Source organism: Plectropomus leopardus, chromosome 1, assembly GCF_026936395.1.
Source record: "Plectropomus leopardus strain MGB_pleo_1.0 chromosome 1, ASM2693639v1, whole genome shotgun sequence".
Taxonomy (NCBI): Eukaryota; Metazoa; Chordata; class Actinopteri; order Perciformes; family Serranidae; genus Plectropomus; species Plectropomus leopardus.
In genome coordinates, this window is record NC_142176.1 from 16,393,349 (window position 1) to 16,537,024 (window position 143,676).

The 143,676-nt window shown below is 38.6% G+C and overlaps 10 protein-coding genes and 1 long non-coding RNA gene across 15 annotated transcripts in view; 6 read left to right on the forward strand and 5 right to left on the reverse strand.

Moving 5' to 3' along the window:
• Window positions 1-9,517: 9,517 nt before the first annotated feature.
• On the forward strand, window positions 9,518-14,728 carry LOC121947954 (serine protease 23-like). Its single transcript, XM_042493163.2, has 2 exons — window positions 9,518-9,831; window positions 11,468-14,728. Exons 1-2 carry the CDS (start codon window positions 9,806-9,808, stop codon window positions 12,654-12,656), a joined length of 1,215 nt encoding a protein of 404 aa, XP_042349097.1. The 5' UTR covers window positions 9,518-9,805; the 3' UTR covers window positions 12,657-14,728.
• Window positions 14,729-14,789: 61 nt separating this feature from the next.
• On the reverse strand, window positions 14,790-33,735 carry tmem39a (transmembrane protein 39A). Its single transcript, XM_042493151.2, has 9 exons — window positions 33,443-33,735; window positions 25,389-25,602; window positions 23,326-23,548; window positions 22,515-22,598; window positions 22,254-22,408; window positions 20,387-20,744; window positions 20,035-20,222; window positions 19,816-19,936; window positions 14,790-19,407 (listed from the first exon to the last, which is right to left on the reverse strand). Exons 2-9 carry the CDS (start codon window positions 25,499-25,501, stop codon window positions 19,168-19,170), a joined length of 1,482 nt encoding a protein of 493 aa, XP_042349085.1. The 5' UTR covers window positions 25,502-25,602; window positions 33,443-33,735; the 3' UTR covers window positions 14,790-19,167.
• Window positions 33,736-35,407: 1,672 nt separating this feature from the next.
• On the reverse strand, window positions 35,408-44,335 carry LOC121947971 (immunoglobulin-like domain-containing receptor 1). 2 transcript variants are annotated; one of them, XM_088076516.1, is made up of 10 exons: window positions 44,274-44,335; window positions 44,064-44,133; window positions 43,270-43,440; window positions 41,438-41,587; window positions 40,705-40,824; window positions 40,333-40,479; window positions 39,524-39,646; window positions 39,246-39,418; window positions 36,700-37,293; window positions 35,408-36,556 (listed from the first exon to the last, which is right to left on the reverse strand). In XM_088076516.1, the coding sequence occupies exons 2-10, from the start codon at window positions 44,107-44,109 to the stop codon at window positions 36,527-36,529; spliced, it is 1,554 nt and encodes a 517-aa protein (XP_087932642.1). In that variant the 5' UTR covers window positions 44,110-44,133; window positions 44,274-44,335; the 3' UTR covers window positions 35,408-36,526. The 2 variants fall into 2 exon arrangements, with proteins under 2 accessions (XP_087932642.1, XP_087932640.1); XM_088076514.1 differs by having other exon boundaries at window positions 44,232-44,314.
• A 3,414-nt stretch (window positions 44,336-47,749) lies between these two features.
• On the reverse strand, window positions 47,750-70,267 carry LOC121947963 (uncharacterized). Of its 4 annotated transcripts, none has more exons than XM_088076524.1 (10): window positions 70,085-70,267; window positions 66,571-66,957; window positions 61,984-62,103; window positions 57,627-57,683; window positions 55,538-55,684; window positions 55,275-55,442; window positions 54,740-54,868; window positions 53,993-54,338; window positions 52,930-53,665; window positions 47,750-52,019 (listed from the first exon to the last, which is right to left on the reverse strand). In XM_088076524.1, the coding sequence occupies exons 1-10, from the start codon at window positions 70,200-70,202 to the stop codon at window positions 51,984-51,986; spliced, it is 2,244 nt and encodes a 747-aa protein (XP_087932650.1). In that variant the 5' UTR covers window positions 70,203-70,267; the 3' UTR covers window positions 47,750-51,983. The 4 variants fall into 4 exon arrangements, with proteins under 4 accessions (XP_087932650.1, XP_042349109.1, XP_087932655.1 ...); XM_088076526.1 differs by lacking the exon at window positions 47,750-52,019 and adding an exon at window positions 52,026-52,384; XM_042493175.2 differs by lacking the exon at window positions 57,627-57,683.
• Window positions 70,268-72,729: 2,462 nt separating this feature from the next.
• LOC121947980 (cell surface A33 antigen-like) lies at window positions 72,730-82,463 on the reverse strand. Its single transcript, XM_042493199.2, has 7 exons — window positions 82,276-82,463; window positions 80,807-80,973; window positions 80,479-80,692; window positions 78,049-78,213; window positions 77,199-77,315; window positions 76,928-77,054; window positions 72,730-76,208 (listed from the first exon to the last, which is right to left on the reverse strand). Exons 1-7 carry the CDS (start codon window positions 82,313-82,315, stop codon window positions 75,722-75,724), a joined length of 1,317 nt encoding a protein of 438 aa, XP_042349133.2. The 5' UTR covers window positions 82,316-82,463; the 3' UTR covers window positions 72,730-75,721.
• Window positions 82,464-86,720: 4,257 nt separating this feature from the next.
• Window positions 86,721-91,871, forward strand: mrpl16 (mitochondrial ribosomal protein L16). Its single transcript, XM_042488245.2, has 5 exons — window positions 86,721-86,957; window positions 88,648-88,719; window positions 88,916-89,064; window positions 90,101-90,394; window positions 91,485-91,871. The coding sequence occupies exons 1-5, from the start codon at window positions 86,888-86,890 to the stop codon at window positions 91,674-91,676; spliced, it is 777 nt and encodes a 258-aa protein (XP_042344179.1). The 5' UTR covers window positions 86,721-86,887; the 3' UTR covers window positions 91,677-91,871.
• A 312-nt stretch (window positions 91,872-92,183) lies between these two features.
• cenpq (centromere protein Q) lies at window positions 92,184-101,222 on the forward strand. The gene is made up of 8 exons (XM_042489027.2): window positions 92,184-93,123; window positions 93,228-93,288; window positions 93,950-94,058; window positions 94,819-94,887; window positions 95,217-95,346; window positions 96,881-97,000; window positions 97,746-97,820; window positions 98,234-101,222. Exons 1-8 carry the CDS (start codon window positions 93,013-93,015, stop codon window positions 98,447-98,449), a joined length of 891 nt encoding a protein of 296 aa, XP_042344961.1. The 5' UTR covers window positions 92,184-93,012; the 3' UTR covers window positions 98,450-101,222.
• Window positions 101,223-102,921: 1,699 nt separating this feature from the next.
• LOC121944624 (C3a anaphylatoxin chemotactic receptor) lies at window positions 102,922-109,209 on the reverse strand. Its single transcript, XM_042488490.2, has 3 exons — window positions 107,013-109,209; window positions 105,920-106,075; window positions 102,922-105,051 (listed from the first exon to the last, which is right to left on the reverse strand). The coding sequence occupies exons 1-3, from the start codon at window positions 107,019-107,021 to the stop codon at window positions 104,098-104,100; spliced, it is 1,119 nt and encodes a 372-aa protein (XP_042344424.1). The 5' UTR covers window positions 107,022-109,209; the 3' UTR covers window positions 102,922-104,097.
• A 9,674-nt stretch (window positions 109,210-118,883) lies between these two features.
• On the forward strand, window positions 118,884-133,329 carry LOC121943976 (ephrin-B2a-like). The gene is made up of 5 exons (XM_088076546.1): window positions 118,884-119,455; window positions 121,389-121,672; window positions 125,147-125,239; window positions 128,154-128,264; window positions 129,544-133,329. The coding sequence occupies exons 1-5, from the start codon at window positions 119,346-119,348 to the stop codon at window positions 129,939-129,941; spliced, it is 996 nt and encodes a 331-aa protein (XP_087932672.1). The 5' UTR covers window positions 118,884-119,345; the 3' UTR covers window positions 129,942-133,329.
• Window positions 133,330-137,245: 3,916 nt separating this feature from the next.
• Window positions 137,246-141,256, forward strand: LOC148190387 (uncharacterized). The gene is made up of 2 exons (XR_015777440.1): window positions 137,246-138,737; window positions 140,122-141,256. It is a non-coding gene; the product is annotated as an uncharacterized LOC148190387 (long non-coding RNA).
• A 1,988-nt stretch (window positions 141,257-143,244) lies between these two features.
• gpc5a (glypican 5a) overlaps window positions 143,245-143,676 on the forward strand; it is a 165,095-nt gene continuing 164,663 nt past the window's right edge. The window contains exon 1 of the mRNA XM_042491763.2: window positions 143,245-143,676. This exon is cut by the window's right edge and continues 69 nt beyond it. Coding sequence (XP_042347697.1) covers window positions 143,595-143,676 — 82 coding nt within the window. The 5' untranslated portion in view covers window positions 143,245-143,594.

Consider the following 143,676-nt stretch of genomic DNA (forward strand, 5'->3'; position numbering starts at 1 on the left):
CCTCACATAAGAAAAAGTCACATAAAAAAAGATTAAAAACAGAATTTCTGTGCTGTCTGAGCCATTTGAGAAGACGTGACTCACAAAATCCCCAAATCCTGACCACTGTCATTAACATCTCCCACACACACCCCACACACACACACAAATACACACACACACACACACACACACTCTGAGATATTCCCTGCAGTACAGTGGAGGTAATTGGGTCTGGACCAGAGAAATGGAGATCATTTCATCATCAGAAGCGCTTAGGGGGACGACTGTGGTCTGCTGGGAGCTTATTATGGTCAGATGTGATTTTACTGGTATGCTGATAGACGCCATGTTCAAGTTCGCGTCCTGTGGTCAGACCACCCCTGCCTGGCAGGAAGAGTTTAACCTCTGACCTCTGAGCTGTGATATCATCCGAAACACAGAGCAGTTCAACTGAGAGAGACAAAGGCAGAGATCGTGTTCTCCGCTTTCAAAAGTGTGAGCATAACACGAAACCTGCAGCTGAATAACAGCCATTGTGCGGATGATGTTTTGGGTTGTCTGAGTCACACAAATAGGTTCAACACGCACTGTCCCTGCAGCTCTGGAAGAATATTCTCAGAACGTTTACATATATAGTTAAGCTACGGTTATAGCTCGATTAGACTATTCACCTGGACTGCTGCCCTTGTCTGAATATACAAGCACTAGGGGAGAATCGATTTGTCGACAGAAGAGTCCGACTCCACTATGGATAGTTGCCATATGCCCCCTTTCTGCTAGTTGCTATAAACAGAATCACAAATGTTTATTTATAATAATTTTGGGGTAGGAAACTACCGCATCATAAACATATAATCAAATGGCACTGAGTAAACTCTGCCTTAATTGATTATTTTTAAGCCACCTAGAAAAATCAAAATCAGTTTAAGTATATGCTATATTTAGAATATATTCGCCGCTTTAGCTTGCCGTAAGACTGCCCTTACCGACGGGGATTTGATCCGTTATATCAAAAATATCAAACTCCATTGAGAAAATCAGTCCTTTTACTCACTGAACAGCAGAGCCACTGCTCTACTGCTGCCTCAATCAGCTATTGTGTAAGGTAAAGAGGAGCAGCTATTCAAACATAGTGTACACAACAGTACATTATTTTGCTTTCATGCCCCCCCCCCCCATAAATAATGAACAAATCCTAACTATTACCACTGAAGGAGGCTGGTGCAACAACTGGGAGTGTGCACAGAACACCAAGTCCAGTCCAACTAAGGTGTCTACATGATGGAGGAGCTCTACTTCCAGTTGCATTATCTGGGTGTGTTAGTCCAACTTCACGAAATTCAAATGTTTGCATGTACGACTGAAGTCTTTTACTTGGACTAAGACAATAATTTGACTTCTTCTAACATCATGTAAATGTACTGACAGCCTCCTGTGCAGCAGATACTAACTTTACACCACACTGTACCATTTGTTGCTCCCTAAAAAGTCCTCAGTTTTACACACACACACACACATACACACACACACACGCACGCACACACACATACATACATAATACATACATACATCTTGAGTCGCTGTGGGGCGAGATATTATCTCAAGATGTTTTCTGACCGTGAGAAATTAATTTCTTAGTGACAGAACCACTACAGACTTAAGGATGAATACTTTTTGCTGTGAGAATGACACAAACCCTGGCTGACAGCCCTGAAAAATCCTTTGTGAAGACCCGCAGGGTTTAAAGATGGATTGGATTCACAGGAATTCCTGATATCTGGGGTCTCTCTGTGGCTGACAGACTGTCACTTTCCCTCGGTGTGTGGTTGTTCTCTCAGGGTTGGGTGGATGCTCACAGTGACTCAACTTGGATCAGTATGGGAGCAACCTCAGGCACATAGGGAATTTGTTTGAGTCACAGCGTTGTTTAAAAGCACAGCTGAATTATAAAAGCATGTTGGTCTTCTTTGAAAACTCATTTGAACAGTGTAAGAAATAAGACTTTGGACAGGATTTACTGTTGTGTTTTGTCATGAAGCAAATTTGGTAGCTGGTTCAGTGCTCTCTTTATCTTTGTGATAAACAGAGTCCGTCGATGAAAGCTTGAACAGTTGGTGGCCTCAAATAATGATTCTCTGGGAAAAACCAAGTGGCAACCTCCAGGACTGAAAAATGAAGCCAACACAGAAAAAAAGTTCTTAAATTGGCCACATGAACTGGTAATGTGATGACGTGAGCTCAACATTTTGTTTATCAGTCTGGACTCTCTGCTGCCTCAAATTTAAGAGGGAGGGAGTACCCACTTTGACAAACAAACTCCTTAAGCCAATCTACTACACAAATACATTGTCAGCTAAACAGTAACAGTAGATCCAAAAAATACAATTTTTTTATATTTGTATGTGACGTGTTACTGGTTTACAACAATCTCCATGAGGTTTTTGTTGCACTGGCATTATCAGCATATTTTGGCATTACTTATTCGGCAACCAGCTGCCTTTGGACTGCAGAACATGAGCTGGCAGTGTCCTTGTGTATCTGAAGCACTGTGAGCATTGATCTGCATGGCAGTGATCCTCACCTTTGCAGCCCCTCGTATCTGCTCCTTCATTAGAGCAATCAGTGGCCAAACAACAATGAACAATGGATTTGTACTGAGGAACATCTTCTTCATCACTAACAGAGCCAGTTGACAAATCAAGCTTTTGCCGAATCCAGTCAGACAAATGGTGAAAACGTCTTTTCATCTGAAAAACTCAGTGAGTGCATCCTCTAGTTCCTGTTTAATTGTTGTTATCAACTCTGTTACTGATTTAACTTGACTTAATGTTAGAGATAAGCTTGGGAGCCGCCATTACTGTTTTGCAAGCAGCGGCCTGCATGCTTTGCCATCAACACAACACAGTCTGGCTTCTTACATTGTCAACTACGGTACAGATCCTTGACTGGCCCTGACTGTATTGTTATTTCTGGAAAGTCCAGACTGAATTGCAGAGTGAAACAAAATATTGAGCTCACATTATCAGGATAGAGTTACCAGGCTAACTTAAGACAACAATAAACATGTTCACGGCCTGGTACAAACAGTTACCACTTTGCGGTTGTATGCCTTAACGAACAAGTCAGTGCCAGGACCAACGGACCTTTGACCACCAAAATCTAATCAGTTTATCATAGAGTGAACGTTTCACACCAAACTTGAAAAAAAAAATCCGTCAAGGTGTTCTTAAGATATTGTGTTCACAAGAATGGACGTACAGTATGTGTGTACAGACCTATGGTTCTATGATGTTACATACTGAACATTTGTCACTAAGTCAAAGATATCAACCTGATAAATGGAGGCTTTAGTGCAGTAAAGATGCTGCATAGTTGGCTGTTCAGAGGATTTATAGAGATTTGAAATTGGCAAGCAATAATGTTGAATGTTAATCTGAGATAAAGGCTTTATTTTAAGACAAAAACATTAAATTTAACCACATGCACCTCAAACACGAGCCTTTAAACTAAATATTTGAACAACATATTTCAATTTACAGTATCGGCTTGTTGATAAGAGCTGCTAATTTGTCACCACAAAATCAGCCTCTCTGGTTCAGTGTCAACAATAATAACCTACTCAGGCTTCCCGCCCTCGGAGTGCATTATTCATCATGTAGTTGGAAGTTTTATGATTATATCCAACATCCCGTTATCCAAAGAAACATGACTAGTAAGAAGCAACCCATACATATTTCACAATGATGACGCAGGACAAAGACAAACACAATTTCAGCCACTTTTTGCACCGGGAACACAATATCAGATATTATTTGTGTAACCTAACATCACACTGCAGAGACTCTACAGTCACACATCAGCAATGGTTCACGACTCAGCCAAAGCTGTCAAAGAGTACGCTACAAAAAACCTCAGCTAAGAGGGAAAAGAGTGCCAGAGGTAAGGAAAAAGCAATTACAAAAAAAAATGAAGGAAAGTTTTTTAACAGTGACATGGCTCCATCTCATCAGTCCCTCTGCATCTGTATGGTCAGATCATGTGTCTATTGGAAATGAATTGCACCCATGACCAGTGTTCCCATTACTGAAGGGTAAATACCACAGAAAGAACTCTGCATACTGAAAGACTGTTTTGATTGAATTACCCTTTGATCAGATTACGCACGCTGGCCTTATGAGTGAAAAATGACTTCAGAGGAGTTTGAATAAACGTTACCTTCTAAACGAACCAAATTACGTTTGTAAGGACATCAGATTACGTTAAATTGCAAACTAAAAAACGAGCAACACAAAGCCATCAACTCTTGCTGGATGTCACAAATGTTTTGCTGTATCTTTCACAAGGATGTGAGTCATTTTCCAAAGAGCAAGAGTATCACATGCCAAGTCAAGGGGTTTACCCAGAGTTACGGTGCAAACCTTCTTTCCTGTGGGGAGAACTGTTCAGAAAAGCTCAGTCATCAAAAGTGTTTTTATGTGAGAAGAGGACACTAAGAGGGGGCAGGAAATGCTGTGACTATGGGGAAAAAAGAACTTTAGGGTTTTTCAGTGTAGTTTCACATTATAATCTCAATTTTTCTGGCTTTCACTATTTGACCTTCACTTCATACAATATGATGTGTGTGTGTGACAAGATGTAAACATTTAAATATCGGAAAATGCTACACTGCCCTCCCTAGTTTAAGACTGCAACTTAGTCTCTACCACCTCTGACCTCATAAAGCATCACTAAAGGGTGTGATCAGAGTCTGTAAATGTCCAGTTAATTTCAAGAAAATGTTGGGAAATTTCCCAAAGGAATTTTCGGGGTTTTTTGGGGTTTTTTTGCTTAGATGATGTTGAAAGGTTCAGTTTTGATTGAACATTTGCTAAAGGTAATTGAACAAAGTTTTGTGCTGGAGTTTATTACATTACAAATTCTAATGATATCAATTATCTGCAAATATTAATTACTAATAATCAGTATCAGACCTGAAAAGCCAATATCAGTCAACCCCTAGTATGCAGAGCAGAGAAAAGTAAATAATCAAATTGTAATTGAGAAGACTTCATCACAAAATAACTCCTGGAATGCACTGAGCACCAAGAGTGGAAGTTTCCTTTAACTGCAGCTGAGCGAGGCAGTGTTTACCATCATTCATAACAGGCATTAAAAGTTATACATCAAATGTGCCTGCCAACAGTTGCACTCTCTTCCTTTTGGCTTTGCCTTGAGCTTTAAACTTGGCTTAAGTTCCCTCTAAAGATTTCACAGTAAATAACTTCTCAAGGAGAAGGACGTCTGTAGTTATCTCGTTCTGCCAAACAGCTGTTTCATGGCCTCTAGGGATGAGCGAGTCAAGAGGTCCAGGATGGGAGAGATGATTCAAACACGAGACTGAGAGGCACAGAGACGGGAAAATACAGAGAAGTAACAGAGACAGACAGTGAGGGAGACAGACAGAGGGACATAAAGAGAAAGGATTCAAACATGTGAGACTGTCCACACTTGCTTGATTGTGTCCGTGGCCAGAAGCGAGAGGAGGAGAGTGGGACGAATAAGACAATTAACATGAACAGTACTCCGGGGAATGTGGGTTTCCTTGACAACAGCAGGCATAGCCAAACAAACGGGCCCTTTCATAACAATTCAAAACAAACAGAAATGTCTCCATTATTAGCACCCAGGCTTTGATAAAAAGGGAAGGAAGGGCATCCCTTCCTGTTGTCCTAAAGGAGAAAAAAAAACACATTTCTTTTTAAAATTCTTGTTTTATATAAATTTAGCTTCCTGGCTTCATGTTTTAAATACACCTAAATCCAAATGGATAAAAAATGATTAATACCCAACTCATCTGTTGGAATGGTAGGAAAATATGTACAGAGAGTTTGGATATAAACTCTCAGGTAATGTTGGTTTTGTTTGAAAATTTGATAGACCAGATCAGAGTTAACAAGAGGATGATGAGATGCTGGCAGGCCCTCCTGCCCCAGATTCGGCTCCAGAGAGAGAGAGCGAGAGAGGCATGCGTGTGTGCATGTGTGTTAATTGTAAATTTGTGTTGTGGGATGGGTGGAGTTTCGGGTTATTCAGAGCAGTGTTTGATGAGCCAGTAGGTCCACCCTGCGTCCTGGCAAAGGTGCTGATAAATAATCAGTTGCAGGAGATCTTGAACGAGATTTTTAAAGCAATAGTTCAATATTTCATTTGTTCTTCTTGCAGCGAGTTAGATGAGAAGATTGATACAACTTTAGTATCTGTACAGTGAATAATATGGTATGTTGACACCAAATGCCATGTGAGCATTTCACGACATGAACAGATGCTAATTTAAAGGTATTCAGGCAAGATGAAATATTTCAACTTGAGCAAGGAATTAGCGTGAAGCTGTGTCATGAAAACCTATCAGTGTTGAGATGTGATTGAGATTCCTCTGATATTACTGAGAATCAGGAATGGAGGACAAACAAGCTCTTTGACCCCTGACATAGCAAATCCTAGGATGGCAAAGGAATGGCCCGCCTTTCTCTGCTACTGATTAACTTAACCATACATTTTTACCCTGACCAATCCCACTCCTCTTGTCTAAACCCAAACAATCAAACCAACGAAGGTTACTAGCCAGTAATGGGAAGAGTAGGGCAGGTCATTTCTTCACTATCCTAGGATCCACAAATTTGCCTCAAATTTGTACAGTCACTCACTGTAAGTATACAAAGACGTGAGTGAAGCCATCTGCCTAAGCTGACATGGTAGGCTCTGAAAATATGTATTTGTGACTATTTTGTTGAGCTGCTTCTTTGCAAAATGTATATTATTTATAGTTAATTGTATATTATATTAAATTAAGAAATTTAAGTTGGTCTCTTATTGTGAAAAGAAAACAGAAATAAAGCTTCAGTGTGCTGCCATGAAAAAAATAAGGGTGTTGCTGTGTTGCTTCATGCTGGTTCAGAGCACAGAGCCTTCGTGTTTACATCACTTGATTCCAGCTATCGATTATATTTTACTGCAAACCAAAATAGCTGTTAGCTCCCTCAGTTAGCCCAACAGATCAGAGTGCATAGTCCAGAGTTTCAGCATACTCCAAAAAAGCATCCAGTGGCTGTATATGTGCGGTATATGACAGGAAAATGTGCTTTGCTTTCAGTGTGAACACACCATAAAGCTACAGCCAGCAGCTGGTTTGCTTAGCTTAAAGACATGAAACAGGGGGTAACTATGTTTCACAGTATTTCTTGGCCGCATACAAGAACTGACAAAGGTCTCCACTGGTTGCCTGGCAAACCTGACAGTGATGTTATTATATTAATATCTTACTGGTTAGCTTTAGAGATGATTGTAGGTGGATTTGTTACTTTTGGAAGGAGCCATATCTGTTCCCCTGTTCTCAGTCTGTATGTTAAGCTAAGATAAGTGGCTGTGAGCTCCAGCTGCAAATCCACTGTACAGACAAACTACTATGGACTATTTGTACGAATATAAAACTACTGCTGTGATTTTGCAGTTTAAAAAACTACATCATGTAATTCTGCACATGCTTCATGTGAATGTAGTGATAATCCCCGGCACTAAGTTTTTCATTACAAAGTCCACCTATGATTGAATGCTGCGGGACATGGAGAGGTGGGTGGAGGTTGGCTAACTGTTCAGCCATGCATGAGTCCCCATTCACCACCCCCACCCCTCCTGGGCTTTTTCTTCCTTTCTTTCTTCCTCCCTGTCTTTTTGGTGGCAGTTGAGCCTAATGAAATCATTACATAGCATATTTTCTACCAACAGCGTGCACATTTTCCGCATGGGTAGGCCGAGTGAAAATCAAACTTCCAACACTGGCATCAGGGCCGCACTCTGCCCACTGAAGTGAGGTTGCTTCTGAATGTAAATGTCATATTTCAGAGGGAATAATCACAGCTGTATGATGTGAAATGAGTGAGGTTTTTGTTGAACAGTCCCAAGTGAACAGTCTTTTGTGATTAATGCCAAGAGTGACGAGGGTGAACAACCCAGTGAATCAACAGTGTGAAAGTGTGTTTGGGCTAAACGTTGATGTATGTGTGCTACATAATTATCTAATGAGAAGTCTGATGGCCTTTGTGGATGTGTCTGTGTGACACAGAGAGGGAGGAGGAGGGGGAATCTGGCCATTTGGACCGATGTAAAGAAAGGATGTAGGTCAGTGTTTGTGTGACGAGTAGCTCACTGTATGCGCAGCATCTCAATTTTTCTCTCAAACACAATCTTATACACAACCAGCTACACACCACTCAAGTTCCTTTTCCATCATCCTCTTTGCACTCTCACATTTCCTCTCTTCCTCTCTGCAGCTCACGCCTCCGTCCAGCTGTGCTGGCCTGTCAATAACAAAACATCAACTGGCTCCAAACTCTGAGCAACCCCTCAGACTTAGCCTTATTATAAATCCTCATTTTATAAAACATAAAAAGCCTTAATGAAGGATTTGTATGTTGATGTAAGGGTGACGTAATTACAGTAAAAGATAAATCACTGTTTTTCTCAATGGAGTCTGGCTTTGATGAGAGTTTTTTTACATCTTCATTTCCTCATCGGACAAAGCAGTGACAACGTTCTCACTATAGCATACAGTTAAATTAATATTGTTTTTGTTTGTTTATTTGTTTGTTTGCTTGTTTGTTTGAGGTCAGCCTTTGTTAAGTGACAAAAACATGTTTTGCTGCTGCCCCCATCCACAGCAGGACATTGCTTAGCTGTTGTGGTGGTAACTCCTGCCTGCTACTCCAAAACTGGGGGTCATGCAGACTGACATCTACTGTAGGAAATTCACTGACTATAGATAAGTACCACATACAACCCCTTTAAAAAATTCCCCTACCCCTTTAATGAGTTACCAACATTAATAACTATATCACTACCCAAGAGCAAGGATAAACACAAGAGTGAGTTAACAACCAAAGCATAAACAAATAAATAATTAACAATTAATAAAGCCATTATTTCTAAATTATAAACTGGGTGACTTATCAGCATTTATTTTACAGTATTTTAGTGATTTCTGTTAAGATACAACATAAAGTTAATAACCAGTTATTTCACTGCAGTGATCTATTCTATGTATTCATTCATTTACTGAGAAAAAAATAGCTTGTTCTCTGTTTTCAATTTGCAAGTTTTCCGTGTTGCATATTGCAGCATTTGGGGGTCCTTTGCCAGAAAATGTGGCGCATCAAACACTTCATTTCCTGCATTCTGGTCATTTTTGTATACACCAATTTGTGCCTTTGCTGCACTAATTTATGGTGTGAATGTCATTAATGTCCGCAAGATAAAAGCCCTCCTCTAATTTCATGGGAAGTCGGAAATAATCCGTAGGCCGACATGCAGCCCTGATCAAATCTGAGTGATAGGCAAACTGTGCTATAGATTTTCACATAACGATTTTACACAAATGCATTCAATTAAATAAATTTTTGTCATTATTATTTCCTATTGCACCAAAGAGGAAGGGGATGAAGAGGAGTGAGTGGGTCGCCGGCAGCGTCACATGACCGTGTTGGGGTCGGATATCTCACTCTGTATCCTCGTCGGCAGATGTGAGTGTGAGCGCAGACACACACACACACAGACAGGAGAGCGCCTCCTGCAGCAGCGCACAATGATCCACCTCCTCCGCTCTCCACCCGGCTCTCGGAAAAGCTGTCACGGATTAAATAAAGTCGTCAGTTCCTGAGAGAAGCGCCGAGAAGCCTCTTTTTTTTGTTTGCAACAGCAGAGGAGTTCACCAGTTTAACTCCCATCCCGGACTCTGATCTGAAGGGGTTTTCCCTCCGTGTTCAACCATCGCCTCACCTGCACAGGACAAACCATGCGCTCCCAGGCTGCGCTCCCCCGGTAAGTCGTCTCTAGCTCTAACTTCTCTAACTTGGAAATTTTCATGTCACAGGCAGGGGAAAAACTTGTAAATCAAGAATTTCATTTGCACTGTTAAGATTTTAGTGATGCAGTCGTATATAAATATGATGGCTACTGTTGAGAAAATTATTAATTATTCAACCTAAAATAAATAAATTGAAAGATCCGGCTGACTTTTTATTTAACGTTATATCTCTGTACCATTTTCCTAATGACAACACTGTATATAGTAGTCATGTGTATCACACAACGAAGTTTCTATCACCTCTAACCTATTTACAAAATGTAGTCAAAATTCTGTGCAACAAGATATTATTATTCATACTCTTTCGCAGGCTTGAGGCCAGTCCCTCAGCAACATAAGGAATTTTCCATCAGAGCCTAGAAAGGCCTGATCTTTGCCCTCTCTGTCATTTTTGCAGCATTAAAAACAGTGCAAGTTCACAGCTGCCAAATTCCAGCACAGATTAAAAAAAAAAAAAATCTTCAAGTTAAAATGCTCCTCCTTATCTCCCATGGTTGTAATTATAAATCCATGATGCTCGTTTTAGGAATGAGGATGTTTTTTTCATGCAGATAGTGAGAGGGGGCCCAGACATCCGGTCACGTTTGACAATAACATTTAAAGGTCCAGTATGAAGAATTAGGGGGGTATATTGGCAGAAACGGATTACGACGAGTACATTTTATTTATTTATTTTCTGAACATAAGAGTCGATTTATTTTTGTTATCTTAGATTACAGCGTTTATATCTACATAGTGAGCAGGTCCTGATCTATGGAGATCGCCAAGTTGCACCAACTTATTTCTACAGTATTACAGAACAGACAAACTAAACACTGGCTCTGGATAGGGCCATTAACATTTTCACATTGGCCTCCATAGTTTGCGGCCCCTTCGCAACGAGAGCCTTGGTAAATGCTGATTTCTTAACGTGGAACGGCCTTATTCAGTGTTTTTATTGGATTAAAATCACAGGGTCCATTTATTTAGAGAAGATGAGACCTCTGCGGATTACTTAGCTCCTGGTAAAAATCTCCTCAACTTCTAAATCTGAAGTTATCAGAGAAAACAGATGAACACACATCAGCAGTTGCTGGGCTATCAGCTCGTCTATGACGGTCAAAACAGCATCGCAAAAACTTATTTGTAGCGTAAAAGTTTTTTATTCAATGTTTTTTACAGTTTTAATCACCGGGCCCCTTTGTTTTGGAGAAGAGAACTCTGCAGATAATTTGGCTCTCAATGATAAGCTCTTGAATGTCTGGTTCAGAAATAAGGTTAGCACACATTAGCAGGTGCTAGGCTAACAAGGTCGGAGAAGCACTGATTTGTAGCTTGAAACTGCTTTATTCAGTGTTTCTACAGTTTTTATTCACCTGTTCTGATTGTTCTTGAGAGAAGAGCCTCTGTAGATAATTCAGCTGAACGCTGAACACTGAAGGAATTCTAACCGGGGGAAGTTAACTGGTTGCAATATGCAATCCTCGCTCCTCGATGTCATTAAATCAAACCAAAATCTTACACACTGCTCTTTAAGTTCTGCAGAAATGTGTCAGGGAATGGGTCTTTAGTTGAGACGTTCACCTGATTTGTCCTCCTTTCTATTCACAGGTTTACCTGCTTCCTATTTCTCCTCTTCCTTCCCCCTGTTTTTTCCTCCTCCTCTTCCTCCCGTCCCCAGTGGGTTCTTCAGCGTGTCCCTGTGGTCCTCCCACAACAGACAGAGGCTCGATCTCCCCCTCACTTTCTGTCTCCAGCTCGCTTGGACGTCAGCTCCCCCTGTGACCCAGAATGCCACAAGAGGGCCCCTCGCCCGAGCTATTGGGACCTGCGACGTCTTCTTGCCTATGAGACACTGCACTCTGATGGTCATCTTACTGAGACTGCTGTTGGGATCTATGGCTACAAACCCGGTTCTAACACCAGCCCGGCCTACTCCTCGGGGTCGTCTGGAAAGTCTGAGCAGTCACATGTCAGGAGGAAGCGACAAATATTCGGCCACGATGGCCGTTTTAGCATTGCTGGGCAGAACTTCCTCCTTAAATATCCATTCTCAGTGGCTGTTAAACTGTCCACTGGGTGTTCTGGTACACTGGTGGGGGACCGTCACGTTCTCACAGCTGCTCATTGTGTCCATGATGGTAAAAACTATGTGAAAGGAGCCCAGAGGCTGCGGGTTGGGTTTCTGAAAACCAAGCAACGAGACACACAGGCTTCCTCCTTTAATCTCCACTCTAACTTCACCAACCATGTCGAAGGTGGTTCCGCTCCCTATGCCCCACCAACTGACGACAAAATGAAGTTCCAGTGGATCAGAGCCAAACGCACCCATGTACCCAAAGGATGGATTAAAGGGAATGCCAATGACATTGGGATGGACTATGACTACGCTTTGCTTGAACTCAAGAAACCCCACAAACGCCGGCACATGAAGCTAGGAGTCAGCCCCCCCGCTCAGAGGCTGCCCGGTCGTCGAGTTCACTTCTCAGGATTCGATAATGACCGTGCAGGCAAGCTGGTGTACCGATTCTGCCGAGCTGGCGAGGAGACGTCAGACCTGCTGTACCAGCACTGTGATGCTCAGCCCGGTGCCAGCGGCTCAGGAGTCTACGCACGGATGTGGGATGGGCGGCGCCGGCGCTGGGAGCGGAAGGTGATAGGTGTGTTTTCTGGGCATCAGTGGGTGGAGCGACAAGGGACATCTCAGGAATTTAATGTAGCGGTGAGAATCACGCCTCTCAAATACGCTCAGATCTGCTACTGGATAAAAGGAAACTTTGTGGACTGCCGAGAGGGGTGAGGGGTGTAGCTAAGAAACCACAGGCCCACTTCACCCTCATACATCATACTGGAATATCTAGGGCCGCAAGAATACACTCTTTCCCCCCACTACTTCTAGCACTACCGCAACATCAATATAAACATTAAAATTTTGTTTGTTGACGACGCTCTAATGCTGCGTTCACATGGATTCAGACAGACGAGAGGTGGCAAACACCTTAGAGCTGGCACGGGAAAAACAAACAGTCGGCAGGACGGTAAAATTAAACATCCATGATGGTATGTTGCTATGGTTATGCTGTATTGTTTACAACAAATAGAACAAGACATACTAAATAGAATTATTTTATTATTGTTATTATTTCATGTAACTTTTGTAGTCATGTCCAATAATTGTCGCCTGTTGTTTCGCCTTGTGTGCATAAGCTACATAACATCCAGCTGCTGCACAGGACAGCAAGAAGTTACAATGTTTTAACTTTCAATGCCATCTAACGTCATTTTCTGTCACTATTTCATCAAAATGTGTTCTCTCAGAAAAGCATTTCCCTCTTCTTGATGCGTAGCGCCTCCCGTCAGGGTTACAGTTAGGGCTGGGTGTTTGGGTCAAGGCCCTGACACACCAACTGATGGTTGGCCGTCAGTCAATGTTGGGCTCTCAGTAAGCATTTGTGACCTTAGTCACAAACCATTGGCTCTTCTTTTCTTTTCGCGATTCAGCATGTTGAAATACTGACTTATGGAGCCCGGCAGTAAATAAAATCACTCTGATTGGCCGTTCAGCTCAGTGCACAATGAGAGAAATTATAGGGAGGAAATTAAACAAACTGTTTAAGTCAAGAGGGAGTGAGGTCGAAAGAAAGTTGTGATATATAGGTATGTTTGTTTTCTTTAGCCACTGAGCTCTAAGGCAGAAATGTTTCCTGGTGGTTTGTGTTATTGTTCATTTGCAGACGGTAAATATGCTTTGTTCGGTCAACTTTAGATTGAGTTATTAATGTGCTAAATGGCTAACTAGTGTCATGGCTGTCTTCCATTTTCCCTTTCTGAATGATTATTACAGACATCTGTCTGCTGGAATGGGGAGTTATTTCCTCTCAAGCAGATGCAAAACTTTCACGGTTCAGTCTGGTACAAATTTTTTGCCAAGACACGGCAGCATGAAGCGATGTAGCAGGGGGCTTTCATCACCTCTAGTGCTCTGATGTCGGTTTGGTGTGTTTAAGCCTTAAGGTTTAGGTGAAGGGAGCCGCATATTAAAGAGGAAAAAGACTTTGAAACAACACCGGCCTCACCCAATCATACCGCCCTGCGCTCAACCACCATGATGATATCTGGTTTGCCGCCTACCATCTCCCTGATTCCATATGAACGAGCAAGACGCAAATATCAACAATGTAAATATAGACCTGATCCTGTAATAACACTAAATTATGTAAACAGGGCTTATTCATGTCAGCTATATTTAGTATCTTTGCTCACATTTCTAAAACATGAAAAAGTAACATTCATGCTAAATGTTTAAGTCGTGGTTTTGCAGGACAGAGGCAAGTTTATCTGCTTCTTGGAACATTTATCTGGATAAAGACCCTCTGATTTGAAACACGGACAGATGTATGACAACAACAGGCCTTCAGACGACAAGGAGGAGGACTGGGAAAACCGTCTCACCATGCATTGTAGCCTTTCTATTGTGCTAATACTAAAGATTGCACTGTTAAAACTCTTGAAGTTTTTCTACTGAAAATGATTTTTGTGGATGAATGTACAAGTCAGCAACCAAAGGTGCCAACAGTTTGTCTCCAAACTATCATGTATCTCCTCTCAATGGACGCACCAGTTATGTACAAGCAGCGCTCTCTGTCGGCTAAAAAAAACAGCGTTTTGGAAGAATATTCAACTCGTTACACACAATGATATCAAATGACAGCAGATGACTCTTTCCAAGGCTGCACATTACTTGTTATATGAAGCACATTTTGAGTGTTGTACTTTGATGCTTAGCTCCCTCTGGTGGCAGATATAAAACACTGCAGGTGTCCAACACTATGCAGACTGGACAAATTAATGAAATATATACTTTGAAATAAGTATCTGTGTCACATATTTCTTCTCCATTTGTCATGCAAAACATCCCTCACACGCCACAGTCTTTGTTTAAACACCGTTTGTTTTATTTTGAATGTCAAAAGGCATTTTCAGAAATGCTGTGGGGAAACTGAACTGTGTAAAAAGCCGAAATGTGAGGACCAGCTCCAATGACTTCTCCAGCAGCGACACATTCAACAACACGATCAACCAGGACTCTGAAACTGCATCCTGGGATATGGCACATAGAAAACAAACTGTGACTCACTTTGACAGCTTCTATGAGGGCACAGATCGACATCATGAGAATCAATTTTACTCAAAACCAGTCTTCAAATTTCATGTAGGCTCGAGAGGGATCAAGTACACTTCGGGGCAATGTGGTGAAGAGGTTATAGAACATAAAATCTTTCAAAATCTCATTCCTCTTCTGAGATCTTACGAGTTTCAACAAAACAAAGAAAGTAGACTGAATGTGTGAAACTTGAGCAAAATTCAAGTAAGCACTGACAAAGAAGCAGGATTTAAAGCAAACTTCAAACTGACTCCTGTTATTGAAGTCGAGTTAGAGGGGACATAAAAGTGTACCCATTTAAAGATGAAAATGTCAGTAATGGCGCTCAAACAATATGCCAATTCAAGTCGACAGCAACATTCAGTTGAAGAATCAGCTACATTCAAGTGAAAAACAACCGCAAATGAAACAGAAGCACCAAGGAGCTGATTTAAGGGCCAAGTTTGCAGGCAAAGCAGAAAAATGGGCACATGTATGGCATTTGTGGAAAATAAAGATTCTTCTGAGGCACATGGCAGCACCAGTGATCCGGCTGTGTACACACTGTTTCCTCTCAAAAGTAGTTTCCTCTGCATTGTTTACACTAAACCTGACACTTGACTGAAGCCGTTAATGTGAAATTCACCACACAGGAAAACTGATCCTCAGATGTTCTACTCAGCACTTCCTGATAAAAAGTTTTTTTCTGCTGATGTCTTTTAGGGCTGGGTGTTGGTACTTGATACCTTTGAGGAATTGCCCAAAATAAACTAGTAACACATTAGAATCAAATCATTTTGAATCATTTTTCCAGTCAGATGAGCAGATCTAGAAAAGAAATGTTCATTTGTATGGTTGTGCTGGCAACCAATCATCACAAGCGTTCTTTGATTTAATGTGACATGTTATTGGACCGCTGCAACAGCAACAACCCATACGAATTGTGGTGTGGTGAAGACGAGCGACATGTGTTTGAGATGGCAGTTCAAGCTGCCAACAAGACATTCAAAAGTATGGCTTTACTACACGTCTGTGAAATCTGATGGCATTTGACTCAACTGAATGCTTCCATTCACATGATGGAAAGTACTCTATTGGTATCAATATCACTTTAAGGGTATGGGTAATAGGGGTGGGGGGTAACCCCCACCCCAAAAAAAACAGCATAGTATTGCAATATTTTTCACACCAATTATATAAATTACAAATATTTCAAATACAAATGTAACTTTTGTTAGCTGACCAGAATGATAAAATTAATTGATTTTCAGTTCACTGGATACATTTTGGTGCAATAAAAAATAACTAAAGTGAAATGGAAAGACTATGTTATTAGATAAATGTTGACAGATGTTGACAAAGTTTTATTTTGGGGAAGTAATTTGCAGTTGAAAATAGGTAATAAATTGCAATATTGCAATTTATTACCTATTTTACAATACACATATTGTATTGTGGGGCCAGTTAGTGGGCCCCTAACTGTTATCGTAATTTTTAAAACAATACCCAGCCCTAATGTCCATCAGTATTATGAACTCAACCAGGCTTGGATGCTAATCTTTCTGTTAAGCACCGGCTGCAGGTTGGAGCTGGTGAAGAAGAGGAGGCTACTTAAGTGGAACCAAGAGTAAGAAGATGTTCGGCAGGCGTGACTTCACAGAAAGGCAACAACATGCAAGGCAACCTGTTTGTAACACCATTCTGGTAACTGAGAATACATGAACTGGTAATGAGGTGACGCATTTAGGCCTCCTGCCTTTGAGTTTTCATTAATCACAGATGGAAATGTCACAATGAAAATATCCTCTGCAGTCAAATCCACACGAGTGTGATGTGAATATGACACATTTGCAGTGGGAGAAGCGTCAGGTCCTGAGACGTACCAACAGAAATTGCTCAGCCACATTTGCTCTGTTATCTACATCCAATCAACAAAGAGATGGACCTAATGTGGTGTGGTCCTCAACATCATTATGGTTTAAGCATTCAGGCACCAAAATAAGGTAAAATAAACATTGACTGGATCACCTTGAAGAAGACAAATGGGTCATACACTGTAGCAAGGAGTATTTCAGCACACACTTAAGTGTGGTCAGACATCAGTAATTTGATGTGAATCATCACCTGGTTACAGCAGCAGCAGAAATTTTACATGATTAACGTAAAAACAACCGGAGCAGGCAGCGTGTGTGACAAGATAATATCAGCCAGGGTCAAACCTCTTTTTTTCTTTTTTGGGTGTGCTTTGAGTTTAAAGGTGCCAAAACTATCTCAGTCCCCTCTGACTTGTCGACAGCCTGATGTCAGTTTGTACAGACTGGTGTTGTAACTGCCCTCCAGATAGCCAACGATGTAAAAGAAGCAGATAGTAAAAACAAAGTAGCAAAAGTGGGCGAGGAAGAATACAGCAATCTCTGCAGAGGCGGTGGATAAGAGAGTACCAGGAGGTTTTCCTACAGGCTGATCTCAAGTCTGTTTGTGGGAAAGGTTTATTCCACTAGGAGGTAAAAATCCAAGCCGAGGCTCTGCTTAAAGCAAAACTTTGGACAGTTTGGTGGGAAAACCTACACCACCCTGTTATCTGCCCTTTAAATATGAAGCTACTTTATAGGAAGCTGGGTTAGCTTAACTTAGCTTGATGACTGGAAATGGGGAAACTGCTAGCCTGGCTCCCTCCAGTGGTTACAAACTATAAACACATCACCTTTGTTTAATTTAAAACAAAGTCCAAGTGTGAAAATGAAAATTTGCAGTTTTACGCTTTAAGGTTATGTGCCTGGCCATCTCTGAGCCAATAAAAAGTCTGGTACATAACCGCCTGTAAAGCAGTGAGCTGACATTTTTACACTCTGACTTTTGGTTCGAAGTAAACAAAGGTGGTATAAAGTGTTAATTAAGCCCCTTTTCCACAGAACAGAAACCCAGCAACACCCCCTAATATCTGGCTTTTTGGTGTAATGGTAATAGTTACAGTTGGCATTCACACCCAGGTCAAATGACTCTGCATTAGTCATGGGTATCATTTGGCTCTGGCTCCGTGAACGTGCTGATTTCTGCCTCTTCACTGGCAACATGCACTGATGCGCCACCACAAAATACCGTCTATCATTGCCCAAGCAGCACTCGAGCATAATTCCAAATTAGTCGAAATTAGTCCCCACCAAGGGACTGAATGGGTAAGATTTATGAAAAAAGTCATAACCACCGTAAAGTTTTCACAGGCCTCCATGCTACTTTCTATTGTTTAGTAGCTGGTTTTCTGGACAGCCGTGACGTTGAATATGACACACCAGTAAAAAAAAAAAAAAAAATAGAAGGGCATACTTGTATGCTGCAGTCGTTTGCACAGCTCTGGTCTGCTGGAAATGGAAAATGAGTCTATAGCCAATTTTTAGCATGATTTATCCTTTAAAAAAACAGTGTGGTAACTTTGTTGGAGTGGGGTATATGTGAGTTATAGAGGTGCCGGCAGATTTTGTTACCAATGGACAGAGCTACTGTGCTAATGTTTAAGCTTACCATCTTTGTGCTGTGGCCTGATATTTGATAGACAGACTGTCCCACAGAAATTTCCCAAAATGTCAAACACTGGCTTTAAAATCACCATTGAAAACATGCTGAAGATGTTTGGGGTAGCGACAGTGTTTGCGTCCTGCTACCCCAAAGAGCTGCAATAGTTTCACAGGTTCTAGATTTAAGTTTAAAGAGCCTCAAGGTTGAAGCAGAACAGATCAATCAGCATCTTGGGCACGACTCTTTCCACTACTCTGCATCACTTATCTGGTTTAACTGACTGTCAGAGGCCAACTCCGCTCGGTGATTGGCCGCCTGCACTTAAAATATCTTTGGTGAAAGTCACCTCCTGGCATTCCCTGACTTCCTTGTCGCCTAGCAACAACATAACACAACATGCTAATGTCGTCAGCGTGGTAATGCCCGGCGTAACTCGAAATAGTATACAAAATAAAAATATTCTTTTAAATAGGTATATATAAACATTGCATTAAAAATAGAACCGTATCAAAACACGATTATGAGTTCACAGTCTGTCCCTTAACCTCCAGGCGTGAACGCTAATCGACCCCTCCGCTCCTCCACTTTACCAGACCTCCACCCGTCTCGCCTCCACATCCAGAGTTCTTGGGTGAGGTCTCACTGTGCCGAGCCTTTACTGCGACTTGAGCCCCAGACTGTTGGAGGACAGGGGGTAGGAGTAGGCTTTGCCCAGCACGATGCGGTCTCGGAGCAGTTTAAAAAGGACATAGTAGTTGCAGAAGAGAATAAGGCCCAGAGACAAAGTGTGGTTCCAGCGCTCAGAGCGCAGCAGAGAGTATAACTGATACAAAACCACGCTGGACTCGATCCAGATCAGCAGGTTCAGGATCCGCAATGGCTTGTGGAACAGGAACTAGAAGACCAACAGACAGGAAGAGAATATAAAAACCAGAGTGTATATAAGATCAAAGAGAGAAATATCTACACTCAACTTACATTTCGACACAACACTTTTGTTTTTGCTCCCGTTTTGAAAGATATAACTTTTTTTGTACTCAACAGGTATATTTCTCTCAAATTTTAGTCACAAATTTGTTGTAATCCCTGTAAATGCACACTTTTCTTTTTGAATTCAATTAAATTAGATAGAATTTTTTTATGAAGTCTAATATCACAAATCACAATTTGCTTTAGAGGCTTTACAGCATATGACATCCCTCTGTCCTTGGACCCTCAGAGCGACAAAGGTACCACCCTCATATCAGTGAATAATTTACAGGTTACATCAACTGTCGCTATGATGTTAAGTACATATACTCACATAAAACCTTGCATGAGAAACATCTGAGGGCAGCGCGACATTATAGGTTCCGACTGCTTTATAGAGAGATCGACTGTGTCGTACCAACACCCCCTGAGGCCAAATGGTACTTTCTGACCACCTGCAAAACATATTAACACAACAGTTAAATAATGACCACCAACAGATCACTTCTAAACCTCTGTGTGTGTACTAATGTGTGCACAAAACGCCACTCACACATGCTGAGGTGCGTTGCTATAAGAGCCGTGCTCCAGTTTCTGCCAGCGGCCCAGGTGAGCCGCCGAGCGATGGAGCAGGTCGCAGTAAGTGGGGGGCAGCAGCTGACTCATTAGCATCACAAATGCATTGATCCAAACCATGATCAAATGCTCACATGACCAGCGCATGTCATAGTACTGGGTGCTCTGTTGGAGGAAAGTGAAAGGAGAGGTCAGTTTACCTCAAAATAAAAAGGAAATCAGGCAGCCTGAACAGTAATGGAGTGATGGAAGAGGGGAGCGGGGGCATGAAAACTCTACAAAATGAACATCAATCGATATAAAGGTGCAAATGAAACACAGATACCAACCTTAACGAAGCAGAGAGGCAGGAAGGCTACGTAGTAAGCACTGAACAGCGAGTTGAACAGCACTTCCTTGATGCGCCGGTTAAAGTCGCTCTTTAGCTCCTCCACCTCTGTTCGAATCAACTCCGGTGTGTGTGAGTGTGTGTGTGGCGGACAGGTGTGTGTGGGCATGTGCGGAGGGCTGGAAAATTGCTCTCTGAGGTTCTCTCGCAACAGGAAGAGGAAGTCACGTGGCCGAAAGAACGGGGTCTCTGTTAGGTCAGTCTGCTGGTGGTCTGCGGGGTAATCGCAGTCAGCCGGTGCCGTTTGGCTTTTCCCTCCCTCCTGATGGAAACAGCAAAGCGGGACGTACACACCAAATCTGGCGTGGGAGGAGGGAGGAAAGCGAGCGAGGATAACAGAACAGAGCAGCGAGTTTTAGTTTCAAATGATGGCAGAAGGAAGAGGAAGATGTCTGATGGGAAAACATCATGCATATTTAAAATGAGACACATTAAGGGAGGGCGGGTCCGCTTCCATTTCCATCAGCATCCACATAAAACAGACTCAGCAGCAACACGCTCACTACAACATCAACACTGCATCACTGCAAATGATCTGAATTGTTTGTTTGGAAAAAAAAAAAGGTCATTATCTAGAAATATGTTTGGTGGCCAGAAGGGAAAATGGTTTTTTATCCATTAGTTGTATGATTTTTTTTCACGCTAATAAGTTTATGTTTTTATAAATGTTTTTGCAACCCGAGTATAATGTCGCAGCTTGCCTTTGAAAGCAGAGTTTTACATCTGATTCACTCTTTGACCTTGTTCTTGCATGCACAGAATCAAAACAAAGCAATCACAGCTTTAGGGAGCTTTTCCCCAAAGTTCAGTACACTTGATTAGTATGAACACCGTGTACCATGCCCACCCGGGGTCTGGAGTACAGTTCATGCTCATTTGTTCCTCAGTCTGTCAACCTATTAAATCAAAGTGTGGCCTTTAAGTAGCCTCAGCGTGTCGGGGTCAAACACTGAATGCAACAGGGAATGATTCATTTGTTGCTCAAAATCCACTTTTTGTAATGTCTGTTGTGATTTGTAGAATTTATTGTATGGTTTTGGGTTTGTTTTTGTTTTTTTTAATTTTTGTATTTTGTATTTTTGTATTTATGTGAAAACAGCTGCATCCTGGGATGCAAGACGAATTTTTGATTTTTTTTTCTGACAATAAAGCAAAAAACAAAACAAAAAAAATCAAATGTGTGCTCTGGTACAATACACACCAGGTATGAATACCAACTATATCAAACCACAGAAGAGAACTGCTATTTGACAACAAAGAGTTATTAACCAGTTGTGAAACAGTTTCAGTACTGATGCCTCTTTATAATATAGCAGTGCAGCCCGCCATGTTTTTCTGACTCCAGTGCTGTTCTTTCATTCATACCAGTGCCAGGTGTTAATATGACAGTTGTGGTAACCTGCGTTTCCTGTGCGTAATGAAAATGTAACACGTGGTGGCAAACTAGATTCCAAAAAGCCACTACTTTGATTCCACCCCAAATTTGTGTGTGTGTGTGTGTGTGTGTGTGTGTGTGTGTGTGTGTATGTGTGTGTGTGTGTGTGGTCCCTTCAAGCAAAGTTCTTATCGGAAACAGCCCTCTACCATCACATCTTTACACTGGAATCAGGGGCCACATCTAACATTGTCCTGAACTTTTCAAAGGGGTCATTTTGACATTTATACCTCTTGTACAAAGTAAGGTCAAGTGAGACTATTCAGAACAGACGTGAAAAAGGTATAAACACTTTTTGCTTTGAGCTGCGTTCAAATGACAACTTGCACATGCATATTGTCGCTTTAGAGGGTGGAGGTTATCAAAGACTCACGGGTATCCCAGGAAGAGGAGGTTGAGCACAGAATGGTTCTTGCAGAGGTTGACCAGCGTCCAGCAGAGCACCCAGCCGCACATGGTCAGCAGGCTGAGCCGAGCTGCGATAAGAACCACATAACGGAACAGAGATCCACCGCTGCTCTGAGACACCTGGACGAGACCAAATCACTCATAGTTACCAGAAAGACATCAGAGGGGTTTTATTCCTGAGGCGTGTACTAAAATGTGTTCACTGATTACAAGTCTGAATGTTTACCTCTGAAACTATTGTCCACACAAGCCTCCTGGCCAACATGACTGTGATGAAGATAGCCAGGTGGTAGTCCATTAGGTGAAAGTTCTGTTCAAAAAGAAAAGAAACTATTATTAGATTTCCATGGAGACATTTCTGATTTCTACATATGAAGTTAGGGCTCTTATTGTAAGAGCTCTATATACACAAATCAGTGTTGGTATGTGCAGTGGCGGAAGGAATCTGTCAGTTTTCAGTTTTCAAGTTTTTTTCACAAGGGCAGGACAGACGAGGACACAGTGACCTTGACCTTTGACCAGCAAAATCCAATGAGTGGACATTTGTGCCAAATTTGAAGAAATTCCCTCAAGATATTCCTGAGATACTGCTTTCATGAGAATGAGACGGACGGACTAACATCAAAACGTGATGCCTCCAGCCAGGGCTGTCAAAGGCACGGAGGCAATAAAAGAAAACAAAAAGTTGAACTACAGAATGCTTATAACTGCAGATGGAAATTTATTAATCCAATTACATTTTTTAACATCCAGTTTAAAGGGAGATATTCACACATCCAGCTATCTTATGTGCAGGTGCATTGGAAAATATAACTTTAAGGACCAAAACGTTAGTATAATCGATAAATTGTGATGCCGTGCAGTAGCTGTGTGTGGGATATTCTTTTCAAGACTTTTTTATATTCAAACACCAAAAAATTCCTATTTTAAAAGCAAAAGATGAGCCCTGTTTCAGATGGGCTTAGTGTTTCCATTTTTACAGTCAAAAAGAAAAAAAGCAATGATTTTAAGTTGGTGTGATTGGTGTGTGTTCTTACAAGCGAGGTAGAGGCAGCAGGATGACTGTATGGGTACCACCACACCGTCCTGTAGATGTTTATGTACTGGACAAACAAGGCCACCAACAAGTACAGAAAGAGGAGGAACTCAAACAGCAGGCTGCTGTCCAACGGCAGCTCAGGGATCCTCGAGTGACGGACCGGCTCCGGAGTAATGAGGGCCGAGAGAGGGGGCGCGGACAGACCCACCGAGTTACTGCTCCTGAAAGACAACACACAAACAAAAATACAAACACTCAGACACGTATCTGTGAAGCAGTTCAATGCCACATCACACCTACTCCACTTACATGTTTCTAAAATGTCTGACAGTCAATCCCTACTGAAAGCGTTTTAGAAGTGCTTTTGACATCCAGCACTCATGCATCTCAAAAACAGACAAGCTGCTATTTAAATGAATGTTTCAATCCACACTGACTCCAAGAAACTCACAGAGACACTTTTTCAGAGTTTTTCCTCATAATTTCATAAAACAAGTTGCTGGGAACTTGCTGTATATAATGTTGAAAGTCTCAGTTTTGATTAAACACTTGCTGACGGCATTTAAACAAATTATTTTTTGTTATATTTCAAATCTGAATTTCGACAGCAATATTTTCATTTTTGTCGTAAATGCACATCAGTTCCAAATATCAGTTATCGGTCTCATTCACTACTAACAATCTGTATCAGTATTAGACTGAAAAAACAATGTTGGTCAACCCCTAGTTTTTAATCATACAAATATCCTGCTGTACAGATGTTTTCAACTTTTTAACCATATCTACACTGATTGACAAGCTTTCAGTCGGTCTGTGAGCTCATCTGTTTCACTACAGGCTGATTCCCCTCAGTTGCTACAGTGGGCGGGTAAAAAAAACAAACAAAAAAACAATGAATCAGCACATGAAAACACTGCTAAATTTCTTCCCATGGAGCCGACATGAAACTATTTTGGTTCAGTAAATTTCTAAAGTCAGTCAGCTTGGTGAAGGCAGGATAAGTCCATTCAGCTGCTGTGACAGACGGCTGAGACATTTACAGAAGACAGAGTCAGCGCAGATTGGAGGACAGGATGCTCACGTGCTGCTGACGTCTCGCTTACGTCTCAGTGCCAGTGGGGATTTCCAATAAGTGCTCAAAATGCACCCACACGATTTAAGATAAATCTCTTTTTTTTTGGAGGAAGCATCAGCCCAAACTGGTCAATTACATAGCAAATATCTCTATCAGGGCATCCTTCTAGTTTTTAAAAAAGTATCATTCTAGTGTCATTTTAGTTCGTCATTTTTAAGCGACATTTCAAAAAAGTTCAAGCGTCTCAAATCAGTGTTTGTTGATTGTCTTTTTTTTTTTTTTTTACACGCAAAAACTGAATATCTTTATGTCGATTGTCGATAAATTTTTAAAAAATTTTTACTATTTTTGAAGTTATGGTGGCCGTTTATCACAAAGTCATGACATTTTTTAGACTTAGACTAAGTTATTTATAAAGAATGTTAAACATGTTACTTGCCGCTTTTAAAGAGGATGCTAGGAGGTGTGTATGTTTGATTTAGTAATTGAAATGTCAAAAAACTGTAGGATGGGGTCCAACATAGTCCAATGTGACATCTTCAAATGTCTTGATTTGGGTGTCCAACAGTCAAAAACTCAAAGATATTCAGTTCAAAATAATGAAAATATGGAAAATCTTCACTTAAGAATAGCTGGAACCAAGGAATGATTTATATTTTTGCTTGAAAAAAAGTCTAAACAATCGATTAAGTATTTTTTTGTTCAATCAACTCTAGTTGGAATTACTACACTAAAGTAAGATGCCCTGCTGACATGCAAAATGTACAGACAAATGTATGATAAATAAAGGCTGACAATAAAACAGCACTTTTGAAACGTTTGACAGAAGTTTCTTAAATTATTACTCGTTGGTGGCCAACAAAGAGGATTAAAGCCTTGCTGTCATAAGATCTACAGTCTAAAAATGGATTTTTGTCTACAGACAGTTCAGAGAAATCTTGGATTTTAAGTTAAAACATTTAATTCAATATTACGTGTGTGCCCACCTGTTCCTGAGGCCGGTACCATTGCCGAGGTTGCCTCCAACCAGAGTTTGCAGGGACGGCAGAGCAGAGCGACTTAGCTGCTGTCTGCTGGGACCCCTGCGACCTCCTGGCATGGTCGCCAGTTATGGTGGCAACCACGGACGCCGCCCACCAACCAACAGCTGCCGGGACTCCTCGCTTTATCCTCAGTGAGCCACCATGTACAGCCAGGCCACTGCAGAGGAAAACAAACCAGACGAGATCGAGTCAGAGTGCGAAAAGCAAACATAAAATACAAGTCAGGTCGAGACTTAAAAAAACCCCAAAAAACAAATAAAAACCAACAAACCTGAGGCCTAATCAACAGCACTACAGCACCCTGGAGTCAAATTAAGTATAATTAGAGTGTGGATCTGTCCCAAGGTATTTACTCTACCTTACACATGTAAAAAGCAAACACTGGTGGAGTTAATTACGACCAGACTATTAGAGCACTGAGCAGATGCTCCAGTTTTTAAATAAGCTGGTTTTTCCCTGTACTGATCTTTTTATTTTTTTCAGTCTCCTTCAGGTTTATTTGCCAGTCAACATTACAACAGACTCAGGGTTTCCAACACATTCATTTATTCGTGGTAGCCAACAACGATATCAACATCTGCCACCAAATATTGATTTTCTATTTTTGGAGCTGGACCGTTCATTAGGTGAGCTGTTGGAATAAAACACATAGCATTCAGTTACTGATTGATTGCACCACACTCTTGGAGCAAAAGGCGTCCTCGGGGCACAGACGAACAGCAGAACGCCAGCAGTAAAAGTGAAACTGTTGATTGCACTGATCTAAATGTGTGTTTGAAGTGTGTGTATGAATTTAAAATAATATCAGGGTATTTCAGGGTATTTTTGAGATAAAGATATTCTGGATGATATAAAAAAATAACTGAAAAATGTAAAATATACTGATTATTAAATACAAGAACATACAATTGAAACAAAGTAAGTGCTATAGTCTTATACGTCAGTATAAATGTAATAGTTTGCCCTGAAATAGACAGTAAAAACTGAACAAAAATTATCATTTCATGTCATTTCTTTAATTTAAACAACATACTTGTTGTTGCCATGAGTAACAGTCAGATGTCCTTATGTGAACTAGTTAGAATATTGACATTATCATGATATTAATTTCTTTTTTATCATATTAAAAACTATACCAGTATTATTGTGAACAATATGATATGGCACAACCTTATTTCACTCAGCTGCTCCTCTTATCCATCGAACTGATTTGATCAGCTCTACAGATCTCAATCTCAACTTGTGCCCAACAGGTACAGAAAAACACGACGAGTTGGACCGGGTTTGGGACGAAGGTGTGCGCTCATTGGCCGGGTTGTGTAGGGCTTATAGGGAAAAAAAATCGACAAGCTTCTCTACTGGGGAAATACAGTGTGGAGAGTTGGTGATACACCAAGCTGGCCCATTTTTTACTGAAGACGCACCCTGCGTCACCACATAGCTGGCGTGTCCCAGGCATTAGAAGCTGACTAGTGCTTTTTGGGGGGGTCAGGCTTGGTCGGCCTCAGAATCAGTATTTTGTGTGATGATCTCAGATGGGCCGGGTTTGGGCTTCAACTCTCACGGGTTAGTTAGGTTCAAGTTGTAATTTTTTTTAAGCCAGTTGAGAACTCTAATCGTCTCTCATAAAATTTACTGATCAATTATTCACCCCACAAACCAAAACTCCACAAACTGCTGCTGAGGAAAAAAAAAATCAACAAGACTTTAACCTGCGCTGCATTCACAGGCCCACAACCCCTTGCTAAAAACTTAATGTACTGGGCTTTAGGTTAGAAATCTGCCTGAAACACCAAATATATTCTACCGACACTGTCATGAACAAAAAATAGAGCCAAACAGATCTTTTACCACTGTTGAAAAATTTGGATTTAAAGTAGAAAAAAAGAGTTAAAGGTGTGTCTGTGAAAAAGCAACATGTGAAATAACCTTAAAAGGTCGGACTGCTTTGGTGCGAAATTAGTTGGGTTTTTTTCTCTCTGCTTCACTTTGAAGCATACAAACACATTCATTTCCATTCATGCATGGACAAAGATGTCAATGATGTCAGACTCAACACCAAACTATTGGTCTGTTTGGCACTGTTTTGATTATTCTTTATCAAACCTACTTTATGTGAGAGAAATGACATGTCATCATGACATTAACTGTGTCAGCGGTGCATTTCAACCTTCACAAACCTGCCAAGGTTTTCCCCAGAAAATCATTCAGCAGAGGTAGTGAGCTGCTCATATCCTGGCACATCTTGTTTTATGATCCATTTACTTCATATATGATAAAAACATGCATGCACTCATTAAATAAATATGAAATCTGTAATGTGAAATAGCCTCTGCTCTTCTTTAAAGATTGCTCTTGGTGATTTTTGTTGCACAGTTGGCAGTGAGGATGCAGACAGGAAAAAGGAGGAGAGAGAAAGTGGGGTATGACATGCAATAGAGGCGATGATGTGGTTATGTGGCACGCTATGTAACCATTCAGCCACTGAGGCGCTCTGCCCCTTCTGAATGTTTTGTGTCATTATTTTATTGTTAAAAAGTGGATTAATTTGTGATTTAAGAGTAAGCTGTCAATATTTTCATGCATGCGTGTCTACGGGTATCAGAAACTTAAACTAAATGCTTTTTAAGATCATTTTTAACCAAATGTCAGACTATCTTTCAGACAAATCATCTTTGTCTAACCTAAGCATGAGAGTATGACGGTTGTGGTATATATGTGGTCCCATGCAGAGATAGGTTTTATGTGAGAATATGGCTGTTGCAACATCAGTAATTTGGACTTTCAAGCACAAAAGCTTGAGTTATTTTTTTGGCAATTAATACCTCATAAATTCAAAGTTAAGACATTTTATTGACTATAAGGCCTAATATAAAATTAGATTTAAGAAATTTTAACAACCTGCACCTTGCTCCAAATAACAATTGCACATACTTGCTGGTTTTTGTAGCAACCCAAGGCAGAAAACTGAATTTGAATAAGTTTAAAACTGTTGGTTGTTTGCATGATATTAATGTGATGCCAAGTTTAAGGGTTTGGTTTGTTGTGCGGTTAAACTGTTTAGCGTGACACTGGGAGGTGTTTTTAACATCTTGTCTTGCTTTGTTATAAATGGGTTGGACAAAATAATATGCACACCTCTCAGTATAATGCAAAACAGCTCCACAACAAGCTGACTTTGGATTAACTGTACTTTAAAACAGTTTTGACATGAACTACATATCATATAATCCACGAATGCAGGATTCACAGCAGGGCTGTTGAGTTATATTGAATTTGTTTTTCGGTAAGTGTACTTAATAAACTGGCAAACGAGTGTACATGAGGGTTTCCCCCAGAGGTTTCACTTCTTACACACAGCAGCACTCATCACCGCTGCTACCAATCAGAAAACCATCCCAAAACTTTTCTGGTGGCAGCGCAGAGCTACTCAAAGTCTCACTACTCCAAGTATCAGATCTGTTTATATGTGGTCTGCCTGCTTTAAGCTCATGTTTGCAATGACAAATTTTATGTGTATTTCAACATAACTGAAATAACTGACAGTGAGCTTTCATTCAATAGCTAACAAAATAGCTTTAAGGCATTTGCATCAGTGCAAGAGCTGTCAGCAGACACTTTATACAGAATATTTTCACTGTGAGACTGTCAAACACTGAAACTGACACCCTGTCAGCCAAAACACAACCTCAGGAAGACACCTGAACCTCTTCTCAGCTCCCAGCTATGAATGCAAATGCACCGCTGCTTGTATAATTCATAAATGCTGGTAATTTTAGGCTTTTTTTGTCCCACAGCCTACATTTTAGCTCATCGCAGCAGGTGTAACCAATAACATTAATGACAGCTTGTCTCTAGTTGAGGTATGCCAGAGAGCCAGCATGCACAACACAGATGACACACCAGAATGGAACGAAGCCATTAATTATATCGTTATATTGATTACACCTGAACTTCTCCTGCTACGACACGTCAAACCAGCACAGAACACTGTGCTCCAACTTGAGCTTTGTTCACATTAAAAGTAAATCTGGTCAAAATCCATTTTTCCTTTTTTTGCTCCAATTTGACACAAATTTATCTGTTTAATCAATCTTTCCTGTCAACGTTTAAAAATAAAAGCCCTCAACAACATTTCTGTGGACAAAATCCCATTCGTTGTTGACACAAGGCCTTTTATTGTGAAATATTTGCAGGATCGTGTCGCTGAAACTAACTGTGGAAATACAGCACTCATAGCGGCAGGCAGCCATAACAACACTGTAAGTGTGAACACCGTAAGCGTGCGGGACGCAGCAGTGCAGCGAGGCTGCCGTCAGGTGCTGCTCCCGCATGCAGTGTGTTCCAGGTGTTACAATGCAGTTTCTTCCTCATCTGTGCCACTGCAGTCTCTACCAAAGAGTAGCATGACAGTCAAGAGCACTCACTCTGCAGCAAAATCTGGAGACCAAAACATCCCTGGAAGCACACTGCACACTAACTAACAAATAAAAGAGTTTTAAAAACTGCTCGACTTGTAGCAACCTCAGCTGACTTGAAGGGTCTTCCACTGATGATTCGAACGTCTGAATTTCAGGGAGCAGCCCTAGAAATTTATGTTTTTTTCCACATCAGCCCTGTCTCTCAAAATATTTTCATTTCATACTCACAGACATGTAAAATGATAATGATGATGATGATGATATTGTTTTGTTTTTTTTTTTTTTCGCAATTTTGTGTCGATGTGTTGGTTTTTAATGCCACTGCATTGTGCAGGCCTGCAACACAGCCACAAGTTGAGTTGTTGCACAATGAGGTATTTTAAAAGCTACAAGCTGAGAGAACTTGTTCTGCAACTATCTATTATTGTCATTATCAGTTAATCTAGATCATCAATGAACTGCCTTTACTGCCTCTAAAATGCTACAAAAAAAAAGTTCATATCACCATTACAGCCCAACATGAGTGGATTAAATGACTTCTCCTATCTGAGAAAACATCTAAGGCTTAAAGAAATATTCTGTTTAATTTTAATATGCAATAAAGAAAAGCAAAAAACCCTCACATCCTTAAAACAATAACAGTTTCTTTCTGGTAATTGACTAATTGATTAATCTAAAAGATGGTAGCTCTCCAAACTTTTAACTCATTGGCTGGAAAGACTTGAACCAATTCTACAGATGACAGAACGATATTTGGCAATTATTTGGGTAAACGATTCATTTGGCAAAAATGTCAAACATTCTGTAGTTTCTGCTTCTCGAACACAAGGATTTGCATGTATTATTTATCTTATTTGATGGTCAACTTGATAGTTTTGAATTTTAGACTTCTGGTTGAACAAAACAAACAATTTGAAGACCTGGGCTCTGGGACGTCATTATGGACATTATTTTAACAGTTTAAAACAACTTATTAATTTATCCAGAAAATAAATGCCAGATTAACATATCATGAAAAAATTATTAAGTAAATTACTTAAGTCCAACCTGAGGTAATTCAATTGTAACTGAACTCTATAAAATATTGTATAATTTATCTTACTGTCATGCTCAATGGGTTAAAAAAAGTAGTCCCGCCCCACTTCGTCACCAGTGAAACAAAACAAAAACCAGAGCCAGATAACACCAAACTTCTGTGCATATGAACATTTCCTTTATGCTGTTTTGAAACATGATGGAGATGATGATACGGCACGCTCTGGGGCCAGTGTGTTGCTCCGATATTAAACATTATTGAGGCTGAATCTTCAACAGGAAACAGCCGTTAACACACACATGCTCACAAGGGACCAGAAAATACAGTTAAAAGTCAAAAGTGAAAACAGGAACTATGAAGTAGAGAAATTGACTACAGTGGAGGGATTGCAGGATGGTGTTTTGTCATTTTGTGGAAGTTCAACACGTTTCTAGATTTCCCCTCAACACATACGAAATAGTGCTAAAAAGCAACAGCTCAAGTACATTTACTCAGGTACCGTGCTTAAGTACAAATTAGAGGTACTTGTACTTTACTTGAGTATTTCCATTGTAAGCTACTTTACACTCTACTTTATCTCAGAGGCAAATATTGTGCTTTCTACTTCACTAAAGATCACAGATTTCTCATCCTATTCCCCATACAGTGACAATCATGCATCTCCAGATGTGCTGATGTTGAATGTTTGTGAGAAACTGAAGGACGACGTGTTGCATTATGTGTTGAGAAAATTCTCCAGCTTCTTCAGCTAAATAACTCTTTAAAAACGCTCATGGAACAGCTATAATGCATCGTCACAGAGTTGAAAACTGGGCTGTTTTACTGACACCATGATGAGTAATTTTTTAGAGATTGGCCCGCATGCTTCTGACAGGACAGTAAGGCAACAAACATGTGATGATCTCATAAAATATGATGCATTGCATTGCTGTAGATGAATCTACCCAACAGTAAACAAAAAGGTTAAAATTAGCACAACGGTCGGCATCTACAGAAGTAAAATGCATCATAAATATTGAATGCTGCAGTAATGTTAATCCAAGCACATCATATATGACAGTAAAACATAGACAGAGAACATTTTTGTATAATACATACTAGGGGTGGGGAAATAATTGATACAGCATAGTAATGCGATATTTTGCTTGGCAATATTGCATCAATACATGGAAGTAAAGTATCAATTCTTTTATCAGATGAAATTTTAATACTGCAAATGTAAATAGACCTTTTGGTGCCTTCTGGAGCTAATCAATTGTTTTTTTCAGTGCACAAATGACTGAAGTGAGTTGAAAAGTTTGTCTAAAGTTTTCCTTTGGGGACATAATTTGCGGGAAAAAAGGGAATAAATCGTAATATATTTTATTGCAATACTGTGCACATCGCAATACCTAATTTTGAATCGTGACTTAGGTATCATGATATATTGTACCATGGGGCCTTTGGATTCCCACCCCAAACAAACATATGATGATTTTATAGTTTATGATGCACTGCTGTAGATTTTACTGCTTACTGAGACCGAAAACTGATATTTGGAACCAATATGGATTTACATCAAAAATGAAAATATTTCTGTCGAAATTTTAGTTTTTGTTATATAACAAACTTCAACAAAAAAGTAGTTGAAATGCCCACAGCAAGTGTTAAATCAAAACCTGAACGTTCAACATCATATTCTGCAAATCCCCTGCAACTTCTCTATAAAGTTCAGTGAAAATTTGAAAAAATGAATGATTAAAAATAGCTCTCTGAGATTATACAAAGTAAAAGTTCCTCCTATGTTGACACTTTCTCTGCATGTATTTCAGACTTAGTTCCCTGGTGTTGGTTGAGTGTAACACGCTCACTGTCACTCCATAGGCGATACAGATATTCAGCAAAATGCCAAATATTGGCCCTGATAATGGACCAGGCCGATAATTTGTCAACCCCTACCCACCTACAGCAGTAAAATGCATCAAACATTAATGCAACAGTATTATTTATCTAAAAACATAATATATATAGCACAAAACACTAACAGGGAACATTTTTTGCACAACTAAAACTTCACTTTTGATACTTAACACTACTGTACTTCTACTTAAGTAAGGTTGTGAATGCAGGACTTGTAGTGGAGTTAATTCACAGTGTGGAAGTTAACATAAGTACATTTAAGTATCTTAATACTGTTAAAAGTAACTAAGAAGAGGTAATGTTTTAAAAATGAATAAAAATATGTTGAGCTGAAGTGTTTGCAAGACGGGGCTGCCTTGTGTTTTGAGAAGACTTTGTTTGGAAGTGTTTTTCTTTTTTGTGTGTGTGCAGAGACTTGCTAAGACATGCAGTGAAGCTGCCTGTCTGAACCATGACACCAGGCAGCAGCAGCAGCAGCAGCAGCAGGCTTGTCATTTTGCACACGGCGGAAACTTGTGAACACACTTTAACAAAGACATTAAAAAATGTGTTTAAAGACGTTTGCTCGTGGCTAGCCGTTACCCTGCAGATTAAAAGCTAGACAGTGAGAAGAAAATACTAAAAAAGGCTCCGTTACTCACACGACACACGGGGGGGTGAAGTGAACGAGGATGCATCAGTCAGTTTTGTGGCTCCGAGTCCAGACAGCTCCGACCATTTCTCCGCCTTCCAGCTTCAATATCCGCGGCTGCTCTGCTGTGGCGACGAGCTACGACGGCACCGGCGATGCTGCGGGGTCGCTTTCTCCCCGGGAGGACACATAAAAACGGGTTTAAAAGTTAGCCCCGGGCTTCAGGAGCAACAGTGTAAATGCGCTGCACAGAGACCGACGTGGCAAACCCGCACCTCCTCTCTGTGCGGCGTCATCAGCGCGCGACGCAAACAGCACACTGCACAGTCGCAGTTTGATAAAACAAACTGCTGGTCTGGAGTCAGCGCTGCTGCCATGGTCTCAACTTTTATTAATGCTTTTAGTAATTATTCATCATTTTATTAATGTATTTGTGCTATCAAGGTTTGCTAATTAGCCAAATGAGCATTTTTTTTTGTTCTGAGAAGTACTGCACTTTTGGGAGTTTTTAAATACACATAGTTATACTAAAATGCAATAATTAGGAACTGTTCGTTATTAGTGAGAAGGGACGGGGTGGTGCAAACCTGGGGAGGCACTTTAGATAACTTTTTAAGCACTGGGGAAGGAGTTTTTTGTTTCTTAATTTTTTTAAATTATTGAACAAAAAAAAAACCCCTCCCTTTTTCCTCATCTATTTATTTGTTCATTCTATTTATTTACTTTATTTATTTATTTTTTTATTTATTTATTTTATTTTTTTTCCATTTTTATGTGATTGAAAGTTCTTCATGTTCATTTGGTTGTGTATTTTCACATAAACCAATAAAAAGAGAATTTAAACAAATTCTGTGAGTTTAAAAAGCAGCTTTTTTCCTCCCAAATTACACAATTTCAAGTGAAATATGGTTATTTATACTGGAGAGAGTGTCATGCATTTTCCCACAGTCGCTCAGGGAGGCTCACAGAAAAATATTTATAGCTCCAGGGAGGGTCATGATAAAAAAATTTTAAAAATAAAATAAAAAATATACAGGCCTCCATATCCATCCATATAGGTTGTTTCTCCTTTGTGCTCTTTATTTATTTAGCATTATTGCTTTTTTTAAATTTTGTCTTTAATTTCTTAAAAATCTAAGTCCTCTGACACTTTCATGTTTTTATATGATCTAAAAAATGAGGGTACGTGTCCTCTGCATCCTTGTGGATGACTTGACAATTCTGGCAATATTGTCTAGATTGGCTCTGAATTCTTCACTTCATTCCTCCAAATTCTTCTTGAATGACAATCATGTTACATTTCTCAACCTTGTACACAATGTTTAATATACAAGTGTAGAAAGTCCCAACTTTTTCCCTTCATTAACTCATATTCAAATGTAGCTGTAATATAAATAGCTTAAGTGTGGAAACAAAATATATCCCTTAACATTTTTTTCAATGTTGTATTAATGTTTATGTTCCAGGTTTATGTTTAAAGTTCTGCTTTTCATATATTTGACTTGACAGTTCACTAAATTAAGGCTAAATTAGCTTTGAAGTATTTGTTTACAAAATATTTGGGTTACTTAGGCTTACGTGTATAAGGTCTAGTCAAATATTGATAGGGGACTACTTTTGAGTCTGAGCACCAATTCTTTTTTATTTTTATTTTTTTTAAGTTAGGTGTAATATTTATAAGTAAAAAGTTTACATCTTTTGAGGCTGACTATTGTCAAAAAAACACATTCACAGTGGTGATATTAACTGGAGAAGTATGGCCTTCACTTTCATAAAAAAAATTAACAAAACATCTTTGTTTTACATTTGCTCAAATCCTCAGAAAACACTAAAATAATCTCATTGTCTTTGTTCTGCATGTGCATTGTTGTTTTGTGTATTGTAAACTTTTTAATGTAACTCATCTACCGACACAGGATAGCTGTGTTTAGAAAACTTTACAACTATCATTAAAGTCAAGTAAATCAGAACAATAAATGGTTGTCATACCCAAAAGGTAAAACGGTTTATTTTCAATATCAATAATAGAAACAAACTGACTGTACAATGTAAAACACAAAAGAGAAATAAAAATTATTTAAAAAATGTCAACAGTGGAGTCAACACCTATAATTCCACCTGTAAGTGTGTGTGTTTTTTTTTAGTTTAGTGTGTATTTCTAAAATATACCATAATGCAAAATGAGAAAAATGAACAAGACAAGTTTCAGGAAATGTACACTTGAGAAAAAATCAGTATTACATTTTCATATCATGCTGCGTAATTTAAAACAAAAAAAAAAAGGTTTTGGGAATTTCTGACATTATTTCATTTCCTTCCTTATTTACACACAGTGTTTACAATTATTTCTAAGCACTAAGTGTTGGTACCTCAGAAGTTAATGGCGCACCAATTTCTTTCAAAACATTAGTAAATAACAAACACACTACAATAACTTCAAGACATCCAGGAGACATGAAATAACTATTTACAAAAAATGACAAAAAGCTACCTCCAACATACACACGACTATTCATATTTATGTGGGTTTAACAATAACAATTTGCTTATTTACTAGCCCTGAGGTTATTTCTCCGAAACTTAATATTTTATGGCTTTATCAAATATAAGACTTAGCTGTGTTACTGTCTAACAAATAGTGTTTCAAGAGGAGAAACATTCATTAAAGCCTCATGTAAGAAGACATTAAGTCCAAATCACCTCAGCAGATTCTGCTGAACCAGCAGAGGGGGGTATATTCCAAAAAATCAGTTCAGTAGAAGATTTGCATGGTTATCTTACATTAGTATCTAAAAAAAACAAACCACTTATTGACTTCAAAATAGGTTTCCTTATTGACATGAATATTTGCTTCACCACCTGCACACTTTGAGGATTTTGCCAAATTTCTGAATCTTTCTATCACATTTCATGAATCCTTCTGCCAGCTTTCCAGGTATCAAACAGGTGCTAAAAGAGTTGGTTCATGATTCATTTCAATATAAAAATGTTGGCATATAATAGTTTACCAGCAGCCAGACAACAAGGCTCCCAGTTCTAGTGAGGTGTGCATTTTCTCTGAAACAGGTCGCAGGGCGTTTCACAGCTGCAGGGTTCAGATGACGACACTGGTGCCACTGCGAGGCTGAGAGAGACACACTGACTTTAGTCACTGGCATTTAGCATTACTCAGACTTATTCTTAAAAAAGACCGTATGTTTGAATATTTGTGCGTTTTGCTCTGATGTAAGTGCATCGGTGTGTCAACTAAAGAAGCGTGTGTCTTACAGAGTAGCGTTCATTCCTCCGTGCTCCTGGTTTCTGTCCAGGTTCGTACTCAGTGTAACTTGGAGGTTTGTCAACCCAGCCTCCACCTCCTCTCCTCCCTCCTCCTCTCCTGCTGCTCATCTCATCATCCGAGCTCCAGGACCCTCCCCTGGAGCGCCTGGACGCTGGGGGAGAGTAGTGTCCTCTGGACCTGCTGTCAAACAGGTCATCCCTGGAGCGAGAGCGGGGGCGATCCATGCCTCCGTGTGGCCTGCCATGACTCCGTCCGTCCAGTGACTCCTCGCTGTAGCTTCTGGGAATGCCTCTAGACCGGGTTGGTGAGGGGTAACGCCTTCCTGTCACTCCTCGCTCATCACGACGGCCAAAGCCGCTGCGGCTGCTCTCGCTGGAGCTCGGAGGGCGAGTCTTGGGGGCTGGAGGTGGGATTCTGGACGTCTCTCTTATTGGTGGCAGTGTGATGATGCGTCGCTCTGTTGGGCCGTCATCGAGGGCAGAGATCATGCTGGGAGGGCCGGGGGAGAATGGGACGCCTGCGGGCATGTGCTGGGGAGGAGGTGGCATGTGTTGCATGTGCTGAGGTGGAGGTGGCTGTGACTGAAGGGGAGAAGACACCAAAAGAAGAAGAAAATAGAAAATACAAATGAAAACCACCGCACATATTTGTCACTACATGTTCAATATGCTCTTTTGGCTTTTATAACACAAGAAATGCTACACTTAACCAGTGGCCTCATAGATGTCAACCCAACTGCAACGCTTTTGCAAATATCAGCCTTGTAAAATAACAGAAAAAGCAAAATGTTTCTCCTCAGATTTATACTTGTGTTGTCCAGTAGTTGCTGTGTAGTGGAGGAACACCACCTCATGGCCATGAACCTTTCAGTATAAAGATAAGGAGCACAATATCACACAGGAAATAACATTCGTGTGATAATTGTGACTGCTGTTTGGACCATCTATTCACTAAATTCATCATGAGATTAAATGTGTGATGATCTCGTGGCTTACCGCACCAGCTAAACATTTTCTTTGGGGAAACCCTTCATCAACAATTTTTTAATACCAACTCAATTGTACATTGCATTCTCTAATTTCAATGGCCTTTTGGCTAATAGGTGGGCATACTATAAATGACCAAAAAAAGAGGTGGGTATACCTGCGTTGATCCTCCTCTACACCACTGCACACCACCCACCCAAACAGTGACGCAGACAAAGTAGCGGCCTCTTCAGCAGCACAATGTGCCAGGCCAGACCACAAAAAATGCTCAGGAATGGATCAAGGAGCATGACAAAAAGCTCAAGGCATCGATCTGGCCTCTAAAGTAGCCAGAGCTCAGTCTGATCAAGTATCCATGAGATGTGCTGGTACACAACCTCACAACCCACAGGATTCACCAGATCCTCCACCTAAACCACAAAAAAATTCACAGGGCATCCCTAGACATCCTGTGTCTATACCTTGACAGGTCAGAGGTAAGTCTGACCCAATCAGGCCCGATCCTGAATTGGGGGCACCTCTGGGGTACAAAACATCTCACAGATGCTTGAACAAGTTGTGATCTAGGAAATATAGAAGCCCGAGCAACACCTTGAGTTTCTATCATGTTCCTCTGACCCTTTCTGAGCAGTTTTTGCAGTGCAGCATGGCACATGGTCCTGCTGGTGGGTCCACTCTCATTGGGGAGAGCTGTTGCCATGAGGGGGGGTACCTGGTCTGCAACAATGTTTGGGTGGGTGGGGGGTGTCAAGTGACAACTACATGAATACCAGAACCCAAAGTTTCCAAAAGTAAACATCTCACATGGTATAGTAATGAGATGATCAATGTTATTCACTTCACAAGTCAATGGTTTTAATGTTTTGGCCGGTCTGTGTTTCAGTAACTGAAGAAAATTCAATGGGTTTTTGCAAACCAACTATCAAACAAGTTGTCAGCAAAGCTTTTGTTAAAAACAAAAAAAAAACAATGCATAGTGTGGAGGGTGCATTTTTTAGGTATTAAATTACTGTGATTTAACAATATATAGTATGCAGGATTGTCAGTTACTGTTTGTAAAGATGCAAAAGTGAAGTAAAAGCCAATCTAGATTCACTCTCAGCGTTTTGCCTTGCTATATATGCAATTTTCAAGCGCTGCAAAAATAAGAAAAAAAAGAAGAAAATACAGGCAGAGTGCAGAGTCTACAGAAAAATACATTGCAACACACTTCTGGTGGGTCATAAGATATGATTGAGCAGCATGACTTCTGTATGAGTCCATACATTGTTTTTTAAAGTCTTACATTGTGTATCTTTCAAACACTCTATAAATTCTGTATTATTGGCCTCCTATATATATATATGTATATATATATATATATATATATATATATATATATATATATATATATATATATATATATATATATATATAGTGTGGTTTACTACCAAAAAAAGTAAACAGGAATGGCAGCAGCAAATGTTTACATATAAACAATATGACTAAAATAATCAGATGCTCTTCTGTTTACACAAACAGGTTTGAGAACGTGAGCAGTTACATACCTGCAGCAGTGGACTGGTCATGTCCATCCCCCTCACCTGGCTCTCCAGGTAATCGAGCACGTGATTGCTGTTGGCAGGAGTGTGGACACTGGGAGGGGGCATGCTGTAAGCTGAAGACTGAGGAGGGGGGAGAGGCATGGGCTTCAGAGGGATACTCTTCCCTGAAACAGACCCTGGGGACACAATAAACATAAAGACATTTGTGGATGAGCAAACACCTGCAGTCTGAAGGGTATAAAAGCTGCAGTGTGCTCATGCTGTATGTGTGTGATCTGTACCTGGGTAGAGCAGCGGGTTCATCTGGGAGGAAGCGTGGGTCATTGGTGCATATACTGGCTGTCCTCCTACCCAGGGAGCCATGGCCCTCTGAGCCTCCTTCATCATGCGATGTTGCATCACCGCTGCAAGAAGAGTACAGCACATGTCTTTATATTTATCAATACAGGGAGGTTTTCTCTTCTTCAAGTACACAGGCTGTTTATCTGCACTGTGGCTGACATGTTTTTAAGGACTTTTATTTTATGAGCGACACATGTAGTATACTTAATTCTAATAGATTTCCCAAGCATCCGAGTGATTTTCAACCAACCGGGTGACAGTGACTTTAATCTATACTAGAACAGTGTGAAAATCCACTTCTGGAGATTAGGTTGAGAAACTTAACCTATCACAGTTCAAATTTATTTCGATTAGATCGGTTACAACACACTGGATTACAGTTCAGAGCTGAATATGTTTTAAAGTTTTAACAATAAGTTTGTTTGTTGTCTCAAATCTCTATTTTTTGGACATTTTACTAATATTTTTTAGAATACTTTACTTACATTTTTCAGACATTTTGCTGACATTATTCCAACATTTTACAAATATTTTGTGGACATCTAACAAATATTTTTTTTGAAACCTTACTACTAATTTTCAAACTTTTTAGTTATATATGTTGACCCCATTTTTCTGACATTTTACTCATGAGTTTTGAACATTTTACTTCCCTTCAATGCATGGACAACTACAACTACGTTCAGAATTTCTGCCATCCTCAAAACACCAACAAGGACAGGTTTCTAAATGATGCTTTACTCTCTACCTTTCTCAGGACAGCAGCATTGCTGCGGGCAGCAGGGACAGCGAACATAGCAGCAGCATCTCTGAGGGCAGCACTGGCAGCAGCAGATACAGAAGAGGATGATCAGAAGGAGCGCTCCGATGATGATGAACAACACTGTTAACCAGTCTGAAAGCGGTGAAAACGAGATACACTTACTGTGGTGTACACCAAGACACAGACGTCTTGTTAATACATATATTTGTTATAGACTTTATTATTGCTCCCAATAGAAACCAATAATGCCACGCACATTTAGGTTTAAACAGATCAACAGTGAAAATTCACTTTTTGGCGCTACATTAAAATTATTAAGTGCATGTCTGACCATATTTTTTGCTTTTTGTTTCTTACGGTAAACGATGAGTTTGACTTCTTTGTCATTGTCTCCAGAGGTGTCTCCAGCAGCTTCGACAGCACAGAAGTACACCCCGTTATCCCACCACATCACCTCATTGATCACCAGGTCTGCCTCTGTGCACACACACGCACGCACGCACACACACACACACACACGCACACCTCCAATTAAACAGCGGTCAAATCACAGTTGAAGTAAATTTTTAAAACAATCAAAATCTCTCCTCGTTTTAAGATAGAGCTACACATCAGTTTGATTGCAACTAACAGCTGTTTTCACATGTGATTAATCTGTGGATTATGTTCTTAATTATTAATATAAAATGTAAGAAAATTCTAAAAAAAAAAAAAAGTGTCTGTCACTATTTCTCAAAAAGACAGAATTTCATATGTCTCTGACCAAAGAAGAGAACCAGGAAAACCACTTAATATTTGCCATGAAGTAGCCACCACTAATAATTTTTAAGTAAAATATAAAATTACTCAAAATTCTTAAAGATTCAGTTCGTCAATCTACTAAATGATAAAACAAATAATTTCAGGTCTATTGTGAAGTATGAACAGGTAAAATAAAAGATGAACCTAATAATTTATAATGAGGACCATAAAGTGTTTAAGCACATTTTTTCTTAAAACCAGATTTAGTTTCAAGACATCATCACAGTTTCATCGTATTCTCGTCAAAACTGGGTTGAATCAGACACCAGTAGTGTTTGCATGAACTCACTGTTTTGGATGGTGATCTTGCGCTCACGGTATTCTGCGCCCAGCGTCGGCTCATTGGATCCTCTCTTCTGGATCACTACTCGCACTGTCCGCTGACGGTCTGGACAGTCATTCGACGGGTCCTGTCCCAGCTGGAGCGCAGACTGGTATGCTGCAAAAGTAAAGTTGACATTAAAACAAAAAATGACACTGCTGCTGGAGATTTATGAAGTAATAATGTCTCTTTGTTCGATGCAACATTGGTCAAGACTGAAATATTTCTACAACTACAGGGCAGATTGAGCCTGTGCAGAGATTCATGGTCCCAAGGGGACGAATTCTACACTGACTTTGGTGATTTGTCAGGTTCCATCATCAGATCAGTATTTTAGTTTGTCTAATACTTTAGTTTATGTCCAAATATCTGCAAAACTAAAGACGTCCCCACTAGCATCAGCTTAGAATCATCTGTGTTTAGTGCTAATAAGTAAATGTCAATAAATACTTTAAATATTCAGGGCATTATGAAGGGATTCAGACCTGGGGTCAAAGTATATTTACAGGGTCGTTTTAGGAGTAAGACACTTGACATTGAGGTGACTTTTAGTGTTTTCATGTCTAAATGTAAAATCCATCTCTTTTGTCTTTCTCCTCTAGGTTTTTACACAAGGAGTTTATAATAAAAACATTATTAGTATTAAAAAGTACAAATGGAGCACTATCATTGAGATTCTTGGACTACAACAAATATTTGATAGCTTAGTCACCAGCAAAGACCATCCCAGTTAGGGGTTGCTATTTGCATTTCTTTGAGGTTGATTGTCACATAAATCTTTTTTTATGGTTCAATCAGGATTAAAAAAAATGTACTTAAAGGGGTGACTTTTCCTTTTTACGTTCTCTTGATGCAGGAGATTTGTTAGGATGTTACATTTCGATGAAAGTAAACTTTTTCAATTATTTCTAAAAATTACATCCCTTTTTTTCCCTGTTAAAATTAAATTTGGACAACAAACACAATATTGTGTGACTACAAAACCTGACACAGGGGATGGTTGTCTCTACTGCACAAGACATATTTGACTGTCCACATAGTATGAACAGAGCAAGCTTAAGGAAAGCAAGGTCACTTTATTCCCACCTGACACTTAAAGGCCCTGACACACAAGGCCGACAGTGAGCAGTCAGTCAATGACGAGCCGTCATTGGGAATTGGGAAAAGTGTCCCACATCATTGGGCCTAAACAGCTTTTATGCTACCAATTCAGCATGTTGAATTAGCAGAATAAAAACAACAAGGGTCGACGACGGCCTACATTGAGGGGCACACAATGCAAACACTTTGTACCAGCCTCTGAGAGACTGATGTTCACAGTTCCCACACATATTTACCAATTCAGTCGCTAAACTTTTCCACATTTCACAATATTCCATTTGAAAAACTTTGAGGTAGTTTAAAAAAAGGTTGGCATGTAAAGCAATAACTGCAAACAATATTGAATAGGCACTTCCCAGGTGTTTAGTGATTACTAACTTTGCTCATTCATTAGACATTTGACGTGTGTTTGAGTTATAATTTTGCCAAGTCTGCATTTCATTCTTGTTAATCAAAGGTTTTATGTCTGATCATCGTTCGGTCATGCAAAAAAGCACTAGATTTTTAAATTAGTAATACAAGGAAAATATTTTACACAGACATGTTTTTTAAGAATATATTTTAAACAACGGCCAAAATAATATATATTCAAAACTTTTTCAAAACATTTTTTTAAATTTCAAATATTTCCAGGCCTGGAGAAGTTTTTTGTAATTTCAGAACGTATGTTTTGTTTCAGCGTGTGGTTAGTTTGTTACCTGTGGAGTAGTACTCCAGCACGGGGTCCTTGCAGAAGGACTTGTACCTCCAGGTGACCAGAACATCCTGCAGGTTTGCAGAGGTGGAGAAGTCACAGCGCAGGGTCACTGAGGCAAACAGAGCTGTGCTGCGCTGCTCCTGAGGAACAATCACCTGAATACACACGGACACTGTTGGAAGACAAAGCAGACGGTTACACACAGTAGTTTGTGTATTTGTGTAAGAGGAAATAAATATTACTCATGTGCTGGAAAAGAAGCTGCCAATTTAGGGAAACATTTGTGTTGCCAAATAATTAAAAAAGTCAAGAAGGAAAAGTGCTGTCATGGTGAAACAATGTGGTTGAGGGTTTCTCTCAACAGAGGAGTTCATTTCAAAAGTGGGAGAACCAGAAAAACAGGTGACACAAAGACACAGGAAGTGGCTTACTGTGAAACCACCGACCACACATTCAAAAGCTGGAATGAAACCTGTTGAGTTTATCTGTCCCTTAATGTGGACAGTGAGCCTTTAAAAAGAGCTGCAGACTATCATAAGTCACAGCTATAATTAAAAACATATCAATAACGGCCCAATATTCTTCAACTCTGCAAAAATTGACATTGTTTTTAGATTCATCCTGGCAAATGTTTACAATGTAGTAGGCAGACTATCTATCAAATAAACATGTGACCGATACCTCCAGTTCGGCTCGTTTCTGTTGACATTTTGACGAACTGTCAACTCATAAACAGGTTTATTTGACTTTTTTTTAAAACAGCACGAAGCAAATGTGAAAAGAAATGTAAATTACCTTTTAGAAGCGAAAGCAGGAGGATCGCCGCAGCTAAACTCCGCATGATGAGAGAAAAAAAAATCTCTGACTGAGAAGAAAAGTGTAAAACAAATGACACAAAAAAAGGAGAGAATAAGAAAATTTTAGAAATAATCAGGATTTATCTAGCCTAAAAGTTAAACACACCTGCTCACTGTGTCGTCCTGACAGTTTGTTTGCGGTAAATACCTGTCTCAGCTCGCGTTCATCTCTGACCACACCCCGAAACGCAGGTGATCTGATCCTGTGACGTCAACACGTACACAGAAATTCCCCAGAAAACAGCAGACGTATTGGGAAGATAAAAACATAGATGTGCTTTTTGTTATTAACACAGAGAAACAATGACTGTGATCGTTCACATTTATTTCTGACAGATACGCAAAACGTGAATAGGAAAAATGATACAAATGTGCAGATTCATGTATTTTGTGTCCTATAGGTTGGATTGCAACGTAACCTTTTTTAAAAATTCATCTTATAGTCATTCTTCATAAATTCCACATCCACAAACAGAAACAATATGACCCCAAACAGTATATTATGTTATTATTTGTTATTTTTTTAATTTCTAAAGAATCATTTTTCATTTATTTTTTGTGTATTTTAGATATTTTTACTTTTTAAATTCATGTTTAATTCATGAAAAGGCCATTAAAGGACACCAAGACTCATAAACCAAAACTTGCATGATTAGTCAATCCAATGACCTTTGTCCTCATCATTATTTAATTTGTCATAATAAGAAAAAGAAAACTTTGATAAAGTTCCTTTATTAGACACTACAGACTGTGTAAGATGGTTTCCTGCACTCATTCAACTCTTAGCTGTTACTCTGAGATAAAACCACTAGATGTCAGCCTAAACTCTTTATCTGAGCTTTAGTATTGTGTGTTTCCTGTTCAACTTCTCAACAGTTTAAACTATAAAACTAAACTGTTTATTCACTCGAGGAAAGACGGTTTTTTTTTTTATAGGTATCCTCCTTCATTAAAGTGGGGGTCCATCTGCACGTGCATTAGACCACTTGTGAGTTGTGCTAAAGTGCTTTCCGAGTCCTTCAAACTGTTTGACTGTTTTCCCGATTACACCCACTCTGCACCTGCAGCCCCACAGAGCTTTTTTTTTCTTTTTTTCTTTTTTTAAATTTTCCTAGAAACTCCTGCCAAGATCCACTCTGTGTTTCCTACTTACTCTCCCCCATGTCCTGTTCTTCTGCTTAGGGCCTTAAAGTGCAAACACATGTGCACCATTGTTATACATTTGATTTCATACAGATCTGCAAATCAGAACTGTCTCAGTTAAAGCAGCTGAAGGTAACAGAACATTTACTCAAGTGCTGCACTTTCTACAGTTTTTAGGTACTTTGAGATTTCAGTTATTCCATTCAGTGCTATTTTATATTTTTACCACACAACACCTCAGAAGCAAATATTGTACTTTTTACTCCACATCTATTTGGCAGCTGTGTCCCAGATTATTTATACAAAATATTATCAACACCTAAATAATATGATGCATTATTATAGAGTAAGATACCCAGCGATATATAAAGTTTAGCTCTACCTTTACAGCTGCAACATTAAAGATATGCTTAGAAATTAATGTATTAATAATGTACAAATTGAACACTCTCACTTATGGTATTTCATTTTTTAAAATGCTAATACGATTTTTACTTTACTAAACTGCTGTACTCATAAATGTGGTATTTCTAGACTCTGGCATTACTGCTTATACTTAAAGGGACAGTTCAACCCCAAGTACAGAAATACATATTTTCCTCTACCTGTAGTGCTATTTAGTAATTTAGATTGTTTTGGTGTAATGTATCTCAGTGTTGGAGATATCAGCTGCAGAGATGTCTGCTTTCTCTCAAATACAGTGGAGCTAGATGGCAGAAGGAAGTGCGCTTCTACTAATGGACCAGAGGCTCAGGCTTTTGACAGTGTGAGATCTAAATATTAATGGTGTCCTCGTTGTCTGAACTATGGTGGTAGGTTAGCTTGCAGTACATGCACAAGCCCAACATTATCATCCATGATGCAAACAATGCTGTTGAGTTTTTAAAAATGTATTTTTTTGGTGCTAAAACAATCTAGACTGATAAACTGCACTACGGGTAAATAGGAAAATATGTATTTTTTAAATTTTGGGGTGAACTGTCCCTTTAAGTAAAACATCTAAATACTATTTCTTCCTCTGTATTTAAGCCTCTTTATAGCTGTTTTTGAATCTTAGGCATTCATGACTGAAATGTGTAACATCACTGGAGAAAATCTGTCGTTCTACAAGAGTGTGTGTTCAGAAACTTTATGCAGTATGGCAACCTTTTTTATCCTACAAAAAAACAAAAAAACATCATTGATACTGATACTGCAGTTTTGTAATACTGATCCTGATTTTTGTAATCCTCTACTCATTTTTTAAATTATTTTGTTATTTTTTTGTCTTTTTTTGTTTCTGTTTCATGCTTTTTTTGGTCAAATTTGTAAATCTTGTAACTCACTTTTTTATTTTGTGTCTTACCTTTTGTCACTGTCACACTGAATTTGTTTACATGTACTGATTGTTTTCTGTGCGACTGAGGTCAGTTTTTTTGTTGAATGGTGTAGATGGGGCTCTGCTGGAGCAGAAACTTTGGGTGGGTGGGGACACCTATTGTAATTTTCTTTTCCAGTAACATCTATGATAATATTATATTTTTATGACTCTTAAAATGAATAAAAACACCTTGAGCAAAAAAGAAATAAGTAACATCATTAGGTGTTATTCATTAAAACTTTTAGACTTCAAATTTCAGCTAATCTGCTTCTTCAGACTTCAGATGTGACTGACAGTAAGCAAACCCTAACCAGAAAACCAAGTGGTGTCCCAAAGTATCTCGAATCACGTATTTTCAGATGAGCTCCATCCACCTCATACCAGTGAGGGAGGCACATACAAACTGTGGCGTTTGGTGATGTCATATTTCCCTGCTGATGCCTCTGTGAAGCCCAGGAGGAAGTTGCTCAACAGCATTCCTGAGATACTCTCGAGCTGAGTGGTCACCATCTTCACTGATACCTCCCATCACAAACATACAGTTCATGAGGTCAGATGACAGACAGGACAACAAATAACACCAACAACAGTGAGTCCTGTCCTGTGGATGTCATAAAAATAATCCCTCCAGCACGGTTTTATTATCTAATGTTCTCTGTATTAATGGTGGAAACACTCAAATTTTTCACTTTGGAGAAAGAAGAAACTCCACAAGGTGAAAGAACTTAATTACAAGTAAAAATCCAGCATTTAAATTCTTTCTCAAGTCGAGGCACAATTATAAGCAAGTGTTGTTATCAACCATGTTATCTCTTTTTTTTTTTACATGGGAGTCATATGATGACAAACTACTAAAAATCTTAAAGTGTTTATGTAGAAAAAATGTCCTCAGGCTTTTATATTTCTTCATCTGCAAAGCAACTACAAAGTAACTCTTAAAGAAGTACAAAGTAGCAGAAATCTCTTAATGATCAAGAACAATTTTACTGGAAATATACTTGAGCACAGTAGTTGAATAAAATGTGTGTAGTTGAAACCTACAGTGATCATATTGTAATATCTTGAACTTTGTCAATTGAAAACATCCCAAAAATAAAGAATAAGCTGAAATAAAACCTGGATTTCATTGTTTCTGTTCATTTTATTTGCTGAATTGATGAACACTTTTGGTCTTTATGTTTGTGTATCATGTAAATAAATCACATTATGGACAAAAGTGTTGGAACAAATTATTTTTTGTGGCAACAGCGACGCAGATTTCTGTAGTTGAGCTGGCAGAACTGATATGTTAGTTTTGACACCGCTGTGTCGTAAAGACAGGCAGTCTGTGATTATAACAATGAACAAAGACATGAGTCATACTCAATTACACATTGTCTTCTTTATGGAAAAGTAACGAGTCATCTCTCTCTCGCAAACACACACACACACACACACACACACACACACACACACACACACACACACACACACACACACAGAGTTGTCAGTACCAGACAGCAGAAAAAACAACAGAAAAAAACTAAAACGCATTATTAGACTTTTCTCAGGATGACTCGTCCCAACATAAAATTATTAAACACTGTTTGGCGTAGCGTTAGAACAAAGTGAAATATCACTCAGCAAATATGTGCTTTGTCCATGCGTGTGTGTGTGTGTGTGTGTGTGTGTGTGTGTGTGTGTGTGTGTGTGTGTGAAGATGTTGGTTAAGCTGTTGATTCAGCAGTGATAAGAAAAGGCTGAACTGCAGTTATCAAACCAGAGGCACTTCAGCGTATGTACACAGTCGCACTGGAGAGCTTAAACAAACATAATCATTCACAATTTACATCGATCATATCACACCACACACATAAATATGTCAAATTTACATATAAAAATGTCTTCTTGCTGTAGTAAAAAAAAAATCAAAGGCAAGTGGCAGTTAAAATACCTTAAAAGTTTACAAAACAACATTTCATTAGGTTTTAGTCCCTTAGAAAAAAGTTACTCTGTGCAAACTAACATGTTTTCATATAAGATGAACAGACACACACGGAGGAGACAAAATAATAATAACAACTGCTTCATGAATAAGGAACATAACATTTAAATAACTAAATCACCACTGCAACTGCTGCAAATGTCGGGGTCATATTGGGTCAGAGGCCAGTCTGCAGTATTGGTGTAAACACTCATTAGTAGCTTTCTGTGTTTGGTAGACACTAAATGGTCTTTTGAATTTCCAATCGAGTGACCCATCAATACATCTCTGACAGGCACTTCTACAATTTTGGCACACATTACTGACCTTTCCAGAGATCTGTTTCCATCATAAGTTGCTTTAAAAACATTTAAAATGCTAATACAAATAAGACTTTTTTTCTAGCTGTTATATTTAACCAGCATTTGCATCACATATTACTAAGTTACTTAACCCCTGGAAACCTGGATTGACATTACCTTTCTTGTGCTGCGTTCAGATGCCTTCAGAAGTATTTAAACCTCTGAAATCTGAGCAGATTGGTTCACTGTCTACTGAAAACATGGAATAAAAGGCAAGGAGAAAGTTGGCAAAAACCTTTCCACAAATTGCAAGAATTTAGTGGATTAGGAAAATTAAATTTTAAAAGCTAGGACAAAAGAACAATGTTTATAATTATCATTATTAAATCTTTAAAATTATTTTACAGATTGTTATTTTAAGCACTTTTTCAGATCATTTACTTTTTTCTTCTCATGTTTTTACTTTGGTTATTTTCATTCCATAATTTCAGGTAATTTTCTTGTACTTTTTTGGAACCATTTTCTGCAATTTTCTGTAGTGCTCCCAGTAATATTTGTTCTTAGAGTGTACTTAAGAAGCACTTCATATTGCCAAGAAAAATGTTGCTGTTGTACATTTTTGCAAACCAATGATGCATGTTTGCATGTTATTATGTAGCAGACATGTTAAAACTTAACGTTTCAACAACACTGTGGGTAGGTTTAAGCAAAAAAAAACCAAAAAAAATTTGGTTATGTTGAGGAAAGATGATATTTTGGCTTAAAAAACACGTTTTTTGGGGCACAATCCCAGAGGGAAAAACACTGATATCTTGATAAATAATAACCGTTTTTCGTGCTATTATCCCTGCCACAGGGTTACTGCAAAACTCTGATGTCCAGAACGTCAACAACCACTGGAAAAACATTGACGTGTTGCGACAATAGACATACGTTTCATGCCTAAAAGCCTATGGAAACGCAACACTGTGACTCAATCATAATGACTCAATTACAAGTTTTGTTAGTGTCGAACAGTGGTCTGCAGCTCAGCAGGCATCTCACCAACATGACAAGCCATCCACCATCCCCTCCACCTTCCAATGACAAAGTCGGCTCATATATTACAGCATTTTAGAAACGCTGATATTTGTGTAAAACATAAAATGTTAAGTATTCTCGACATCTTCTGGAGTCTGGGCCGATTTTACATGGTTTGGTAACTTTGATAGAGCAACAGCCAGTGGGAAAACTCCAATACTGGTGTAATCTCTCACTCAGTAAGACAGTAACTTTCACATTTATAGGGCTGCCCCCACTTTTGTTTAATGCACCTTTCAGGTTCCTTTGCCATGAGGCGTTTACATTATTCTGTCCACCCCCTCTGTAAATACACAACATATCAGCATTTGTTGGTTACTACTTCCAGCTTTAGTTTTATAATCTCCTTGTAAAAGCCGCCTGAATTAGTCCCTGAATGTGTTACTGAACGACACAGAGCGTGTATTGTCATTCAGCTGAAGCTACAGTCTGTTCTTTACAATAATGGTGTTGTCATACACCTCCTTTTCTACAACTGTGCTTATTTAAAGCAGATACCTCATCAAATGGAGATGAATGCACTCATTGTGCTCGAAGCGTAAAGCAAGTCTTTTCTAAAAGGGATGAGGGAGAGGACAAACGGCGTCCTGCTGGGAGGGACGATCCAGGTCATACACTCAGCCCACATTAGTTCAGTGTTAGTCCAGAGGAGATATATTTGAGGCAGCCAGTGACAGAGACTGAACAGTGATGACTTCATTATTCAGCGACGTCACAGGCAGAAACTCCAGTGACAGTCTCCACAGTAAAAGTAGGCTCATTCAAGCTGAGCCAGTCCGGAGTAGAATCAATCATCGACCATCGACGAGCATAGCATGCTGGTGCAAAAGTGGACGGCGATAATCTTGCCACATCGTGGCAGCCGCAGATTTCAGAGCCAGGCGCCACAGTCGCTCTCCCCCGACTGCAAGGCCCAGGGCATGATGGGAAACACCTGGCTCTCAGCTGATTGGTTTAGATGTTGTAAACAATATGCTGTATTAGATAAACTTTTCATTTCTGTTGAATTTCAGAGATTTGGAATTTATTCAAAGATTTATTTATTCTGTTAACAGAACACATGTTGTGGCCGATGGTGACCTTTTGCAGTCATAGAGACTACATACTTTCATTATGATTATATGTAGTCTGCTGTATATTAACACTGAACTGTTTTAATTATGTTAAGCAGGACTTTTTAACAACACAATGACTTATGGTCAGTAGCCTGAGTGGATGTGAGGATTCTTAAAATATCATCCGTACGGATGTGAAGCTCTGACTTTAGGCTGTCTGACTGATCTGATCTGAAAACTGTTGTGTGTTTAGATGCACGTAAGTCTGATGTTTTGATTTAGGTTATGCAGTTTGAGGGGACATGTGTGCTTACAGCAGAAAACTGATAAGATGTAAAATGAAGGTTGAACCATGAATAGAAATCACAGCTCGCCTGTATAACGTTTAACGATGTTACTGTGTCATAATCACAATATCTGGAGACTGTGAACAAGCTGATATTGGGATCTAGTAAGACTTGAATGAATTAGAAACAAATCTAACAGGATGTGGGTGCTTCGGAGCCATTATTGTATGATATCTGACATGTATTTCTATCAGTGCTATAACAGAATGAATGTATAGGTGACCAACTGTTTGCTTCAATATGTTCTGCTGTATATTTGGGCATTTCTATAAAAATAAAGAATTTAAAAAAAAAGGATGTGGGTGCGTCTGTGACTTTCTCTCTTTTAGACTGCTGGAAAAGTCAGAAAACTGTCACAATTCATCCCAAATTTTTGTCACCACCCCCTGCTGCGGCCTTCTGCTGTCGTCCACTGTCCAGGCAAGGTGCAATTCAGCTTGAACAAGTCTAGTGTCTGTCGTCTGTTTCTTCATTCATTTGTGCTGATTCAGCTTTTCTTCATGCTCAGTTGCATATTTTTGCAACAAAAGTCACTTCTATCATCTTTAATCAGCTGAAATTGCAGCTCCTGTAGTGTGTGAATGCTCAGTGTGTGTGTGTTTACTCCATCAGACGACGAGGGAGTCCCGGCTGAGAAGAGTGCCCTGGTGAGGATAAAAAAAGTGTAAAAACAAAAGCAGAGAGTTTACCCCAAAACAGGAACACATATCATTTTCAGTTAAATGGAAGAGTAAATAAATGGGGACATTAGACAATCACGGTTATTATGGAGAACCTGGGACAAACTGCATTTCAACCTTGTTTCAAATTATTTAAAAAGCTGAATGAAGCCCCCAAAAGCTGCTTCTGATGAATGAATTAACTTGTACATGAAGTCTTTGATGCTGAATACCTGTTTGACCCAGGTTTGTCAGGGAGGAGACAACCAGTTATGATTGTTATGGAGAGTAGTTGGATACAGAACAGAGTATTCTACCTAGTTTTCATTGTAGTAGCGTCTGAACCTGACCTGTCGAAGGTACAACAAAAACACTTACTGTAGTCCTACAAATCTTTTCAAAGTCAAACTTTCTCAATCTTAGAGCTGGGACCCCGTGTGTAAAAGAAGACATAATAATATATACACTAAGTTTTCAGGTTTGAAATATAAAATCTTTTCTTTTACCCCCAACACTGTGACTTTTTACCTCCTGGAATTATCGTACAGAAATATATTTCAAGGGGAAATTTGGTATTATTCAACTTGGACCCTATTTTCTGTGTTTTTGTGTCTAATTAGAACAGCAGCTTCCAAAATTGGTCCAGTATCGCAAAATGCAGGTTTAGTTCCTGACTTTTTCCTGAGGAAACGCTCTAGCAAACTCCTTTAAAAGCAGGGAAATACAGCACTTGAGTGTTAAAAACTTTGCCGTTACCCTAGTGTTAACATCTTCATCAAATACACACCAATAATGTTTTCAATAGCTAGAAAGGATGCTATATTAGCTTTACTCACGGCCGTTGAACTGAGGTTTGCCATCGTACCAATAATAAATAGGCCTAAATATAACTCACCACTTTCCGGGTCTTGTCTCTGGGCTCCTCTCTGCGAGCGGGCAGGGGATGGACAGGAGGTTGAGAGGAGCGAGCGTTTGCTGGGAGCGGCCGTGGAGATGGCCTGTCAGTTCTGCTTCGCTCTGTGTCTGAGTAAGGAGGCAGGGAGTCTGCCTCGGGCCTGTTACTGGGTGAGCGGCTGCAGTGCCGACTAGATTCCCCGCTGCTCTTTTTTGAGCTGCCCTTTGAGGGCGTGTCTGAATCCTCCTCACCCCGGGCCCCACTCTTCCCCTGGTTGACCCCTCGCAACTTAGCCTTTCGCTCCAGTAGGCTGTTCAGGAATGTGCCATCGTAGTCCTTCTCCTGAGAAGAAGTTGATGGCGGACTGACTCTGGGAGGAGGTGGCACGGGGCGCTCGCTGTCCCAAGTGCCCCTCCTCTTTTTGGGTGACTGAAGTGGGCTTATGTTGTGTGTGCTTTTCTTGTTTCGTCTGGGATGTTCTTCACGGTCGCTGTTGTCTCCAAGCTCATTTTCATCATTGTAATAATGCTGCGGTGGACCGTTACGGTAGGAAGGATATCGACTGAACTCCAGAAGTTCCATATCGTAGTTTCCCCTGTCGTCTTCCCTTTTAACTTCCCCTCTGCCTCCTCTCTGCCTGTAGGCAGCTGCAAACTCCTCCAGCTCATCCAGCGAGCCGGTCCGTCCCGCAGTACGGTACGACTTTCTGTGCAGATGCTCTGAACGAGGGTTCCACCTGCAAAACACAACAGGGGGCAGAGAAAGAGGAACGACAGGGAGAGAGGGTGTGACAAAATGATAAGGTCAACAAGAGTAGGCTTTGAGTATTGTGTACATTTGTATGCCTTAATAAGTTGCTGCGTTTACACAAACTTAAGTAAATAGTTCACGGTTGGCTTTCTTCAGTAAGATGATTGCCTCAACATCATCATCTTTTTATGCAGGACAAAGACTTCACTCAAAATAATAACAACGTCCAATTTAAAACTGTTTCTACCACCACTGAACATTTAACTATTTGTAAAATTTAGACACATTTTTGTTGCAATTGCAGTATCTGTACCTGCTGCGGTTTTCCTCGTCGCTGTGATTCTGTTGCCGCTGATTTCGGCCGGACCTGCGTGACTGTGAGGAGGATGGAGGGTCGTCACTGTACCGCCTTGGAGGAAGGGAGTCATCCTGGCAGCGCCGGGGCTCTGAGTCGGGGTCATCGCGGTATCGTTGGGGTGAAGGAGACTTGTCACGGAAACGCTGCGGCTCTGGGCTGAGGTTGTCACGGCAGCGTTGGGGCTCTGCCTGTGGGTCGTGGTCAGGGATGGCCGGCAGAGCTTTCTTCTGGACATTTCTGTATGTTTGGCGGAAGCCGGTTTCTCCCTCATGGAGGGAGCTCAGCTCGGACAGGCTACAGGCTGGACAGGTCAAAACGAAGCAACGGACACATGAACAATGAGTGAACAGACAAATAAACAAACAGAGAATTCCTCTTCAAGGAATAAAACAATTTAAAAAAACAAATATAACAAAGACACAGCAGAATAAGAGAGTCAGAGTTGGGTTCTGCAAGCAATTACACCAGGTGTTTGAGTATTCTTTCAGGTGAGTAGGCATGCGCACCTGCTACGATGCACATGTGAACTACAGGAAATTCAACATGCAGAATGTTTGTGCAGAGAGGCAAAACAAGCTCAAGAGGACAAAAAGCAAAAGAGATACTACCGACAGAAGAGACAGTGCAGCATGCATTTTCAATCAAGTGCATCAACATGCTCGTCACAGCATTTTCAGAGTAAATCCACAGGATGGAGCTTACACTGGTGGCTGCTGGACCTGGCAGGGTTGAAGTGAGCCAGCTGTTTCTCTACATACTGTAGCACCCTGAGAGAGTCCTGATCCTGAGGTGAAGGCACGCGGTAGGGAACCCCTACAGCATGCATCGGCACTGCAGATACACACTTGACCCATTAGCACGGACAACTAATGCTTGTCTTTGTGTGTTTGTTCATTGTGCTTTGAGGACCATACTGATAATTTTGCTTAATTTTATACTGCTTTTTTTCTCGCCAGAACTGCAGAATAAAACAGTTAACACGTGTTTACATGAGAGCAAATTTATCAAATTACAACATTCACTTAACAAAAAGAAACAATTACATGCCTCATAACATTTAATCTGAAAGCAGTATTTAAATGCCTGATACAAAGGCAGTATTTTTTTATTGAGTTTCATCTTGTAAATTATGAAAATTCAATATTGATGATGTAATGGGATAAAAGCGAATAAAAAAACACTGATATGGCCTTTCAGCAATTCTAAAAACATAGATTCTCGCTAATATAGAACTCACCTGCTGTGAGTATGCTGCCATCTGAAGGAGGTACTGAAGACATCTTGTCCACCAGGGATGGAGGGGCGATGGGGACCATCGTTGGGACACCAGTGACAAAATATGGAGGGTAGGCAGGTGACTGAGGGGTGGACGTGCCCGTCTTTATACCCTTACCTGCTTCATAAACTACAAAAGCAATACACAATCCAGTTAGATCCAGAACAACATACTTAATAACAGTATTCTGAACACTAACTCGGTGTGTTTGCGTTTCTACTCACGGTGTCTTGGGCAGCAGCATGTGTCCGGGCAGCACCAGCAGCTGACGTAGCAGCAGCAGGAGTGAGGACAACACTGGCACCAACAAACACCAACCAACAGCAGGAATAAGACACTGCCCAGCGCCACACAGGCCACAAACACCCACTCTGGAAGTACACACAACACAGAGTCCTGCATGTAAATAAGTGTAAACACATCCTGACACATGTGATTCTTCATGTTCTTCGATATTAAAAATGGCTCTTTGCTATTGAGTATTCTACTTACTTAGCACTGCAGTCCTATAACACAGTCAGACTCATGGTAGACAAGGATCAAAATTAATGCAGCAGATGTGGAGATATCATCTTTTTTCTTCTTTGGCGCCTACATTACCCACAATGCACCACTGGCAGTTTGGTCAGATATTTGGGTGTGACATGATAGTAGCAGCTCTTGTAGCCTTGTGCCTTAAGTATCAAGCAGAGACGAGCAGCAGGCTGCTGAGGTTCGATAAACTCACTTCTTTATCCCCACTCCTGATTTTCTTCAGTGGGTGCTGACTCAAGTGACATCACAGGCAATTTATACGATTTCATACAGCTCCCTTTGGAGTGAAAAAAAATATTTGTACAACTTTTGTTTTTTTTTATATCTGGAATAATACTCCTCAAGACTTAGAGACTAAGTGCGTAAAATAATAAAACAGCTGGAACAGTCGAGTGATTTCAGAAAATTACATCCTGTTACTGTAATGCAGCCCTAAAATCCACCAGAAGACAACACTTAACAATACCAAAAATCTAATCTAGTCTCATTTCCCAATATTGATATAATATCAGTATATTGCCCAGCCTTGGTTAGACTTATTTTTTGTGAACACATGTAAGCTTCTTGAATGCCATATAAGGTTTTATAAATTCTTTCCTAATGTGATGTTTTGGATATGAGTCATAACAAAGTGAGGGATCGTCCCTGTAAAGCTGTGGGACATCAGCTGAGGGACAGAGTGCTGGATGATTGAGAAGAGTTCTTCTATTTTTTTTTTGCTGTATTTACTCGTTTCTATTGTCCAGGAAGAACACGTTTTTCTCAGGATGTAAAAAAAAAAGCACAAATTGAATCTTAACCAGAATATGAGTTAAAAATAAGTCATGACATTTTGCACATACTGTCTCGAGTGTTAGAGTGCTAAAGTCAGAGATAAAGCAAGTACCAAAGATAAACTCTGTCTACAGGGACACAGCAAAGGAAAGGGAAGGAGAGGGCAGATAATGTGGCTTTCAACAATGTATGGACAACATTGTCTCTGCGCGCACACACACACACACACACACTCAAAGGAAACCAGATTTTGCAACAGGAAGGAAAAGGACAGATTAGGTTTGTCTGGAAGATACTGAAGATTTGGCTGTGACAAGAAATGAGCCGGTAATGGGTTCTCGTTTACAAACATTATAACCCCCCCCCCACCGCAGTAACCATTCTGTTTGAATGAATCATACCATGTCTTTGTGGGAGCTACTTCCACACAATCCATCCATTCAGTTCTCACCTCCCCACAAAGTCTATGATAATTAAATACGAATTACAGGAATTTGATGTGACGAACCTCCGTCCCCCTCATCACAACACTTTTTTTAACTGGGTAGTGTCCAAATGATGTGTGATGACATGCTGACCACAACCATAAATAACTATAATGACCATAATAGCTGTTTTCCATCTTAGTGGGAGTGATGACCAGCTCATTATCTGACGGGCGTGGATCAGTCCACTGGGCTAAAAACTGCTCTGAAAGTAACTGTCAAAGCCTCGGTATTGCTGAATTGCAAAAACCTGTTGCATTATTTACTGATGTGAGAAGAGAAAAGGTTCGAGTGTATCAAAGCTGTCAGAGCAGGAAGAATTGGTGAAAGAACTGCGTTTGCTTTATCGGTGCCCAATGCCAAAGCCCAGTTGTCCTCTAAATGCCTGATACTGTGTGCAAAAAAACATCCCAAAGACCAAAACTGTACAAATGATTCCTGCACACGTGGTTAAAGCAGTAAGTAGAGTTAGTATGAATGAAAGGAACCAGGTGAGGGGGAGAACACATTATGCCCCTACCTGGCATAATCTTCAAATCAAAGTCTGGCAGGAGATCTTCAGGCACACCTGAGAAACCTGGAGAAAGAAAGAGCAGAGGTGACAACAGGAGAGGAGGAGAGGAGAGGAGAGGGGGTGGGCTTGATATAAATGATTCAGAGAAAGATGTTGCAGCAACAGCATGCATGAAGAGAGAAGGAGAACAACAACAGAGAGAGGTGCAGAGAAGAGAGTCGGCAGGTCAACAGCAGCATGCACCAGAGGTCATTCTGATCTTGTTCCAGAAAGTCTCCATATCAGAGCAACTGATAAACAGTTTGATCATCTGATTTCCGATGTCAAAAGCTATGCGGTTATCTCTTTGGTAAGAAGACAGACTGGAACATGAATCGTTCTCGTGAAGACAACATGACAAACAGGCAGGAGCTGTGAGTAATGTTACATGCAGAGCTGCATAAATCACAGGTGGGAACATTCCTCACATCCAGAGCCAGAAAGAACCATTTTGTTCCTAAAACTGTTTCTCTGTCTTTATCTTTCTGCTGTCTGTCCAGTCAGGAGGCTCCTGGATGAGACCTTGAGAAACACATGGTTGTTATTTCTCTTGCTATTAAGCTCTCTCCAATTTGACAAATCATCAGTTTAGGAAATACTGTGATACACAGCTAAAGCAGCAAACCACCAAGCGAAATGTGTTCTTTTATCGTGCTGAAACATGTTTCTTTTTTGACAATATTATATGTATTGTATGTACTCCACGAATGGATACTTATTTAAACACCTCACAGATTTACCAAAGGTCCAAAATGATGATGATCGTCACAACGATGTGCGTGAGTGTTTTGTTTGTGTGCATATGTCCATGTGAGGATGTAAGTTGAAGACAGTAGGTGTGATGTGAGCAGATGCTGTTGTTTTACTGTTTATTGTGTGACTGTTGCAGAGAGGAGGAGTGCTGAGCGTGAGAAAGGACTGGAGAAACAGAGAGCAGGCTGGACTGTCTTGTCCTCTGGCTGAAACAGCACATACCTCAGTATCTCTCTGGAAGGTTAAACTTGTTCTTTGCTGGATTTGAAAACAGAAAGAAACCTTATGTTTATGAGAAGCAACCGAAGGACCTTGTGAATAAACTAGATGCCGAAATCTGCATTGTGTGCCTTTAAGGCACCCTTACTTCTTTATCTATCTGTTGTTTTGTCGTCTTTCTCCCTACCGCTCAAGCAGTGGAGTGGAGTTCCCACTCACGTGAATTAGCCTGCAGGCCGGTGATTCACCAAGATTTACTTTCACATATTTTGCTTGTTTTTTTCCTTATATGGTTATCCAGGCAGGTGGGGTTTGTACACTGCCATGTATACTACTTTTATCAAGATTGTAAAAGGCGAACCTATATGCTGGTAGAGCTCTGACTCAAAAACATACAACCACAAACAAATACACATTAAAAATGTATATATAGGTTCAAACGTCTGTATATGTTGAGAGTCTGAAACACTAAAATTGCTCCCAAGGTAACACAAGGCCTCGCAAACATGGTCCCACTGAGATGTTCTTTCTTTAACATTCACATTTCATTAAACCCCATCAGGAAAATCTCTTTTCTGCTTGCCCTCAAAATTCAGAAGTCATTGTGGGCTACAGAGCTTTTCTCCATTTGATGCAAGCGTGCAACTAGTTCCAACATGCAGACGAAACAAAAAAAACCCTGAAAATACCGATATATTTATCTAATACAGATAAAGATTCACAATTTCCTGATGCCAAAGTTTAACTTTGTATGCATTAAAAGGTGCAGAGATTGATTTTTTTATGGAATACACAGTTTGTGTTTTTTTCATTACTTAACAAATACAATAATTCATGGATGAATGGACCACACAGTATCCATTCATCATGGGTCACACCATTTGTTAATACTTCATGGTTCACCTGTCTGTGTGCTGTGTACAGCAGGCAGGTGCTCATTAGGGCAACAGGGAACACCTGAGAGTGTTGTTTTAGCCCAACTGTGCTGGTGCGTCTCCTTGTCCCTCTTTGGTTTGCTTATGTTCATTTAAGTAAAAATTAAGTTTAAAAAATTTAGACAGTTTATTAAAGTTATCTATAAAATTCACCAAAATAAAAAAAATTAAACAGAAGAAGAGGAAGAAATCCCCCCAAAATTGTAAAGACACCCTGATTAGCAGTAAAATAAATACAAAATACAGCCATTTAAAGTTGTGTGCCCCTTTCTTAGAACCAAAATTTAAAATATTATTTGACACGCCTTGTGGGCAGACATGAGGGGAGAGACAGAATGCAGGGAGAATTTTTTTAAACTTTCAATGATTTTTACTAGTTCCATTACTTTTCCAGGCCTTGAAAATGTGGCTGTGACATGACTTTTCCTGGCTTTCTATGACCATTGGAACCATGTAACAATACTAACGGTGACACCATGCATGAAAGGGTGAAATATTACATTGAGAGATACGTTGGACGTGGTAAATTACCTGCCTTGTGCACATTTCACTGTGCACAAGGCAAAGTTTTGTATGATAAGAAAACCTCCTGAGCTGTGAAGAGGACAGTGGAAGTCAAAGAGAGAGCAGAAGGAAACCAAACTCCTCCTCCTTTTTTTTAAAAGCCACTGAGTTTTCAGCCGATCAGTCGAGTGTCTCACATGGTGTCACCCTCCATCTTTTGTATCACTGCGCTCTGCTGTCCCTCCTCCACATCATTAAATCTTCCCTCTCTTCTTTGCTGTGAAGCCATTTTCTAAAAAAGACAAAAGACCCCCCGAGCCAGTCGCGGTGGCCCCAACTGTTGTTATGGAAACACAACAAGTGCTTCACATGCCATATTAGCTACACCAAAACTAGGAAATACAATGTTTTGGCACTGTGGTAGATGAAGTGTTTCTCAGGCAAGGCTCAAGACAGCAGAGTGCAACTCATGCAGGAAAATCAAATCACCTTCATTTTCCTGCAGCATTATCTGTGACATATTACCACGGGGCCATACCAACATTTAACTGTACTAAGAATGGACTCTTTGCAAACTGTAAAAGCGTATTGTCCTGTACTTGTGTGTGTATATGTGAGTGTGTGTCTGTTGTGCATACACATAAGTCTCTAAGTGCCAGCCATACAAAAGTTCAGCCGAGGAGTGAGTTAGAGCACCAAGAGCCACGTAGCCTCTCAGCTGTTGCTATGGAAACATTTGTAATTGAATACAGACAATACATTGTCACAGTAAAGATATAAAACATCGCAGACACAACATGACACAACCACACGCAGGATCAAGGAGCGTGTCAACGACTAAAACGAGCGATAACTATTCTGCAGTAATTAAGTTTGAGAACATTCCTGTATATTAGTAACGTACAATATGAGCGACTGCAGTTGCTGTGGGCACAGATTAGGCAAGACTGGCCAAGAAGTGCCTCTGCTTGTTATAAATCCGCTCATTAATGAGCCTGTGTTGTGCTGTCGGTGATGAATAGGTCAGTTTGTAAGGCCGTGTTATGTAACAGCAGCTTGTAGAAAAATTCAATTTATTTTTGTGTTTATGGTTAACTACATATACAGTGTACAGGATTGTTCAGAGATACTGGAGCTTGAAGTCCGCCATTGTATTTACATCTACAAAAGAAGGTGATGGGACTCTGCTTGACTCATTAACACGTTGTTTCTGCAGGTCAAAGTTCAACAGTAATGAATCTGACAGAACTTGTTGAAATCATGTTATAAGGCTTTAACGGTCCCATATTATAAAAAGTGAAATTACCGTGTCTTTTTTTTGTTGTAAAGCAAATATAGGTACTATATAAATGCTGAGACAGTATTAAATCGTGCAATTAACAGAGAAATGCACACAGTCTTTATTAAGTCTGTGCCTTCAAAAAAGCTGTCAGTACCTCTTTGAATTTGTGATGTCACAACTATACTTTATGAAGGTAGAAACTGCCGCTACAGTGCAGTTACAGTCATTAAGTGGCTGTAATGACGGTGCGGGGATGCCGAGCGTAGCCATGGAAGACCACGAAACGCTGACCAATCAGAGCAGACTGGGCTTTTTAGGGACGGTGTCTTAAAGAGACAGGCGCTAAAATGTAGTGTTTCAGACAGAGGGTGAATACCGGTATATTTAGGCAGCCAGTATGAGAAAAAAAATTTATTTATTAAACATTAAAGCACATGAACATGATCTAATAGAAATCCAAAATCCAAGTATGAACATGAAAATGCATAATATGGGACCTTTAAGGGGTGTCAATGAGACACAGAGGAGCTTTTCACAGGGAATGAATGTGTGTGTCAAACTCTTAGAGTAACCTTTTTGATTTAGAAACTTAAATCATTCACATGGGCATGTTGTGAAAGTGTCAGCTCACCCAGAACCAGCAACTCCACAGACGCTTCGTTCTGTCCCTCTAAATCATCAGATATGACCACTTTACAGATGTAAACTCCACTGTCACCCCACTGGACTTCTCCTATGCGCAGGTCTGCTTCTGCATGAGAAAAAAGGAAGAGGTTAAAAAATGTGGAACAAAATCCTCAAATAAATAAAAAATTAATCAACATCTTTGGCACAAACATTTCTTTGAGGATGAATAAATCTTATTTCATTTTCGTGTTCTCAACCTACACATTTTAACTAGATGTTTTGAGTTAAGTTTTTTAATCACCTTAGCGACTTTAAAAAGTTGAACACTAAAGCTAGGTTAAACATGATGTTTGAAAGGATTATCAGGAAACTGATACTAGATTCTGATTAAAATGCTAAAACCTCAGCCCGAATTTCGCAGTTCTTTATTATTCTCCTCGTTAAGAAAACGCAATAATGTTATTTCTTTTATTTTCTATATAAATGTTTATCTGTGCCCCTAAAAAATAATGCAACTGTGGAGCCCTGATCTCACTGTTAAACTACTGTGGGTGAAAATAAACTATTTAACAAAAAAATCAACAAAAAAAAAAAAAAAACCCAGGAGAAATTACGATAGTAAAGATTTGAAAATGCACATTGTTTTTCTTTAAACAATGCATCTTTCAAAACATGCAAAAGCTGGATTTTTGGAGTGTCAACAAATCTTTCATATTCATCATGTTGCATTTCTGCAGACTATTTCAAATACATTAATACGCTAAATGGCAAAAGTATGTAGCAACCAAGTATGTGATTGTTAATCTTATTCCCCAAACACGGGCATTAATTCGCTACGTTAACAGCCTCCACTCTTCTGGGAGGATTTTTACAGGATTTTGGAACCCGGCTGCAGGGATTTGTTCCCAACCACTGGAGTATTATTGAGGGCGACCACTGGTGTTGGGCGATAAGGTCTGGCTCACAGTCACAGGCATAGGCTGTATAACAAAGATGGACGCAGCTCTGCAAAAGTAAAGCCAAAATATCTCAAGCGCCCCCCTGTGGCTGGCTGCAGCATAGATCATATACAGCACCCTCTCTGTGTTAGCATTTGGGACATGGGCCAAACTACAAACTCAAAGAGCATGTCAAAATAAATTTATCCAAAAAAATGATGTTGGCTTTCATTTCAAGTAGTGCTTATCACCCTGATGTATGATCAACGGTGAATAGTTATTACTAGTTTTTTGATGCTTTAAAAAGGGGTTAAATGTAATGATTGACAGCTGTGTGTTTCCCATTAAGTGCTGGAATAGATAATAATAAAAGAGAGAGATCGCTACTGCACAAAACCTGACTACAAATTAGCAGCGTAAAATTGCAGTGGCCATATATTTGGCTTCATTTTAGTACAGTGGGGGGGAGTGGAGACAAGTTGTCCATCTTTACATAGTCTGGGATTTTATGGTGGTCAGTTCTTCCACACCAAACTCATAAATCAGACTAGCAAAGACAAAATGGACGATAGTGCTCACATACTTACGGCCACAAAGTGTGATAGCTCAGTCAGGATAATGCATCAAATTAGTCATTTCCATATTTGGTTCCAGAATATTTCCATATTCTGGAACCAAATATTCCAACAAAATGTCATTTCACTCCCAGGAAAAGCCTTAAAAATACATATAGTATGGCTGAGAATCCAACACACACTACAACACAATACTGGGCCACTGACTCCACTGTAAGGGGGTCAGACATGTAAATACAGCAGACAGGAAATAGGGTTGTACAATTCACTTCCTTTTCCTGTTAGCCGAGGAAGGGGGAGGAGAGACAGACCAGACCGCACTATTGTTACTGTCTCTACTTAAAAACTGTAGACATGCAAGTCAGGTGAACTGCTAACTTTTAAGGGCCCATGAGTGCAAGTCAGTGTGTTGGTTTGTCTGTGTTAACCATGTGATTAACAGAGCATCCCTCTCCCAGTGCATGCTGGGACTGATGCACTGTGACCCCGAATAGGATTACATGAGTTTGGGTGACTGAGCATCTCTAAAGGCATCATAGTTAAAGCTCTAACTTTTTTTGTCCATTTTCAACATTGCAGCGCTGACCTGTTTCGGGACGGGAGGTGGAGTGGGACAGAAAGAGAGAAAAGCCAAAGTGAAAGAAAAGTCTCACACTGAGAGAAATGCGTGTGTGGATGGTGGGATGGTGAGAGATCTAGAGAGTGAAACTAAAAGCGAGACATTGAAGTACATCAGAGGGAAGGAGTTAGAGGTCAGGATGAATGAAAGGACAGTGTGAAAACTCGTTCTTTTGTCTGTGTCCCTGGCTGGTGAAGAGAAGAGTTAGAGCTCCATAAATCTGAGGCCTGCAAACAAGGCTACCTCTCTGTCTTCAACAAGCACACACACACACACACACACACACACACACACACACACACATACAAAGTAGTGTCCTTTGGATGATCCTTAAATTACATGGTAGTAGGACAGTAAGACAAGACTTGGTTTTTGATGCACGTATATTCATGCTGATGCTAAGGTACTTGGAGCAGCCAAAAAGGTCAGAGAAAGACTTACATTAAAACAATAATGGATTACATTGTTTTTATAAATGATGTCACACGTCATTTGACTTACTGTTATGTGTCAATACCAATATATCTGTGCGGTAATATGTCAGTTAATCATACGTAAATATTTATAAAAAGTAGGAATGCACAATATTGGATTTTTTGCCGATATCCAATATGCCAATATATAAGACCTCATTTGGCCGATAACCATTACTGATATATCCACTTCTTTCGCCAGCTAATTTTAGTGATCACCATGTCTCTTCTGTGGTGGAATTAACATCATATTATGCCTATTCTTACCGTGATGGCAGATGGAGACATAAAATACAATACTTTTCAGTGTACGTAATATTGTGCAAAACAAGAAAAAATACTTCAACTTCAGCAGAAATCAGCATGTTGGCCAATTCCGATATTTCATTTTGAAAACCAACATCTGCCAATATCGATGACATGCCAAATACTATGGTGCATTACTGGTAAAAAGTTCAGTTTTATGATCTAAATGCTTTTACTAAATCTAAACATGTAATTCCATTTTAGGATTAATATTGAGGTACATTGTGCAATGATAATCTATTGTACTTTTCTCACATGCCTTTACTAAGGTATTTTGGGCACTTTGTACTTTTTATAGGCCAGGCTTCACACACATACACACAGACACACAGACACACACACAGATACACACACACACACAGTTGGATGAACGGTGAGTTTTTTTTTTTATCCCGCAGACTCAACCTCCTCGTCTCTCACATCTAATATCACACTCTTTTCTTTTCATGCCAAACTGTAAAGTTGGCAGGTAACTGTTGCCGGTTGTTACGGCCTTATTATTTCGGTGTTATGTAACCTGATTGTTCTGAGAGCTTTAAAGGTTTTAAGGCCTCCCCAGTCTCTCACCCTCCTCTCCGTGTGTGCAGACTCTCTCTGACTTCTTGCTGGGCATTAAATCAGGAATCTGTGGGCAGGCTGGACCACTGCTCTGATTTACGGCTTTCATAGAACTTGGCAGCAGAAGAAATAAGAACATTAACTTGGATCAATATGTTACAAAAGAACCAGAGAGGCTGCTTTTTCTTTAATGCAACAAGTAACCTGGACACCCCAAAAAATAAACCATTAAACCGAAACTATGAAAACGCTTTTGAGTTGGTTTCATAGTGCTGTTCTATATTTATATTTGGTATTCATTCTTTTAATCTTTCACAAGTATTTAAACCTCTGAACCCTTAGCAAATTGGTGTAAATTCTATAAAAAAACATTGGGGGAAAAAGCAATGACCAACTTGATAAGAAATTTACCACAAATAGTGAGAAATTAGTAGATTTAGAAAATAATTGGAAAAAAAAAGGTAGGGAAAATGTCTGGGGAAAAGGGGACTAGAGAAAAAAAGAAAAAAGCTATTGGAAAAAAAGTATGTTTAATTATCAGAATTACATATTTCAAATTATATCACACAAGTGTAATAATTTTTAAGCATGTTTTCCAAATCTTGTTTGTCTTGTTTTTTAATTTTCTTTTTTTAACTTTCTTTGTTTTTTTAAACTAATCTTCAGGTAATATTCTTGTACTTTTTACTGATTTCTTGCAAACTTTTGGGTCATTTCTTCCTTCGTTGCTTATTGCCTTCCTCTTCAGGTTTAAAGGGTTGATGTCTTTTCTTTGCTGTTTTCCTCTTTTGTATATTAAACTACATTTTTCTGCTTATGTATAGCACATTGTGATAAACTAAATGAAAAGTGGATCATACCTGACTGGCTGTTTCAGCCATCGCACGTCTACAGTATTTGGCTTCGATAATTCTGCAGCGCAACTTGCAAACTACAACCACATGACGTGAAATTCCTCCTAAAGCTTGTGAGCTAAAATTCGGCCTCTTGCACTAAAGAAATGTGTTGGCCTTGCTCCACAGCTACTGTGTGATTTGAAAAAACAGAAGACTCAAGATCATTTTCAGCACGGACATCAGAGAAACAGAGCCAGAGGTGCAAGTAGTACCACATAAGTCTTACTGTTGATGATGGAGATGTCTCTGCTCTTGTAGTACTCCGACAGTGTGATCGAGGAACCAGAGATGGAGGCCACGGTTCGGACCGTCCGGCTGCTGTCAGCACAGTCGAGGTAACTCGCCGTCATCCCTGTCTCGTACCCTCCACTGGCTCCTCTGGCTCCGCTTGTCAGTCCACCTCCTCCCTGGCCTCCGCTCAGGCTGTCAGCGAAGTTGAATGAGTCCCGTGTGCGGTCCCGACAGTACGACTTGTAGACCCACTGCACCACAGGGGTCTGGGTGGACACGCTGTTGTACTGACACGGCAGAACCACTGACTGGAACAGCACGGCATACCTCTTGTCATCTCTTACAAACACGTGAACCCCTGAGCAATGGAAAGGGAGGACGTCTGTGGGAGGGTAAGGAGATAATAAAGAGGGATCAGTAAAGTATGAATGATGGAAGGGTTAACATTAACATATGACTTATTGAGTTATGACCAAAGTTATGACCTTTGACCACCAAATTCTTGTCCGTTCATTCTTAAGTCCAAGTGGACATTTGTGCTATATTTGCGGGAAGCTCCTTCAAGGCCTTCTTGAGATATCATGTTCACGAGAAAGAGACGAATTCAAGGTCACAGCAACCTTGACCTTTGACTAACTAAGTAGTTCATTGTTAAGTCTAAGGGCCTGTGTCCACTTAGCATTTTTTTCTCAGCACCAGTGTCTTTATTAATTGTATGCAGCCGCCTGGAAAAAAATGCCTCTGGCCATGGCTATCGCTGTCTGTAAGCACAGGCCGGATAATCCTTAAATTCAGTCTTTGTTTAATTTGCATAACTCAGTCAAATCTAACCACACCATACAGATAAAAGTCCATACACCTGCTTAAAAAATCACAGAAAGAAATCATTTCTTTTACCTCCAGAATGTGCCTGGGAATCGCTTTGTTTTGCTTTTTTTCAGTATCAAAGTGCTCTATTGACTGTTGTCTGGACATCCACAGAAAATACATAAATCAGCATTGTTTAATGGTGCCAATCTATTGTTGGGGGCACATAGTGTCAGTCTTTGAAAAACCTCTGGCTAATGCAAACACCACAGATCTGCCAGACACAACAGGTTTCAGTAATAACTGGGAATGTGTAATGAGGGGGATTTAAGGTCTACTGCGGCTGACAGCGGCACACGGTGATTCAGATGTTGAGTAGAGGATTAAGGAGACACCTCTCCCTGTTTGCCCACTTTAAAAATAAAAATACCCTGACAGATCACGTGCTCCCCTCACTCAGTCATTGACAGAATCACCTCCCTTTTCCAAAAAGAGATGAAGTATAGCAGCAGCATGCCAGGATGAACAACAAGAAATACTTTCTTACTTATTTTTTTATCTTCCTTTTAGCTGGAATGAAATGAATCATCGTGCAGTCTGGCACAAAAACAAGGCCGCTTTGCGAGTGTTTGAGTTGCCTCTGCTCAGTGAAACCCGACTGTGAGCTGAGTTGACTCTGGGTCACATGATGACCAGGAGCTCAAGCTCGGCAGTTCTACAGCAACACACACCTCAGAGGTGGCCATGTGAGAAAACACCCATACACACACCAGAAACATCTGTGCATGCTGCTGTCTGTGTGTGTGTGTGTGTGTGTGTGTGTGTGTGTTTCTCAGGCTAAGCAGCGGGAGGCGTGACTGAACTGGACCAGTGAACAGGGATGTGGCGAAGGATGAGAAGGAGGCGGCTTCATTTAATCCAGACCAGGCCTGCTGGAGGAGTTTTGTTTTCTTTCTATTACTGGGAGTGAATCTAACTACACACCCTCCTCTAGTGTCAGAGAACTGACAGATTTCATCCAAAACATCAACAAGCTACATCTTACACAATGTTATGTTAACCAAGACTACTTCTTGTCTGTTTACAGACCCTCACAAGAACAAACACTGAAGCTTTATCTATTAAAAACATCACACTGTTAAGATGAACATATTACCAAGAGTATTGTACCTTTTTCAATCAATACCTACACACGATGCAGATTGTAACCAAGAGCCACCCATTGTCTATTGGAAGGAAACGGTTATCGGTTTCACAATACATCATAAAAGTAGTCATTACTACTGTTTTACATTTGAAATATCATTAAAACTGGGGTTGACTCCCACTTTTTGAAAAGCTCACAGTAAATACTGTCAAGCACAGGGATGCTGCAGTGTACTGGTTTCAAAGTATGAATATTTAGGGTTATTATACTATGTACATTTGCTTATCTTTCATATTGAAAAAAAACCCAACAGCTGGAGAATCACACCTTTATCTATTTTTAAACAAGATAAATGTTATGTTTTAGTATCTCAACCTCTGGATACTATTGTCCAAACCTTGCATGGTAGTTTGGTACATTTATTTGTCTTAGGAGTGAATAATGGTATCCCGTGAGCCAAATAGGTTTTACAGTAAAAGTTTGGCTGGAGAGGTGTGAACTTTGGGGGGGAAAGAAGCATTTCAGACCAAGAAAAAAATCAAGCTGACCAAAACATAAAATCCAAAGGGAGAAAATTTGTCTGACTTCTGAGAACTGTAACAAAAAAAGCCAGAGGGTTGGTCTTCCTGGGATCACAGGCTGAAGGGTGATCCAGGCTTTATTACTTTTCAGAGGAAGCCACCTCCAGAGGAGAAAATGAAAGCAGGAGGAGGAGAAGGAGAAGGGGGAAGACTTGAACAGTAACCTTTTTACAAATAAAAATCTGTAAGCCTGTAAGTTTAACTGTTTTGTCATTACACTGACTTTTTCTTTTGATGGAGATGGACATGCTAAGTGCCTTTAAAAAAGCATTTTTGTTCAACAACGCACAACAATATGCTGTTGTATTACACTGAATTACTTTAATATATCCTATATACTATTCCTGGTTTTAATGACAGCTCTTATTTTACTGCTTTATTGCCTGTGTACTCGTGTGTGTGTGTGTGTGTGTGTGTGTGTGTGTGTGTGTGTGTGTGTGCGTGTTACAGTTCCTTGTAAGAAAAGTGCCACAAAAATAAAGTTTGACTGATTGATTGCTCGCTGGATCCAATTCATCCACTACTTTACATGCATCTGTAGTGCTGCGCAGACATTTGTCCCTACAAACTGAATAAAAAGTGGTAAATTATTATTTCACTCAGTGACCAAATCAAATCTGTCAGAAATTAGACCACCTAATCCACAGCCCCCAAAGCTTTTGGGTCATTGACACATGACGACTGCAGCACTACGAGCACACCAGGCTGCTAACTTTATTATTTTCCTGTGTAAAATATTTCATCTTCGGCATAACAGATGCGACTTTAATGTGCTTAGAAAGAACAACTGACGCTCGTCCGATAACATATATGATATATTATTATTAATAGGGAGCACAAACGTAGTTTAAATGTTCAATTTGTCTGTACAGATTGAATCTTGAGCCTTTGTACTCCAAACATCACGCTACATCTGATTTAAACAACCTGTTACACCAATTTACCCACAGGCTCCATCTTTTCCCGTCTCTTACCTGTCAGAAAAACGATCAAAATCCACCACTTTGGCACCAGAAACATCGTCCAAATCCTGTTGTTCAATTCCGTAAAAGTTTTCTGGTTAGTGTCGTCTGTTTTTCTCCTTCGTCTCATCTCTTGGCGATGTTTCCAGTTAACTAACTGGTGGATAACGGGACTGCAGCGCGGGATCAGCGGGACCAGCGTTAAGCTTGTCAAAATAAAACTCAAAACTTCCGGCTAGGGCTTTCCAAATAAAAGCTTGTCTGACGCAAGCAGGAAATAAGAAAATAAGGGATTGTTTGTTTTTTGTGAGGGGAGAAAGGGCTGTGAGAAAGGGGGCAGGCATGTCAGATAATTTATGAAGCACAGGAGAGGGACTTATTGTTTTGGGGGGTGGGGGGGTTGGCTCAGAGGATGGGCATACCACCTTTACTATGATACATCCATGGGGCATACACATTAAAGTGGTTGTATTTTACATTTGTTTACCACAGATTTTAAAAGAAAAATCACATTTTATCAGGGCCAGGACTGGTAAAAATGGAAATTAAATAACATTTCTGGTGATCTTTGGACACATCATGAATGTCAAATGCTTTCATCAGAAAAATATAACTACTTGATCTGAGCTTAAAATATGGTAAGTTAGATTTAAGACTTTTTAGGACTTTTTAATGCCACTCAGTAGACCACAATAACCAAAACTGAACAACAAAAGCACGAACTGACCAATAACTCAGGGTTAGGGACTTTTTTTACCCAAAGATTATTGTGGAACTGACCAATAACTCAGGGTTAGGGACTTTTTTTACCGAAAGATTTATTGTAACGTAAAATATGATATGATGATATGATATGATTTTTGGTCAAGTTAAAAAGTCAGATGATCTGGGCTTCAAATGTTGAAAAGCTTATTTTATCCTGAGCTGCATGATGTTAATGTTAATTAACATGATGTTAATGTTAATTAACATCATGCAAATTATTTTGAGATTTTACAATGCAACATCAGAAAAAATGATTGATTTTATGTCCCATGTCATTTTTAGACAGACTGATTAAATACATTTTAATGTCAATTAAAGCCTTATTTTTTGATGAATGAATTGAATGCCTTTTAAGGATCTGCGGGAACCCTGACATGGTGATATTTCCTCAAAATCACTAGTTCTCTTTTAAAATTTGGTCAAAAATAAACAGCTAATACCAACTAACCAACATGCACAACATGAGTGAAAAACTAAGGCTTCTTTCAACTCAGAAATCTAATTACTAATTTATGGTGAAGGAAGGGTCATGCATAAAACAATAGTCCCTTAGTTTTTTTTAAGTGATACAGAATATGATTAATTGTAGGTTTTTTGGCATAGCCCTGCTAATACTATGTCACCTTTACGCACTAGACAATATTTTACTGTTTCTGCAACAGCACCTGCCAAAGTATATAAATATATGCCAGCTAAGTCATTTTAAGTGTTTGTTTAGAGTTACACATGTATTGCACTTGCCAGTAGGTGGCAGAGCAAGCTCTCGCACACCTTACTGAAAGCCAAATAGCAAAAGACTAGTCAGTTGATAATCTGAGTGCCTGGCATCGCACTTGGTGCTGCTCTAATGATAGCCTTTATGTTTTGCAAGTAAAATAAAAGCCAGTCTGAATGGTTAAAAATATATACATCAGGTTACTTAAGTATTCACTATGATGGAAAGTACTATGAGAAATATGTAATAATGTTAGACACAATACATTCAAATAAAGTGAAACATTTATATGTGTATATTATTCAACCAAGATACCCATTCTACAAAGACTCTGGACTAAGCACCAAAAAGGTTACAAAGCAATAATGGAATATAAGTTAAATTACTGAAGTGTTCAACAAACTGAGATAGACTACTCTCATAAAGGGTCAGTAGCCTTTGACGGTTGAGTCATGGATAAAGATAAAGTAGAATGTCAAAAACACTGTTTTCGCTGAAAATGTGAATGCACATCAGGTTGATGACTTGTCACAAGTTTATTTCTACAGCACATTTCAGCAACAATGCTTTTAAAAGGACATTTAGATATAGCTTTAAATAAAGGCATCACAGCGTGACGAAAACAGAAGATAAATAAAAGCTAAAATAAGATGGACATTTGTAAAATACAATAATAAAAGTGTAAGAAATGATCTAATGCTTTGGGCCTTCTTCGCTCAATAAATGGCAGGGGCAGACAGAAATATTTTCACCCTTGCATTAAAAAGGTTGCTGTAGACCTACATTTTCTGGGGGCTTGTTCCAAATATATGTAAAGACTGAAGGCTGCTTCTCCCTGTTTAGTTTTGAACCCAGGGATAGAGAGCAAAGCTGTCTCAGATGACCTGTGAGGTCTCAAAGGTTCATACTGTAGCAGAGGACCAGAAATATATTTTGGCCAGATAGTCTGTTATTTTATTTTGAAGTTCGAAATAACCCCATATCCGGTACTAGTTGCCTTGTTGTGTAACTTTAAAGCAGGGTGGGACGCACGGAGACGCTCTCTGCAGAGACAGGGAGACAATGGATGGTGGTGGTAATGCAGGAAAGGACACTTTTAACTATTAGAAAAGTAAATAGGAAAATGAATTTACAAAAACTTTCAGACGTGAAAGAATTCCCCAAATAAAGGCAAGCATTAGTGGTACTACTTTTATTAATAATATATTTTTGTTTATACATGTTGACTGGCCAAACTACCAATCCTGGTTATATGAGAATCCAGCTTTCTTGGAAGGTGTATGTGGCCATCTAGTGTTCAGGATTTATACATTTACAAGAATTTGCTGTTATGTTTATTTTATTTCAGCGTTATCTTTACAGCGCATTTCATGAGTGGAAAACATCTCACAATGTTTCACAACACAAATCCCAATGTAAAGCTTTACAATTGCTAAGATAAAAATAATAATTATAATAAACGTATTTGTAATGTACACTGTCATTCTTTGTTTAATTGCATTTTCAACAAAAATGTCTCAAAAAAATTCAACATGATTAAACTTTTTTTTTCTTTTTTCTTAATAAACAAGCTCCCTTTTTGTACTCTGGTACCTTATTTGCATTAAGAGTACAAAAAAATATATATATCTTCATGTGAATCAGTTTATTTTTAGTGTGAATATGGTTTGTGGGCCCATAGCACCCTATCGTGGGCCACATTGGGCCCACTGTAGGTTGAGTATTACTGGTCTACTGTCTTAAAAGTTTAGATGTATTAAGTGTATGTTTCATTTGCAATTTTTAAATAAAAAAAATAAAATTAAATAAAAAACTGAGAGACATGGAGAAATTATCAATTCCAACAATGAGAGTAGGTTCTAGTTCTAGTTTCTTGAAAATCATTGTGAAGCAAAATTGAAAGCACCAAATAGAGAGGACAATAAATCTGGTTTAATATCTACCTTTCTACACAAAGTTAGACACAACTAAAAGAAAACTAAACTACAAGAAAACTACATTACAACTAAAACAAAAATTGTTTTATCGAGCATAAACAATGAAACAAAACTGAAGGCCTTCTCTTTAGTGAAGAGATAGCTTCTTTAAACAGCAAACTACCAACAGTTAGGCCCAGGACACACTACATGCAAGAGTAGCACGTGACAGCAACCTCACCGAACTGCTGCGTCTTGTCAGTTGCAGGATTCACACTGAAAGCATCTTTGCTGCGAAGTTGTTGCAGGGCTGCCTGCTGCTATATGTTCTGTATTCCCACAATTGTAAGCACATAGTCCACTCATTTATGAAGCCATGCAAGTTTCTGCATTGTCAGTAACACAGTCCTGCAAATATTTCACAATAAAATGCCTTGTGTCAACAATTGTAGGGATTCTGTTGACAGAAACTTTGTCAGGGGACTTGTAGTTGGAAATGAAAACAGGAAAGGTTAAGTAAAAAAGATGTTTCTATTTCCTAATGTCTGTGACAGAGAAATTGAAACTAGTAAAAGGTGGTATAATATTAATATAATTATTAAACACCATTTTCATTGTGTATTTCTGCTCACAACCACGTGTCATGTGGAAAAAAAATCACTGAGCCACCGTTTCTCTAGATGTGGCGTAGCTTCATTGCATTGCTAACACCAGCAGTGCGAGTGCTTTAACCTGTTAACATGGGCGCCAAAGAAAAACCCAATAGGTTCTGTGATGCTCACGCGCTGCTCACGCAGACAGTGTGTCCCGCACATTACACCCAACAGCAAGAGTCACACTGACTGAGCCTTGCGTTCTTATGTAACAATGCCAACATATTGAGTCTAAAGATAAAATTCCACCTAATTTAGTTTTTGACTGTTGAGCCCACCTAGCACTCCAGTCCCTGTTTAAAACAAACAACAGCATAGGTTTCATTTAAAAATTGGGGGGACACATTTGAAACTGTTCAGGTACACGGTTTGGAGGGTCCTCTGCTTTCAAATTTTGAGTGTCAAAGACTTAATTTCCTGCATTCTGTTGAATTTTTCTGCACCTGTTTGTGCCTTTTTCTCATTAATTTATGATGGAAATTTTATTATTTTCTACAAAATTAAAGTCCTATGCTACTAATGTTTTATTTGGAGGAGGACAAATGCTTGTTCTATATACTGAGGGGCAAGTGTCCCATGTGTGCCCCCGAAATCTAGCTTATGATAACAGATCAGGCTTTATGGGCTTTGAGACCGCTATTTTGGGCTCCCTGCCACTCTTCAACTGATTTTCACACAAACATGTGAAAAATGTTCAACATCTCATACATAAAATTACAGATATAGAGTGGTGAAGGGGTGACATATTTTTGTTGGCTAACCAGGAAGTTAGCATTGCACTGGTTCACTCGTCCAAAACCTTATGGGATTTTTGAATGGGATTTTCGATTATCGCCAAAAATAAGCTTTTTGATGAACATGAGTTTATGAGACCTACACATTTTGTTCAGCATGATAATCTCCACAGATGAACACCATTTTTGTGTGTTTCAAAATGTAAATGAAATTGGCAAGTGTAAAAAGGTATTGGTAGGCTATACACGAACTACATCATGGTCACACAACTTAAACGTCACAACTACAAACACTGTAAAAACACATAGAAAAATATTATAAAGAGGTAAATCTACAAGTTTGAGCACTGTAAAGTTGGGTGAGTGGGTTTAACGAGTGTCTGTGTCCGGTGTGATGACGTCTTGCATCCCTGACAAACACTGTAGTCCCATTTAGCCACTTGGTAGCAACTGCCTTTTTCAAGATGAGTAAAACATTAAAAGTTACAAAATCGGGTTTATATGGACGTATATGCAGAACAAAATGTGTTCATATCTTTGGCCTGTGTTAAACACAGATCGTATTTACGGTATTTTACAGAAAACCCATTCAAAAAAAAACATAGACTTTAAGATGAGGGAACCAGAAGTACATAAAGGCAAATGAACTTTTGGACTCATTACTTCACCACTATATTGCCTCTCTTGAATTGAGTATAGGTTTGTTTTTTTGGGCCAATTATGTCAGAACTACATTCATGGAGGCAAAAATGTTGTTTGGGCCAATCAGGTCACACCTTGAGTGTGTGGTTACTGGCCACTATAGGGTTAAGTCAATGGAGATAAAACAGAGGACTGAAGAGAGTGGTTGATACATGTTGGAGACTTTAGACCTCATAATCTTTTGGCTTATTGGCTGGCACAGGAGGTCTGTCATGCTCGCGATCATCATAGGGCTCATCATAGCGGTCGTCATCATCACGACGTCGGTCTCTGCGGTCATCATAGCGCTCATCATCATAGCGACGGTCGTCATCATAGCGGTCATTGCGATCACTGTATCTGTCACGGCGGTCATCGTAGTCACGGCGATCAGTGTAGTCGCTGCGGCGGTCATCGTAGTCACTTCGGCGATCATCGTACTCACTGCGTCGGTCATTGTAATCGCTGCGGCGATCGTTGTAGTCACGTCGGTCATCATAATCTCTGCGTGTGTCGTAGTCACGCTCACTCCGTCCCTCGTAGCGGTCACTGTGACCGCCAGGGCTCCTCACACTGGAGTCATCGTAATCACGTGGGTCCTCCTCCCCATCAGCACGGCGACTCTCACCATTTCTAGGTGGCTCTTTGTCGCTGTACTCTCCCTCTCGAACTCTGGAAAGTGAAGACATAACAGTCAGTTTATTTTAGTGCATTTCTTTGACAGCTTCATCCTGAAGAGTTTTCAACATAGTTGCCTTCAAACTGCTTCAGCTGTGTTGTTGTGGTTTATTCTTTTGGCCAAAAAACAGTGGCAGGTGAGGTTTGTTGGTTGAGCTGCAACAGCGAGACTGGTATTGTTTTCACTTTGGGAGTCTGTGTGTGTGTTGTTTTGAGCATTTGCCACGTGTTTGCAAGGTGCATCTTTCTATGGACAAATTTTGTCATTGTAATAGTGTCACAATCATGTATGATGCAGTCATGAAGCTTTATGGGACAGTGGTTGAGATTACAGTGAAGGCTAAGTTCAAAGATGGGTATGGTCTGAGTAAGGGAGCTGGAAGTAGAGAAAACGCCTTTGACTTTTAATTGATTGGTGTTGTGGCTGATGTGATTCCAGTGCATGATTTGACATTTGACATTTGAATGCCTTTATTGTCATTGCATGTTCACAAACCACGAGACTGACTGTCTCTCATTAAAAAAACTATTTCCATTCACTCTGCTCAAACACACTCACATACACACATGTAAAAATAAATCTCTGTTGGTCACTAGTTACACTCGAATGGCCGACCACCTGCTCATTCAGCCTCATAAATGGCCCATATCAGATGTTCACATAACATACTGTTCATAAGTCAGTGTGTGTCTTTAAAGGAGAAAAACGTTACCCCATGGCATATTCCTCCTTCTTCTCCTTCTTACGGCAGCAGCAGCAATAGATGATGATGATAAGTACGATCAGTGCGGCGACAACACCACCGATGATTCCTGCAGTGGAGCCAATGTTCATGGAAGCTGTCGGATTGAAGGAAGACGAGTTGGGAGAAGAGAAAGAAGAAAACAAAGAAAGTATAATTCACTGCTGTAAAGATGTTTTCACTGGAGAGACTAAGTTCCCAGACTGTTAATGAAAAGTTGCCATTAGAAGGTTTCTCTCACGTGGCATGACCGCAAGGGTGACATTGCAGGTAGCAGAGCGAATCTTGTTAGCTGAGGTGCAGATGTAGAATCCTGATGCCTCCTTGGAGATATTGAATAGAGACAGGATTCCTCCCTCTGAAAAAAAGAAAGAGTTAGATCAACATCATTATTTTTTGTTTTATTATTTTGTAGATTACAAGATCAACAGCTCTACTGCTTGTAAAAAAATCCAATCAGTTATCACTGCTGTTTATCATAGTTGGAAACTTTATTGTATTTCAGTTTTAGCTGATCACAGGAATATTGCTATCAGCTAGATGTCTACCAATAAGTAACAAGATACTACAAAACAGAAATGTTATATACAGTATGTGTGAGGCATAAACTGTATATATTATGGATGTAGCTACCATGACGTCACCGACTGATTTGTGGACTTCCATTTTGAAGCCTTTAGTTTGGCATGTTGGCCGTTGCCAAATGAGCACAAGATGGCAGATGGTTGTATTGTGACTTCACTCTTGTACAATGGGAATAAGTGGAGACGTTGTCCAGCTTTATATACAGTCTATGATTTAAACAGCACATTCTAAGGTCATGAAAACACAGCAAGTCTTAGTTTGTGGTGATTACACACTGATGAAAACAGTTATGATTATTATATTCTATCTTTGCCAATATAGCCTGTTAAATGCTACACATTGGACCTTTAAATATCGACAATTATAATGGCCACAACAATCCAGTTTTGCTTTATCTTCAGAGATGCGCGTCTTTCTTTTGCAGAGGTAAGTACACCTTTGTGTGTTGGCAATTGACTTATATTTTCCAACATTTATCGTCCTGACACTGTGTCACTGATACTTACTGTCGGTGGTTCTGGGGTCTGGCACACGAGGTATGTTCCTGACATCTCGACTTTCCCACTTATAAGTTGGTGGCGGGGAGCCTTCCTCAGACTTACAGGTCAGGTTGATGTTTTGGCCGTACTCTGCCTTGCCCTCGATCTTGCAGATAGGCTTTGATGGAGCCACTAGGAAAAGAAAGTAAATGAAGAATCATCTCACACATTCTCTCTTTTTAGGACGCTAATAACTGTGTAAGATAAAGTTGCCAACGAAGACTTTTTTCAGGTCTTGTACCTGGTTAGGATGCAACAATTCTTTCTTGGCTTTTCTGAAGCATACACGTTTGAAATAATAGTAGTCGCCAGTAAATAAGCATCCACATTAGCAGACTGGTTTAGCTGTATTTGGTAACTTTTATAAAAGTAACTTTTTTATACATATATTTGCTAAAACTGTTACTACATCCACATGGAAATAAATAAGATGGATAATCTGTGAAAATAAAGTAGTGTTCCTCCTCCTTGCAGTGCCTCTGATGGTATTTGCATCCACAGCTGAAAGAAATCAACCAATCAGAGTCGAGGCGTCTACAATGAAGCTGTCAATCATGTGAATCACTATTTGTGAGCTGCAATCAAACCGCCAAACTAGGCAGCGCTGATCAAATATAAGTCAAGATTCTGTTACTGCATTACTCATTTCTTACATCAAATGTTTTCAAAACATATACTTTAATGTACTGTTTAGCTGTAAAATGAGGAACTTTTTTAAAAGTATTTCACACTTGCTTTGACAACGTAAACATATATTTTCCATACCAGGGAAACCCTTTGAAATGAATTGAATCAAACCCCAACATTTTAAAATGCAGTGTACTTGCGAATAACATTTTGAAAGTCTATAAGAGGTGCAAGATTAAATCATTTATCCCAACTCAAGTTAGAGAAGCACTACATCAGAAAGAAGCTGTTTGGCCAGCTGATGATAGCCGCTAGGCAGCACTTGGCCGCGCTCAGCCACTGTAAGTCTCTAGTGCACGACAGGAAGATCTATGTGGGAGTTTGGGGTAATTCAGTGTGGAAATAATTTTTTTTGTCTTCATGCGCCAATGAGCAACTTTCATTGGAATGACTGGGGCCCTGTCTCCAGGTCTCTAAATACATCTGTGGGCTGAATGCAGCGCTGTTAAAACAGTAAACTAAAACAGGAAGTAAAGTGGCCAGCGTAATTAGATTCCTTTTGATGATTTACTTGTAATTTTAAGACATTTTTTGCACTCCATTCCTACAAGAATTACATATTTCAGTATCTTACATAAGAGTACATTTAAAAAGTGACTAAAGCCCCCACTTTTGGCTTGAGTATCCCCTCCCTGGAATGTGGAAAAAAAGCCTCAAAATGAGCAGGGCTGGAAGGAGGACTAAGTCACTCAGTTGTACCGCCTCTTGATCAACAGCTCCTCCCTGCCCCCCGCGCACACACAAATTAGTCGGTTGGAGTGAGGGCAGTAATGGGACAGTAACAGGGGGCTCGGTTGTTAATGAAAGCAGGCTCCTGCTTCCAGGATCAGCAAACTGAAAAATTCTATTGCAATAGCCAGGCTTTAACTATTAAAGGGCATTAACTAACACAATATGTAGGGTCCAAATGAATGAAGCATAAGCTGGACGCTCTAACCAATCTTGTATCCACTTGAAATAAATCCACCATAGCACTCGATAAGTTTACTTCAACTTTGCAGGTGATACAGATGGTCCGCCAACATAAAAATATTTCACAGAAATATAAAAAGAGACTAAATTAAAAGAAATCGAGAGCTATTAAGAGGTCAAAAACTGTTTTGCTCCACTCTTCACTCTGTCTGTCTTATAATATCTCATCTGTGATCTCGCAAAAAGGTGAAAACAAAAAAATAAAATGCAAACTACTCCAAACAAAACAGTTATAATTAGACCTCATTCTTTTATCCATGTAAATTTTTATCATGTCTTTTTCCATATGGTGTCCAAAATGAGTCCTTAATGTTAACATAAAACCAAATACAATCACCTGTAAATACTGTAAATATTATTTTTAAATACCTTTTAAACAAATCAATTGTTTTTTAATCCATGAAATGAAACAGTGATATGATTTTTAGTCCAATATGAATGCATTTTTGGCTCCTGCACAATATATAGGATTTTAATACTTTGCACTTAAATGTCAAGAGTTGGACCTGAATCATGTGACAACACTACTAAATACCCATATATATTGCTTTTCAACCAAAAAGTGGTTTGGCAGTTTAGTTAGGCAACTCTTTACAGACTGAGCCTCAACATCTTCAATGCTCACAGTACAATGCCTAACTTTATGTTGAATGTAAAGCCAGAAACAGCATACAATACTCTTTTCACTTGCATTTTAACATGCACAATATTTATTTGAAAAAAAACAAACAAAGTTACCTAGAACCACTACACGAGCAGTGTCGGCTTGCTTGCCCTCATCGTCACCTGGAATCTGGACACGACACTCAAACACTTTGTTTTCTGCTAGGGTGATGGAAGACAGTTTCAGGTTGGCCTTTCCCGTGGGAACATCCAAATCCAGGGACGCCCGGCCTTCATACAGCGATGAGATGTCAGTAGTACCAGTAGAAAAATAGGTGGCGATTGTGTTCTGTTAAACAACGAGAGCATTGGAGAAATATTTAAAGCAGAAGAAAACAAAGTCTTTGTGCTTGACACAGAATCATACACACATGCCAATAGAAACACACTGTGGTAATCTTACCTCTTTAGCGTTTGCTGCTGCAGCCTCAGAAGACCAGGTGATGATGACTAGTGAGGGGTTAGTAACTTTTGGTTGAAAGGTGCAGGGCAATGTGATGTTGTCACCCCTGGCATACTCATACACATCATTGGGGATATTCACATTGATGGCACCAACACCTGACAACACTGTCATACATTTAAGAACAGAGAATATTGATTATTGCCATGTGCATGTGAGTGTTTGTCATTTATAAAGACAGTGAACTGAATTTATCATGTTAATCTGACTGCATTACAGCCTTCACTGTGGATGATCAAAGTGCGGAAACTAAGATCTGCACAGATAACTTATTACCCCCAACTTCCCGCATACAGACACAACACAAACAACACGCCTTTGGTGTGTTCAAAACTGAAAACAGTGGTCAAAGGACTAAAAGAAATTGAGTGTTTTTAAAATAAAAACTATAGAAATTCACTGGCTCCAGCTTCTCAGATGTGAATATTTGAGGTTTTTCTTAATCTTCTATGGCAGTAAACTGGATATATTTGATTGATGTGTTTGATGGATTGATTTGATTATTTTTGGATTGTGTGCCATGTGTTGAACAAAAGAAAGACATTTCAAGACATCATCATGAGCTTTGGAAACTTGTGGTGGATATTCTATAGACCAAATGCTTTAACTCTTTAAAACCTGAGCAAATTTGCTAGAATTCTTTCAAAACATTGGAAGAAGGCAATGAGCAACTTAACATGAAATGGACCCCAAAATTAGCAAGAAATTAGTAGACAGAGAAGAAAATAACTATGCAACAAATAAATAAAATAAAATAAAATCCTGTGATACAATTTTATAAAGTCTATATAATTATAAGAATGCTAAAAAATATCCTCGTGTTCTGGACATTTTTCTCTTTTTTTGGATAATTTGTAATAATTTCCCCATTGCCCATTTTGAAGTCATTTTCTTGTCATCCTTTATTTTTTCCCCTCAGTTTTCTCCAACATATCTTGCTCTTATTCATAACATCTATTCCTATGTTTCCAAAATAAATCAAACCAATTTTCTTAGGTTCGGTAAGTTACACAACTGATGGTGATCCAGGCTACAAAGGGTTAATCAAGAAAACAATTAATAGAGTCATATTGAAGATGATAGACGTAAGTCTTTCATTATTGATCTTAATCTTGAAACATATGCCTTTTTAGAAACCATTCTTGCGTGCGTGAGAGAACAACAGGTCGAGTAAAAAGCACATTAAAATTTGATGATGTTGATTTCAAGAGATTCTCTAAATTTTATTTGTCTTAAGTCATCTCTTGAACATAAAAAAAGTTAATTTTTTACTACAAACTAACGAGACAGTGCAGCTGTATAGACAGGTTGCTTGGGCCTGCTCCGTTTTACAAAAAAAGAAGGTGCATAAACAGGTGTGGCACCTCGGTAAGGCGCGCAGGAAAGAAATATCATGCAGAAATACTCACCCAGACACAGCAGGGTTAAAGTAGTAATCCTCCTCTCCATTGCCGACACTTTTATTTTCTCAAATAAACTCACTGATTCTTCGGTGTCTGGCAGTTTTAACTCTAAAATAAAAAGGTGAACTGGAGCCGCCCGGTGTGAATTTGCATCGAAACCCAACAGCGACCTGTGAGAGATGCGCCCGACGGGTGCGCCTGCTGCGTCCCAGTGACTGACAGCTCTCTCAGCCAATCACTGCAGCTCCTGCGGCTCTGGAAACATTCTTGATCCGCCCACCTGGCGTGTGTCGGCTTGTCCTCGAAGCCAGTACACCTGCGTTTTCAGGGAGACTCCTTTCCTGAATACATAAGATTTGTCAGGGTTTTTTGAACAGCAACATTTTTCCAAATTGTGTAAAAATTGTCACAATCTGACGTTTTCTTGAGCTCTAGTTGTAGATCATGGTATCTAGCTACAATGCATGGGCTACTAACACAAAACTCTATAGTATAGTATATTTTATTGTTTATTATCTTTTCACAGTCAGCTTAATGTTGCAAGAAAAACAGACAAGGGGCGTTTAAGTATTGACAAAACCAATATACCTGCAGTGTGTGGGCGGTGCAGCCAAAAACAGACGAGTACTGTTGGAACAAGAGAAGAGTTTTGTCCTGTTAGACAGGTTTGACAAGAACTTACTACCCAGGGGCACGCACACAAACAGCAAAACAGAAACAGAAAACTAACGACAGAGCAAAGAGGTTTCAGGAACTAATTTCAAGCTTATCATCTTCCAATGTTTAGAGTCTGAAATATTTGATTTTGAAAGACTGGCATAACTTAAAGGCTTATAGTTGATGTTTGGCCCAGTTTTGAGTTGTGTTATGTTGTTGTGTTGTACTTACAGCACTACTCAGTGGATGTGGAAGACTATCCAGCAATTTCCTAAATCAGTGATAATCAGTTTATAGGCAAATGCAGCCTGCAGTGGGTGCAGGGTGGCCTGCTGACCATTTTCTAATTCACAATGACAATAAACTATTTCACTGTGGGATTTTTTTTTCTCTCTGAATGTAAATAAGGTGCTCGCTGAGCTGGTGTATTAAAAAAAAAAGTGCCATTGCACCCCAACAGCTAAACCCTGTTTGACGTCAAATCTAAGAGACCTGCATCGGGCCGCTGGGACTGTAATCACCTCTTGACAGAAATGAGTGAGGAAAATGTTACAAGTTTAGGGGGGAAAAAAGAAAATTAAATGAAAACAGACACATGGATTTTCAAGTTTTGCCTTAATTTTCAAGTTTTGTTTCTTTTTATTTGATAAATGTCATTGTTTATTTTTACTAGCTACTTTGAACTGCATTTTTTTAATCTTAGGTTATATTTTACATTCTATTCTATTTACTCATCACCATACATGTTTACATATATATGTACATATCCAAATCCTTTATATTTTAGTTTTATTTAACCACTTTGCAATAAATTATCCTAAAATCACAATTTGCAACATGAAGTTGGGAACTTCTCATGATACTGTTATGTGTTGTGGCAAATTAAGCATGTGTATAATGATTTGTTCAACAGGGCCGCCTCATGGTTAACTTGTCTTTGGCTACAGTTAAATCTCCATAGTAAATTTCAGGGAAATTTCTGACATACCTGACACTAAAATAACAGTAATGTCCACTTAAATCTAAGGAAAAGTTCATTTGTGTTTCAGTGGTGTTTTAAAGATTATCCTACACAATAGGCATTGTTTATAGGCATGGTACTGACTTACTGAGTCCACACCTATGAAATTTCTAACTACTAAGCTTGCATGCAGAGTGAAACTAGAGGACTTGATCCTTTTTCTTGTGTTGATCATTGGCTCAGATTGGTTCAAAACATTTATGTTATTGGCTTTTAACAATGCCCATTTAAAAGTTGAGAACAGTTTATTTGTGTCTTATATATTGTTTTATAGAATAGGCTTTTTGATAGACTTGATAGGCTCGATCATTTATGGGTATTTTACAAATTTCATAATGACAGCAGGAAGGCTGAATACAGTATTGCATTGTCACCTGAAAAATAAAGAAATACATATTCTATGCTTCCATATTAAGTGTGTTATTTGATATGTGTGTCATTTGCATTACCAGATTTTTGATATATATTGTAATAAGCTAGTATATCGATGTAATGAAGTGTTTGGTGTGTGTGTTTTTTTTTTACAGAATAAATAGAAAAGAATACTAATCAATTTTAGGTTAAAAAAGGTAAACTTAACCCAACATTACAGTTAAAAAATACTCAACATTTGGATAGAAGTTTTAAACCTATTTATGTAGTAAAATTAACCCAGCAATAAAGTGAATATGACCCAGTATTTGGATTGAATTTTCAACCCATCTTGTTGGGTTAAACTAAAAACCCATCCTGCTGAGTTAGATTAATCCAGTGTGTAGTGGGTCCAATAGTTACCCAGCAGTAGCTGAAAACTGCCTAGAATGGGTTGTTTTTAACCGAACTTTTTTCAGGGTGTAAAATGAATGCCTTGTGAATTCCATTTATCTGCTTCAGTGTGAAGGTCCTGGTATTCTGGGCTCACCATCACTGTCAGGACTTACTGCATTTAAGTGGGAAGTTTGAGAGAGTTGGTGTACAGTTATAATTTGTTGCACAACAAGGATGTGGCACAAGTTCATGTTTTGACTTTATGAAACTGTTTCTGTATCGAACAGCATGTTAAAAAAAATCTACTCAGTCATACATTAGGCATGGGGAAAAGAAATGTTCCTGTTTACAGATTACAGAAGTAAAAAGGTTAAATGTGCATGTTATTGTAAATGAGTACAATTCAGATAAGCTTCTTTTTTAACCTGTTGCTTGAAGGTCTATTAAATTCTTGAATAATGTGCAGTGTATTGTGCAACTCTGTGCAAGACCTACAGTGTGGTATTTTGTGACATTGCACTTTCCAGGCCGGGGACTGAAACAAAGAAAAATTGACCTGTTTAGTTCTGCTCTAAAATTAGTTAGCAAGTGTGTGATCATAGTGGGTGTGTCATTAAATGTTTTCCTGGATATTTAGGACATTTTGTGCTTCAAGAGAAACCCTCTCATTGTAAGCTAAAGGCTGATTTATTTTATTTTATCTTCGCCAGGCCAGAAGCCCTTTTTATAAAGGATGAGAAATCAAAACATAGTTTTTTTTTCCCAGCCACGCACAGCTGTATATGTATGTATGGGAATATAGTTTGTAGGCTATTCTAACCAGACCACCCTCTCACCTCCAGGTTTCTTTTTCTGTCTTTCATTCCCCCCTTCTCACCAATTTCACCTCTTGTGCTCCTGGTAGTCTTATCTCACTCCATAAAAAAGGCCCCAGGCCCCACAACACCTTTTATTTTCTATCTCATACAAATAATACACATTAAATTGCCAGCCAGATCTCAACAGACGCAAAGATAAAGTTTGGCACAGACTTTTACATTAGCTGATTATGAGTGACATGAATGACCAAGCCCTTTGACAAAAATGTAAAGTTAATAACAGTGTCTTCACATACAGGTTCTGGCATGGGGCCTCCTGAGGGCTTGGGCCTGGCACTAGTAGGCTCCTTCACTAATACACCCATGGACAGTCATGGTGCCCAGTGGATAAATCCTTCCCAGACTTTTCCTCTAGCACCAACAGGTCAACGTTTTCTTGTGTCCTGTGAAATATTTCAGTATGTAGTAAAAGACACAGTATTTTCGAGCATGTGTGGCTCCCAAATGACTCTGCCTAATAACTCTAACGTTTGACTTTGGATAAAGCATATAGTCATATTTGATACTGCACACACACTCTGGACCATACAGGATGAATTGTACAGTAATTTTGGTCGTTTACCGCCACCCTCTGGTCAAAATGATAATTTATAAAACATTCTGCTGCATGACCTAATGCCTGCAAAACTAAAAACATTCCTATCATTCTCAGCTTTACTTTGTGTGCAGTGCTAATCAGCGCTAATGGTAGCATACTAACATGATAACATTTACAGTGATTAAAAATATTTTTTTTATCTTCATTCACGAGACTAGGTTTGAGTATGATTGTTTTATGATCAGTCATTACAGCAGGACAGAGATTTACTTCTGTTAACTGTCTTCCCATAGGCTATCATTAAATTATATCAAAAGAGAGAAATTTTTGTTGCTCCAAATGTATTGTGGGCTAGATCAGATGTCCAGTGAGTTTGAGTGATAGCAAAAGTTAACAAGGTTGTTCTCCCCATCCTTGGATCATGAAGGATGTCTGTCCAGTTGGTGTGACAATTTCATATTTGAATTAGGCCTGATAAATGTAAGCGTTAGATTTATTCATTTTTATTCAATACAAGCAGTAATTGTGGAAATGAAGCTGATATCATGTATAAAAGGCTGTATAATAGATGTGTAGAAAATACTTTTATTGTGAAAACGCTCTCATTCCGGAAGTGTGTCTCCTTCTGGCGGAAGTAATAAGAGAAGCGTCTCAACAATGGCAGCGACCTTGTGCAGAGCATGTTGTCTATAACAGTGTATTTAATCGAAATGCTCGTTTATGGGCCACAAGAAGTGACAGTTTAGTGTTTATAGTTTCCTATTTAACGTTAACATCATGTTTTCCTTAATGAAGGCTGCTGTCGGCGGACTGACCGGAATCTGCAGAGTCTCCGGTCACCAACAAGGTAACGTGAACACAAGTGAGCTAACAACGCTAACGTGACATTAACGTCAACAACTCGCTCCTTTATTGCCTGAGGTGTAGATATTTATTTATTGCTTTGTGCAAAGGGAGGCGTACACATTAATGATCATTGCTTTGAATGTTAAAGTGATGTTTTTTTCTTATTTAGTTTGTAGCCTCTGGACATGTGTTGATAAGCAATAACTGCGATACTACCACTTACTAACATGCTGCACATTAGAAAATAATAGTCATATATGAAGTAAAACATAAATCACTGACTCTGTGGTTTAAAACCAGTACAGACTGTACATAAAGACATGTTGGTGTTAACAAGATCACTGAAGAGACTTTTTTTTTTCAATTATAATTGTTATTTGTCTCCTTAACCTGAAAAACACACACCGTTTAGACCTTTAAAAACTAAAAAAAAAAACTAAAAACATGATGAGGAGGATGATGATGATTATTAAAAACATAGAAAAAATACACAGAACAAGCAAGGGAATAGATCTGCAAATACCAAGGATAGAGTTAAGCAACAATGGTAGAAATGGTGCTATAACACATTCGAATGCAAAAAAGGAACAATAGGAGTTTTATTATTTTGAAATTAAAATAGAAAGTGATTTTTATAACTACAAGGGAACAAAAACAAAACGGAGAAACACTCAGGTAAATAAATAAGAGCACAAAAACAGGAAAGAGGAAAGAAACATTAAAAGAGCAAATGCAGTTTTTCCATATGTTTTAGCTACTTGAAGTAGTTTTTTTTATTTATGAACACGGTGAAAGAGGGAGTACCAGAACAATCACAAGATTAACTGTATTGTAAATGTAAATGTTTGCATTTAGGTCATTCATAAAATAAACTATATTATGGTAACTAAATAGTTTATATTATCCATTTTTAGTGACAACCAGTTGTATATCAGACCAAAACAAATTAACATATAGGATATTTAAACAATAGATACTCAATTGTTTCATTCTCTTAGGTGCAAGTGTCTATTTCAAACTTAAATCTTTTGTGAAGAAAATCACTAACAGGGCCACACAATTCAGACTTGGTCAAGTAAGTTTTTGTTTACATCACCACAATGCATCTAAATCGATTTTGTTTTATCTAAATGGAAAATATCACAAAATAACACATAAAATCACTACAGTTTCTCTCTCTACAGTTCATCTTGAAGAATCATTTGTTTAAATTTATCCTTGTAAAGGTGTAGTATGCATCTTCCTTAAAGAAAAAACTAATTGGCAAATGCAAAAGTAATTCCTCTCAATCTTCACTTGTGACCCACTTGAAGTGCATAGTGGTGTATTTATCTACAGAGACCCTGCCTGTATTTTCTTATTTTTGTCTTATTTTACTATGTTTGGGATGTTTTGGTGCATAGCGTGCGTGTGAGGATGGGACTTTATAAAGAGGTAGCGATCAGGAAGAAGCAACACGCAAGAGACGGCTGCGAAAATTGCAGATTCAAATGCAAAAACTGAAATATAACAAATGCCAAACTGACACAGCTCATTCCAAAATGAGAGTGAGTCTGGGGCCGGCTTTCAATTTTGCTGGCAAACATGTATTCAAACAGTAACCAACAATTCCTGCATACATTGCCTTTAAACTGAGCAATAATACATTAACAGTTAGACAACAGTTTCATATTCTGCTATTTGTTTCGCAGGTCTTTTACACAGCCACTTGAAGATCCTAACTGCTGGCCTGAAGTCATATGACATACCTCCAGACTTCAGCGGTAATCATTCATGTTCTTGTCCGTTAGCTGTTAGGATTTTTCATTGTTATATTTATGCATTTATGCAGTTGATAACACTGTGGAGACTCTGCACAGGCCTTTGTCCTTGCTCCAGCCTTTGTTCAAGTAGACACATCAGCCTGGTGCTGTATGTTAACACTGTTCATGATTCCTAACTCTTGCTTTTACTTTAAAGATATGGTGCTACCAGAGAAGACCAAACTGAAGTTTTTGGACAAGGTGCCTAATGTTGTAAAGGCCAGGAAATCGATGAAGAGACTATGGGACATCCAAGGCCAAGAGTGGAAAGAAAACTCCTTCACAACAGGACGGTATGCGATAATGGTGAGTACATTTATGTTTTGTAAACACTGATGTTTATGTCAGTGCTGCTTCAAGCATTGAGATGTATTAAGATTATATTATCTGCATTATTCTGTGACTTTCATTTAATGTTAAACCTTCTGTAACTGTGTATTGTCAGACTTGTAAAGCCGACTGTTACTTATTTCACAGCACTTACAAGACACAAAGCGCTCTTTCTCACAGTGCAGAATTAAACCGCAACCTTGAACTTTAGTTTTACATTTATGCAAAATAGAAGATGACTCAGTGCGTTTACATGATGTTAGAAAAAGTCAAATTTTTGTGTAAGTCTGACTAACTGACTTCTATTCAATACATTTTATGACTAAAAATCAGTGGTGTAATGTAAGGAAGTACTAATACTTTGTTTCAGTACTAAGTAGTATCTATTGGGAGTATCTGTACTTGAGTTTTATGTTTCTTTCACTTTTCCACCATTGAAAAAGTCTGTATACTTATACTCCATTACATTTTTCTAAGCTTTTTAGTAACTTACTACAGAATAGAGGAGGAAAGGAGGACGGGACGGATGGACAAATGAAGGAATGGGAGGGAAAGAAAATCTTGATTTTGTTTATTAAATCCTTTAAGTTGTAAAAAAAAAACTAATTTTTCAAGTGTAATGTAGGCTTCATTTTTTAGGTTGTGATTATCAATATTCTGACCGCTTGCTTTTTTATTACCAGCATTTACTTGTACTTTTACTTTCAATACTTAAGTACATTTAATGTCACAAAATTATTTTTGATACTTAAGTTCAGTAAGTATAGGATATTTTAGGATTTTTACTCAAGTAATATTCTAATAGATGACTTTATCTTTTTGTACCAAAGTAATTCTCTGATTAGATATCTGTATTTTTGCTCAAGTATGGCTTTCAGGTACTTTAATCATCAACAACTTCATTGCGTTCCCCATCACACACAATCTAACTTTACTTTATTGCCAAGTAAAAAAATTAAAAGTGAAAAACATTTCAAATTTACTTCCCCTTATCGCTCTCTCTGATGTTTAGGCCATGGGTGGGGGCTACCTTCACTGGGGTCACATGGAGATGATGCGTCTATCCATCAACCGCAAGATAGATTCCCAGACTACATATGCCATCTGGCGCATCAAGGCTCCACACAAATCCGTCACACGTAAAGGTCTCGGTCAGCGCATGGGTGGCGGCAAGGGAGCCATCGACCACTATGTGACACCTGTCCGTTACGGTCATTTTATTGTGGAGCTCGGCGGGAAGATGGAGCTGGGGGAGGTTGAGCATATCTTGAATACCGTGGCCAAGAAGCTGCCCTTTCCTGCCAAGGTGAGATGACAGATGCAGTATATTCTGTACTTTACTCATTGGTGTCTTACATATACAGGGTTCCCACGGTCATGGAAAACCTGGAAAAGTAATGAAATTTCACGATCACATTTCCCAGGCCTGGAAAAGTCATGGAACTACCGAAAGTCATTGAAAGTTTTTGAAAAATCGTGGAAATTTGTCATGACATTAATGTAATTTAAAAGTGAATTTCTTCTCTGTAGCTGACGACGTGACTTAGTTTTATTATGCATCAACATGTGGCAACGTTTTGGATGTTTATGTTTATTTGTTCATCACGAATGTTTCATTTTCTCCCCATATTCTGTCTCTTCCATAATGTATGCCCATAGACACCATCTATTGTGGTAGTGGTATGAGTATCCCAAAGGATTGGGGAGGCGCCTCCCCAATCCTGAAACACCACTGGTAGTATTTGGTAGCCTAACACTGTGTCCTAACTGGACCCGACGTGAGCGAGCGTCAGCAACTAAAGAGCGGATCACACTGAGATGCGTCACCAGTAAAACCTTTGTTTCCCTATGCTTAAGCACGCTTGTCGGGCGCTCCTTTCTTGCTGCTGTGCGACGTGTTTTTCTGGAGATTTTCTGGCATGCATAAAAGTAAAAATATTTTCAGCTTTTTTGCTCAAGGCGTGCAGTTGCATTACTTGTCAATGTCACTGTTGGCCATGCATTATGCACACACAGCCTCACTCCACAGGTGCTCCCAGCTGTTTTTCCAGATGTGCTTCCAAGGGGTTTTCGGAGAAGTCTGGCGTGTTCACCTGGATGTTGTGTTCGCGTCTACTGCAGAGTTATTTGATGTGGGTGTGAATGCCGATTGTACGCATTCTTATCGCATTTCAAAGCCAAATGTTGGCAGGTGGTTTGTTTTTTTTTGTGCAGTGGGAATGAGGCTTTACGGTTGTATTGCCTCTGAAAGAAACCTGTTTTGCTTCTGCTTTGTCTTGTTTGTCAAAGTACTTTGTAAACCCTGTTTTTTTAAAGTGCTATATAAATGAAACTATTACTATTGTTGTTGTTGTTAAAAAATAACTCAACTTGATTGCATTGTGTTCTTCCTATAGGTTGTGAGTAAAGAGAGCCTGGCAGCCATGAAAAAGCAGCTGGCTGAAAAGAGGCAGAACAACCAGAATCCCTGGACCTTTAGGGAGGTAGTGCGAGGAAACATGCTGGGTATCAGGAAAGTGCTCAGCCCCCTCGACCTTCACAACCACGGACGCTTCACAGGCAGATTTCACAATCCGTGGAGGGTGTGACGGACTTGAGCGAAATATCAACACAGTGTAATGCTGTTACACCATCCAGACCACATCAATGAAAAAGCAACCAAAATATTCAGTCATATTTGGGTGTCCTGTTTCAGGTCCTGTTTTTTTTACATAATTGTATAAGTCAGTTGGACAGTTTGTTGTTTTTCTGCTTTAAAAAAAACTAATAAACTAAATGACGTATTTCAGTGTCTCATGTGGGTTGAAGTATTTTGAGAGTATTAAGTCTGAAAGTCTTTTTGTCTGAATGTCTCATTAAATTAGAAATAAATAAAAACAAACTAGTTGATCTTATTAAAGTATTTACTTTAAGTTGTTAGTTGTATAATATGTCAAATGGAGAGCACCTGTTTCTATTTAAAGGGACAGTTCACTTAATCCAAATTACATACACGCCTTTCCTTTTGTGAAGAGATATCAGCCACAGATGTCTGCCTTTCCTCCATTATTATAGAACTATATGGCTTGAGGTACTCAACGAGCCCAAAAAGTACTTTTGAAAAATGAGTAGATGTAACGTCGTTATGTTGTATTCAGAGATTGTATAGAAGTACATGTTTAGTAGTACTCTAAGCCTGTAAAATTCCAAAATTATTTTTACCATTAGTTTTTGAAAGCACTTCTCTAGGAACCTGCTGTCTGAGAAACTGAAGAGCAACACGCGCTTCTGGAGAGGCTGATGAAAACATTAGTATATTAAAAAAAACACAAATGTGTGAACTAGAAACCGTATTCACATTTCCCAAAATGGCTTCAGTCCACTTAGTAGATGAGTTATTTTTGCCCTGTGTGACAACTTACAGGTAACATTGTCGTCTCTCACCCTCAGTTATTTTTCATGTTAAGTACGGCTCCTGTGTCTGCCAATACGTAGGTAAGTTAATATTTGTAATTTTAAATTCTTCCTTAAACCCCATGGATGTATTAAGAAGATCTGACCCAAGTAACGCAACTGTAGGCTAAGAGGAGTGTCTGCCTGTCAGGCGTAAGTCCGGGTTAATAGTTTTCAGTACGTTTCACGCATGCGCAGGGAGCGCTAAGCTTCGAAAACAGCAGCGCGAAAAGCAGCTCGGCTGGTGACAACAAACCGCCGCGTTTACGATTTTATTTTCAGAAATGTGAGCGACATTTGTAACTTAACTAACCTACCCGATTTAAATCTTAATTTGTACACCAAGAAACATTTTTATGGTGACTTTACTCGCGCCGGCTTATTTTAGTCACGTTAGCTTATCTGGACGTTAAAGCATAGCGTTACTTCAGCGTTACATTTTGCTTTATATTTAACGGTTATCGTTTACTAAGCTAGCTAACGTTACCGGATATGAAGCCTGTAAGAGGTTCAAACCGGGCCGCATCAAAAGCACCTAACGTTACCCTGAAAAACAAGAAAAAACGAGACCAGAAAACGCAACAGCAAGTAACAGAACACCAGGTAAGATAAAGTAAACACGGCTGACTGTTTGTCTGCTTTGGCCTGTTTGTCTTCTGTTGACCTGTGAGCTAACGGTGCTTTACACTTTAATAATGTTTTTACAGGACCCTGAGCCCAGCGATGTTAAACACGGCACCCACCCAAAACCAGCAAAGAAGAGGAAAGGTAAGAACAGGTTTTTTAGCACAATTGGCCTTATGCATCAACATTCACTTAAATTTCCCTTAATTTTCTGGTAAGAGAAAATATAAGAAGTCAACTCCAGATGCACTTAGCGCTTTTAACCATCCAAATTTGCTCTTACCCATGTGTGCTTAATGATGAATCTCACTTAATCATAAGTCGCCTATTAGCATAGTTAACGCCCCTAAACACTATATAAGTGAGACAAAAATGGTTGTAAGAGGAGGAACTTCTGCATTAGTGAAACTGACCTAGGATGTGAAATAAATTTTAAATATATCTGATTTCAGAACAATGCATTTATATACAATTATGTAAAGAGTCCTTAGGTTTCACGAAAGGCGCTATGTAAAGTTATTGTTATTTTTTAAGTATTTAAAGTAAAAGTGCACATGCAATAAGGTTTAAATAAATTTTAAATCAAAAATAATTTAAAGGAAAAAGTAGCAATTCCTCATACATACAGTATATTATGAGATTCTTGCATGAGGCCCAATGTCCTGACTCGTCAGATATCTTCATGTTAAATCAGGCAGGAACAGTGATGCAGCATACTGTAAGAGATGCACCACAAAGAAAACCAGCCCTACTAATGTTAGATTCTGTTTTCTTGTGTTGCTCCTGTGTGTGTGTCCAAAAATAGCTGAAGGCTCATCTTCAGTCCCAAACAAAGTCAGAGGTCAGGAGAAGTGGGAGCCGATGTCACGATCCTCCATCATTGCTCTAGAGAACATCATGGACTTGTCAATACTGTGAGTGTCACTATGTTTTTCACTTTTTTATTGACACTAACAGAGAGGTATTAATTCAACTATAAGTTAATCACTGAGATTGTACTTGGCTGTACATTGAAATGAGTTTCTAATGTTTTGTCCAGCTCATTTAAAGGCTGCATTACATTAAAGTGATGAGCTATTCTATTATTTGCCTTAACCTTAGTCATTATATCCACATTACTGATGATTATTTATTAAAAATCTAACTTTGTAAATATTCCTGAAAACACCAATATTAGCAATATTGACATATGGTCAAAAATATTGTCATATTTGCTTTTCTCCATATTGCCCAGCTTTAGGTGTACTTAATAGATTGCATGGAGAGTGTTTGTTACAGTATGTATTGTAACTAGAGCTAAATCGATAAATTAGTCCGCTTATTGCAGATGTGGCGGTATCAGTGTATATGTGGACTGATGGGTAAAAAGAGCTTAGCATACAGAAACATGAACTAGTTATAAGGTAATTGTAAAAAAAAAAAAATGTCTCCACACAATTTGTTCATCAGAGAGCACTGGCTAATTGTTCTTTTTTTTTTTTTTTTAGATTTTTAAGCACTTAAATATTGATTATAGGTATCAACCTCAAAAATCCAGTATTGGTCAGACTGTAATTTCGCCAGTTTAAACTAATCATCAGTTTGTATCTTGACAAATCCAGGAGGCACTTCAATTACTGCCGATGAATCCTACTCAAAACCAACTTGTTGTGGATGCTTTTTCTGTTTCCCCAGAGCAACTCTTGCTTTGAGGCGCAAAGAGAAGAAAGAGAGCCAGGAACATCTGAACATAATGAAAACCAGGTGAGCAAGAAATTAGAAATTCAAATGTTCAAAATAAAATAGAATGAACCTGTTCTCTTGTGGTTATGTATTTACTGTCCCCTCCACTTACATCTCTAATAAATAAGAGCAAGTAAAAAGATGAATTGATTTGCGATCATACTAGTTTGATAAAATACCAGTGAAAGTTGATGAACAAACATAACTTAACCGTCTTATTACTTAACCTGAGTAGTTTGGGTTTAAACATAAGTATTTGAAAGCACTTGACAGAAAATAATATTAACTGTGAAAGGTCATGTCTTGGTTAACTTGTTTTTTGCTGACATATTTCCCCGAACTTTTTTTAGGTTTCTTGCTCAATGTTCAGAGCTCAAAGTTCCGGTGCAGAAACAAAAAGATTTTGAGCAATCATCTCAACGCCACCAGGAGGAGGCTAAGAGGTCAGAGGTTGGAAAGACAACTCTGAGCACCCTGGAGGTGAGAAACACTAACCTGAGGGGACTCTTACAGTTCGACGGTGATGCTCTGTGTGATATTTTAAAAAAATGATCTTCCATTTAATTTTTCATCGAAGTTAGTGCTGAAACAATCAACTGATTAGTCTTTCGTGATGTAACTTCACGTGACATAGTCTTTCTTTCTAATCATTTCATCACCAAAGTAAATTCTTAAGAAAAAAGGCCACACAGAGGGTTTCAGGTCAAATGTTGGTCTCTGGGGCCTTGCAATGAGCATTTTATAGACAACATTTTTAATTGATTATGTAAAAAAAAAAAACAACAACAAAAAAACCCCACCTGAATCAAGAATGAAAATACTCATCAGCTGCAACCCTGTTTGCAATAAACAGCACAATCATTCAATCATTAATGACAGCTGTGATGTTGTGCAACAGCTTTAAAAAGGCATAATGTATGTATAGCGGGGCAGCTAGGTTAAACTATCCATAGCAATTATGATAAAAGCAACACATTTATGTTAATATGTTATGAAAAGATAATATTCAAGCGCTGCAGATTTGGTGGCCATTTTTCAAAATGGCCACCAAATAGATGCTAGATATACCTACATGATGTACAGAACTCATTCTGTGACTCTTGATGATTGCAATGATACATTTATACTGATAGATAAAATGTTAGAAGACCACAGACAGATTCTTTTGTCTTTGTTTTTATGGCTTTCTAAAAGATTTTTACCTGGAAAAAATGTGAAAACCAAATAAAAGGCAGTTTTTCCCTCAGACGCTATGTGTCATGGGGGGAGACCTGTACTGGGAATTAATCGAGATACAAAAAAAAAGTAATCTGCTCACAGGAGCACCGGAGCAATTGATGATGAGTTTCACCTTTAAGTACCAGACCAAAGTTCAACCAAAGTTCTTTATTGTTTTATCTGTGATTAGAGGTTATCAAAGACCCTGATATTTATCCACTGATATCTGTTTAAATCGCACTGCTAATAAAAAGAGAAATGCACAGAGGAAAGCTGGAGATCTTGCCCTTCTAGGGTTGAATTTGTCGTCATGCTGGCGCTCAGGCGAGGGGGTGAAGTTTGACCCTGAAGAAATCACTCATCTATCTATTTTTCTCAAGTTAAAAGCTTTTAAGAAGATTCCTTACAAAATAAAGAGAAAGGGGGACATGTCTGTGGTCTCTTAACATCTGATCTAATCATCTTGAACAAACCATGGCAATCATCTGTTCAAGAAAATCACCTTGTTTGCAACATTTAAACATATTGAGCACCTACTGTATCTCGTGGACATTTTGAAAAATGGCTGCCATGCCCATAAGTCAAATTTGCAGCGCCCTGAAATATATACCTTTTCATAACATAAACCTATATCAGGGCCAGATGTGTTGCTATTATAACAAAATGGACAATTGTAATGCTTAACTGTTCCACTAGTGTTTAAATGTTTATTAAATTATATGCAACTGAAGTGAGTAAATAACACTTGTAACTGTCTTACATTTACAATGTCGTGTTGTGGTGTCTGGGTTTCCAGAAAGACTTGAAAGCCGTTATCAGTGCGCTGGAGAGGACAGAAGAGCAGACTGTCACTTTACAGCACACTTGCAGTATGCTGAGAGACCAGTTGGAGGAGGAGGAGGAGAAGGCTAAAGAGGTGCAAAACACTAATGTCTGCCAACATTGTGAAACAAAGGAATATCTTGTGACCTTTTTTTCGTTTTTAGTTTTTTATTATTGCTATAACCTTATATTAATAACAGAATGTTGATTAGTAAAAACAAGATAGCAGTTTCTTTTCCTTTCTTTGTTTTCAGAAATACTTGCGTAGGTCTATTTATTTGTTGTTTTAATTTTCTGCTGGTCTATCGTATCAAACAGACTCATCTTTAAATCTCTTCTTCAAGCCTGCAGACATCATGGGTGAAATTGTTTGTTTTTAAATTTGATCAGACGTGAACATTTTTGTTGCAAAAAAGGTGAATCTGTCTTTATAGTACATTTTGTAATGTAGCTTTTACCAAAACACTCTGGAGGACATTTTTTTATTATTCCTAACTATTTATTAACTCTGACAAAAGTCACTTTAAAATATAACCATATTATATAGGCAGTTTCTGGAACATCAGAGTTGAGGTGACCCAGAAAGAGAAGTGGTAGATTGCATTTTTGCACACAAATGTCAGCCCGTTTTTTTCATAAGTGAGTCCATGCCTTTCTTGTTATGTGTGACCCGACGTAACAGGTTTATTCTTAAGAAAAAGTCTTAGCAGTAACTACAGGAAATGCCTGTTATCACTTTATATGATATACTTGATCAGTATATCAGCAGAGATTCGCAACACTCTTACATTTTGTATTTACTAGTATAAGATTTTGTTGCCTTGTTTGTGTTCACACAGATCTTACAGATAGCTGAACATGCAGTTCTCAGCCTTCCCACTCTACCTCCACAAAAAGAAGAATCAACATTAGAGGTGAGCATGTTTGTTGTTTGTTGCACGCTTTCACAAAATGTGGCTTGAGTTTTACTTGTCCCTATTGCACAATAGCTGTTTTCCCCTAGCGTTTTTTTCATTTTTTGTGAATAAGTTGTGGTGTAAATGCCTGAGTGGGCAGTTCCTCTACAGTGTAACAGGAAGGTCTAGACTTGTCAGCTCTGTTGTGAAACTTCTTTGTAATATTATGAAAATATTTGAAATAGTTTCTTACAAAAGGCACAGAGAAAACATGACATCTTGGGTTGTGGTTTGTCTGTGCTGATCTTATCAAGTACAGGATCATTCTTGTTACAGAGAACATTTAAAAAAAAACACTGTCAAAATACTCCACATTGAGTAGAAACACCCCAAATCATGCAGCAGTGCTTTATAATTTTTTTTTGTCTTAGGCTCGAGTGAGAAAAATTATACCGGACAGTGACTCAGAGACCACGGCCCACAAACTGGGAGAAATTCTGCAGAAATCTGAGGCCAACCAGGATGACCAGGTGCTGCTTCTACAGGCACAAAAACATGCTGATCAGCTCTTCAACCCAGGCTTCACTGCGAGTGTTGAGTCTTGTTCAGAGTGGAATCTCACTAAATCTCTGCTTACACAGGTCTGAAAGTTTATCTTTTTTTAAAGGACATTTAAGAAGTTTGCAAGTGTTTTTTTGTTTTGAGCATTGATGTATTGAGAAATATTTCTTATGATATTACTTGGTTCCACTCCAACTGCAGTAATTTCATTCAAGCAAAAGCAAAAATGCAGCCACTCTGTGTAATTAAAAATCACTTTGGCATCAACAATCATTATGCTAAAAAAAGAAAGAGAAAACTTCAATTTAAGCAGGAATTATTTTAAGAAAAATTTAAACCACAAAGTTTCTGTAAATTTCGGAAAATTGTTAAATAGAATAAAAGGACATTATATACACAGATAAATTAATACAAAAACTATTTGTTGTATTTTTTGTTATTGATAGCATAGAGGCAGACAGGAAACTAGGGGAGAGAAAAATGAAAATTATAATTAAATGAACTGCTGCCCTGTAGATGCAGTTGTTTGGTTTTGTTCTAATTTTTGTTTTTTCTTAGCTTGTTTTTGGTCAGAGGTCCAGATATCCAACTTCACTGTTGTCATTGGAGCCTAACTACCAGAACACAAACTCAACTGCATTCACAATTAAAAGCTCGTGCACTAGAATAAACAAAGTTATGACAATGGAAGTTCAAAATGCTCGGGCGTCACGTGACTCATGGAGACTTCCAATAGTTCCCCGAAGTGTCTGGCGGGCCATTTGAATACATTATATGGAGAGACAAAACTCTGATTTTCGCAAAATAGCAGTCAATAACTGCATAGATTTACAATGTACACTGAGCGCATCATATGTAGTTTCATTATTATATTGTTTTTTAAAGTAAAACGTGCTTATATTTGAAGATTAATGTTAACAGCTATGATTATATTAGATTGATTAATGTCACACTCGGGAGATTCACACATTTCAGCAGTGCAAGAGTCAGAGGCAATAGAAAAAAAGCAAGTGCTCAATAAGGGTTAAATATGATTAAAATACAAAAACAAAAAATATTTTAAAATACAAAATGTATAACATCTACACACACACACACACACACACATATATACACTGCTCAAAAAAATAAAGGGAACACTAAAATAACAAATCCTAGATCTGAATGAATGAAATATTCTTATTAAATACTTTGTTCTTTACATAGTTGAATGTGCTGACAACAGAATCACACAAAAATTATCAATGGAAATCAAATTTGTTAACCCATGGAGGTCTGGATTTGGAGTCACACTCAAAATTAAAGTGGAAAAACACACTACAGGCTGATCCAACTTTGATGTGATGTCCTTAAAACAAGTCAAAATGAGGCTCAGTAGTATGTGTGGCCTCCACGTGCCTGTATGACCTCCCTACAACGCCTGGGCATGCTCCTGATGAGGTGGCGGATGGTCTCCTGAGGGATCACCTCCCAGACCTGGACTAAAGCATCCGCCAATTCCTGGACAGTCTGTGGTGCAACGTGGCGTTGGTGGATGGAGCGAGACATGATGTCCCAGATGTGCTCAATTGGATTCAGGTCTGGGGAACGGGCGGGCCAGTCCATAGCATTAATGCCTTGGTCTTGCAGGAACTGCTGACACACTCCAGCCACTTGAACTCTAGCATTGTCTTGCATTAGGAGGAACCCAGGGCCAACCACAGCAGCATATGGTCTCACAAAGGGTCTGAGGATCTCATCTCGGTACCTAATGGCAGTCAGGCTACCTCTGGCGAGCACATGGAGGGCTGTGCAGCCCCCCCCCCCAAAGAAATGCCACCCCACACTATTACTGACCCACTGTCAAACCGGTCATGCTGGAGGATGTTGCAGGCAGCAGAACGTTCTCACCGGCGTCTCCAGACTCTGTCACGTGCTCAGTGTGAACCTGTTTTCATCTGTGAAGAGCACAGGGTGCCAGTGGCGAATTTGCCAATCTTGGTGTTCTCTGGCAAATGCTCAACGTCCTGCACGGTGCTGGGCTGTAAGCACAACCCCCACCTGTGGACATCGGGCCCTCATACCACCCTCATGGAGTCTGTTTCTGACTGTTTGAGCAGACACATTCATATTTGTGGCCTGCTGGAGGTCATTTTGCAGGGCTCTGGCAGTGCTCCTCCTGTTCCTCCTTGCACAAAGGAAGCGGTAGCGGTCCTGCTGCTGGGTTGTTGCCCTCCTACGGCTTCCTCCACGTCTCCTGATGTACTGGCCTGTCTCCTGGTAGCGCCTCCCTGCTCTGGACACTACGCTGACAGGCACAGCAAACCTTCTTGCCACAGCTCGCATTGATGTGCCATCCTGGATGAGCTGCACTACCTGAGCCACTTGTGTGGGTTGTAGACTCCGTCTCATGCTACCACTAGAGTGAAAGCACCGCCAGCATTCAAAAGTGACCAAAACATCAGCCAGAAAGCATAGGAACTGAGAAGTGGTCTGTGGTCACCACCTGCAGAAACACTCCTTTATTGGGGGTGCCACCTGTTGTCTGTTCCATTTGCACAACAGCATGTGAAATTGATTGTCAATGAGTGTTGCTTCCTCAATGGACAGTTTGATTTCACAGAAGTGTGATTGACTTGGAGTTACACTGTCTTGTTTAAGTCTTCCCTTTATTTTTTTGAGCAGTGTATATACACATACATACATACATACATACTATATATGTATAGTAGTTTTATATGTAAAATGTATAATTACATAGTATAAATATGAGTGATGGGGATATGACATATAATGGTTATACTGACATATACCATGATAAAGGAGCAGGTTGCTGTTTATTGCTTATATATCTTTATATATAAACGTGTATTTTATTTATCTTTGTGTTTCTACTGACTTACTTACTGCAGTTAATTAATTTCATTAATACCTAAAAATTCAGAAACATAAATAGCACATCAAGCAGTTGGTTTATGTCCTTCTTTTGTGGTGTCCTCTCAGATGGTCTCCACCATGCTTTGTTGTGCTGCATGGGAACAGTCCAGGCATGTAGAGAAAGCGACGCTGACACGCAGATGAGGAAAATGTTGTTGAGTAATGCCAGCAGAAGTAGTCTTACACTATTACCACAGATTGCTACCACAAAGAACATGTGAGGTTATCATTTTCAAAAATTGCATTAGAACAGTTAAAGAAAGAGCACACCATTAGGAAGACTTGTGTCTGATTTAATAAAAATAAGGAAAAGGGAAAGGCTTGCAGAAGGCAGGGAGCCCACGCTCAGGATGAGGGTGCTGTGTGAGTGCAGGCAGTCTCCCGGCTCTATTGAATCCTGTTAAGCTCTTTTGCTGAAAGAGAGAGGGAGAATCAATGGAAAATCAGCTGAGCTATAACATAATAAAGACAAATGGAATCAACAGAATCACAAAGCTAAAAACATTCACCCTTAAATTACATTTCTCTTTACAGTAATGTTTTTTTACATTGATTATTAGTCTCAAATATTTTATTAGTCTTAATCCTTATGTACCATAAAATAGCACTCTGCTATCAAGCACCATGATATCTTTAACAAAGCTGACATGTAACCAACTCTGAGCTGTAAAATAAATCACAAGCCTTTTCTCCACTGTAACCCCTTAATGTTTGATGAAATTACTCAAGAGCATGACATTTTAAATTTACAGGATGTTAACGGCTCACGAAATGTGTTCAGTATATACAGTACTGTTAACTAACGTTAGCTTACTCTGTTAGCATATCTGTTATTGCTTCGTAAAATCTACTCATTTAGTGTCAGATAATCCAATATCATGCTTCAATGCATATGTTATTTAGCTAAGATATGCTGATTATATCAAAACGATTCTTTAGGCATCTTACCCTGTTAAAGCCCATCGCAAATGGTCTTCTCTGCTGCAACTCCATTGCGCCACTAGCAATTAATGCTACTTCCGGGAACTATTGAGATGCTCCACGTTCTGCCATTGCTGTGAAAAAACGGTCCATTGGAGTGAACGGAGATGATGCGACTCTCTCTTAAAGGGCTCTGGTAAAAACTAACTGCTGAGTCATTATTTAAATTATTTTCTGTTGGACCTTGAAGAGATGAGAGCTTGCAAGAATAGACTGGCTGTATGATCATAAAAAAGCGGATTCATGGAAACACCCAAAAAGCAGTGATGTAGATAAAACCCCTTTCCGACAGGAACCTAAAGCCACTGTATCGCTCTCCTCAAAGCCATCATACTCCTTTAACAAAAGCAGTAATTTTACCTTGCAGATTACAGTGATTGCTCTGACTTCTGCTTCAGTTGGTTAGTTGTTATTGCATGACTTTCAGAATGCTGGTAAAATGTGCAAGTGACCACTAGATTTGCTTCACTCACTGCCACAAAAACTATTGAAATCTGCTGAATGGCTGCTCGATTTTGGAATCCACCAGCCACACTGGAAGTTATATTCCAAGTTATTTATCAATACACTGTTCATCACAAGGCTTTGGGTCAGTACTGAAGATTAGGCATTCTTGGAGGTTAATATTTTTTAATTTTATCATGCAGAACCCAACATCAGGTTATGAGGGAAAATATTTAAGCTTTTGTTTATTCATGTTTTAATGATGAGAGAAAACCCATGTAAAGTGCTACGGTTATTTACACTTGTAACCCGTTCATAAACAACGACAGAGTATAGATGTTCTTTTTATTAACAACAAATAATAATGCTCTTTGTGTATAAATGAAGCCCAGCCAACATGGATATTTTACATTCACAATGAGATATTTCCTTACTTACTGCTCAGTATGTTGTGCTTTATTCCTATAGACATGTATACATTCACGGTTCATTAGGCACAACTTGAACCAGATGTATAAACAAGGACCTGTTGTAGTCCAGACACCCTGAGTATGAGGTCAGCAGATTGGTGGATCTAAGTCACTTTTGATACTGATAAGAACAATTCATTATCACATTCATCGGCAGTGCGTCCTTGACGGTGCAATATCTTGAAGGAATCCATAGGACAAAGGTTACCCTGGGGCCAGGAAACTGGCACTGAAATACTTTTGTGTTCACTTTGGCTTGTTTACCATGAAGGTGTTCCCTGCCCACTGACGAACAGACAAGATGATTCATGAATTAATTTTTATGCCAAATCATGACCCTGCCTTCAGCGTGCTGCAACAGAAGCAGCATATCTGGAGCCTGCAGTCATGCACTTATACTGATGACACTCAGGTCCATATATCTTCTTGTTTTAAGCTGACAGCAGAGAAATCTGGCATTGCTCAGTGCTTGAGGGAGATGTAGTCCTCTTTCTGCTTTTTACTGTTGTGTTGTAATTTTCACGTCTTTGTCTGAAATGTTGAAATCACAGTTTATGGCATGAGTGCTCCAAGTCTTTAAATCACTTTTTCATCCCAAATATCCCCCATTAGGGGAATCTCCTGTTAGTTGCCAAGTGTCTGTTTCATGGGGAAATGACAGGTGGTTGTAATGAAATGACGATCCAACCACTATCACTTTAAGTTTTGGTCAAATCTGCCACCATTACATCTTTACATACAGTAACTTTAAAAATAATAGTATTCCCCTATTTCTCCATTTGATGTGTCTGTCAGATCTTTTTTGTAAAACACTGGCCTAAAGCACACCTAAACCTGTTTTTTTTACTCACACAGCTTACTTTTTGGTTATAGGTATAAGCAAAAATGGAAATAGAAAGTCATTAAGGCATTGTTGACGTCTGCTACATCTGTGAGTTTTTCAGTGAGTTCTTAAGAGACTTCCTTCGTATGGACTCCATGGAGTCTTCATTGAAGAGTCTTTCAATAGTGGAAACGAGTGAAGCTTTGATGGCGTTTCCTAAGCCGCGGGCAGCAAACACGTACAGCACCGGGTTCAGAGCACACTTGATGTACACCAGGAACAGAGAGATGTATACGCCTTTGACTGCTCTTATATGCAGTGCGGCCCACCCTGGTCGTCCCACAGACAAGGCCCGCAGGAACCGACAAACAAAGTATGGCACCCAGCAGGTTAGGAAGAAGAGCATGGTGATAAACATGACGTGGTACATCCTGGTCATCCTGCGGGCAGTTGAAGGGGAGGAAGTGGTGGGTGTCAGCGGCACTGCCTGGTGAATGGTGAGCAGTACAGCCAGATTACTTCCCAAAAACACCAGCAGAGGCAGGATGAAACCTGCTATTGTTTCTGTGACAAACAGTGCCATGTTAAACTCCCCACTCTCCACGCAATGGTATGTCCCATTTATGTTCTTCAGGATGGCACTGTGGAGGTAGGGGGCGGACAAGATGGCGGCTAGCAGCCAGAAGATGCCACAGGCCACATGAACGGCCCAGTAAGGGCGTCGCAGTCGAGCCCACACGGGCCTCAGCAGACACAGGCATCGCTCCAGGGCTATTGCACAGAGGAGGAAGGCGGAGGCGTATAACCCCATGCCTCGCATGAACATCACCAGGTGGCAAAAATGAATGCCAAATGGCCAGCTGTAGTTGTGAGCGATGTAGCCCAACATGAGCGGAGTACGCAGGATCAGCAACAGGTCGGCCGCGGCCAGGTTCAGGACATAAACACGGAAACTGCTGGCTGCCCGGGTCTCCTCACTGCTGCCTCTGCGGGCCAGGTGACGATTTCGCCGTGCAAGTGCCCAAACCACCAGCCCGTTTAGAGGCACGCCCACCTTGAGAAACGGAGAAAACCAGTCACATTTCGGACAGACTTTTAATGTAATTTAGTTTGACTTCTAGCGAAAGACACTTATTTACATTATGTCTGTTAATGAACCTGCAGTCAGTTGCCAATTAGCTTATCTTAAATGAAAGGAAATGCTTAGCTCTGTACAAAAGTAAAAAACAGGGTTCCCATGTTCATGAAAAAACCTAGAAAAGTCATGGAATTTTACAATCTCATTTTCAAGGCCTGGAAAAGCCCTGGATTTAGTCCGTTTTCTTGAAAATTTTGTGAAAGTCATGGAATTTTGTTGTGTGTAATGAAATTATTTTTACAATAATCTTGAAAGAAGAAGAAAAAAGGTAGATTTATTGGTCATTTTTTAAAGCTAGTTCAAAAAACAAAATTATATTGATCCTTAATCCTGCTACATCTTTGGGGTTGAAGTATGAGTTGATTAAAAACAGCAGCTACTATAAAGATTCCGGTTGCTTGGACATATTGCTGCTGGTGGCTTCATTCGATTCCTGCAGTGCATTTTTTGAATTTGCATCAGTCTTGTGCCCTTATGGCTCCCAACAAGGTCCACCCATCCAGTGCAACAGCTTGATCCAAGATGTTAGGGGTTAACCATGTCTCTGTGCAGATGTGCGCAGAGCAGTCTCCGCATTGCTCTTTAAATTATGTTAAAGAGCACATGCATACAAGCTGACAGACACATACAGTGGCTCTAAACAATGTTACGTTTGTGGTCCCCAAATCTCATAACTAACAGATGATCCCAACTATTATGAAGGCCCTTTGTCAGTGTTTCCAGCCCCATGTGCAGCTGTCTACAATATTTGTGGCACAGGTTGGCACCATAGAGGATTTCTCACCAGGAAGATGAGCAGAGTAGCCACTATTTGGATTCCCTGCACTGCCTCGTCCTGCCAAGAGCTGCTGGGGCTGCTGGAACTGCTAGAGTTGTTTGGGCTGCTTGTAAGCAGCGCCGCTGCATGCGTCCCATTCATATTGGCCACTGAGGTGATGAGCTGAAACACAGCAGACAGTGATTTCATGTCACAGTTTTTTCCTCTTCTTAAATTTGACTAGAAATATAAATGCCACAAAATAACAATTTCTACATTCGCATGGATGGAAACACACATGATTGCATATGGGTTTCATGTGTAAGTTGCCTAAAATTCAGACAGGCTTTCCACATCAAACACCAACATGACACCACAGACTTCCTTCCTTAAAATTCTTCAGAGCCCTTTAATTTAAGGGTATCTTTTCTGTGTTGCAGCTAAAATGTAAAGATAATTATCAACTGTGTATTTTATCCTTTAGATTTAATGAACAAAGTCAGTATCACACTGCAATCTGTGTCATATCTCTTCAGCTCTGCCAATCAAAGTTATTTTTATCATGTGAGAGGTCATTGCATGCTTGTATTCATTAGCTGGAGATTTACCTTAGTCATAACCACCACGTTTACCCCCAAACCCTTCTTCAACCTTAGTAAATGAAATTACACAAGAACCTGCTGAGTCCCCACAATGTGACCGTATTTTTGTCCCAGTGACCTCATTAATACAAACACACACTTACACATGCTTACAGCACTTGTGTCAGGTGTTTTAATGATCACAGCAGAAATGAATGTGTTATTTTTTACTGCTACCCCCGCGGCCCCAGGGCCCTGCCTGAATGTATATCTAGACCAGGCCTGTTAGTGTGGAGCTGGAATGAGAGCAGCATGCACGCACACACTCCTGCGTTAATGAACACGCGTTTGGTACACAGTAGCAGCGCCGCTCACCTGAGCCAAAGTTACTGATAGCAGTTCACTGATTACAACTTCAAAAAGTTCCAATTTCTAGAATCTTCAGTAACAAAGTTTATGATATATCTGTGTTTTTAACATCAGCCTTAAAATGCTTCTTTACATTATCAAGATGTTAATGTTAAGTGTTTGCTTCTTACCTGCTTCATTTGCCTTGTGTGTTGGAGAAAAGGAGCGGAGATAAAGAAAGAGGGAGTGCCTGCTCGCTGTTGTATGAACAGTCTCTCTCTCTCTCTTGCTCTTTCTCGCTCTCTTTCCTGTTATGATTGCAACACACACTCCTTCTCATGGGTATATCTGTAAAATCAATGAACTTCAAAAACTGTTTTGATACCTTTCAAAAAAAATGAAATGTAATTTTTTCTATATCCAAACAGCTTTGATCAACTGCTCGATAAGAATCAACAATGACCTTTGAGGCATCATCAGTATGTGATAAATTTAGTGTGCTTGCTTCAGTGGTGCACATTCATGTTCTCTAATTTACTTCTTTATCCCTCTTCTTGTTCTTTCTTGAAAAAATGGTTCCCACTATGAGTCCTGCAGGATTTCAGCAATTAACTTTATTAAACTTTTTGGACACTTTTTTGGCTTAAAGGTCCATTGCGTAGGATTAAGGGACATCTAGTGCCAGGAATTGTATATAATATTCTTAATTACATTTCCATTCCTTTATAAGGGACAGAAAATAAGAATTTTGTTTTCGTTATCATTTTTTAGCCTTTTATATTGATTTACAGAGCGGGTTTGCTTCCACGGAGTCCACCATTCACATTTTTCCCACACAAAGGAAGTTTCAGCTTTATGATCCTGTCTTGATTAGCGCTCACTTGCAAAAGAGTTTTAATTTCAGACTAACTTCCTAGTTAAATAAAGGTGATATCACCACATCCTGCATACTCGACCTTTAATTAGAAAGTAGATCATGAGGATGTGACAGGAAATGAGGGGGGAGAGCAGAATGACATAAAACACAGGTCCCTCCAGCTGTCATTGAACTCATGCTGCACATTTGATGCATTGTCTGCTTTAACTTTGAAGATATGCCATTTTTTTTATTTTCTATTTTGTCTGTATGTGTTGTACTATAAAGTGAGAAGTCTGTGGAAGGATGAGTCACAGATGCTACTGTCGGAGTGTGAAAGTGGGTTTTAACACTGAAAAAAAAAAACACCAACACTTATCTGCTAATGATGCTGCAGACATTGCACTTTACCATGACTGTGGGCTTAGAGCTCGAGCCAATTGAGTCCAGATTATGAAGCTAAGAGATTTTTACTGCACTAAAGCACTGGTTTTCCTTGTCTTGTTCTCAAGCCCATTCATTTCTACTGGAGATGTTAACTGGTCACAATATGCTTTCATTTATAAACTGTTAGCACTAGTCAGTACTCAGTGCTTATGTACCAACGAGTTCTTGGGTTAAATTATATACGAATGACAACTTGACGGTGTCACATTTTACTTGTGGTAAAGGTCATGGCATAAATGCAATAATGCACTCTAAGGTGTCCTGATACAGAAGTTAATAAAACCCTTTCAAACCTGAGCTTTGGCTTGACTTTATTCAAAAACATGGGAAAATGCAGAAGAAATTACCCAAAAATTAGCACAATAAAAGAAAAAATATAGTGTATAAAAAAATCACCTAATTAAAAAAAAAGCAAAAACAAACAAACCATGAAATAACCTAAAAATGCTATAATAATGATAATAGTGATGATAATAATAACAGTTCTGTAAAATATAGTTATGATAATTAAAAATAAATAAATACATTTGTTGGACATTTTCCTAAGCTTTACCGGGTCTTTTCGTGCAATTTGTTGACAGTAAGAATTTAAATCACCACACTTATCCTTTATAGCAGTGATTCCCAAACCTCTCCACGAATATCACTTGTCCTGCATGTTTAAGATCATTCCCTGCAGCAACACAGCTGATTCAAATAAGCAACTCGTCATCCAGCAGCTTCAGCAGCTCATAATGAGTTGATCATTTGAGTCAGCTGTGTTGAAGTGGGGCAACATCTAAAACATGCAGGACTCGTGGTGCTCGAAAAGAGGTGTAAACAGTGGTCGATGACGTATTCATATCCTTTACTATATAAAAACTACTAATACAATGTGGTGAAAATTCTCTGTTACAAGTCCTGCATGGAACTGTTACTCAGGTATGAGTAATCAGGAAAATATTCTAAAGGATTACAGTAAAAGATCCCTATGCAGAGAAATGACCAGAACTTATTGCGGAAAAAAATAAGAAAAAAAAACTATTGAAATGATAAGAAAATTTAAAAAACACCCCAAAATTTCAAAAATTATTAGAATAAAAAAAACACACACCCCAAATTCATTATTTGGTAAATAATAATAATAATAATAATAATAATAATAATAAAGAAACACCCAAAAAAACTATTGAAACCCTTGAAGTTATTTTTAAAATAAAAAAACAGCCAAAAGATTTTAAACAACAAAAATAGAAACACCCAAAAGTCCTTTGAATTATAAATAAATAAATAAAAAAGGAAAAAAAAAACTTCCTCCAAACCTCCAAATTATTTTAAAAAAAGAAAAAACGATCTTTATCAAAATATTTTAAAAACCATTCTTAAGTGTAAAGTGTTGTCATGGAAAGAAAATAATAATAATAATAATAATAATAATAATGGTACAAGTACCTCAATTTTTTTTTATTTAAGTGCACGATTAAAATTATACCTTAATGGTGCTTTGAAGGTTCACTGTGCAGGACTGTTGCTTTGCCTAAACATGCTCACCAGCACAAGTAAAGATAAAATCACACCTTTAGACTCACTCTCGTTTAGTGTTTCGCCTCGTTTCATGCATTTTCTCTGCTCTGTGTCTTTTGGATGCCTGCTGCTTATTAAGAAAATACAGGCAGAGGTATACAGATAAATCCATTGCCATGCACTTCTAGTCGGTCATCGTAAGTCATAATTAAGTGAGTGATTACTTCTGTATGAGTTAGTGTATACATTGATTTATTGAGAAATATATGAAGCGAAATGTTTAAGATTTTATTTTATTTTTTTGATTAAACATGAGCTCTTATATCAGTGTTTTCTTTGATGATAACCGAATGCTCTGTTGTGATTTGAGGCCGCAACCTGTATGGTGTTGTTACAATCCTGCTGCAATAGTCACTTTTCACCAGTAGATGGAAGTGCTGCTCACTTGGTAAACAATAAGGGAATCAGTCATTAATGTTTATGTATGATTTAAAGCAGTGATACTCAATTTATGGCCTGAAGGCCAAACCTGGCCTGGGATACAGTGTCAGGAGGCCTATAGACCGTTTTCTAAGTCACTATGAAAGTAAAGTGATTCACACTGTGATTTTATTTTGTATTTTGAATGTAAAGAAGGCAGCAGAGTGCATTAAAGAGCAGTAAATAGAGCTTTTTCATCAATAGAAAAGAGACAGAGGAAGATCCCCCAGGCTCCCCAACAGAGGTCCAGGGTTAGTCCTGAATGTTTCTGTGTGCAACTGAACTGTGTGGCTTCTTAGACTGGATTTCCCTTTTGGGAAAGATGAATGAGGACAGCAAAGGTTGTATATGCTATGCTGCATATGCTAATTTGTTTACTCTCCGGTCCCTGGTCTTCTGTCATTTTGCAAAAGTGACCTCCAGGCAAAACAAGTTGAGTATCCCTGATTTAATTTATTATTTTTTTTTTTTTAATTATGATGAGTCTTAATATATAGGTAGCTTTACAAAACTTACCGTTAGAATGAATTAGGCATCTGTGCAAGTCGTTTTAGGGAGCGTTATTGTCACACTTGACACATTCGCCACATTTCATAAGTACTGACATATATCTTTTACAAAAAGATATGTGTCTATTGTGTATCCTGAATGAGCTTTGAAGCCACTTTTCTGAAGAACACTTTGTCAATCAGTCACTTTAAAACCAATTCACACTGCAGAATACAAAAAGAATGTAGATGATAAAATGATATATGATGATAAAGATGTATGTAAATGTTATTAAATTAGTTATTGTGATCAGCTTGTCTTTGCTCATTAACAGCAAAATCAAAAGAAACAAACAAAAAAGAACACAACTGCAGTTTCATTGTATATAAGTATTCATTCATTCAATCCATGGATGCAACTATTGTTCAGCTGATTACAAAACACTTGACCAGAAGTAAAAGTATTAGACTGTTTCATACAGAGCATGATTTCACAGTGGTAGACATCTATTAATCATTAGAATTAGAAGGATTGGTTTAATGTAAATTACTCACCAAAGTTGTATATAGGAGAAGTCAGATTATCTGTATTAGGGGTATATGGGTATATACATGTTCACTTTTATGTTATCTAAATGGTAGGGTAATAGAAAATAATACTTATGTCAGTGTGATGTGTAAGTTTTTTTCCTTTTTTAATTAATTTGCAAAATTTTGTTTTTTTTTCTTTGTCATTTTCAGATATTGAGTGAAGAATGATATGGGGAAAATGAATGAATGAATTTTATTTATTTTAATATGAGGCTGGAACACAAAATATGTGATATATGATATACTGATACATGTATGACATATTGGTTTTTAAATATTTGTGAGGATCTTAAACATTCTGCTTAGATATTTGGACATGGCATGGAGAGCTCTTTTCTTAGCATTTGGTTAGATTTATAAAAATATTCTGAAACAGAAAATCAACAGGCTTTATCTATAAATATGTGTATATATAGAGAGAGAGAGAGAGAGAGAGAGAGCGGCTATATTTGGGAGACTAGTTTCTGTTTGGACGCACTGATGAAGTCTGTTTATAATACAAACCTATGTGTCTATGTGTGTAACAATTATAATACATTGTGTGGTCATTTAAGTAATTTAAAAAGCAAACAACTGTATATGTTAAGTTTGATTACAGAGACATTTTGTAATGCTGCTTTTTCAGTTAACATTACAAACAGTGTCTCTAGCACTGATTTTCGTCAATGTAGACTACCAGTGTACGTATATTTAAATTAGTTTGTGGAATCCAACGTTGGTCTTTCCACCTCTGAATCTCACCCACACTTCCTTTAAACCTGCTAATTTTAGCTGCAGGGGTTTTAGTCGGGGAAACCAAGTGTTTCTATGTCACTGCGAGAGCACAGGAACGAAACATATCTGTGTGCTTTGTTACTCACTGTGCTTACAAGTTGTAACATTTTGTTTAGGAGTGAAAACAACAGCTGCTTTTCACTCTTAAACATATGTTTACTAATGATATGAAAATAGTATGTCTCTGAAATTTTCCCCATGGTGCCACACATGTCACACTTGAGGACACAAAGACCAAGACAAGATGACGGCATAGAGAGCTGGAAACGTTATCAGATCATATCAGCTGAGTGTGAGCCGGGCCTGTCATGCATATACCACATATGACAGGAAAACAGTGAAATTAAGCCCACGTGGAAACAGTGAAACAGATCCGTGCGCTGTAGAAACAAAGAGAAAAAGAAAGTATCCCCCCCTCCTCTTTTGACTAGAAATATATACAAACACATAAGATACAATTGCACTAATTAACAAACTTTCACACTGGCTTTTGTCTCTGGTTTCTACAGTAGCTCAAAAAAGAATTGAAAGTTGCCATGGTTATGATTAAAATCGATAAAGGTCTTCTTGACAAAGCTTTTTGTTTAGCCCCTTCACTTTAAGAGGAAGATTAGGATCTTCTTTCCCCTTAACTAGACAAAATATGATGTCAGTTCCTCTTTGCGTCTACACTCTGTCTCTGTCTCTACACGTGGTATAACATTTTCTGATCCAATACATGAACTTTTAAAACTGAAAATGGAAACTTATAAAGCGACTTCCTCCCAAATTTTGTCATCTGTGAGAGAGGTAGGAGACAGAAAGTCAGACAGAAGAACTGAGGACTTTGTCTGAAGCCTCCTCAACTGGCATATTACACATTGTGAATTTCCAGTATATCAAGGGGAGGGTCCCTGCTGCATCTCTGCTTCTTCCCCCGCCTCCTCATGTACTTTCAACCTTTTCCCTTCAACTACATCACAACTAATCAGTCTTTTCTAACGTATTTCCACTTTGACACGCTCTCAGGGATGTGATGTGCATGACACAAGTCTGATGAATGCAAGAAAGCAGTTTTGCATGAAGCCAAAGAGTGCAGCCAGTGAGTCAGAAAAAAAAGTTGTTCTCAGTGCTAGAGAGGAGCAGAGGAGAAGGGGGGAGGGATAGAGAGTGAGAGTGGATGGGGAGGCACCTTGTCTTCTCAGAAACGGAGCATTATGACTTGGTTACTGGGTTACCACAAGCAAACATTGCAGGCAGAGAGATTCTGTGCCAGTTTAAAGGCGGAATCTGAGATATGTAACAAGGATGTAGTGCAGGATCACAGTCATTTAGTGGAAAGGGGTCTCTTTCAAAATCCCCGCAGGAGACACTCCCATAACGGTCACGCAGAAATTCATTTCACGACCCTGCACAGTCATAATGTTCGGTGATTGTTCAGGTGGCTTGATAAGAAATGGATGTGTAATATCTGTGTGGGTAAAGATGTTAATATAACAAGAATTCGAGACAGTTTTAGCATCACTTTTACTTTAATGAAATGATCATAGATAGAAAATCATTTAAATCTATTCCAAAGATGACATTTCCTTAAGGGCCACCATAAAGTTAAAATTTGTGGTTTTTTAGTGACATATCCTAATAACTTTTGAAAGATTGCTATGGCAGCTGGTGCAGACATTCGAGGTTCCCAGACGATAAAGTCGTCTGGAAGCGATGGAGGAAGTACTCAGATCCTTTACTTAAGTAAATTGATAATAGTCTACCACCCTGTGAAAATACTCTTGTTACAAGTAAAAGTCCTGCTTTGAAAATGTCACTTGAATAAAAATAAGTAAGTATATTCGGAAAAAAATTTACTTAAAGTATTAAAAGCACAGACAAATCTTAAGAAAAACACACAAACCCCGAAAACTCAAAATTGTTTAAAAAGGGGACAAGAAAAAATACTCCCAAAACCTCAACATTATTTAAAAAAAATAATTACATAGAACAAGACCCTACCTTTAGTGATCCTCTGATTTTGTTCACTTGAAGTAAATTGTGGGTGGAGGTGAGACACCCACAATATATCCCCAGCAGGATATTTAAGAACAAAAAAAGTAAGTATCATGTCTCAAAGACATTTTGCCTTCTATCTGTGACGTTTAACTTTCAGTGCCGCTGTTTGATGGATGTCTGGCGTTGCATATATTGTGTATTTCTTATTAGTTGTTAACAATGTTGATTTTTGTATACTACCTGCTGGATCAGTTTACTATGATGATGAGTATGTAGTACATAGGTACTGTATGGATTATGGATTTAGGATTAGTGTTATTTCTTAAGAGAAAGTGAGGAAACTGTTATTGTGTTTAAGTCTTCTTTACCCATACATTGTATTTATTGATGCAGGAGAAAACATGAGGAGAGCCAACAGAATTTGGTTCAGAGCTCAAACTATCACATATATCAAATTTAGCACTATTCATCAGGTTCATTTAATAAGTGACTATAACGTCTGCCTCTGTGGCTCATGTCCGTTTTACTTAAATTAACTCCTGTTTTATTAAATCTCCCTGAAGAGCACATTAAAAAAACCTCGATAAGTTTGAAGGTTTCAGCTTTTATACATGTTGCTCAAACATAGCCATGCATTTAGTCTCTTTTCCTTGAATTTAAACTTGGATTCAAACTCACGATGTCAAACTTTCCTTGTCTCAGTAACATAACTGTAAACAACCTGTTTCAGCTCAAGAAATGAATACATTTTCTCTCCTGTAGGCAGCATTTACATAAAAAGATAAATGGCATCTTACTGCAAATTTGTTGCGTGATTTTCTTTTTCTTTTTGATAGTCATTCTGTCAGAGGGGGATTTCACATGAGTCACACACAAGTATATAAAAGACATGTAAACCCACATTTGGGGTTACTGCTTGTTGGGAGAGAGAGAGAGACAAAGACAGAGGGTGGAGAGCAGACTGAAGAGAGAGAGAGGCGTTCAGCAGAAGAGACGAAGGACAGAGACACCAGTTGCTGAAGGAGGAAGTGGAGACAGGTCAGTACCCAACTACCATTACAACAAACACACTCACAGACTCACTTCCTGACATCGACAGCTCAGATTAGAATCGAAATCCTCAACCAGAGTCGAAATAGAACGGCACCTGTCACATCCTGTTATAACTCATAACAGTTCATTGGAGATAATAGAAACAAAACTTTACTGATCCAGCTGCCTCATACCTGGGCTGTTTCAGTCCTTAAAAACTTGGTGAACACATGTTCAGGTGATTTAAACTCTCAAAAAGCAGGTTTTAAGTCCATTTTGAATGGACCACAAGTGACTCAATGTTTCAAGTTTGTAAAAAACAGAATTTTTTTTGAAGTACAGAGGATTTCCTGGATCTTATTTTATTTTATTTCAAAGTGCTGTTTCTGTTTACCTCGTAATAGGTTTTATTTCTTTGTGTTCTAAGCCAACATGTTGTTCACATTTTTTTTAAATAAAATTTAAAAATATGGTATTTTATCTAATGACTTGGGAGAAATCTGGACCTTGTGTCTGGACCAGGTACAAACCACTACTTCACGGGTCACAGACATGGTTCAGATTCACAGAAATGTGTTTCAGATTCCTTATTATATCAAAAATACCTGTCTGAATTACAGGGGATGGTGTATAAAAAGAGCAGCCTTAAGAATGTCGAATCAAACTTGGTAAAACTTAAGTTTTTTAAGGGGAAGTATAAGACAGATAATTATAGAATTGGTGTACAGAGTGCTGTATTTTTTGTTATCTAAGTGGGGCAATTTTGTAGGTAAAATCAAAGATCAAAGTATTATTTTTAAGTTGGCTTATCAAAAACAGAATTGATTTCAATTCCACATGAAAAAAGTTTTTAAAAAAAAGAGTGGGTTTGATTCAATTCAAGACATTCAGTTTTCTTTTAATCTTTTATTCAAGGACTCAACGGATAATATATTATTTGTCATATGCAACAAACACTAAAAGGAATCTGAGTTTCCCCGACACACCAACTGTGCTAATAAAAACAGTAAAGAAGCACAAATACAGGAAAATCTCTATCACTAAGATCTATATAATTTAAATAAACTGTGTGCAATCTTGTTCTTGTCGTAACTGCAACCTAGGTTACCACAAAGTGGCAACAATGTCCTGATAGTGGCTTCTGTAGTGAGTGACATAATATGACATTTGAAGTTCAAAAGCCAACCAGTAATCAGTGTGTCTGTCACCCCCTGCAGGTCAACAGCAACAACAGTGAGGGAAACGTGGTCAGTGAAACAGCCGCCAAGTCTGGTCCCAGGTTGAAGTTAATGCTAATCGTGATAGGGGTTGTTCTTTACCAGACACCTAACATGTTAGCATTAGCTTCACTTTGGGAGATCTCACAACAACGGCTGCAGCCAACAGTGCCGCCTGCGGTGCTGAAATACGGGGAGAAAGAAGTCATCATGAAACTGATGGAATATGATGCAGAAAGAGACTCAAAGTGAAACATATGTGGAGTAACACATACAAGACTGTCCTGCTTTTTGTGAAGGGACCAGGTGAGCGAGGCAAAAATACTCAAGTGCAAGCCAAAAAGATTTCAGGTGTCTGCACACCATAGAGAAAATTATTCTGTCTTTCACACTTGCCTGAGGAGGATCTTATAGATTAAAACATTACCTCAAAAAAGCATAAATGAGAAATAAACTGGAGCCTATGGTGTGAAGACCTCCTTTCTGCTATGCATGTAAAGGTCTTTGGCTCATTGGACCTCCTTTTAGACATGCAGATTAACTGCTTTGTGATTCAGTTGAGAATAGTTGCTCAATATTAACCTAAAAAGAGGTCAGGTCACCCATAATTGAAATAATATATATAACTGCTTGCTTTTAAATAATCCCTCTGAAAATAACTTTTTTTGTACATTTATAGTGGTATGAAGGAATATTTTATTTTAAAGGCAGCCAGCATTGTGTGACAGTGTGTCATAAAGACAGTCAACTCAATGTCGATAGTCCAAAGCATGTGACTCAGAATATGTGGATTTTGAATTTTTCAAAAAGTAGGTGCTTCTTTATGTGGGTTATGAAAATTGTCATATCATTAAAATATACTATGACATGACAACAAATGCATTGTCATTAGGTTGAAACTTTTTATTAAAAAGCTGATGTTTAAGAGGTAAATGGCTATTTTGAGTCGAAGAGAATTTTCATATTTAGTGATTGTGGTTGTGTAATAGATTGCAATTATAACCTGCCCTCCTTTGTACTTAATTTATCTATTGTGAATAAATTGGCTCCAGCAGGGATAACTGTATCTGCTACTGCAACAATTACAGACAAAGAAAGAAAAACAAAAATCTTAATCACAGTTCAACGATTGGAAAAAAAAAAAAAAATCTTTAAGGAAACAAAAAGAACATGCAGAAAATTGTTTTGACATTAAATTCATTTTGTTTCACTGAATTCCTTTTGCTTTTGCTTATGAATTCTTTAGAAAAAAAAGGTGATTAAAGTTGTTCTTCTGACACCTGAATTTGTTTTATGTTCAGAATCTGCACTGTAAATGTATGTTGACGGCTGAATGCGTGACAAGAAAATAAAAAAAGATAATCATCTGTTTACATGAGAAAACATCTGCATCTGCTCTCCTCTGTGTAGTCGATGTCATGATGTCAGGTTTATATGAATTATAAATAAGAGAAGATGTTAACCAACACTTTGAACAAACTCAGTTCTCTAAAGAGACGCAAACATTTCTGTACACTTTAGCCGACATTTGTAGCCCTTTAGTCTTGTGACAGAAGCTCTGTGTTAAACCATTTTGTCATTAGTTCAGTTTCTCTGAAAACGCTCCTTCAAGGCAGAGTACACAGAATTTTAAAGACAATTCACTCACCCATTCACCTAAAGATGACATAAAAAAACCATCATAACTATAAAACATCAAGCTGATTGGATTAGGATACAGTGTAGGATTCCCAAAATGTATGTAGCCACTGTGTTTATTTATTTGAAGAATTTACCGAGCATTTAGAGATAGATCTCATTAAAGTCTGTGTATTTTGGCTAGAGTAGAGTTCATTTAGGGTGATCACTGAGTCATAAGTTGTCTTTCTGTTTGTCACCACATCAGTGTTTCCCCTAAAGAGGGAAAACCACAAAATGCGCCATGTGTTTTAAATTACTGTTGATGTAAGCTGATAATATCTAAAGATATATTACAATCTATTTGCAAAAAAATTACAAAAATCGTGTTATGAAAGGCAAATCTGGTGAAATTATCACGGAAAATAATAATTAGGGGACGCAAGACACAAAAGCAAGTCAGAAATCACAGCTTTTCCCCACTACTTTCAGTCAGGGTAAGTCAAGTTTATTTATATGAATGATTCATTTGCCTCAAAGGGTTTTACGATCTTAAATCAGATGAGGAAAAACTCTTTTACATGATGAAAAGCTGTTTGCAAGTAAATTAAAAGTTGTTTACATGTAAATTATTAAAATATAATAACTGGTATTTTTGGCTCATAGAGATGGATAGTATGTATTACATGGCGAAATCTGATAAAACTTGTAACATTACAGCAGTGAAGGAATAGTGCAAACAGGTATTAGTGAAAAAAATAATTACGTTTTTTTATTATATATATATATATATATATATATATATATATATATATATATATATATATATATATATATATATATATTTATATAATAGTATGTATCATTAAAGAATAAAAAACACAAAAAACTCTCACAGAACAGTATTAGTAAAAGGTAAAAAATCAGTATTCTAAGTAATAATGCAACATTTCCTCTTAATATGTTTATTCTATGTTTAATTTTGTTTTTGAAGCACTTTGAGACTGGTGTCTGTAAAAGGTGCTAAATAAATAACTAAATAACTAAATAATAACTTTGCTTGCTTGCTTGCTCGCTGGTAGTGTAAAATTTATTTCTGAGCAGGTAACCCAGCCTTTACCATTTCCACCAGAGAAGTAAAATGTTTTAATGTATATATATATTTATCTCAGTATCATAATTTGACCCCAAAAAAAGGGGAAAAAAATCGTGCCAACAAGCCCCCGGTCTCCCCTACGCATGAGCCAGTGAGGGGGCGGACCGGTCAGTCAGCTGATGACTGAAATACTCTTCACAATCTCTGTCCTCAATACATGGATTTCGTCACACGAATGATTTTCTAGCCAATTACGCACAATGTGGAAAAGCTCACTGAACTGCAGGAGGAAGAGTCGCAACTCGGAAGGATTTCAGTCGGAGATGTGTCCTGTGCGCGCACCTGGAGCCGCCGGAGACATGCAGAGGCAACACATTTTATCCTGTTTCCCCTCTGTTTCATGATAGTGCGCCGCTGCTGTGGAGCTGAGATTTGTTCCTGTGATGGGGAGATTCATCACATGGAGCTGCGGTGCCGTGACCCTGCTGGCCGTCATTAGCTCATGTCGTGCAGTCACTCTGGAGTCCGTCCACTGGAGCAGCTCCAACACAAAGTAAGTGAGTGAGGCAGTTTCACGCTGGAGAGATGCTGCAACTTTGTCCTTTGTAGTGTGACCTAATTGATTAAGTTTGGATGCAACACAGTTTTCATATTGTGTATGAGTTGTTAACACAATTTTTATTGATTAATCACAATTGGCCTAAACAGTTTTGATAATAGATTCATCATTTTAAGTCTTTTATAGAGTAACAATGTAAATATTCTCTGGTTCCAGCTTCTCCCATTATTCTTCTTCTTATTAATTATCTTTTGATCAGCTAATCAGTAATCAACTAGCAGTTTCAGCTTTGAATTTGGCTATCATTGGATTTTGCCCTGTTCCTCTTGGTATGCTTTTTTTGCATTTTTTATCACTCTTTTTGTGAGGAGGTTTTAGAGCATTTACATTTATGGGGTCTTGTTTAAAAATGTATATGCTCCTATAGACGTAGATCTCGGGGGGACACACAAGGGTCATGTCCCCCTAAATTTTTTGTGTGCATTTGTCCCCCGCAATAAAAACATGAAAGTATCGAAGTACTTTTATTTTGGTGAAATTAAAGACATTTCCACCTTAAATTGAAGCAGAGGAGTCACAGGAGGAGGCAGGAAGTTTTGTGTTTGATGCTTAAGATTTTCTGGCGGAGGATCTCCAAACCCCTGTTTCATATGTGACTAGTAGCAGCAAAATCGTGCATTACACTGATTCTCTGCGATCTTTTATTCTGTTATTACAGATTTTTGTTTTTACCAAAAAACAAGGATGAAGTTCAGGTTACTTTATATGTATCCGTTGGTAAATTTGTTTTGAATTTTGATTATTTGATTTGTTTTCATTTTGTCTTGCTCAGATGCTTTGCTACAACAGAAAATTGAGATAAAGCCAAAAATCATAATATGGCATTAATTAAATAAAAATAAATATATGCAAATGTTGTTATGACTTGTTCAAATGAACTGCTGCAGCTGCAACAAAACTATTCCCATAGTGTTTTGTTTTACACCTCAGGACTGTAAACCTTCAACCAGAGTGCAGAAACTGAAATTCCCCACGCAAAGGATGCGTGTGAGAAATAAATCTGGTTATCCTCTGTAACCTTTTGGTGTTCAGGGACTCTGGGCTCAGCTGGGACTCACCAATCAGCCGACTAGACCACTTCACAATCTGATTCAGTTTGTTTCTGTCCTTCAAAGACAGGTTACCAAACCTTGACAACGTAGAAAAGGATAAGAACAGACTTAGTGTGGACCAACCAATAAGGAAACCAGTGCAGCCTTTTCTTCCCAATGATTTCTCACTCGACTTCTTCATTCCTCACCTGTAGAATATGACACGCCAACTGATGTTGTCACTTAAATCAAAGAAAACCTGATATTCTTTGGTTCCAGCTGAGAACAAACTTTTCAGATTTGGCTTTTTTGGTCAAAATACTCTGAACAGCTCAAAATTTAGTGCAGGAACTGGAATGTAAACCGGTTCCTTGTTGGTGGAAACGGGGTAACAGAGAATGAAACAATGACGCTTCTCTCTGTCTTAGGGGTCGGTAGATTATCATCCTGGCGCTGATATATGGTATTTTGCCGATTATCTTAATCTTAATTATTTTAATGATTGCTGATAAAAATTAATTAATTAAAAAGTGCAAAAAAAGTGTCAGCATGGGAGGAACTTTTACTTTGTAAAACCTCAGGGAGCTAATTTATTTATTCATTTTTTTATTTAAATTTTTACTTGACTTAATTAAAAAAAAGTTTCTTGGAACTTGCTGTATTTGATGTTGAAAGTTTCCGTTTTGATTGTAAATGCATATCAGTTCCAAATATCGGTTATCCGTCAAATTAACTACTAATTATCGGTATCACTATCGGCCCTGAATAAACAAAATCGGTCGACCCCAACTTTGTATTGTTCACTTCATCTTCTAACGCTCTTATCCCACACACAGATTTAGTCCAGGTCAGGGTCTGGTCCTGTATCCTCAGATCGGGGACAAGATGGACATTGTGTGTCCCCGGGCCGATGCGTCCTTGGGGGAAAAGGAGGAGTTCTACCGAGTGTACCTGGTCTCCAGGAGTCAGATGGAGACCTGCACCATCGACAAGACGGACACGCCCCTGCTGAACTGTGACAAGCCCCACCGGGACGTAAAGTTCACATTCAAGTTCCAGGAGTTCAGCCCCAACCTGTGGGGTCTGGAGTTCCTCAAGGGGAGGGACTACTACATCACCTGTGAGTCACAACCTCGCCGCTCAGACATGATATTCGAGTGTGTCTCAGTGCATGTGAGCACTTTAAAATCAGTAGACACAAGTTGCTGGTCCCCACAGGTGGATCTGAATCGATGCTTCCAACTGTTTCTTTCTTCTCATGGGAGAAGAGGAAGCCGTCATCCTCGGCTCCCTCACAATTTGTCAGTTTGCGTGAGAATCAAAAAAATGTGGCCTCGTTATTGGGCCGCTGTCGGTTGAACCAGCATCTTAGCGGCAAGTGATGCATGAGATATAGAGAGCAAGTCTGACCATGTAGCCTCATCCACCTCGCCACGCTCTGACAGCACACTTCGCTCTGGCAGGCCAGTGTGATTCCAAGGGCTTACATGCCCCAAATCACACAAGGCTTTTACAGCATCAGGCAGATTTGATGGGAGCTTTCATGGCAACGTGGCTTGTAGACTGTGAGATGTTGTTATCTGACCTAAATGCTGCTAACAAGTCTATGTGTGTGTGTGTGTGTGTGTGTGTGTGTGTGTGTGTGTGTGTGAGTGTGTGTGAGAGAGTGACGGGGTGAACAAGAGTTCTTGGTGTGTGTGTGTTAGTGTATGAATATATTAGTCATTTCTATGTTAGTTAAGATAAAAACCTAAGTATTCACTTTGTCCACCACTTTTTGCATCCAGAGCTGAAACAACAAGTCAACAACAAGAAAATTAATGTGCAAATATTTTGATAATCCATTAATATTTTAAGTCATTTGTTGTGGAAAATTGCCAAATATTCTCTTGCTCTGGCCTCTTAAATACGATGACTTACTGTTCTTATTTATGTAATAACAAATGAAAATATCTATTTGATTTTAGACTGTTGATCATATGAGACAAGCAAATCGGAAATGTCTTGCAAAAAGATGCATTTTTCTATTTTTTTCTGACATTTGAAATTAAGGAGACAGCTCAGATTTTTTTATATTTGGGTTGTGGTTCAATTATTAATTTTATTTAAAGCCTTGGAAAACACATTGGGGGTGAACTCTCACTTTCAGTGGTGCTGAGGTACATACAATGTTCAACAGAAAACAACAGTAATACAGGAGAACACAACGCTTTTACAAAATAGAAAACAAACAAAGCCTAAAAACAATGACAGTTACAATCAATTAGACCACAAATTAAACCTTGGAATTCCCTCAGTGTTATTAATGAAGTAACATTTTGCTGAAGCATATTCCAAGTATGTGGGGCGGAGCAGGAAAAACTGATCTTCCTTGCTCTGTGCAAATTTTTGGCACCGGCAGGGTGAGCCGTGTCTGTGATCGGGTACAGTGGCTACCAACAATAACAACTTACCCAAAAACATCAAAAGCAGTAGATGTCAGTCAGCATGCCCCCATTTTTGAAGAAGCAGGCTGGAGTGTGACGTAAAAGTACTGTAGTGCTGTGGATGGGTGTCAGCGACAAAACATATTTTAGCCACCTAAAAGCAGTCCCACTATGATACTTGTTCACTATAAGTTAATTCAGCTGTTGTAGCACTCTCTTCAAAGCCAGACTCCATTGAGAAAAACAATGATTTAACACCACTGAACACAGGAGCTGCTGGTCTACCGCTGCCTTGAACAGTTAGGTTTTTGTTTTATTGTGTGACTTTGGCATTTAAGAGGGTTTGTTTGGAGTCACCAAAGCCTCATGATAACACAACTTCACTTACTAATTGAAGCAGCAGTAGACCAGCAGCTGCTGTGCTCAACAAGCTAAAATGACTGTTTTTCTTCATGGAGTCTTGCTGCTTTGAAGAGAGTATAAATGGGGAACTGAAGCGGTTAAAGGCCTCCACATCAAAAATAGGCTGTCTTACAAAAAAGGTTAAGTGGTGAAAATACTCTCAATATAGCGTACACTTAAATTGGCACTGATTTTTTTTTTTTTTAAGAGGGACTGTTTTTAGGTGGCTTTTAGGTTATTTTTTTCAATTGTAAATATGGTAAATTCGGTAAATATGTTGTGCTTGGTGTTTGACTGTCTTTGAAGAAGGTACACTGTGTTCATTTTGTAGTTACTTTCCCAAGGACTACAATCCCCTTGATGTCTTGCTACTCAAGACTCAGTAACTGACACAAGTGTTTTGCATTAAAGCTAATCAAGTGACGCTCTCCCAGCTCCTTATGCTGCTGATTCCACTTCTTATGTTTTGCCTTGAAGAAGGTCTCTGACCGAAAGCTTGCATACTAAACATGATTTTTGCATGGATTTGAAAGTGTTGATGTGTTTTTTTCACTGTTGATAACAATTCAGCTTGAGCACTTCAATCCCTGGTGAACAGTGGGGTTTTTTGTTCAAGATTTGATATGCACTGTTTTTAGGTGGCTAAAATGTGTTAAGTTGTTGACTTCGCCACAGCAGTTCATTGCTTGGTGGTTCTCCTATCTTCCTCTCCAAACTGGGGGCAAGCCCACTGACATTTATTGTATGTAATAAACTGACTATGGATAAGTACGCCATTCAACCCCAGTTCAAAAAATCCGAACTGTCCCTTTAAGATAAAGAGTTCAAAATATTAGCAGAAAAAATCTGATATTAATCCTGCATCCCTGGTTGTCAGCTGTTTTGCATAAATACACAAATACAGAACAACATTTATCCAAAGATCAAACCATACTTCACACGATACAAATCACATCAGACATCATGAAAAGTGCATGCACAGCAACCAACTCATCATTACATTCAAACACCAAACAAATCAATTATCCTTTGGTGCAGCCCTCATTGCACCACATCAGTTTTGTGGTGTTTTTTTTTACACTTACAATCATCTATAAACTGAATGTAGCATCATAGTGTGTCTGCATTTTCTTTTCTATGTGACGCAACATTCGGCAACTGGCTAAACCATCTGCAAAGAAATCATGATGCATAATTTCATCGCTTGATAATTTTGTTCTATGATGATCTAAGGGACTGTTTGTTATTTATGAGGGGTGGCCAAATGAGGGAGGCTTAGGCTGGGAGGCTGGGAATGGACTTATGTTCTTTATTTTGGCTTAGGGGAGGGACATACAACTTGAAATGGTTGCAATTATTTTAAATATCCTCTGTCATGCTCTCGTTTTCTGCTTAGGTGCACATAGAGCTTGTGTGATGGTGATAATGATGCAATTTGTAAGGAGGATATACATTTTGTGTAAGAAATCAGCTCTTTGTTTTGGTGATAACGCTCACTCCTGTGCTGTTTGCTTGTTGAATCGGCTCCAGTTCCTACGTTTGGTTTGAATATAATAAAATGTGGTTGTTTATGATGGGGGGAGAGCCATGCAATTTCCTGCAGTCACTCAGGGAGGCTCAAGTTAAAATATTTGTAGCTTTTGGATAGAAAAAAATAATTTACACCCCAGCCGCCACGCTCCTCTGATAAATAAAGAACAGTCCCGAAAGAAATCTAAATGTGAAAGAATACTTGAATATTTGATTCCTCTCTCTCTCTCTGTCAGCCACCTCTGCTGGCTCTCTGCAGGGTCTGGATAACACTAACGGTGGGGTGTGTAAAACCAAATCCATGAAGCTGGTGCTGAGAGTCGGCCAAAGTAAGTACTTTGTGTATGTGTGTGTGTTAGCATGTGTGTAAAGCTGAGTGGCTGCCAGAGACACGCAGCTATATCACAAATAAAGTGACAATTAAAACAATTGTTTCACTCTAGTTAGCACTTGTGTGATGCAGTAATATCACCTCCTCTGGAGATATTAAGTGGTCAGATAATCTCAATCATCTCTTCACTCTCTTGATGAGAGATTGCCGTCATGAATTATCTTGAATCCCTAATTCAAACCGCTGGCAGCTTAAGGCCGTCAGTATTATCCTGCATGCGATCACTCAGACTGGCCATGGCAGTCAGTAATCTTTTTTTCCCGTCTGTATTAACATCAGAATAGCCAATGGTCCTTTTTTGCTCTTATAATATACATTAAAATTTAATAAAGTAGATTCTGAATGTATTCACTGCCATTACTTTAAATGTCCTGAGGATAAATCAATCTGTATTACAATATTCACACAGGAAGATATTGTTTTGCATTTCTTTAACTTTCAGTCTAATATTATAGTGGTGTAATTTGTCTTTTCGTTAGATAGTTAAATTTATATGTGAAGAAACATTACAGTGAACTTGTTTATACGTGTTTCTTTGCTATGATGCTGTGTTTCTGCAACAAACTTTAAAAAGCTGTTAAAGCCCCCAAATGTAATTTTTTGACCCCAGAAATGTGAAGTATTATTCATATAAATTATTCATGAATTTGAGATGAAAAATAAGCATTTTGTCCGTTTCTCAACTGATCATAAGTGAAAATACGGAGCTGTTTTCCTGCTGTGTTTACAAACTGCCATGTTGTAAACAAACCTTTTAACTGCAACAGAAAACATTAATAACTCAGATTTAGTTGTAATCTCGTGTTAATCTCCACATATATTAAAATTCCTGCAGTTTCCAGACTGGTGTTTACATCTCTGGTGGTGTCGTGACCCTTCTGTTTAGATTTGGATTTATGGATGGTGCCTTTTAAAATTGAAAGTCTGTGTTGCTGTGAGTGAAATAAATAATTACCAATGGTTAAATAATGCGCTGAAACAAAATTTAAAGTTCAAAGAGTGTAGCTGAAAGTAGAATGGCTGGCTGGCTAACGTTGTAACTGATAAATCGGTAAATTAAATGAAACAATTTCAGAACTTAAATGAATTATTAGGAGAAACTCTGGTTTTATTATATCCAAAGTTCACTTAAAGGTTGCACAGTAAGTATGTGAGTCGACTGCAGCACATTTCTTGGTTGTTTTGGCTGCTTTGTGCCATTTGCACACTGTGGATTATATTAATTATGGTGTTAAATAACTCCCTGCAGGCCTTAATATTTCCCTTTGAAACTTGCACCTTAAAGAAGCACTTCCATAAAGATGAGGGGCTTGTGAGAGTCTTTGTTAAAAAGAAAGCAAAGTAAAATATACTCCATTGTAAGTTCTGCATGAAATATCCTACTTAGTAAAAGTACAAAATTATTATCAGCAAAATAAAATCAAAGAAAGAGTACTTTTACCCACGTGACTCATGTAATATCATATATTGCATTATTAGATTAACACTGATGCATTGATGTGGGAGCAGCATTTTACCATTGTAGCTGGTGAAGGTGGAGCTTGTTTAAACTTCTTTATGTTTTGTTTATTCCAATGGTTTGGGGGTCAACTGCCTGCGAAGGGTCACATGATAAATCTGAGAGGGTTAGGAGTGTTAGATGGTTAATGGGGCAGGAAATGGGCACAAATTTGTATTTTTTGGATGGAATTTGGACAGAATTTTAGCTTTGTTTGATGAAATATGGAATAATTTTATCTCGGTTGATGCTGAACTGTTTAATTGACACCATGTGGGAAGTTTAGGGGGGAAATATCTCTGTGATGTGACTGCTAATGACTCATAGATATCTGAAATATGCAAACTATTGTAATTCCCAGGGCACCAAATACAGCAGCTTTGTCAGTGGCCCTGGTACCAACATAATGCACACTTTAGCTTCCGTATAAGATAACTCACTCTAATGTGAAATTATCCACAGCAATGACCTGTATGACTGAGTAAATCTCCACAGGCCAGGAGGGAGGAGCAATGGATGGGTCAAACAAACCCAAGACTCTGACCAAGGAGACAACTGATTGTGTCTTTTGCTAAACTAAAAGTCAACTTTTTTTTTTAACTAAAGTATCTTGCTAATGTAGTCAAGTGAGCTGCCGTACAAGTTGGGAGTGAGCCAGCAATGTTGTTTTTTGTTTGTTTTTTTGTTTATTTGTTTTTTGGTAAGTGAACACAAGCCAAAAAGGTTGGAACCCACTAGTTTAATTTGTTTTATAGCCTGTTGTATTTTCCTCTGTGTACATATGTTCTTGATGTGAACAGTAACTAGTAATAACCCTCAAATACATGTAGTGGAGTAAAAAGTACAACATCTTCCTCTGAAATGTAGTGACGTTGAAGTATGAAAAATGAGAAAAAGAAAAAGAGGAAATACTGAAGTGAAGTGAACATTTCTCAAATTCTGTCATTTAAGTTTTCTAAAGAATGACAACATGATACAGCTGTAAAAGTGGTAGAGTGCCCCTTTTATGCATGTGATTCCCTAAATTTTCCAAAACTTCTTTTGAGAAAAACCCCAGAGAAGAATTTGAATCAGATAAATTTAGTCACAAATGTGTGGTTGAAGAAGTTGAAAGTATTAGTGATAGTTTTTCCCTACTGAAACAAGAGTCCTAGTGATGACTCAGAGGACAACTTTTTGTGGTCTAGTTAGTTAGACCTGAATGACTGTCAGGGCAAAAATACTCAGTTAAAAACAAAAAACTTTTCTGGCTTTGATTCTTTTACCAAACACTAATTATTGACCAAACATCATTAAAGTTACAATAGGAACTATTAGTTGAGACTTTTTTCAGCTGTCTTGTTTTATATTTCAGGCTCTTCAGATCCACCTTCAACCCTCCAGGAGTCCCCCACCAGATTCCCACCAATACGACCAAAGTCCAAGGACCCCTCTGCAAAGGAAAAGGATATAAAAAGCAAAACTGGTACGAACGCAAAGCAAAAGTATTGTCTGAAGAATGTGTACAGGCATGCCAGTAACATTTTGACACACATGATCTCTCCAACTTTGATTTAATTTAATTACATTTTATTATCAGAAAAATTCTGAAACTTGTCTGGCATCCCGGGACATCAACAGTTTCAAATGAGTACAAAAATACAATACATTTAACCAAACTAAAGAAAACATTTTAATAATTTTTGAGACAATGATAGATCTTTATAAGCTATATTAGGTTTTGCATATTTACAACATACTTTTTGGTTGGATCAATTCATGTTGCTTTAGTCTTTTCATTGGGTTTGTGGACATAAGAAAAAACAGAATCATCAGCAGACTTACTTTTCTTTACTGATTAATTTTACGGACAAGCGATAAGTGATATGTGTTTGCATTTTAATTGTCTGCAGTGGATAAAGAACTATATGCTCTGAAAACTGATTTCAACTTAGATAGTCCTTTACAGACTAACTTATTTGAATTTCAGCTCACAAATGTCACTGATTTCTCCAGATAGGTAGAGATTCTCCCTTACCTCTTGTTCGCGGCATCCTATGAGTCTGTATTTAAAAAGAATGAAAAAATGAAAATGAATTGAACCATGCTGACATATTGGGATCAAAAAACATTCACTGTGTGTCCCAAATCCATTCTGCTGACTCATCCTAAGCAGGTTTTAGTATGTAGTGTGTAAACACTAGAAAAAAGACAAAATAAAGTGCACTGAGACCAGACAGCCTGCAGGCTAAATGTGATTTTTGAATGAGCCATTAATGGACACTTTTCTCCCACAATGCAGTTTGCAAAGAAATGGCCAAGTTTTAACTGGCGGTAGTTCTGTGAAGTTGCCGTTTGCTTGAAAATCAACATCACATAATCTAACTTTAGTATAAAATGGTAAAGTATATTGATGTTGTTGTATACTAACTGCTAGAAAAATGCACTGCTGTATAGAATTAGACATTTTGGACAAAGAGTCTCTTTTTACTTTTATTGTGTACATTTTCTAACTTGTACCAAAACCTTCCCTGATCATGAATCAGTCATTCCATTAGAAGAGACAACAAGCTGTTTATCAGTGAGACACTAGAGATTGTTTGCCTTTGTTTGAGGTTTTTCATGTTAACACACACTGATCAGGCCACACGCGGGCACAAACTGGGAGAAATTGTTATTAAACCTCTGCGTCATGTGCCCTAGTTCACTCTTTCATCTCAGTTTCTCCTTCCTTTTTTCTGTGTCCCCTCTGCTTCTCATGACAGACTCAGGCTCAGAAACAGGACAAACAAACCCCGGTGGCAGCGAGAGCGGCTCCGAGCCAGGACTGCTCATGTGGGTTGTCTCTGGTGGTGTGATCCTCCTTCTGGTCATCATAATTCTGCTGGTCATGCTGTGGAGACACCGTCACCGTCGCTGCGCCCCAGATAGCCAGCAGTCTGCGTCCGTGTCCCTCAACACTTTGGCCGTGGCAAAGCGGGACAGCATTGGCAGCGACAACAACGGCTCGGACCGCAGTGATGTTGTGTTCCCTCTGCCGGCTTCTGACAGCATGATCTGCCGTCATTATGAGCGTGTGAGCAGCAGCGACTATGGGCCCCCTGTGTACATAGTTCAGGAGATAACGCCTCAGACTCCCACCAACATCTACTACAAAGTCTAATGTTTGCTGATGCCAGTCTTTGGCTGATAATCCAAAACTGCTGGAGACACACAGCTTTTCTATTTTGTTTTTGGTTTAAAGTTTGAAGAAAAGTCACCTGTGGGATCCTCTGAGAGCTGTACAGCACTGAACACTTTTCTTCTTCTGGTGTCACAAGTGCACGTAATGCTGCTTCATTATGAAAAGACAATCAGAGAGGAAATGGATATCGTAACACATCCTTTCGTTTTTTTTTGTGAGATCTGTCTGGAAGTGTGCAAATGCCACAGTGGGATAAGCATTTACTCAACTACCGTACTTAAAAGGTTCAGTGTGTAAGATTTAGGGGGATTTAGGGGTTTATAGCGGACAGGATTTCATATTGCAACCAGCTGAAACTTCTCCCAGGTCTCTACATCTCCAATACAAACACACCAGGTGTTTTAAACCAGTGAAAAACACTGAATGAAGCAGTTTTACATTACAAATCAGTGTTTCTCAGATTCTGCTCGTTCCAGATGGGTTTCCCACTACAGTGGCCAATGTGAAAATGTGACTGTCTCTTTCCAGAGCCAGTGTTTGGTTTGTCCATTTTGGGTTATTGTAGTAGCACGGCAGTGCATCATGACGAGGACCCGCTACCAATGTAGATAAAAATGTCTTATTCTAAGGTAATGGAAACATAATTCTTATTATCAGGTGATATACACCAAAGAAAACATACTTAAAATATTATATTACATTTCTTACAATACATACCCCTAAATCCTAAATACTTGACCTTTAAGTACAATTTTAAGGGAACTTCATTTTAGTATTTCCATTTCATGACACTTTATAATTCCACTCTACTACGTTTCAGAGAGAATTTTTGTGCTTTTTACTCCACTACATTTATGCAGCAGCCACAGTTACTGGGTACTTTACAACTTAAATTTAAAAATGTTATCACAAACAGTTAGTTTCTTGATTCGTCAGTTATCAAAAAAAACAACAACCTTTTTTGATAACTTACTGTCTAAGTATTTTTTCATGTAAAAATGTCAAACATTTCATGGTTTCAGCTTCTCAGATTTGCTGCTTTTCTTTGTTTTAAATGACAGTAAAGTGAATCGTTTTGACATTTGAAATATTGGATGAAAAAAACAAAAGATATTTTAAGATGCCACTTAGAACTCTAACTGATATACATATTGAATAAATAGATAAATAAATAAATGGATTGATCAGGAAAATAGTTGAGGGAGGATAATTACACACGGCGTAGGCTATCGAAAAACAGCATAGGCTACATTTGGGAAAGAATTAACACCTGCAGAATTACTCCATGCCACAAAAATGTAATTGATACGTTATGATCCTACTTGGATCTTTGTCAGGTCAGTTTGACGTCAATTTGACCTTATGGACAACAGAGACAATGTCTCGATTAAACTTTTGTGGCATACAGTCCTAAGTGTGCAGGTGTTTCTTCTGTCCTTGATCAATAAAACAACAAGCAAATCAAACCACCATGAAGTTGTAGTACAAGATACACTAAACACTATTGTTTCTCTGTATGGAGCTTGTTTACTTTTTACTTTTAATAATTTAAGTACATTTCCCTGATAAAACCTTTACTTAACACTTTGAATACAGAACTTTACTGGTAATGTAGTATTTTTACATTGAGGTAATGGTACTTTTACTTAGTTCAAGGATATGAATACTTCCTTTGCCACAGCTAAATGCCAATTATTTTGTTGTTATTTGTTGAAAAGAAATCCTCCACAATGCCACTGCACATGGAAGCTTTATTTGTACAGTAAATATGTTTTTTTAATTTAATGTGTTGATAAATCTGGACAAAAATTTGCACAGCGACACATTTTTTTAAGCACTTAATTATGAATTTCTGCACAACAGAATTGCGTAAACTGTGCTTGAAATGTAAGTGAACTCAATATTTCTGCTGTAGACTGCTTTCATGTGAACAATATTGTTAATCTTTAATCCTAATTATTTTAATCCGTGTTCCATAAACAACCAGGGGGCTGTGCTTTTCAAAAATGTAATTTCTCAGCATGGGAAATGGGTTTGTTTCTTGTTAAAGGTGTAAAAAAAACTGGACCAACAACTTGTCATTAGTCTACTCTCCAGTGTCCGTCTTCTCTGTCTGCTTTCCAAAACTAACAAGAATTAAAAGTGATGGGAACACAGAAAATAAACAGAATAAAATGGAGAAATGAAAGTTTGAATCTGAGCAAACAAAGTCACAACTTTCCACATTGTTATAAAATGACTAAGCAGCACCACTGTTTGCACACAGCCAGTGTCGAGACCCCCGGGGGTCTCATTCAGCAGTTGTATTACATTTAAAGGACTTTTAGTTATTTTTGTTGGTACCTTTTTAGGATGTGGTTGATGTGAAACTAACTTCAAACTCATAACAGTTTTCTTAATGATTTTGGAGACGCTGCTCAGCAGAGCATGTCTCGTCATTACTTAATGGTGCTCACGGGAAATTGGCTGTCATTCTGTAGTGAACAGTGCCATGATGAGCTTTCTCCATGTCTTATTAGGTTGAATGGAAACAACAAAGATACAAGATGCTAAAAGTCTGTGCATAAAAATCTCAGACTCTTTTTCTAAACCTGTCACTCATGTAGATGTTAATGTCAGCTCTGCAGGTTCAACAGATGTGTGAAACTTGACTGTATCAAACTGTGTGTAAAGGTGATGCAGATCTTTTTTTTTAATTTATAAAAACTCAGCATTTAATTGTCTCGCAGTGTCTCCTGTGGCTCTGTGCACGGCATCCATGGGTGAACATGTTTCATGCTCTTTCAGCCACATCATGCCGCACATTTTCAACCTGTCAGCCTCCATGAGCTTCTTCTCCACCAGGGACACTGTTGCCTCTGAAAGCCAGACTGGAGGATCTTCAGGACATGTGCTCTGTGCAGCAAACGAGGAAACAGCTCAAATTAAATCTATACAGAAAACAACTGGGGTTTTTTTTAACACAACTATCTTACAGAAGAACATTATGGTGAATTATTTTCCACAATGCACCACTTTTCTTTTCAGCCTGTGGCTCCATAGACTTATAATAAAGAGCTGCAGATGGCAGGCGGCTGTGATGGCCTCATTCTTAACCTGCAGCAAAATGCAATTTCCCCTCAGGCGAGAGGTGTATTTAAAATATCTGAGGGAAGAATTAGAAAATGTGTCAAAGATAACTTCATTACTACTTTCTATAATTGACTTCTTTAATAGACCAACGTGTCTCGGCCAATTTAAATCACTCTGGTTGCTTTCATTGGGGAAACCATCCTGAGCTGTATGCTTATAAACCACGCTGAAATTTAAATTTGATCATCACTTTGTGCTTCCTCTTGCCACATTGTGAAAAAAATAATACAACACAATTGCGCTTCTGACTCCGAAACACTGCATGTTCGCTGTCCATGTGCATGTGTGTGTGTGTGTGTGTCTTCCCACCCCCTCGCTTGAAGTGCTCTTGTGAGATGTTTTTGTCCTATGTGAAGCGTCACAGCTGAATGGGCTGTGGTCGGGCGAGGTGAGTTCAGTTGACCCCAGGGTCACGAGGAGACAATGGCGGCCGGGCTTCTATAGGAAGAACAAAACAGAGACCCCCAGGCTCATGGCCCCTGCTGTGGGCGGGGCTTGGATATGGTAGGCCATTTTAGAAAAAAAGGGCAGGAGTGTTGCAGCATCAGAAGAGACGTTTTGGATCTCAAGTGCAGGCTTACTATCACATGTGGGCCAGCTTGATGTTTTAAGTTTTCCATTTTACCTGTAAAGTTTTTGCTCATTTTTAAAGTGCAGAAAAATTATGTCATGGCTGTTTGTGTTGCTGCGTTGTCCTTATTTACAACTTTCTTTTATCTTTAAATTCTATAAACTATCACATGCAAAATGTCCAAAAATGCTTGTGCAACTGATTCAAATCTTTAATTTTCTTTTTTTGCAGAGAGCTTCAAGAGGAGGGGGGAGGACTAATAAAGAGAGCCGAGAGCTTTTATCTGACCCCATGGGATGATGTGAAGCCTACAACCTCACTGCATCCACCCACCCCCCACCTCACTTCCATATGCACAGGAACTAGCTCCACCACTGGCTTTGTGTGGGGGGTTGGGGGTCATGACTGAGCGCTCCCACTCCCACCATGTGCCATATTTGATGTTGGAGAATACATTTTCTGATATGAGGGTAGAAAGTTTTGTATTTGTTGGTCAGTTGGGGAATGAATGCTGAGGATCACATCAAACACCTTTTTGTGAGAGATCACTGTCTGAGGATGATTCGGTGTCATTTAAAGCATCATCAGCATGCAGAAAAGGGGAGATTTCACTGTTAAATACTGAAAAATGTTATTTTTTAGTGACTAGGAAACACATACCTCTTTCTCTGCTCCAAACTTCAGTAAGTTGCATAACGCAGATTTCTTTTTAAACAACAGGAACTCCAGTGATGGGGAAGTTGTGGTTTGTGCTTCCTCATACAGTTGAAAAGCAATCTTTCAGGTACAGTATTCAGTTTGATAGTTCCCTCTGCTGGCCAGCTACCATACTGTATCATACCCATACAGTACGCTCCTGACAATTCCCAACATATTTCAAAACATGCATAAAGACTGAAGGTCTGCAGCGTATTATACACTCTTTAAAAAGGGCGTCCTCATCAGCACATCTGCCTTAAAGCATCTCACATTTTCTCAACACAACATATCATCGATAACAATTAGTTATTGTAATTCCAATTATTTGTATTGAAAGTTAAACCCCCGACTGCATTTCATCAGACTTCTATTATACTCTTAACTAGCCGAGGGTTGCAGTTAATGGAGGGGGAAGGTGGCGATCTTCTAAGGTTGAAGGGATCATGGCTTGTTTCTTAGTTATTAAACTCCAATGAAAATGCGGCGGGGTGTTCTTTTATCATTTATTTAACTGTATTTACATCCTTGTGTTAGAAACAAAAACACACAATTTAAAACTGCAGGGGTAACTTTCGGGGGTGGAAGAAGTACTCAAAACCTTTACTCAAGTAAAAGTACAAATACAAGAATGTAAAAAATGAAAACATTGGATATTTTGACCTCTGTTAGTTTTGAACAGTTGCTCAAGTGAAACAATGTGAGAAGTTTAGAGGGGAAAAGTGTATTTATGGAAGTCATTTCACATTTGAAATTTGACAAAGGATTTTATATTGTATTTTAAAACATTTTCATATTTTTAAATGTAAAACTTTAAGTTGTACTGACAATGCTGCTGGATAAATATGGTGAAATAAAAAGAAAGAACAATATTTACCTCTGAAATGCTGTGAAGTATAAGGTAAAGGTATGGAAATACTGAAAAACAGTAAGCAATGCATCACTGACAAAATGACTATTTGTAAGTCAGTTAGTCATGCTGTCTTACATTGAATTTGTGAAGAAAACTAAATGTTTTCTTGCATGCCCCCAAAAAAAATTGGTGGACATATTGATTTATTGATTGATTGAGGACCATGTTTAACAACCAAGTCCAAGTCTTGTATGCTCTGTTTCAAACACATTCAATTTTGCTAAAAACCTTAAGTATTTAAAGGGTTTTTAATCGTAAGGTTTTAATAAATATGCATGAATTTGGAAGTAGTACTGTATAAATGACACTCTGATTACACTGTGCGAGTTCTGTGAGAGTTTTAAATAGATACTTTGATATAGTTTTGAGGTTGTTGAATGAGATCCTCTATCAGTAAACAAATATGTTTGTCATTTCCTGCGGAAACATGCGAGAGAAACTAAGTTGTGACTATTATGACACAAATGGTCAGTTTTTGGGTCAAGTATTCCTTTAAGTGCAGTTGAGTAAATCTTCTTTATTCCACAACTAGTAGTTTTATATGTTTTTCAACTGAAAATGGTATAGAAATTAAGAGGAGTTTGGTGTCATTTCAGTTATACATTTTATATGTTCAAAGTTAAATGATGGCGATTGAAATCAGGTCAACTGGTAAAATGGTCTTTAAGATTTTGTTTTTGTGGTGAATTGATTTAGCTCTCTCTGATCTAATTACGGATTCAAAACCCAGGATATTCCCATCGGAAACACATGAGAAAACACAAAACACTGAATACACAAGGTACTGTGATTTATATAAATTAAGAAAAAGAAACTGAAACATGTATTGGAGCCTCATATGTTTTTTTATCTGACTGTAAAGTATTTAAACAATTCTGTAATTCCACACATTCAAATTATTTTACTTTTAAAGTGCCCAGAAAAATGTTAACTTTGACTAGATGCAGAAAAAGTGAGTCTGGGCCCTACATCCTGTCTGAGGGCCCCAAGTTTGTTGTATTTACTCAACTGCTCTTGTTGTGGTTTGATGGCTTCTACCTTTTGGTTAAAATGTTTCCACAACATTCGGCTGTTTTGTTTTAAATCTGAGAAGAAAGAAAGACAGGGGCATTAACAAATTGTAAGCTCGCTGTGGGCATGAAATGTCACAAATGTTTTAGTGTATTTCGGGGTGGAACTGGAATCACAAAGGCTTTCATAATTGTAAACATTTTGCAGTACTTATAAGTTTTTATTACTGCAACTTTTGATGCTGCACAAACCAAACCTCTGTGGTCTAAATCATTTGGGTTTATTGTTCGTTTTGCCCTGAACTACTTTAAAGACAAACTTCAAAAACATTACTAGCAGACTAATTGTGACTAAGTGTTTTACCATCTTAAAACAATTGTTTAAATATGTTTTAAAAACGTATTTATCAGCTTCATGTTTATATTTTTTGCCTTTTTGTTCCTAAGATAATATCATCATTATCTCATAAATGATTTGAATCAGCTGCTGGAGCTTATGATTACTGTATCAACAGTTTTGTGTGTTCCTGTTAAAGCATTACCTGAAACTAATCAAATATACTTCCTCACAGAACATAATTTAGACTCCAACCCAAATCATAGGCCTATTGCTGTCTCACTATAAATCACTTTTAAATTACAATAAACATTTTTTTAAAAACTGAAGAATCAACTGTAATCTGACATAAGTTTTAATTCAACAAATTAAATAATGAACATTTATTCAAGAAAAATGGTCTACCAAAATCACTTTATACTGTTCAGGACCCACAGACCTTAGGTTTATAATAGGCACTTATTGAGGTAGGCCTTCAGTTTTTTAAATATTACATAAATAAATAAATATTTCATTGTCTTCTAATGGACAAACTTAAAATATACAAGAGAATAAGTGACCAAGTTAATTGAACAGTTTGTTTATTGTATTTTTAAAGCGGGCTTGCATTACAATTGACAACAATATCAGAATCAGAAATGCAACTGATGTAAAAAAAAATATAAGTAGAAATAAGAAGTACAAGTATGAAGTGTGTAAAATTATAACACATATGAGCAATATGCTACAATGTTCACACTAGTATGTAAAAAAATCTGAGTATGCAAAGTGTGTAAAAAACTATAAAAATATGTCTCTTATGCTACATTACTAATAAATTACTATTTAAAATAAGAGTTTGAAAAAATAAGTTAAACTTGTTTGATTTTGAAGTGTAAGAGAAACAGTTTTCCCAGTGGGGAGACTGACATAAATTAAACTAATTTATATCAATAAGCTACAGGTCAAAAAATTTGAAAACAAACCAGTATGGGCTGATTTAAATGTCTAATGGAGCAGCAACAGGTTAATTAGTCACTGTATTTTTTAATTAAACGAACCTACAGAAAAAAATGTGTTTAATATGTTTAATAGTTTCAAAATTAGCACCAAAATTCTGATTAAGAAGGAAAACAAACAAACATGTTTTAAGATTTTTTTCATTTTCATAATAATGCAAAACCTTATTGCACATAAAACTGCATGACTAAGCATGCTGTTTTCATTATTTTCTTTATGTAAAAGTATTAACTGTGTAGCAATATAAAATTTTAAATTGGCAATGTGCAGTGGGCTATGTATGTGCCAAATATGTAAAAAATATTTTAAAAAATGTGCTTTATGCTACAATAAAATGTATGAACTAAGGTTAGAGTGAGAAGAATTATGTGAAACTTGTTTGCTTTTTGAAAAGAAACATCCTTTTTCTTATGTTCCTTGTCATGTGCAGACGAAAATTGAACTAATTTTAAAAACAACACAGTATGGGCTTACTTTAATGTGTTGTGGAGCAGCAACAGGTTAATTATCGTTTTATTTTTAATTAAACAAATTTTAAAAAATGTGTTCAATATGTGGAATAGTTTTAAAATAAGTACTATAATTATGATTAAAAAGAAAAACGTGGTTTATTTATATTTTCATAATAATGCAAAACTTGAATGCACATAAAACTGCATGACTAAGCATGCTTTTCCCCCGTTTTGCATATATTTTCCTTATGTTAAAATGATGTATAAACCCGCAGTGATCCCTGTGTGTTTCCCTCTCCTTCCTTGGGAGAGGTGGAGGCTGTTTGGTTGGAGATGTGTGTCGGAAGTACCGTAGTTTATGTATGCTAATAGGGAGAGTTGGGGGTTGTAGCTAGATATTTACGTTCAGTGGGAGCCGCCCTTCATTCACCCACATGGTTACCAACTGGTCGCCTTCGCGCCACTTTCCTAACCCCGCAATCATTTTTAACCAGCGTATCTGGGCTATAAATTGCCTCGCGATCGGCTCGGACTTCACTTTACGTTTCCTTTTTGTCCGCCGGTAGAAAAGTTTTCGGAATAGTTACGTATTTATTTCTCTCTTTTGTCGGTAAGAGACTACACGGCAGCCCAAGCAAGTGAGCGAAGATGGTGGATTTCGGCTGGTGAGTGTCTACCGAGCGCATGTTTATCGGCAAGGAAGTCGGGTTTGGGGTTATGTTTGAGTATCTGTTCTGCTGAATTTAACCTCAAACGACGTGTTTTTTACGCCTGATTTAACTGCTTCTAACTCTAACGTCGGTGGTGATATCCAAACATTAAAACATAAATGATATGCTGGCGATGAAAACAGTGTAACGTGAGGCGCATGGCAGCCCCCTCTGCTCCACCATTGAGGGAATGAGGGAGATTTGAAAAGCTGTCCGGAGCTTTTCTCCGCTGCGCTTTAGCAACTAGTTGAAAAAAATTACGGCCTCTCGGCAACAACACACGAGTTTGTATTAACACGTTAGCCCGATATTTGAAAAGTAAGTTTGTAAATGTGGTTAATTTGTTGCTCGGTCTCGAGTGCAGTGGTGTGTGAGTTAAAGTGCCCCCCAGAACAAAGCAGCAGCACATGGGGCAGTTTTAGGCCGCGCGTTTTAGCTTAGCTAGCTTAGCCTAGCTGCATAAAATGACTTTTATTGCCTGAACGCGAACATTCAAATATAAAAACGGCTGTTACGTTGACTTAACTATGTTTAAATACAGTCAATTCACCAGGACAGATGTAGCGTTGTTGTATTTTAAAAACGTGTGCTCGTTTGTTTGCTAACCAGTGTCGTCAAACTCATAATTTTATTAGCGTGCGAGCCACTCTTTGAAATAAGCCAGCTGTGATGCTGAAAACACCACACTTTCTCCCATTCCGTCTCAAACTTGTAGTTATTTTAACTAACGTTATCACCATGTTTTCCTGAAGCTAACTAAGCTAACCTGCCCAACAAGCAGCGCACGGCTGCTGTTTGCTGCTAGCCTCTGCTCCTACATGCACGGTAGCCGTGTTTTTCTAGGAGGTCCGAAACCGCAAGCCACGGTGTTTCCTCTAAATAAAACAACACGCGGTTGCTAAATATCACTGTGCAACGCTACGTTGGCGTTTAGCTGGGTTGATTTAAAGGCATTTATGCTAAGGTTGGCGCACTTCGAGGCGCCATGTTAAAGACGGTGGGGGAGGGGTGAACAACACCGCTCCCTGCGCAGGCGCTCCCGTGTCGCAGGGAACGCGGGCCGCAGGCTGCGCTGCTCATTCATGTTTTCAGTGACCTCGTGCTGCTGCGATAAATCATAACATCTTGTATCTCAACTCGTGTGATCACCAACTAACCAGTGATAGTGGTGCATGTTTCCCATTGTGGGAAATGCACATTTTTCCTACAGAATTAATTGCAAGAAATTAGTTACACGTGCTCACCCATACAAACCTGCGTACATAACTTGTTGCAACGCCAAAAAGTCAACTTCACTGTCTTTACTAAGCTGCATATTTGTATTTCTTGTCATCCTTAGATCCACCATGGAGTGCAGGACCACAGCAACCTGGAGCAGGGTGATCATCTTCATGCTGTTAGCAGTCTGTGTATTGTCAAAGTGCTTACAGTGCAGGTAGTACTATGCAATACCTACTGCAGTGGAGGCACTTACAGCAATACCCTGACACTGATGTGCAGATTCTTTTGATGTTAACATGTCAATGTGAAGTACTGTCTTTGTGCTAAGGTGCATCTAGTGCAGATAGTGAAATAGACTAGCACCTACTGCCCTAAGTGCTCCTTCTGGCATAAGGGGCTGTGACATGCGCCACCATACCATTTTTTTAAAAAAAAATCCTAATTGGGCTCAAATATCTTGCAGTTCTCTGCTAGTTTTGCATAGTTGCACTACAAGAATAGATGAGTTGTGCAAATCTATGCAAAACTGATGGTGGCCTGCTTGCTCTCCACCTGTTTTAGATTTCTGGTTCTGGGGGTGTCGCATCAAACACAATCTGTTTGCAAAATATACGTGTTAACACTGTTCAAAAACCAGGAAAGCTTGCCAGTTCTCATCAAGTGACTTCAGTTTCAGCAGTACTAAAGTGCTTATAGTGCAGGTAGTGTTTTTCTCCCATCTACTGCAATGTGAGCACTTGAAGTACTTCTAACTAACTGCATCTTACTGAAGCTTAAATGTTTGTAATCATGGGTAATCTGTTTATCGTCACTCGGTCAGTTTTGCTGGTTTGCATTCAGCTTTAACTGATGTTCGCTGTGCAAATCCATGCAAAACTGACTAGGTTGATGAGCCGTTCTACCAAGTGGTATTGCTTTTTGATATTGTTGTTGACTCCACGATTGGTATTTTTATATACTTGGATGTGTATGATGTTTTGGATATTTGGAGATGTCCCTTCCTGTGCAGGTGGGGATTAGTTGCAATGCTGTTTACCTTGAGGTATTGCACTTGTCCCGGCCTGTATAGGAGCGCGGAGATGGAGCTGACCTGGACCATAACCCCTGTGATTATTAAGAAACTGCTGTGGTGATGTTTTAAAGAAATGTTTTTGCCATTTTGGCCTGTATGAAATGCACTAATATTGATTTGGATGCATTTTAAATCATTTAACTGTAATGTTGTTTGAAATATATTAAATTGTGTAACCTTTTATCTCTGGTTTTTAATGCAAATCTCACAACTAAAGGGTTTTGGGAGGAAACACTAGAATTATAGTACTTGTCCCTCTGAAGTGAAGCTTTTGTAAAGACTATAAATCATGTAAGTTTGTAATGTCATTTTTCTGTGGCATTGGTTAAAACAAGGGGAAATTGAATAACACATGATGTTATGTGTCAAACAAACATGTTTCGTTTGCAGTAATTTTGATTTGCTTCCACACTTTATTCATCCTGATTGAGAAATTTGCAATAGGTGCCATGTTTACCTTTTACACCACATTGAATTAATAGCTCCAGCTCCTCTTATCAGAGGAGTCAACATTCACAAGCAGTGTTGGTTAAACTGAGGGGAAAATGACTGCAGCAGCTAGGAATTCATTTTGTGAAAACTTGCATGTCAGAGGATGTAGTCATAGAAATTATTAAATTATCATGATTTTTTTTTTTTAAACCACCTCAAACCTGTAGTTTGATTTTAAGTTTGAGTTTAATGCAAATTATTCTTTTTCCTCACTGGTTGTAAGTATGTCTCTTTAAATAACATAAATTTTGACCCACACGTCTAAGAAAAAAAAAACCTGTGATTTGCTGAGAGGCAAGAACAAGTTTCACATTTTAGACCAACGCACAAACACCTTAAATTTTTAACTGTTAGCTCTTGGATTTTTAAAGAGTAATTATTCAAAAACATTTCATGGACATGCCATAATAGGCTTGTAGTTGCCATGATGCAAATAATGTAATGAAATATCTTAACATTATTTTTGTTATTTTTTTAAATAAATTGTGTAAGACTGAAAATTGAGTTCCCCCTTAACCTTATTTTCTTTGGATGAATTTTGCATAAAGGCCATAATGATGCCTTGATTACTCACACTTTTACAAACCAACCTATAAATAAATACAGTTTAAAAATCAATACCAAATGTTAAACTAATTTGATTTAAATAAGGTGAATAAGAAAGGAAGGGAATAAGACAGTGAGCAGCTAAAACTAAGATTTAAGATATTTGTGAAATAAACAAATAACTAAAAAAATAGCTGAGAAAGGTTCTTAAACATGATAATTCTTCAACATACTTGTCCATGTTTTCAAAAGCAATTAAGCAGATTTGCTCAGGGTCAAAAGGTTTTAATACTTGTCTGAGTCTGAATGCAGCACAAAAACTGATGTCAATCCAGGTTTCAAAGCGGATCGTCATCAGTTTTTTGTGCTTCGCTCAGACATCTTTCACATTATATATATAATTTTATAATATATATATTTATTATAATTATTCTTTACTCCCCTCCCTTTTTTCTTTTCCAAATCTCGTCGGTTTCTAATAACATACTTATTTTTTTCTCAGCAATTGTTGGGTAATTTCTAACTCCAGAGAGTTAACCCTTTGAAACCTGGACTGACATCAGTTTTTGTGCTGCGGTCCGACTCCATAAGTATTTAAACCTTTACTACATGAACAAATTGGTTTGATTTCTCTCAAAAACACAGGGAAAAATTAAATCAGCAACTTGGCATGATATGTCTTTGCAAACCGCAAAAAATAGATAAATGAATTTTAAAAAATCAGTAAAAGTTGACAAAGAAATAACCTGAAAATCTTTGAAAAGAGAGGCAGATCAAAAATATATCAAAGGAAAATAATCAAATAACTATGGAAAAATATGAAGAAATCTATATTTATAATTAGATGTTTAAAGGTATCCTACAGAAAAAAAGATATACCTTTATTATAATTATTTTTATATATTAATTTCTTATGTTTCTTTTTTTCCTCCCAAATTTCAGGTAACTTTTTTTTCTCACAAACTTTTGGGTAATTTTCTAGTTGCTCATTGCCTTCTTGCCATGTTTTTGAAAGAAATCCGGCCACATCGCTCAGGTTTCAGAAAGTTAAGCATACCTCTTTAATGAAGCCTACACCGTTATTAGAGCCACATGTGTCGGCTAATTGCCAGTAAAAATACATCAGGTCTTATGTTGAGGTCTGGGCGGGTCCGCTAGATGTCGCTGTCGGGCCGCGGCCCAGCTGTGTATCCAGCAGCGTGTTCAGGTAACGTTACGGTACCGCCTCTGCAGCCGGTCCAACCAACTTGGACAACATGCCGCTTTCAAACAGACTCGTCACATCGCTGCAACTTTCCCTCCGTGTGTGTGGACTGAAATGATTACCCGGAGCGTTTCCTCGACACACAAACGCCACATGGTCGATGCTGAACCCTGAAACCTGAGATGTGGACGGGACTCACCTGAGCGGACTAAACGTCAACTTCTAAACAAGCTTCTTGTGTGCTTTTGTGGAGTAAAAACCCGGAATTTGATTAAAAATGGGCGTGCAGTGGATGAACTGCGTTTTCTTCCTGGCGTGTTGCTCTGGATTAACGTTTGGGAGTCCAAACAGATGCGACG

Coding starts and splice junctions, on each gene's coding strand:
- LOC121947954 (XM_042493163.2), top strand. CDS start 9,806: ATGCGCTCCCAGGCTGCGCTCCCCCG. Junction 9,832..11,467: donor TCCCAGGCTGCGCTCCCCCG/GTAAGTCGTCTC, acceptor TTCTATTCACAG/GTTTACCTGCTTCCTATTTC.
- tmem39a (XM_042493151.2), bottom strand. CDS start 25,501: ATGCCAGGAGGTCGCAGGGGTCCCAGCAGACAGCAGCTAAGTCGCTCT. Junction 22,409..22,514: donor TGTGGACAATAGTTTCAGAG/GTAAACATTCAG, acceptor GGTCTCGTCCAG/GTGTCTCAGAGCAGCGGTGG. Junction 20,745..22,253: donor CTCCTCTTCCTGGGATACCC/GTGAGTCTTTGA, acceptor CTCCCACGCCAG/ATTTGGTGTGTACGTCCCGC.
- LOC121947971 (XM_088076516.1), bottom strand. CDS start 44,109: ATGCGGAGTTTAGCTGCGGCGATCCTCCTGCTTTCGCTTCTAAAAG. Junction 37,294..39,245: donor TGACCAGTCCACTGCTGCAG/GTATGTAACTGC, acceptor TCTCCCCTTCAG/TCACAGCCACCTCCACCTCA. Junction 36,557..36,699: donor GGAGGAATGAACGCTACTCT/GTAAGACACACG, acceptor TGTCTCTCTCAG/CCTCGCAGTGGCACCAGTGT.
- LOC121947963 (XM_088076524.1), bottom strand. CDS start 70,202: ATGAGACGAAGGAGAAAAACAGACGACACTAACCAGAAAACTTTTACG. Junction 57,684..61,983: donor TGTGGAGTTGCTGGTTCTGG/GTGAGCTGACAC, acceptor TTCTTTCTCCAG/GTTTCTCAGGTGTGCCTGAA. Junction 54,339..54,739: donor CAGGTCCAGCAGCCACCAGT/GTAAGCTCCATC, acceptor TGACCTGTCCAG/CCTGTAGCCTGTCCGAGCTG.
- LOC121947980 (XM_042493199.2), bottom strand. CDS start 82,315: ATGGAGAGGAGGATTACTACTTTAACCCTGCTGTGTCTGG. Junction 78,214..80,478: donor TGCTCGTGTAGTGGTTCTAG/GTAACTTTGTTT, acceptor TTCTTTTCCTAG/TGGCTCCATCAAAGCCTATC. Junction 77,055..77,198: donor CACCCTTGCGGTCATGCCAC/GTGAGAGAAACC, acceptor TCAATCCGACAG/CTTCCATGAACATTGGCTCC.
- mrpl16 (XM_042488245.2), top strand. CDS start 86,888: ATGTTTTCCTTAATGAAGGCTGCTGTCGGCGGACTGACCGGAATCTGC. Junction 86,958..88,647: donor AGTCTCCGGTCACCAACAAG/GTAACGTGAACA, acceptor TTTGTTTCGCAG/GTCTTTTACACAGCCACTTG. Junction 88,720..88,915: donor CATACCTCCAGACTTCAGCG/GTAATCATTCAT, acceptor TTTACTTTAAAG/ATATGGTGCTACCAGAGAAG.
- cenpq (XM_042489027.2), top strand. CDS start 93,013: ATGAAGCCTGTAAGAGGTTCAAACCGGGCCGCATCAAAAGCACCTAAC. Junction 93,124..93,227: donor AGCAAGTAACAGAACACCAG/GTAAGATAAAGT, acceptor ATGTTTTTACAG/GACCCTGAGCCCAGCGATGT. Junction 94,059..94,818: donor ATCATGGACTTGTCAATACT/GTGAGTGTCACT, acceptor CTGTTTCCCCAG/AGCAACTCTTGCTTTGAGGC.
- LOC121944624 (XM_042488490.2), bottom strand. Junction 105,052..105,919: donor CTACTCTGCTCATCTTCCTG/GTGAGAAATCCT, acceptor CCGTTTCTCAAG/GTGGGCGTGCCTCTAAACGG.
- LOC121943976 (XM_088076546.1), top strand. CDS start 119,346: ATGGGGAGATTCATCACATGGAGCTGCGGTGCCGTGACCCTGCTGGCC. Junction 125,240..128,153: donor GGTGCTGAGAGTCGGCCAAA/GTAAGTACTTTG, acceptor TTTATATTTCAG/GCTCTTCAGATCCACCTTCA. Junction 128,265..129,543: donor GGATATAAAAAGCAAAACTG/GTACGAACGCAA, acceptor TTCTCATGACAG/ACTCAGGCTCAGAAACAGGA.